Source organism: Bubalus bubalis, chromosome 17, assembly GCF_019923935.1.
Source record: "Bubalus bubalis isolate 160015118507 breed Murrah chromosome 17, NDDB_SH_1, whole genome shotgun sequence".
Taxonomy (NCBI): Eukaryota; Metazoa; Chordata; class Mammalia; order Artiodactyla; family Bovidae; genus Bubalus; species Bubalus bubalis.
Genome location: NC_059173.1, coordinates 17,215,809 through 17,317,084, shown reverse-complemented (window position 1 = coordinate 17,317,084; position 101,276 = coordinate 17,215,809). Strand labels below are relative to the sequence as shown.

General features: G+C 44.2%; 2 protein-coding genes and 1 long non-coding RNA gene across 17 annotated transcripts; 2 read left to right on the top strand and 1 right to left on the bottom strand.

The window, feature by feature from the left end:
* Positions 1–7,190: 7,190 nt before the first annotated feature.
* On the top strand, positions 7,191–37,832 carry LOC102392001 (acyl-CoA dehydrogenase family member 10). 4 transcript variants are annotated; one of them, XM_044930195.1, is made up of 14 exons: positions 7,191–8,392; positions 9,759–9,900; positions 10,891–10,959; positions 13,275–13,456; positions 18,707–19,107; positions 22,529–22,669; positions 23,146–23,283; positions 23,409–23,499; positions 24,430–24,588; positions 25,266–25,438; positions 27,043–27,186; positions 28,164–28,241; positions 35,786–35,923; positions 36,249–37,832. In XM_044930195.1, the coding sequence occupies exons 1-13, from the start codon at positions 8,293–8,295 to the stop codon at positions 35,900–35,902; spliced, it is 1,935 nt and encodes a 644-aa protein (XP_044786130.1). In that variant the 5' UTR covers positions 7,191–8,292; the 3' UTR covers positions 35,903–35,923; positions 36,249–37,832. The 4 variants fall into 4 exon arrangements, 3 of the variants coding, with proteins under 3 accessions (XP_044786130.1, XP_044786131.1, XP_025122864.2); XR_006545551.1 differs by lacking the exon at positions 36,249–37,832 and adding an exon at positions 28,838–29,043 and having other exon boundaries at positions 7,192–8,392; positions 35,786–35,922; XM_044930196.1 differs by lacking the exon at positions 35,786–35,923 and having other exon boundaries at positions 7,192–8,392.
* On the bottom strand, positions 32,398–42,247 carry LOC102392339. 4 transcript variants are annotated; one of them, XR_003104128.2, is made up of 6 exons: positions 42,026–42,247; positions 41,392–41,552; positions 39,192–39,353; positions 36,235–36,439; positions 33,595–34,174; positions 32,398–33,333 (listed from the first exon to the last, which is right to left on the bottom strand). It is a non-coding gene; the product is annotated as an uncharacterized LOC102392339 (long non-coding RNA). The 4 variants fall into 4 exon arrangements; XR_003104127.2 differs by lacking the exon at positions 41,392–41,552 and having other exon boundaries at positions 32,398–33,338; positions 42,026–42,243; XR_003104126.2 differs by lacking the exon at positions 41,392–41,552 and having other exon boundaries at positions 42,026–42,243.
* Positions 42,248–42,298: 51 nt separating this feature from the next.
* Positions 42,299–94,886, top strand: ACAD10 (acyl-CoA dehydrogenase family member 10). Of its 9 annotated transcripts, none has more exons than XM_044930188.1 (21): positions 42,299–42,443; positions 44,591–44,790; positions 49,218–49,366; positions 50,775–50,969; positions 54,709–54,867; positions 55,580–55,739; positions 57,227–57,368; positions 61,349–61,417; positions 62,880–63,061; positions 67,309–67,459; positions 68,760–68,905; positions 69,948–70,121; positions 81,359–81,747; positions 85,329–85,469; positions 85,955–86,092; positions 86,174–86,264; positions 87,199–87,357; positions 88,372–88,544; positions 90,437–90,619; positions 91,633–91,710; positions 92,310–94,886. In XM_044930188.1, exons 2-21 carry the CDS (start codon positions 44,604–44,606, stop codon positions 92,448–92,450), a joined length of 3,207 nt encoding a protein of 1,068 aa, XP_044786123.1. In that variant the 5' UTR covers positions 42,299–42,443; positions 44,591–44,603; the 3' UTR covers positions 92,451–94,886. The 9 variants fall into 9 exon arrangements, with proteins under 9 accessions (XP_044786123.1, XP_044786124.1, XP_044786125.1 ...); XM_044930189.1 differs by having other exon boundaries at positions 42,307–42,408; XM_044930190.1 differs by having other exon boundaries at positions 42,323–42,396.
* Positions 94,887–101,276: the final 6,390 nt, after the last annotated feature.

Genomic DNA, 101,276 nt, shown 5'->3' with positions numbered 1-101,276 from the left:
AGCAGACTCGCCACTGCAGATTTTGAAATATGATAAAGTAAGAGTTTTCAAAACCCAAACAGATAGAATTTGGACACACAAAAAGTGATCAGAAATTGACCTTCGGTGCATAATGGTGAAGCTCAGGCAATGCAGAATCATCAAATGTCTTCTGAATTCCCAAAAGGAATCAAATAAAAATTAAATTACATCTGCTTAATTCACTTTTAATGTATCTTCTTAGAGTCTTCTGAATCTTTTTAAAAATTGACAGTGAGTGAGTGAAATGAAGAACTCATTTAGGGACTTCCCTGATAGCCCAGTAATAGGGAATCTGCCTAGCAACATGGGATGCAGGTTCGATCCCTGGTCCCAGAAGAGATTCCACATGCTGCAGGGCAATTAAGCCTGCAGTGCACAGCTAGACTCAATGCAGCCAAATAAGTAAATAAATACTTATTTTACAAAACTCATTTAACTGGAATGTTGATGTAAATAGCTCCATTCCCTAATGACTCATGTTTTACAACCTTATATACAAAGTTCTGCACCAGGGCTGAAAGAGAATTCCTTTTGGCAGCAAGCCAGAGGCCTGGGTTAGTGGCAGGAAGCCTGGAATGTGTTTTTCTGTGTTGGTGATAAGCTGTTCTTACTCTTAATGATGGCTGGTTCTCTTCTCTGCTGCTGCTGCTAAGTCGCTTCAGTCATGTCTGACCCTGTGCGACCCCATAGACAGCAGCCCAACAGGCTCCCCCGTCCCTGGGATTCTCCAGGCAAGAATACTGGAGTGGGTTGCCATTTCCTTCTCCAATGCATGAAAGTGAAAAGTGAAAGTGAAGTCACTCAGTCGTGTCCGACTCTTAGCGACCCCATGGACTGCAGCCTACCAGGCTCCTTATCCATGGGATTTTCCAGGCAAGAGTACTGGAGTGGGGTGCCATTGCCTTCTCCGCTCTTCTCTCCCTACCTCCAATCTTAGTCAAAGACCTCCGTGCCTGTGGACTCCTTTTTCTCTCTGCTGACCAGTGAGCGAGTGGCGAAGCAGTTCCCAGTGATGACTGAGGCCATAACTCAGATTCAGGCTAAAGGCCTTCAGATTGCAGTCTTGAGCAATAATTTTTATCTTCCCAATGGGAAGAGCTTTTTGCCCCTGGACTGGAAACAATTTGATGTGGTAAGCTGACAGGCAGAGGATGAGATGGCTGGATGGCATCACTGACTCGATGGATGTGAGTCTGAGTGAACTCCGGGAGGCCTGGCGTGCTGCAATTCATGGGGTCGCAAAGAGTCAGACACGACTGAGCGACTGAACTGAACTGAACTGAAGCTGACAGGGATCCAAAACAATCTGAATCAAGTCTCTGTCTTTACTTTAGGATGTAGCATTAATGCTGCCTCTCAGTAGGTCTTGAGTGGATGGGACGGTTATTCACACAGTTGACTGAGTTAGGATTAGACAGATAGGTGGGAAAGAGGACTTGCAAAGTATCACTGAGCTGTGAACAAGGTCATTTATGGGCTTTGATAACTGGGTGAAACCTCACCTTCAGAGATTCTCTTTCATTCTGGACTTGAACCTTAGTCATTAGATAACACATGCACTTTATCAGCCCTTACCCTTTGACCTTTTCAAAGACCAACCCTCTTGCCCTCTATTTCTATGGCATTCATCCTTAGACCAGTGCTGTGCAAACAAACTTACTGCAGCAAAGGAAATGTCTAGTATGGTTGCTACTATCATACATGACTGTTAAATGCTTGAAATGTGGCTAGTGGCCCTGAGATGCTGAATTCTATTTCATTGCAACTCAAATGTAAATCATCCCACCATATGAGACAGTGCATAAAGGACTAGACTATCAAAGTACCTGAGAAGACTGTGAGTCAGGAGATGGTCTTCTGTGCCAGGAGGTTACTTCTGTGAAAGACTCTCCATTTTCCTAAAAGGAAGTATATGATTATTCTGGGACAAATAGGAATTATTGATAGATGACTGGCTTAAACTTCATTCAGTCAGAAAACACATTCTTACACAGCAGTGGCTGTGTGCTGCGCACTGGCTAGGTGTGAAGGGCTACTGTGTTCAATGTGACTGACATAAGCCCTGCCCTCTGGAATATATGTTTGCCACATTTTAGGTGGTCAGTTGCCACATGTGGCTAGTGGCTACTATGTCAGACTGGGAAGTATAGCATTTCCGTGATTATAGAAAATTCTGTTGGATAGTGCTATTTTAGAACATGAAATCTAGTTGGATGACAGGCACAAATATGGGAGATTAAGCACCCAACCTAATACTCTTTTTCACCTCCCACTTCCTCATTCCTCCTTGTGCACAGCCCGCTGAAGTAGAGTCTCTTCCCTGTACATCCCTGCCTGGCTCCTTACCCACTTCAATTCTTGGTTTTCTGGCTTGTCCCCAGCACAACCCTCCTACAATCACCCTTCCCTTTAGGGGCTCAGGGACCTCAGCCAGATTTGAACCCTGTCTCTGCAGCTTGCTATGGGCAGTAGCTTTGATTCCCTGAACTGTAGTTTCTCCATCTGTAGTTCATAAACAGCAGTTTTGTTTAGGGTGGCTATGTGGATCCCTCAGCATAATACATGCAAAGCACTTTACAGAGTGCCTGGCAGGTAAGTATTCAATACACTCTGATTATTTTCAGAGATTGCTCCCCTCCAGTACGGCTATGGGGATAAATAACTTGGCCAGGCTCACACTGGGCCTTTTTACTATTTAAGGACTTGTGAGCTTCTTTAACACAATGGACTTCATTCAGACTTCACAGACTCCCTGGCATGTGCTTTCCAGCAGCTTTTCTGATGAGTTTTCATAATTTTGTTCTGCAAGAGACCTAGTCTGCAAGAGACCTAGAGTGTTGAAAATCCTTTTTCTGAAGAACATGGTTTATGTTTTTGTTTTCTAAAGCTATAAGATGAAAAAAAATTTTTTTTGATGGGGTAAAGATAGTATAACCACTCCTATGATCTGTGTCATCACTGGGGGCTGTTCCTGACCTCTTCAATGTTATAGGAATATCAGATCAGATCAGATCAGTCGCTCAGTAGTGTCCGACTCTTTGCGACCCCATGAATCACAGCACGCCAGGCCTCCCTGTCCATCACCAACTCCCGGACTTCACTCAGACTCACGTCCATCGAGTCAGTGATGCCATCCAGCCATCTCATCCTCTGTCGTCCCCCTCTCCTCCTGCCCCCAATCCCTCCCAGCATCAGAGTCTTTTCCAATGAGTCAACTCTTCACATGAGGTGGCCAAAGTACTGGAGTTTCAGCTTTAGCATCATTTCTTCCAAAGAAATCCCAGGGCTGATCTCCTTCAGAATGGACTGGTTGGATCTCCTTGCAGTCCAAGGGACTCTCAAGAGTCTTCTCCAACACCACAGTTCAAAAGCATCAATTCCTCGGTGCTCAGCCTTCTTCACAGTCCAACTCTCACATCCATACATGACCACAGGAAAAACCATAGCCTTGACTAGACGAACCTTTGTTGGCAAAGTTATGTCTCTGCTTTTGAATATGCTATCTAGGTTGGTCATAACTTTCCTTCCAAGGAGTAAGTGTCTTTTAATTTCATGGCTGCAGTCACCATCTGCAGTGATTTTGGAGCCCCCAAAAATAAAGTCTGACACTGTTTCCAGTGTTTCCTCATCTATTTCCCATGAAGTGATGGGACCGGATGCTATGATCTTTGTTTTCTGAGTGTTGAGCTTTAAGCCAACTTTTTCACTCTCCACTTTCACTTTCATCAAGAGGCTTTTTAGTTCCTCTTCACTTTCTGCCATAAGGGTGGTGTCATCTGCATATCTGAGGTTATTGATATTTCTCCTGCCAATCTTGATTCCAGCTTGTGTTTCTTCCAGCTCAGCGTTTCTCATGATGTACTCTGCATGTAAGTTAAATAAGCAGGGTGACAATATACAGCCTTGACGTACTCCTTTTCCTATTTGCAACCAGTCTGTTGTTCCACGTCCAGTTCTAACTGTTGCTTCCTGACCTGCATACAGGTTTCTCAAGAGGCAGATCAGGTGGTCTGGTATTCCCATCTCTTTCAGAATTTTCCACAGTTTATTGTGATTCATACAGTCAAAGGCTTTGGCATAGTCAATAAAGCAGAAATAGATGTTTTTCTGGAACTCTCTTGCTTTTTCCATGATCCAATGGATGTTGGCAATTTGATCTCTGGTTCCTCTGCCTTTTCTAAAACCAGCTTGAACATCAGGAAGTTCACGGTTCACATATTGCTGAAGCCTGGCTTGAAGAATTTTGAGCATTACTTTACTAGTGTTTGAAATGAGTGCAATTGTGTGGTAGTTTGAGCATTCTTTGGCATTGCCTTTCTTTGGGATTGGAATGAAAACTGACCTTTTCCAGTCCTGTGGCCACTGCTGAGTTTTCCAAATTTGCTGGCATATTGAGTGCAGCACTTTCACAGCATCATCTTTCAGGATTTGGAATAGCTCAACTGGAATTCCATCACCTCCACTAGCTTTGTTCATAGTGATGCTTTCTAAGGCCCACTTGACTTCACATTCCAGGATGTCTGGCTCTAGGTCAGTGATCACACCATCATGATTATCTGGGTCGTGAAGATCTTTTTTGTACAGTTTTCTGTGTATTCTTGCCATCTCTTCTTAATATCTTCTGCTTCTGTTAGGTCCATAACATTTCTGTCCTTTATCGAGCCTATCTTTGCATGAAATGTTCCTTTGGTATCTATGATTTTCTTGAAGAGATCTCTAGTCTTTCCCATTCTGTTGTTTTCCTCTATTTCTTTGCATTGATCACTGAAGAAGGCTTTCTTATCTCTTCTTGCTATTCTTTGGAATTCTGCATTCAGATGTTTATATCTTTCCTTTTCTCCTTTGCTTTTTGCTTCTCTTCTTTTCACAGCTATTTGTAAGGCCTCCTCAGACAGCCATTTTGCTTTTTTGCATTTCTTTTCCATGGCGATGGTCTTGATCCCTGTCTCCTGTACAATGTCACGAACCTCATTCCATAGCTCATCAGGCACTCTATCTATCAGATCTAGGCCCTTAAATCTATTTCTCACTTCCACTGTATAATCATAAGGGATTTGATTTAGGTCATACCTGAATGGTCTAGTGGTTTTCCCTACTTTCTTCAATTTAAGTCTGAATTTGGCAATAAGGAGTTCATGGTCTGAGCCACAGTCAGCTCCTGGTCTTGTTTTTGCTGACTGTATAGAGTTTCTCCATCTTTGGCTGCAAAGAATATAGTCAATCTGATTTCGGTGTTGACCATCTGGTGATGTCCATGTGTAGAGTCTTCTCTTGTGTTGTTGGAAGAGGGTGTTTGTTATGACCAGTGCACTTTCTTGGCAAAACTCTATTACTCTTTGCCCTGCTTCATTCCGTATTCCAAGGCCAAATTTGCCTGGTACTCCAGGTGTTTCTTGACTTCCTACTTTTGCATTCCAGTCCCCTATAATGAAAAGGACATCTTTTTTGGGTGTTAGTTCTAAAAGGTCTTGTACGTCTTCATAGAACCATTCAACTTCAGCTTCTTCAGTGTTACTGGTTGGGGCATAGACTTGGATTACTATGATATTGAATGGTTTGCCTTGGAAACGAACAGAGATCATTCTGTCGTTTTTGAGATTGCATCCAAGTACTGCATTTTGGACTCTTCTGTTGACCATGATGGCTACTCCATTTCTTCTGAGGGATTCTTGCCTGCAGTAGTAGATATAATGGTCATCTGAGTTAAATTCACCCATTCCAGTCCATTTCAGTTCACTGATTCCTAGAATGTCGACATTCACTCTTGCCATCTCTTGTTTGACCACTTCCAATTTGCCTTGATTCATGGACCTGACATTCCAGGTTCCTATGCCATATTGCTTCCTATGCAATATCGGACCTTGCTTCTATCACCAGTCACATCCACAGCTGGGTATTGTTTTTGCTTTGGCTCCATCCCTTCATTCTTTCTGGAGTTATTTCTCCACTGATCTCCAGTAGCATATTGGGCACCTACTGACCTGGGGAGTTTCTCTTTCAGTATCCTATCATTTTGCCTTTTCATACTGTTCATGGGGTTCTCAAGGCAAGAATACTGAAGTGGTTTGCCATTCCCTTCTCCAGTGGACCACATTCTGTCAGGTCTCTCCACCATGACCCAAATGGTCCACATCAAAAAAGTCTTTTTAAAAAAGTTCTTTAAAAAAGAAAGGAACCATGTTTCTGCCATTGAGGATCTCTTTGGTGTCAGCCCTTCTGTGGAGTTTATCTGTCTAGGTTGAGTATAGCTGTTTGTTTTTCACTTCTGAAATATGGACATTAAAGTCTTCTTTTATAACAGTAAACACTGCTTTCTTTTTGAGAAAACCGTAGAATACTTTCCCTAAATCTGAAATGTGCAGCTTTTCTTTTGTCCTGTGCAACCACAATACCTAGTTTTGGAACGCATTCCAGTTGCACTAAGTTTCCCAGCTACTGTTAAGATGGATCTTAAGTCGCTTAAGTGAAGTCACTCAGTTGTGTCTGACTCTTCGCGACCCCATGGACAGTAGACAACCAGGCTTCTCCGTCCATGGGATTTTCCAGGCAAGAATACTGGAGCGGGTTGCCATTTCCTTCTGCTGGGGATCTTCCCGACCCAGGGATAGAACCCGGGTCTCCTGCATTGTAGGCAGACGCTTTACTGTCTGAGGATAGGTAAGATGGCTATCAGTGTTTCCAGTTTCCTGAAGACGAACCTGCAGTCCCTCATGGCCTCAGTGCTGGTACAAGGTCACTCACCATGTCTGAACAAGAACTTTGGTTTTCTGAGTCTTCCCTCAGGTTGCATCCCAGTATTTCCAAATCACTCCAGTTAAAAAAGCAACATCATTTTATATCATGACACTCTTATTTGTTATAACAAACCTCCACTGTCTTTTTTCTGCTCTTCTTTTCAAAAAAACATACCAGGGTATACCCGGGAACACCACTTTTAGGGACATTTATCTCTCCTTCCTGCCCCTCCCTCAGGTCGTAGAATCCTGCCTGGAAGGTGTCTGCAAGCCAGATCCCAGGATGTATAAGCTGTGCTTGGAGCAGCTCGGCTGGCAGCCTTCTGAGTCCATCTTTCTTGATGATCTTGGACCAAATCTAAAAGCAGCTGTCGGCCTTGGTATTCACACCATTAAGGTAATGGTCACTGTTTTTTGAACCCCTTTGTGCTTCAGGCACTAGTGTAAGTATGCTTCAGACAATTGTGTAAGTATTTCTTTTTACAAAAATTTATTTATTTTATTTTTGGCTGTGCTGAGTCTTTGTTGCTGTATGTGGACTTTCTCTAGTTGCCGTGAGAAGGGGCTAATCTTCATTGCCATGCAGGGGCTTCTGATCCTGTTGTGGAGCGTGGGCTCTAGGCACGCAGGCTTTGGTAGCTACAGCATGTGGGCTCAGTATTTGTGGCTCCCCGGCTCTAGAACACAAGCTCAGTAGTTGTGCTGCACCAGCTTAGTTGCTCTAAGGCATGTGGAATCCTCCCAGACCAGGGATCGAACCTGTGTCCCCTGTATTGGCAGGCAGATTCTTACCCATCGTACCACCAGGGAGTCCTAGTGTAAGCATTTCTGTGCAGTCCTCTTACACTCAAGAGTCAGAGTTGCCTCTGGTGGTTTTTGTCCTTGCTGCCACAGTCTTTTTACCTTTTAATTAGGAAATTTAGGTGATTAGTCACTTGTATTTTCAATAAGAAGTAAGACACACACATACTAAGAAGGCAGTCAAGAAAAAGTCACACAGGGAGGTGAATGGCAGACTTAAGATGGTTCAGGTGACAGGTTGATCTGGTGATGCTGTTTCGGGTGGGGACCCAGAAGCTACCAGCACCCGGACCACCCCAGTGCTTTGAAGCAGGAGAAACCATGTGAGAAGCGGTCTCCATCCAGCTTTCTACATTTGGGTTTTCATTATTAACTGGTCCATAGGGACACAGTGGACACTACAGTACAATATTCTGTCCTCCTGGCAAAAGGGAGTATCATGGACATTTAACCGTCACTCTTCCCAGCAGATAAGAAAGATTAACGTGGTTAGGTAGTAAATGGAAGGAGGAAACTCATTCTGAGGCTTTCTCATCAGCTGACTTTCTGGCTCCCAAGTCTTTGCTCAGGCTATTAAAAAATATTTCTCTCTAAAAAAGTACCCTCTTAGAGAAAAGGCAAGAGGAGAGGTCAGGGTTGTCTGGGGATCCATGCTCAGTATTCTCTTTGAAACCAGGTCGATGACCCAGAGTCTGCAGTAAAGGAATCAGAAACTCTTTTAGGATTTCCATTGAGAATGGCTGTTCCAAACATTCGCCTTGTGAGAAAGATGATGGATATTCCCAAAGACTCCTTGGAGAAGGACCTCAAAGACTTACTGGGGCCCCAAGTCACAGGTAGTTAAGTCTCTGCATTTTGGTAGAGGCTAGGCTTTCAGCCTGGCTCTCACATTCTATCCTGGTGGAATATGCTGGAGATAAAGATGCCACGTGGTGAAGAAAATAGCCATTGGGCCCTGCAGACCCGGGTGCTGCTCTGTTTTGCTTGGGAAGAAGCACTGACCTCCTTTGCTACGGGTCCCCAGAGCGTACTTGGCCCTTGTTCCACGTGAGACTGTGGCATGGCAGCAGTCACCTGCAAACAGCTGTCCTGGGGGAGAAGAACTTGCAGTATGTACCTAGGGTGTTTGGGTCTTTCTGATATTTTTGAGATGACAGCTTATTTTGTGAAGGTGACTTAAAAGTTGCAGGAGTTTAAATGAGAACATGTGTCTCCATCTCTTCATAGGTTGCTCTCTCATTTTTCACATTCCACCCTCAGAAAAACAGGTGATTCATGAGCTTTTGAAGAAACTTCTACCTGGGCATAAAATTTGGCCTCCTGTTTGATCCTTGAAAGTTCTCTTTCTTTGCATGTAGCTTCATGTGAGGATATTTTCTAGTGATCAGATTGTTCCTAGAGCCTCTACAGAGCTGAGGGACCATTTTGAATCAGACCAGAGTTTGGGTAAACTCCGGGAGTTGGTGATGGACAGGGAGGCCTGGCGTGCTGCAGTCTATAGGGTCGCAAAGAGTCGGACACAACTGAGCAACTGAACTGAACTGAGCTGAGCCAATTCAGACAAACTCCCATTTCCTGCTCCTTTGACCAAGTGAAACAAATCTGTGTGTAGAGTTCATATCATTCTAAGACTAGGGTTAATTAGGCTGTTTCTGCAAGGGAGCCTCAGAGTTTAATCTTTGTGGCGGGAAATCACATCTCCCCAAAGCTGCTGTGGTTTGAGCTGTAGGCCTCTGCATAGCTCCTTTCAGCTGTCACACCAGTGTCAGGTGTGGTGTGGCTGAGTATGGGGTGAGGGACACACAAGGGCACTTTTCATCCTTGGCTTAAAGCATTCCAGTTAGCAAGATGGGTTGCCATGACTGCGCTTGTGGTTGATAAACAGAACTATAAAGCTTTTCTGTACAGTGCAGGAGTTGGCAAGACGGACAAAATTGGATACCTGTGAAAGTGAAAATTGTTGTGGTGTAAATCCAGTGGCCTTTGCCACACTGCAGCGTGACATTCTGGACTGAAGCTGGGGTGGGGGGTATGCCTGGGATGCAGTCATGTCTGGTACCCAGGGAGGAGATGCTTTCCTTACAGTGCATTCCAAATCAGGATGCTCTGTGTCCATGTACAATACTCCTTAGAAAGAAAGAATCTCTGTCCACATCTGTCCTCCAGAGCTGGTTTGAGTTTTCCTTCCTTTCAAACTTACAGGCCCATTGGAATTCCTTCAGTTTGATCACGGGCAGTCAAATCCCACCTACTATGTCAAGCTGGCTAACCATCAGCTGGTTCTGAGGAAGAAACCCCCCGGGACACTTCTTCCATCTGTGCATGCAGTAGAGAGGGAGTTCGGGTAAATTCTCAGGGTGTGTGTGTGGGGTGGGGTGTGCTCTCTGTCTCCAGCCTCCACAGCCCCACACCTGGGCTGGCAAGTCAGTGCCCCATCAAAGTGCCTTGAGACATTTAAAATTACAAATATGACTTTCCAAAATTATTTTAGATAAGAACATGTCACCTAATTTTATTCAGGAGATTGTTTTTTCTCTTTTCTCTGTCTAAACCACTAGGAGGCTAGAAATTCTTGGAATTCTGTTAGTGGAGCTTTAGCCCAAAGAAGCATGGCCTTTAATTGACAGTTATTGAAACTGGGGGATTCATTATGTGAATACCTCTACTTTTTAAAAAAAACTGAAGTATAGTTGATTTACTTGTGTTAGTTTTTGGTGTACAGCAAAGTCATTCAGTTATTCAGTGTATATATACACACACATAGGTATTTTTTATGCAGTTTATTTACTTATTTTATATTTTTGGCTGTACTGGGTCTTCGTTGTGGCGCACGGGCTCTTCATTGCAGTGGCTTCTTCTGTTGCAGAGCATGAGCTCTATCTACGGCACGTGAGCTTCCGTAGTTCTGGGGTGCGGGTCTAATTACTCTGAGGCATGTGAGATCTTAGTTCTTGGACCAGGGATGGAACCCCTGTCCCTTGAGTTGGCAGGCAGATTCTTAACCACTGGACCACTAGGCAAGTCCCTAAAGAATGTCTCTTATAAACAGTACCTATTAGGTCTTGTGTTTCTATCTGGTAGGACAATTTTCATCTTTTAATCAGAATGTTTACTCTATTAAATTTAATGTAATTATCAGTATGTTTGACTTAGGTCTGTAAATGAACCATTTTTTGTTTGTCTCATTTTTTTGTTCTCCTTGCCTTCTTTGGTCAATTGAATTTTTTTTAAGAGTTCCATTTTAATTTATGCATTTATTAATTTTTAAATCAGAAAAATAATTTCAAGAAAATTTCATCACTTCACACAGAAGTTCATTCATTTTTCTTGGCAGGATGATGGAAGCCCTTGTAAATGCTGGAGCCCATATGCCCAAAGTTCTTCACCTCGGTGAAGAGTCAAGGTAATGTCCAGATTTACTTTTTATGTTGTATACTCAAGGTACAGAAGAGAAAAGCCCATATAATAACTCTAATTTCAGTTTTCTAGAGTAAAGAAAAATAAAATTTGGATAGAAAAGAGATTTTATAGGAACCTCCTGTTTGGTAGAAAACATCTTTTTTTTTTTAAACATTCTAGACACCAATACAGTATACTAACGCATATATATGGAATTTAGAAAGATGGTAACAATAACCCTGTATACGAGACAGCAAAAGAGACACTGATGTATAGAACAGTCTTTTGGACTCTGTGGGAGAGGGAGAGGATGAGATAATTTGGGAGAATGGCATTGAAATATATATAATATCATATATGAAACGAGTTGCCAGTCCAGGTTCGATGCACGATACTGGATGCTTGGGGCTGGTGCACTGGGACGACCCAGAGGGATGGTATGGGGAGGGAGGAGGGAGGAGGGTTCAGGATGGGGAACACGTGTATGCCTGTGGCCGATTCATTTCGATATATGGCAGAACCAATACAATATTGTAAAGTTTAAAAATAAAATAAAATTAAAAAAAAATTCTAGAAATATATTTCCATCAAGTTGCATGTTGTTTGTTTTTCTTTGTTTTTTTTTTTTTTTATTGTGGCTTTCTAAACTTCTAAAGTTGCTTTGTAATATGCTTTTAAAAATAATTTTATTGATTAATTTTTGGCTGCGCAGGATCTTCATTGCTGCACGCGGTCTTTCTTTAGTTGCAGAGAGCAGGAGCTGCTCTCTAGTTGCGGTACACAGGCTTCTCACTGCGATATCTTCTCTTGTTGTGGACCACAGGGTCTAGGGAGCGGGCTTCAGTAGTTGGGTCTCTCAGGCCCCAGAGCATGTAAGCTTCAGTAGTTCTGGTACACGGGCTTGACTGCCCCATGGCATGTGGCATCTTCCAGGACCAGGGATCGAACCCATGTCCCCTTCATTGGCAGGCAGATTCTTAACCACTGCACCACCAGGGAAGTCCCTGTAATATGCTTTTTAAGTCTGTGTCTTTTTTCTCAATTTTTAAATTATGAAAAATGCAAAACTTACAGTGTAGTTGAAAGAAGAAAAAAATAGCATAATAAGCACCCACTTACACTTCAGCTAGATGGAAACATTGTTAACATTTTGCCATATTTGCTTTCTATATATGTGTATGTATGTATGTAAGTGTATTTTATATATATAAAATATTATAGAAATAGTAATAATTATATAACAATATAATTTTATAAGATAATATTGTCTTATAACATTTAATAATTTTGTTAAATAATTATAAAGGATTATTTTGTAAACAAATATATATATGTATGCATATATATACATATATATTTTTGTTTTTGTTTTTATATATATTTAATTTTTTTTGCTGTGGTGTATGGCATGTGGGATCTTAGTTCCCTGACCAGGGATCAGACCTGTGCCCCCTGCATTAGGAACGTGGACTTTTAATCACTGGACCATCAAGGAGGTCCCAATAAGTATCTTTTTAATAAATGTATATAAATAAGATTGGACCTTTAGAAGTAAGCTGGAGGCAGCATACATCTCCTAAAAATAAAGATATTTTCTTTCATAGCAGTATTACACTTAAGATAATTAAAAAGAATTGTATAACTTAATATCTTATCCATGTTCAAGTCACGATAAACAGTCCTAATGGTAGAATTTTCAAAACAACTTTTTAGAGTACTAAGCTGATTTCTAGGAATGATGAAGAGATGGATTAACGACATTTTGTATGCCATTCAAACCACTGAATAATGATGAAATTATATCTAACGGGAAGGGATACTTATAGAATCTTCACTGGAGCCAGACACATTCCAGACACTCCATATATAAATTGTCTCCCTTAATTCTTATAACTTCCCCTTGAAGATTAAGAAAAACAAGCTCAGAGAGGTTTACTATGTTCCTCAGGATCACATTGCTAGGAAAGGCAGAGGTGGGACTTAAGCCTGGTTCTGTGTGACTCTGACCCCTTCTCAACAGCTGCTTTCCTATATTATCACATTTAATCCCATTCTGATACCTTCTACAAGTGGACCAAAGAGAAGAGAGGCATGTTGGCAAGGGAGTGTAAACAGGGATGTGTGTGTGTGTGTGTGTGTGTGTGTGTGGATTGGTTTGGAGAGGGAATACTTCTAACCTCTGCTTATATGCAGAAGAAAAAGGAAGTTTCCAGTACTCCCACCCAGCATTCAGAGCTTACACACAGGACAGAGCAGTGCCCTGAATAACGGCCTGCCACATCACAGGCCACTGAAACACCCTGCTTGTGTCCCTCCCAGCATCGTCGGCAACCCCTTCTATCCGATGGAATACTGCCCAGGCCTCATCAACAAAGACCCCTCTCCGCCAGGCTTGGAGCCCCACCAGAGGTGGGCCATCTATATTGCCATGAGCAGAGTCTTATGCAAGATTCACAGTGTGGACCTCAAGGCTGCGGGCCTGGAAGACTGTGGGAAACATGGTGAGCGCGGGGCCCCTTGTCTTCTGTGCTGATGTTTCCTCACTGGTCCTCTGCTTTCTGGATTTGGATGGTATCAAGGTCTTAACGCATCAGCCTTTGCTAATTGTGAGGTGGGCTTGTTAGTTTCCTACTTGGAAAGCCCGTTTCATTTTGTGGAGGTGTTGCTTACCTAGACATTTTGTCCAGGGATAAATACCTTCATGAACTACAGAATCTCTTCTCCCTGCAATTTTTATCTCACTTTATCATTTAAACCTTTCTTTTTTTCTGATACTGCCCAAAGGTAGTTAAGATACCTACTTTCTTCGTTTTCTGCCCCTTCCCATAAATATTCTTTTTAACAGGGATAGATTTTTAAAACGCCATTGTGCCAAATATTTGTTTATATAATTTGCTTCTACTTTTTTCTTTTCTTTTCTTTGTATCTCAATTTGAGTTCCTGCTCATTCTTGTGAGCATTTGTTATCATCAGGCTTTTTGCTTTCTTTTTTAAAAAATCAGATTTATTGAAGTGTATCATTTTATGAATTTTGACAAATGGACACGATTTGTAGGTTTGTTTGTTTTTGGCTGCATCGAGTAGCATAGAGAATCTTAGTTCGCTGACCAGGGATTGAACCCATATCCCCTGCAGTGGAAGCCTGGAGTCCTAACCACTGAACCGCAAGGAAATCCCCCACTAATACACATAATTTATAATCAACATCACAATTGTCCCTATACTTTTGCATGTTGAATCTTTATCGTGAGCCAAAAAATTGTACTTCTGCCCTGCAGAGTTCAAGATTTTCTAACTCTTGACCAGTTTGCATTCCAGTGGCTATGGGTAACTGCTCAGTCATGTCTGACTCCTTGCAACCACATGGACTGTAGCCCGCCAGGCTCCTCTGTCCATGGGATTTTTCAGGCAAGAGTACTGGAGTGGGTTGCCATTTCCTTCTCCAGGGGATCTTCCTGACCCCAGGGATTGAGCCTGTGTCCCCTGTGTCTTCTGCATTCAGGATTCTTTACCACTGAACGACCTGGGAAGCCCATGCATTCCTAACTGTGGTCGAAAAGAATCTGTCATCTAAGCTGTATTTTCTTCTTTCTCTGCTTTTAACCAAAACACCTTTGTTTTCTGTAGGATCATATTAAGGGCTGCAGTATGTGTTCAGTGTACATCAGCTTCCTGACATACTTGTACCAACTTACCTAAATCCTTTCACTCCATAGACACATGATCTGAATCCTCAAAACTCAAAATTTGAGACCCTTTGCTACCACAAAGCAGGCTTGCCAACTTCCAGCCCCAGTTGAGGGGGTTCTCCACACCTTCCAAGTACATCCAGACCCATATCATCCTCCCATATTTTAACCTGTTGACCAGAGTTACAAACTCTGTCAGTGTTGCCTCTGTTTGGTGGTCTCAATGGAAAATATTTACAATAAAACTTTTATTATTATTTATCTGAAATTCAAATTTAACTGAGTATTCTGTATTTTATCTAGGAGCCCTCAGTTCAGTTCAGTTCAGTCACTCAGTCGTGTCCGACTCTTTGCGACCCCATGAATCGCAGCACGCCAGGCCTCCCTGTCCATCACCAACTCCTGGAGTTCACCCAAACTCATGTCCATCGAGTCGGTGATGCCATCCAGCCATCTCATCCTCTGTCTAGGAGCCCTAGTTACTAGTAAAATGGCCAGTAGGCAAAGACAACAGATGTTGCCTATTTTGATCCATTATTTCAGGATGGAAAGAGCCCTGGACAAGAAGTCAGGTGCTGATTTGTGGGGTGACCTTGGGCAAGCCCCATTATTTTGTCATAGTTTTCTCAAGAGTAGAGGTTATGTAAAAAAGCCCTGCCTGCCCCCCTCACAGCACTGATGTGAAAAGCAAAGGAGATGGCAGCTGTCCCAGTGCTGTGAATGCAGATAAAGCCTGTCACATGAAGCAATGGGCAGTGTGACATCACATCCTGCAATGGAAAGAGAACAGTTTAAGGAGGACTCCCACGTGCTGAGTGGATCCTTTGCCTTTTAGTTTTAAAGTGCTTTTTACAGTGACCTATTAGTGTGACAGAGACAAAGTAGAAATATGGTGTCATTTTTTGTGACTCAGGACCAGCCTCCCAGGCTGTGTTTTCAGCCTGACAGCATAAAGCAGCTTCCTCAGATTTCACATTCACTGATCCAGCTAAAGGGGCATGAGATCTTCCTTTTCAAGAATCCTGCAATTTCTAGAGTTACGTCAGGAGCCCAGCTGCTGGGCAGGGCATTGGCTATATATAGCTAATCTGCCATCTGTGTAAAATGAGTATACTTAAAATTTGAATAAATATAAATGTTTGTTTGCTGAAGTGAAAAAAATCTCTGAAAGGACACCTAAGACTGGTCGTGTTGGTTGCCTTTGGGGAAATGATCTGAGTGGCTGAGCAAAGGGGTGGGAGAGCCTTTCCCACACCCCCTTTTGTCACTGTAATTCCAAGGCATGTGAATGTATCATTTGTTCAAGAGAACACATTTAAATTTTTTTAGGCACACAAAATGATCTAATCAAGGGGACTTTTGACAAAGATGCTTTAGGTCCAATCTCGTTATCACAAAGAACCTTTCCTTTCCTCTCTGCACAAGGACCTGCAGAGAGCATAATTCCCTTTTCTCATCCCAGAGGGCAGGCTGCTTTGGGGAGGAAGGGCATTAGTGCTTGGCAGACTTGCTCAGAACCAGTGGCCAACTGCAGAGACACAGGGACAGCTGCACCTGCTTCCCACGAGAAGGGAGTGCGCACAGCGCCAGGGGGGTGTGTGCATGGGGGGCGGAGGGACATCCTACATCCACGTAGGATATTAACCTGAGGGGCCCTTTCCACAAAGGTTCAGCTCCTGGTGGCTTTAGTATTTGATTTCTTAGGATAATTTTCAAACTTACAGAAACATTCACTAGTGCTGTGAATAACTATATGCCCATGACTGATTTTAACAATGATTGACTTTTGCCATGTCTGTTTATCTTTCTCTTTCTGCATCTATCTATTTGCATGATTAACAAAGTGGTACAGACCCTGACACTTGACTTTTAAGTGTTTCAGTATGCCTTCCTAATAATAAGAACATTTCACAGTACCATTTCACACCCAAGAAAACGCATCGTTTTCCCCAATATCTAAGACCCAGTCCATATTCAGATTTCCTCATTTTCCTCCTTATATCTTTTATAAGTGAGGTGGGTTTGTTTTTGGTTTGTTTTTTTTTAAGTCAGGATCTGATAAAGGAACCTAGAACAGTACCCCCTCTTTTTTTTTAAATGAATTTTTAAAGGGACCAAGTCAGTTGTCTTATGATTTGTCTTGATTATTACCTTATGGTCTCATTTACTACTTTGGACTTCTTGTAATTCCCAAAATTGAACTCTAGTTCTAAAGGGTTGATTTTACTTTGAGTTAAAACCTTTCATAGGGACTTCCCTGGTGGTCCAGTGGTTAAGAATCCACCGCAAATGAAGGGGCCACAGGTTTGATCCCTGTCCAGGAAGATCCCATGTGCCTCGGAGCAACTGAGCTCATGTGCCACAGCTACTGAGCCTGTGCTCTAGAGCCCAAGAACCTCAGCTACTAAGCCCGAGTGCCTGGAGCCCAAGGTCTGCAATGAGTAGCCACCGCAATGAGAAGCCCCGGCACTGCAACAAAGAGCAGCCCCTGCTTGCCACAAGTAGAGAAAGCCCACACAGAGCAACGAAGACCCAGCACAGCCATAAACAAGCAAATTAAATAAGTAAAGTGGTTCTTAAAGATTACTCGTTACAATAAAAAAAAAAAAAACCCAGCCCTGCTGGATTCTCCAAAGGACAGGTGACTGAGTACTCTGAGTGTGCAGTTCACTCCAGAGAAGGAGACCAGTCTCTCTATCCTTGACTTCAAGCTTCTGGGAAACATTTTTCTCTAGATGAGGGGTGAGGGCTTGGCTTAGCGCCATGGACCTGATATGTTGTCTATTAATAGTGATAGTAATTGTCATTTGACAACAACGACAGCCACAGTAATAACAGCCACAATTCACTGGGAAGCCTTCTGTGCCAGTGCTGTGTTTGGCTGTTATAATATGGACTTCGTACGGCCTTCACAGGGAGTATAGGTGTCAGTACGCTAATAGTACTGATGAATCGGTGGCAGCTTAGAGAGGTTACATCGACTGAACAGCTTGACTATGAACCAGGCAACTCTAGAGTAGAAAGTATGTATTTATGTGGCATTCAAGAAAAGATAAACTACAGGGATAGATCTGTGTTGTCCCCCAGAGGAAAGGAGAAAGATTTGATTACAAAGGGACACCATGTAACTTTGGGGATGATAGAAATAAATATGCCATTTCTTGAGGGCAGTGGTGGCTGCCTGACTAAACTCACAGAATTGTATACTTTACAAAGAGGATGTATGTCCACTATACCTTAGGTTTTTTTCAAAAATCATTTTAAAAAGGCTTGATGCATGTGTTAAATAAAGAAAACAGAGCATGGGAATTCCCTGGTGGTCCACTGTCCAAGACCCCACTCTCCCAGTCAAGGGGGTCCTTGTTCCATCACTGGTTAGGAAACTAGATCCCGTATATGGTAACTGAGAGTTCACATGCAACAACTACAAATCCCACATTCCATGATAAAAGATCCACCCTGCCACACCGAAGATGGAAAATCCTCCATGCCACAACTAAGACCTGGGACAGCCAAATAAATAAATATATATTTTTTAAAGATTAAAAAAAAAGAAAACAGATCATGTCTAGAGTGAGTTATGTGATGATGATAAATGTGTTGATCTAGACAAAACGGTGCCCAGAAACTAGCCATTAATCCAATCCCCTGTGACACTGTTAGCAACATCATGGCAGGGCTCCCTGTAGCCCAGTATGACAGCAGAAGTGCTTTGGGGAATTCCTGATTAGTTTATTTAGGAAAAGAAGAGATAAAGAGCAGGAAGCAGGCCAACTGAGTCCAACTTCTGGCTCCCAGCCCATGGAATGTAAGCTTGGACCCATCTCCTCCCTATGACCCGGATCCTTGTCTGTAAAGTGGGGATTAAAACACTCGTGTGTAGCTCCAGGAATTCAGTGAGCTATAATAACGCATGTCAGGCACTTAGCACCAAGTCTGATACATGTCAAGTGCTCAGCAGTGGTAGTAGCCACTAATGGAACAACAATACTGTTATACATTAGTACTCTTAAGGGTTGTTTGAGGGGGTGGTTCTCACTGGTTTTCTTTGCCTCTGCTTAGGGCAAGCAAGCTCGGCAACTATGAAACAAACTGGAAAGCTGACTGAATTTATGTGTAACCTGGCATGGGATTTTCCAGTCAAAGAGGGATTCCAGGTTTTCAAGGAGATGCTGGCCACCAAACCATTAATGGGGTGCCACCACTCATGGTCCAGGCCACAGTCCCTGCTGAGCACCCTAGGCATGAGGAGCTATGTCACCTCCACAGACTCTTCTCCAGCTCATGTCTCAAAGGGAGCTCTGATCTTCTCTCCAGAAGGCCTTTCCCCCCGAGTCAGGGAGCTATATCAGCGGCTGAAGGAGTTTATGGAACAACATGTGTACCCCGCTGAGCCGGAGCTACAGCGTCACCAGGTCTCAGCTGAGAGGTGGACCCCCTCCCCGCTGGTCGAAGATCTCAAGGTAAAGCAGCCTTTCATTAGCACGGCCCAACCTCAGCTCGTCCACTGGCCATATCTGTTCCTTCTCGGGCAGTTAAGAGATGGAAGAGTTGAGTTCAATGGTCTCTGCTTTCCACCACCACTAGAAAGAGCCAGCCCTAGATCACTCAGTTTCACTTCATTGCTCTTTCTGTGTGACCATGTCCCGGCCTGATACTCAGCCCAGGCAGAGGAATGCAGAATCTGTGGCTTATAATCCTGAGGAGCGTGGACTCATTTTATGCATGTCTGAATCATGTAAATTTGAGACTGATATAAATTGCATCAATTAAATGACGCTCTCTTTAAAGAACCCATAACATCAAACCTAAAGCGTCACATCAACTATAAACTACGTTTATGCTCCTGACATACAGTGACATCAGTTTAGTGCATAATGGAAATGCCTGCTGTGCTTTTTCAGGATTGGTCTTGGCTTGTGTTAGTTCTTAAGTTATCTGAGGTCTTCAGGAGCACATATTCTGCCTATGATGCAACCATCACCTACATTAAAAAGAAACGGCATTGAATTTTGTTCATAGTTATAAACCTATTGCAAGGTAACCAGAGTTCAAACATGGCAAGAGTAGAAAGAGTTCATAACCTGGAAAGAATTCTCTAAAATTCTTGGGCCTCTGAGATAATGACTGTCAACAATTTGATTTATAGGCTCCCGGCTCCTTTCTTCTGGTACATAATAATACATATTATTATCATTCCTGTTGTAATGAAAATGTGTTATGCATTTGAATCTTCCAGTTGTTTTATGTTATTTAATGATGTATCCCATGTCAGTGCTTGGAAATGAACCCAGGCACTGGGACCACATTGGGGATGCGCCGTAATTTATCTACCCTGCCCCTGCCTGAGTGACACTGTGGGGATTTCAGTCTAGGTCACTCCAGGTCACTGAAGCAGCAGAGTGAGCAGCTGGTTGCTAACATGGACAGAGAGGCTGAAGAGCCAGCTGAAGGAGACAGTAGAAGCCAAGGGAAGGCCGGCTGTGGGGAGCCTGGCCATGACTGTCACTAGGGCAGTGTCCGGATGCTTTCTCAGGACTCCAAGATTGAGGTGGGAATTTTCAGCCAGTCACCTGTAGGTCCCGTGCTCACATCTTCATGCCACTGAAATGTCTACAGTGAGAGAGCACTCCAGAATAAGAAGGGGCTTGGATCCTGTGCAAGCAAAGGGTATCGAATGCTGTTACATACTTCTGTGTTCACTTACTGTTTCTACAGTGTCAGTTTAAGAAAAGAGTATGTGTTGCTCTGGGTCTTCTTTATGGTGCACAGACTGTCTCCAGCTGGGATGCATAGAGACGTTTTTTCCCTCTTGTTGCAGCGCATAGTCTCAGTAGTTGTGGCCCATGGTCTCTAGAGTACACGGACCTTAGAGTGCTCAGGCTTCTCTAGTTGCAGCCTGCCGGCTTTGTTGCCCCACAGCACATGGGATCTTAGTTCCCCCACCAGGGATTGAACCTGTGTCCCCTGCATTGGAAGGCAGATTCTTAACCTCTGGTACCAGGGAAGTCCCTGCATGAATTCTTTGAAGTAAAAATTCTGGTCCAAGGATAATATTTTTAGTTGTTGTTTGCTTTGGGTTTGGATAGTTGGTTTTGTTGAACTGCACCACGTGACTTTTGGGACCTTAGTTCCCTGAATAGGGATCGAACCTGGGCCCCTGCAGTGTGAGCGAGTCCTACCCACTGGACTGCCGGGGAATTCCTGAATGAGACCATTTTAAGTTTTGACAAATACTGCCAAATGTATATCAGAAAGCTGCTTGCCATTCTATGCTCCCATTGTTACCTTGTGAAATGTCCTATCCCCCACCTACTGACCTGCACACTTAATCCTCACCCATTAGATGTACCCGTCTCATGCACGGAAGTGTTGGAAAAGCAGACACTCATGCTGTGAACACTTTTAGACTCGAAAATGAATGCATATGAAAAATCTGCTTTAGAGAACATTCTGCATGTGGTCATACCTGAATGGGAATCATGACAACTAAGATTTGAGGGGAGAGTGGTGAAATTATGGCTTATGAGTTTTATTCAGTGTCGTTACTACCAATAAATAAGAATGTTTGGCATTTACACTGCATCTCACAAATCCTGTGAGGTAAGCATCATGAACCTCAATTTAAAGATAAGGAATCAAGTTTTCCAGGGACACAGCTAGAAATAATAGCACCTGGACTCAATCCAGATCTTCTGGGCTCAAATCTATGTGTTTTTCCCTCCCACAAGATGATTCATTTCCTTATTCTTCCTCTTCTCAGAACTCCCTTGCTTCCCTTCCTATTCTCCCTTCCTTTCCTGCTTCATTTGTTCCAATTAATCTGTCCTTCTTCTCCTTGGTCACTGCAGTCTCAGCTAATTAGCTTAACACAGCCATGAAACAAGTATATGTGCTGATTCTGGTCGTATGTGTCCTAGAGAGCAGTCCCAGTGCGATAGGAAGCTCAGCCAGGTGGTGCTCTCCCGGTGGGAAGAATTTCCATCATCACTAATATTTAGTGCAGCTCCAGCTTCTGGCACACTATATTCTGTCACTACCTGGAACTGAAAGAGTGAAATGTTTTTGAGAGGGAAAATAGCTGGCATTCACTCACTGTACAGCTGGACTACAGAACGTCTGTCCTGCTGCCATTCTTTACGCTCCCTTGGTTCCTGTCCATTTCTGAGCCTCCTTCTCTAATCTGAGCTCCTGATAACTATCCCACTTGGAAACGCTTTTTCCAGTCAGTCAGTCACCTCCATTCCTACTCTTGCTCAGTAGCTGTGACTGGTAGGGTGAGTGATGACCGTCCCAATACAACAGATGAGGAAACTGGCACAGGGAGCACACCATCTTGCCTAAGGTGTCCCAACAGGTGGTGGGGCAGGGCCTGAAGCAGGAAGTCTGATTCAGGGCCTGGGTTCCTGACTCCCAGGCTAGACTTTCTGGTTTCCCTGTCAGGAGCTACGTTCAGAAACCCAGGGTTACTTCCCCAGGAACAAAGTTGTGCCTCATGAAGAAAGCTCGATCAGGGGATCTCCTTGGGCAACTCAGCAGAGCAGCTGAGGCTGCTGCCAGATGTCCTGGCCAGTTCCCTGCAGGCTCACTGAACGACCCTTCATTCTCTGTGTTCTGGGGCGAGTTTTATGCTGCATCGTGATGACAGTAATGATGCTAACAGTGAGGGGGTGGGGTAGGTGGGGCATCTGGGGTACAGACGAAGTGAACTGATTGCCACCTGTTAGGAATGGGCTGTCCCCAGACTCTTCCTGTTCTCCTCCCACATATCTGTGGAGTTGTATCCAGCCTGGTAGTTTGGACTTACTCATTATTTTCCATGGGCCAAGATAGTATGACAACCACCCTAAGTGGATCCCTGATTTTTTTTTTTTGCTGTGACAGGAGAAAGCCAAGGCCGAAGGACTTTGGAACCTTTTCCTACCCCTGGAGACTGATCCTGAGAAGAAATACGGAGCTGGGCTGACCAACGTGGAGTACGCACATTTGTGTGAGGTCATGGGCACGTCTCTGTATGCTCCCGAGGTACCTTCTTTACCGTACCGTCTTCCTCAGCATGGGAGGAAATCCTTGTCCTCCAGAGAGTTCAGCCATCCTCCTGGGCTGACGGGGTTCCCTGCAGTGGCACTGGACTCAGGAGCTCTGACGCAAACTCAGACTTCTTATGAGTTGAAGATACTGCAGGCAGGTGGCTGGAGCCAGAGCAGGAAAGGAGCAGGGGGTGGGCATCTTCTCGAGTGAGTACAGCCTGGCTGGCTTCCGTGGAGCCTCAGTCCCCCAGCTCTACTCTCCTCCTTCTCTCCCAACAAGCTCTGTGGTTGAGCTTAGGTACTCTGAGCTGCTGTACTCACAATGTCCTGGGTCTCTACATCTTTGGGGAGAGGAAGGACTTTCATAAGGGTGTCAGAGGGCATGTATCTTGGAAGGAGCCCCGATCCATGTTTCTGGGGAATCTGAAGTTTTGAATATGATAAGGCCTTTGTGCCTTTTCTCCTTTCCAGATCTTTAACTGTTGTGCTCCAGACACGGGGAACATGGAGCTTCTGGTTCGATACAGCACCGAGGAGCAGAAGGCCCGCTGGTTGATTCCATTGCTGGAGGGAAAGGCTCGTTCCTGTTTCGCTATGACTGAGCCCCAGGTGCCTACCTTGGGTCACCCACAGGCGCTCCTCATCACACCAGACCCTCACCCAGCCCCATCGGGCTCTGCCATCAGGGAACTCAGGACCCTTGCCAGCTCTAATCAGAATGTGCTCTCACTCAGGTCGCCTCCTCAGATGCCACCAACATTGAGTCTTCCATCCGAGAGGAAGATGGCTTCTACGTCATCAATGGTCACAAGTGGTGGATCACAGGTATTTGGCCTGAAATTCATTTTTCAATCACATTTATGTGGGTCTTCCCTGATAAGCACGTCTTCTCTGCCCTGCTGTTGTCTGAGAAACTGTGGGAGGGACTAGCTTCATTTCCAGTTAACACAAAGGAGATTCTGTCTCTGTTCCCAGAAGAGGCAGCAAACCCTGAGAGAACCAAAGGTTCTACCTGACCCCAGGTGACCCCCCATGTGACAGTTCCAGGAATCTCTCCTCCACTCCCCACTCTTCATTCTGCTGTGGGTGTCTCCCTTTAGAGTCACTTCCTCAATGGTGTCCCCCTCTTGTGAGGTCAGCTGTGCTGCAGCAGAAGGGCTGGTGATAATCCTGTCGTTCACTAGGCTTTAACTCTCCAGGGCCCTCGGTACATGCTGTGGGGACCTCCCCTCACGGAGTCTCCACCCTTCCCCAGAAGGTCTGTGGTATTATCCCCACTTCACAGAGAAGGAAACCAGGATGGAGAAGTGACTTGAGTCACTGCCCAAGGTACTAGCCCCCCTGTTGGCAAGTAGGGAACCACCCAGAGTTCAAGGCTGGCCTGACTCTGAAGCCTGTGCCCAAAGCCAGCATGTTTCCACCTCCTGTGGGAACAAAGCAGAACAGGCTGCCACTGATAAAGTAGCAGTTTTCAGCCTCTTGTCTTCAAATTGTATTTTCAATCCAACGTTGTGCTTTAAAAAAAAACAAAACAAAACTGTTCTTAGGATGTTGGATTCCTTCCTCACTGGGACAGAAACCAGTTGCTCTTATTGCTGGTCAAAGGGCTGCATGGCCTCATCTGATCACATGACATCTTAAAGGGCCCCATCTGCTCAATGACTTCAGCTTCTCTGGGCCAGGACTGAGTGTTTAAGGAGAGCTGATGGCCATGGTGTCAGATGATGGGGGTCTGTCTCTCTCCTTTCCTGGCAGGCATCCTGGATCCTCGCTGCCAGCTCTGCGTGTTTATGGGAAAAACAGACCCACATGCCCCACGCCACCAGCAGCAGTCCATGTTCTTGGTTCCCATGGATACCCCAGGGATAAAAATCATCCGGCCTCTGAGGGTGTATGGGCTGGAGGACGCACCAGGTTTGTGCGTCTGTTTGTTCTCTGTGTGGGTCTGGATCTAGGGAAAAGGCTTTGGACAGCAGTTGCTCCAGTGCAGAAGTAACACCTGTAAGAGTCTGAGGACATTTGGAAGGGCATGTGCTCTTGCATTTCAGTTCTATCCATGAATATCAACCATGCAGGCAAGCTTCAGACAGGCATTCATCTGTTTTTTTTTTTTTTTTCTCTTCTAATCATAGAAGACAAGCAGGACTCTAGGAGGTAAGGAAGCCACGGAGGATGGAACAGGAGGCAGGAAATGCCCTCCAGACCTTTTCTTATAGACCACAGTGTGGACAGCCTATCTCCTGGCCTGGAGGTCCTCTCACAGGGGCCCTTTCTCTCTGCTGATGCTGTCCACATTTTGACTTCAGAGTTTCCTTAGGGTCACTACACTGTGAGAGTCACAGACTACTAGGAGTTCCAGTTTAAGTTAGAGTCACGTTTTATAAAAGGAATGCCAAACTATTCCTTTGACATTTTAAATGACCAATTTACCTTCCATCTGCAATAGTCTTGTTCCTGCCTTCCATCCTCCTTCAATGATGTTCTAGTTAGAAGTCTACAAAAGAGCAGGGATATTGTCAGCAGATGAGATAAATGCATCTGGAGAAAGCAGGAAAGCAGATTGCTCAAGGGTACTCTATGGGTTTTCTCAGGTGGCCACGGTGAAGTCCTGTTCGAGCAGGTGCACGTGCCCAAAGAGAACATCATCCTGGGCCCCGGCCGGGGCTTTGAGATCCTCCTAGGCCGACTAGGTTCTGGCAGGATCCATCACTGCATGCGGCTGATTGGCTGCTCAGAGAGGGTGTTGGCGCTCATGAAGGCCCGAGTAAGTACTTCCTTTTGTGCCTGTCTCTGGACCAGAACAACCCATCTGTCTTCCTCTCAGACTTCTAATCCTGTTTCCTGAGAGCAGACTTAGCAGGTGAAGAAGCAAGGTGATGTTCTTTACAAGAAGCTGTGTCCTTGTGTTTGCTCTGCCTCTTTTACTTTGCTCAAGTTTCAAATCCAGAGCAGAATGCGCCTCCCTCTGCCTAGGGGTCAGAAGGCGTCTGGGCTCTGTGGGCTCTGTGGCAGCAGAGGGCAAGGCTCCAGGCCCACAGGGTCATGGTCCACTGATGACCATCCTGCCACCAGCTCACCTTTAAACATCAGGCAACAGGGAGAGCGGGGTTCCAGCATCCAGCCCTGCATCGTCCTCCTCCCCCAGCACGTCCAAAACTTTATTCTTCTGTGACCCCTTGAAGGTTGCAAGCCCATACAAGAGTGTTATTGCTGTGAACAGTGGTTCAAGTCAGTGAAATCAGTTTCACTCTGAAGTGATTTCAGAGTGAAACTTCAGACTGAACAGATGTCTCACAAGATAGTCTTAATGAAGAATAGCAACAGTTCAGGGTATCGCGTTACTGAGCAAAGTTGTGATTCAAATCCTTTTTAGTTGAAACCAGCCAGTTTAAAAGAAAACGCTTCTAAGGACTTAGATATAGTCTCCATCCTCATCCTGCAGATCAATCTGACCTAATGTGTCAGAAATCTTAGAAGATGCTATAGTACTGACGTAGCCATGCTACTCATTGGACTTGGTCGAAAGGGAGTAATCAGGCATCTACAAAAAATTTGATACTAGGAGGTTCACCACAGCCATGATTACGTTAGGAAACACCTATAAGGCTAGCTATTGGGGTCTGGTTAGATAACCCTGCTATGGGCGTGCAGTGAAATTCCAAAATGATGCTGTAGTAATCTATTTGTTAACTAGAGATACGTTTGCCATATGCTAAGTGAAAAAAAAAAGGCTATAAAGTAATACAGAGAGAATGACTTAAAAAAAAAAGCAGATGTATGTATATGCATATACAAAAAGTCTAGAAGGGTATGCACCAAATAGTAAGTATAATTTACTAGATAATGGGGTGCTGGGTGTTTATATTTTGTCTGAAAGTGTATACTCTTTTCTGCCATGAGATATTCGTGTGTTGTAATTGTTTTTAATTTTTAAAAATAAGGTGGAAGAAGGACCACTTATCACTTTTTCTGATTGCCTGTAGCTTTTGAACACTCTACTCAATCTCTGTTGCAATAACAGTTGCCCACAAGAGGGCTCTGGCACCCAGACTTGCTCCCGAGAGTTCCTCAGGACGTGAAGCAGGCCCTGCTGTCAGCAGAGGGCGCCCTCCTGGCCTGTGTGAGGCGCCCACAGTCGCTGCCTGGTTACCAGAGTAGCCCTGGGCCACAGGCGACTCAGATCAAGCTCTGTCCTGCTTGGAGGCCAGACCTGCCCAGATGGGGCAGAATGGCTGGCGTAAAGGGGTTGTGCTGATAATTTGTGCAGCTACCAAGTGTCTAGCTTCCCCCGCTGCCCTCCCCTGTGCTTCCACCCTCTCCTCTGCAGGGCACCGTCCATGCCTCCCCTCCTGTCTCCTGTGTCCACAGGCGAAGTCCCGCGTGGCCTTTGGGAAGCCCCTTGTAGAGCAGGGCACGGTCCTGGCAGACATTGCCCTGTCCTGCGTGGAGATCGAGCAGGCCCGGCTGCTGGTGCTGAAAGCTGCCCACGTCATGGATGTGGCGGGAAATAAGGTAGGAGGCTGAGGGACCTCACAGAGGACAGGTCCAGAGGACACGGTGAGGGATGCCAGCCCAGAAATCTTTTAATAGATGCTGACTTCCCTCCCCACTCAGCAAACCACAAAGTGCTTGGCTCCTTGACATAAATAACTTTGCTTCACTTCTCCTTGGAATTACCTGTGCAGCTTCTGAAAAACAGAAAAGGTACAATAAAGAGGATTGACCTTTCTGTTTTACTGACCCAGTGACCTTATGGGTTCAAGACAGCAGGGCCACAGGGCCCCAGCCTGAGCTACAGCCCCACCTGATCTTACAGGCATCAGGCAAACTGAGAGTAAGCCAGGGAGTTAGAGAAGCTTCATTTTCAATGTGACATTATCCCTTAAATGGCTCTGAGTGCCTTTAGTGCCAGGCATGATGCCAGGCTGACCCTTGCTTTCTCCATCTCTCCATGGGTCTCCACCCCTTAGCTGAGACCCCTCAGTAGCAGGGGGTGATCCAGGCTCAAATTCTGGTTTCTTGGCTTTCTCGTGGCGGTATGAGGGCTCTCAGGGGCTTTGATCCAAATCCCAGATTCAGAGAAGATCCTTGAACCTAAATCCCCCAGAGTCTTGACTGGCCTCGTTTCACCTTTCCCTTTGAATACAGAGCTGATCATGACCCTGAAGGAGGCTCAGGCCAGTCCCCAATCTGTGTTGCCTGTGTGCTGGTGATGCTGCCTGGGAAGATGCCCCTTATCTTTCCTTGACCAGGCAGCTGCCCACACCACATAGCATCCTGAGTCACCTGCCTCATCACCCCCACTGCCCCTCCACCCCCGCTGGTGCTGTGCAGGGTCCATGCACCAGGCAAGGCTTGCAGTCCAGCGGGAGGGACCTGAGGTCTCTGTTCTGAGCTGTTGTTTCTACTCCTCCCTGTGAAACTGATCGATCTTCCACAGGTTCCGCCCTGGGGTCTGCCCTCCTTACCACAACTCCTCTTCCTTGTAGGCTGCAGGTCTGGATATTGCCATGATTAAAATGGTGGCCCCATCCATGGCTTCCCGAGTGATTGATCATGCTATTCAGGTGAGCACAGATGATGGATCGCTGGTTCTTCTGAATCATTTACAAGATTCAAAATTCCTCTCCTTCAGCTGCCCAACCTCCTGTAAACTAACAGCCGCCCTTTGTTGCACACCCCCCATACATGACTGTCCTTTTCCTCCTCAGAACAACCCTATGAGGGGTCCTATTCCTGCTTCCATTTTGAATACATGGAAACAGAAGCACAGCAAAGTGATTTGTCCAAGGTCACTCAGCTTGCAAGGAGCTGAGCTCAGATTTTGGGGAACCTAGGTCCTTCTTACACCAGGCCCAGCCTCCTAACCATGTAAAGATGCCTCCTTCTCAAATCTCAACCCATGGCCCCTAGAGAGGGACTTCCCGACAGAAGTCACCTAGTGGAGCAGACCTGGGGAGCCTGGTGTCCCTGGGACGGCTAGTGAGGCCCCACCTGGAGTCTTCCAGAACACTGTTGTCACACAGGTGTCAGGGGACAGACAGCTTTGCAATGTGGCTGTTCTGAGCTGTCCTCACATCTTAGGAGCAGGCATTTGTTAGTGGGGCTCTCAGGGATGAGGGCTCACCCAGGGCTTCCTCCCTTCCTGCCCTGTGTCTGCCAGGTCTTCGGAGCAGCAGGGCTGAGCAGTGACCACCCACTGGCTCAGTTCTTCGTGGGGGTCCGGGTACTGCGCCTTGCTGATCAGGTGCACCAGAGGTCAGTGGCCAAGATGGAGCTGAAGCACCGCAGTTAGGCCTGCAGGAGTCAGATCGTCCCCGCCGGGCCTGTGGTGCCCAAATCTTTAAATGATGTGCTTTCAAAGGCCTGGTATGTGTGCTCCTTGCACCCCTCCCGGCAGCTGTGTCCTGGGATCCTTATTGTGAACCTAGCCTTGATGTGTCCCTACAGAACACACTCCTGTGTAAGAAGCCTGGAGTTGCCTGTTTCAGGCAAGGGGGAAGGGGAGTAATGAAGAGCCTGGAGAGGTGATCTTTAGTCCAGGTGCCAGATGGGCAGCCAGGCCCCTTCTCTCTGGCTGTGGGGCTCTGCATGAATATTACGAGTCCTGCCAGGGTGCTATGCCTGTGGTTGCTCCCAATCTGAGGGTGATACGGTGGCTTCCTGTTCTGTGTCCCCCACCGCCCCCAGCTGATGGTGGCAGCCTACAGACCCAGGGCAGGAGTGCTCTGGGAGAATGGAAATAAACCCAAATTGTGAAGCTATTGCTAGGTAATTTTCTTTGTTTCAATATCCGAAACACAGATTGCTAAAATGTTATTTTGGAAATGAGCTTTGCGAACAAAGAAGAAAATATGTCTCAGAGACTTTGTGAACATTCTGTCATATACAAGGAGTGGAGAACAAAAGCTCACACTTTAGCCTGACGCAGTATGTCAGCTGCAGCCTCACACATCTTTCACTCCTCCTCTGCCTCGTCTCCACCCAGCGGCCTGTCAAGTCTGCCTCCACGCTCTCCCTCCCAGCCAGCCCTGTTGCTTCTGCTCAGGCCTTCATCATTTCTCAGGTCAACTCTCTGCTGTTGCAGCTTGTCCTCCTCTCTAGGACCGATTTTCCGTGCTGTCCCTAGGAAAACGCATCACTCCCAGACTTAAAGACCTTGGTGAAGAGAAACGATAGTACACAAGATTAAGACTGACAAGAAATCTACTGTGGTCACAACAGCATCATACTGGCCTGTGACCAGAATATAGTTCAGAAATACTCAACTATCTGTGTTGAGTACATAACCCAAATTTGAGTGGGTCATCCTCTCGGGACCAGGTGCTGACATCCTGGTCAGGAGGAGGAAACAGTATGAGGTTAGTCGGGCTCACCCACCCCTGTAGCTGACCTCCCCCTTCAAGTGCTTGGGAAGCTGTGGGTGTGAAGCTGTGAATCCTGAACCTGCACTCAGGGTGGCAATGGAACAGATGCTCAGAGTGGTTGCAGACTGTGGGCCAGGCCCTCCTCCCTCCTCCATGGGTGTTATCTCTGCTTCTCCCCATGGGCTTCACACTCATCCATGTTCAGCAGGAGGCGAGGTCGATTCTCAGAGAGGGGAGCATGTGGGCAGGGTGTGGCCCAGTCCAGCTTGAACTGGGGTCTACCTGGCTTCCAGCCTGAACTCTTCCTGCCACACCTGTTCCCGCCACTGGAAACTACCTGTCACCCACTTCCCAGCCCTCCTGCAAGAAGAAACAGAGGTGTCTTTTCCCTCCAGACTGATGGTCAACCAACTAATGTGAACCCATACACATTTCCAAAGAACCTGGCTGATGTTCATCCACACTCTCTTCCCGAAGGCCCGGAGCATTTTACTGCAGGTGCACAGCTCAGATTCTGCCGTGATGGTTGGGGAGGCATTGTGCTGAAATGCCAAATTTGAGCCTAAGAAAGTGACCCCTAGTGGACCTAGACTGCCCGGTTCTTCTTGTGTCACCCAGGCACTACCATTATGGTCACTGCCTTGCATGCTCGCTCCGTGAGGCTCAAGGCAACACCTGGAAGCCTCTCACGTGCCCCTCTGTGAGGGGTATTACAGTGATTCCTGCTCAACAGATGAGGAAATGAAGGTGTGGGCAGGTGAAGTCCTTTGTCCCACGTGACACAAATGGGGCAATGTGATTAAAAGATCCAGATTCATCCTGATTCTTGTCTCGACCCTTGGCCACTGAGCCGAGCCAGCCCTCCCTGGGCCCTGCTGCCCTGAAATCTCAGGCCCTGGCATCAACTAAGTTCTGGGCTTTGCTTCATGCCTTGATCTTGTCTGAGGTCCCAGACCCTGGCCCAGAGTGACTGGAGTCCTAAGCCAGGGTCAAGCCATGTTGGGACAGCTCTTGGGCAAGGAAGAGCTTGGACAGGTGTCCTTGCCTTCACCTTCACCTTGGCTGAAGTGACTAAAGTGACCTCAGCTCCCTCCCTGAGAGACCAGCTTCCTTAACCTCAGGGGAAATTTCCCCTCTGTACTCCCCTGAGGCCACTGCTTGGCTCTGGGAGCAGAGACTCTGACACGAAAATAGTGGCTTTGCGTAAGGACTCTTTCCCTGAGTGAACGGAGAGGCCTGAGTATCCCTGATACTGGCTTCATTAAACCAACAGCAGTCTCTCCCTGGAGGCGGGAGCTGTTCCTCCTAACAGCACAGAGCTAGCCTTCTCTATCTTCCCCCTATTTGGTACTCTCTGGATCCTGTTTTTTTTCATTTGCACTTACGACTGCAGTCTGAGGTTGTCTTGTGTATCTGACTGATTTTCTATGCCAACCAGAATACCAGCTCCATGAGAGATAGATCTTTACTGAGTTTGATTCCCACTGTGTCAGCCCTAGAACAGTACCTGGCCCATCGCAGGTGTTCACTAAAAATTTGTTGAGTGGTTGAAAGAATAATCTAACCTCTTACAACAATCATGACAGTAGTGTGGTAGAGGAAAGGTGGCTGCTAATTCTTTGCTGCTCCTCTCAGGCAGGGGTGGAGGCTCTCCTCCCTCTCTGTGAACCTGGATGGGGCCTGTGACTCATGCTGATCAATGGAATTTGGTGGCAAAATCTAAAGCTAGATCTTAGAAGTCTTACAGCTTCTCCCTGGTATTGTGGAACTCTCTGGGGAAATCAGCTGTCATGTGAGAGGTCAGACTAGCCTAAGCCTGCCATACAGTCAGGAGACCCAAGCAACTATGTGGTGTCAGACATATGAGTGAAGAAGCCACCTTGCACCTGTGTCCCCAGGTGCCTTTACTGTGCAACATGAGCAAGCCCTGTCTAGCTGAGCTCAATCAATGGACGTGACTATGCGAGATAACAAGTCACATCTGCATTCTGGAAACTGTTCCAGGAGACTGGAAGCGATCTAATCATGTTTGCAGGCTAGAGAAGAGAATGAAAGGGTAACAGAAAGAAAGGACAATTGGGAAAATGTGCGTGTGTCACTAGAATGTACACTCGATGACAGCACGGAGTCTATTCAATGCTGAGTTCCCAGCACATGGAGAATAACTCTCAATAAATATTCACTGAATAAACATACTTAATATGTTATAGTTACTTAGTCTAAAAACTTTAACATTAAAGATCTGAACTTTTTCAGATCAATACAATTTATTAATGGTAACAACAACCCTATTTTAGGCCATTCCACTGACCTTAAAAGTCTGGAGATGATCAAGTTTCAAATGTCCACTTCCTCCTATGGTTAAGGTATTTATTAAAATCATCACTCTGAAATTTATATAAAATAGGCCTCATGTTAAACTATTCCTCCCTTAACATAAAATTTACACATCAATTTTATAGTAGATGGGAATTACTTCAGTGAGAAAAATCAGACTGTGCTAATTTTGTTGTTTAATTATATGAATACCCCCAAATGACTTCATCTGTATAAGGGTCCAGTTCATAAACTCCAGCCCAATATATGTGAAAAAGCTTCTCGGCATGGAAAGGTGCTTCGGAGATTCCCCATCCTGACCAAGGCTGCTCAATTTCCAACTGCCACTGTGGTGCCAACAGGAAGACTCGTATCCCCAGTCTTACCGCAGCTGCAGAGGACGGCCCTAGTGCTGAGCTTGAACTTGAAGACTCGTATCCCCAGTCTTATCGCAGCTGCAGAGGACGGCCCTAGTGCTGAGCTTGAACTTGAAGACTCGTATCCCCAGTCTTACCGCAGCTGCAGAGGACGGCCCTAGTGCTGAGCTTGAACTTGAAGACTCGTATCCCCAGTCTTATCGCAGCTGCAGAGGACGGCCCTAGTGCTGAGCTTGAACTTGAAGACTCGTATCCCCAGTCTTACCGCAGCTGCAGAGGACGGCCCTAGTGCTGAGCTTGAACTTGAAGACTCGTATCCCCAGTCTTATCACAGCTACAGAGGACGGCCCTAGTGCTGAGCTTGAACTTGAAGACTCGTATCCCCAGTCTTATCACAGCTGCAGAGGACGGCCCTAGTGCTGAGCTTTAACTTGAAGACTCGTATCCCCAGTCTTATCACAGCTACAGAGGACGGCCCTAGTGCTGAGCTTGAACTTGAAGACTCGTATCCCCAGTCTTATCGCAGCTGCAGAGGACGGCCCTAGTGCTGAGCTTGAGACCACTGAGGTGACACTGAGAGCAATGAGGCTCAGGGAAACCTAGACTTTCAGAGACGAAAATGAGATGGAATAAAAATACTTTAATAATCCTTCAGAGCAATATAGATCTTAAAAACAAAAGCTAACATGCAGGGCAAATGGCAAAATTAAAAGCCCAAACAACCTTCCAAGTTAGAATAGTAAAATGCAGTAGACATAGGTAGACTAATAGTAATAGTAGACTAATAGTAATAACTATTAGTTATTACTAACTAATAACTAATAGTAGACTAAATAGTCATTACTAATAAAATATCTTACCTCTAACTGTAAGGCATCTATTTTCTCCTCCTGCCAAGTGTCACCCTCACGTTCATACTGTACTATTTTTCTATCTGTTTTACTTGAAACCAGTCGACAGAAATAATTATCTAAAGAAAAGAATGGGTCAACCAAGGTATGTTTCTTCAGAATGAAGTCTCCATAATTACGCCTTTAACTTGAACAAAATTTTTGTTTTTACAGATCCAAATTAAATGCCATGCAATATTTCTTTAAAAAGTGGTTTAAATCATTTGGATTAAAAAAAAATGAGCGGGCAGGAGTGTAGCATTAACTCTCTTTATCCTGTGTAATGCATGAGAACTGGAGTTTGCAACAGCTGTCAGGAAGATTCCAAGCTGTGAGAAGGCTGAGAGAAAGTTCTGAGGGAGATGTTTTCAGACATAATGAATCCAAATTAGAAAATGAGAGTGGTGTTCGCCTCCAGCGTAGTCCCAGACTCGATGGTTGGTGGGCTGCATGGCATACGTGTGCCAGTCTCCTCTAAGTGCTTATAGGCATGTTGACTCACATATCGTCCACATCCTATGTGGCCACATATTAAATAAATCCAAAGGTTCTGCCAAGAAGGAGGTAAGACCTCAATTAGTTACATAAAAACACATGATCTGTGTTCTAAAATTAAGTATGCTGCTGCTGCTGCTGCTAAGTCGCTTCAGTCGTGTCCAACTCTGTGCGACCCCATAGACGGCAGCCCACCAGGTTCCCCCATCCCTGGGATTCTCCAGGCAAGAACACTGGAGTAGGTTGCCATTTCCTTCTCCAATGCATGAAGGTGAAAAGTCAAAGGGAAGTCGCTCAGTCGTGTCTGACTCTTAGCGACCCCATGGACTGCAGCCTACCAGGCTCCTCTGTCCATGGGATTTTCCAGGCAAGAGTACTGGAGTGGGGTGCCATTGCCTTCTCCAAAAATTAAGTATAAGAAAGAGAATTCTGAACCTTGAGGATGTGACTCTGAAGATTACAGAAAGTGTTGCTGGGTTGGAATAGCTGGAATAGAGGGGAAAGAAAAGCCACCTACAATGCAATTTGCTTTTGAAATGCTGCAAACTCACTTCAACAGCTGTGATCCAAAATGGCTACCTGAGTATCCTGTGTCCCAGTGGGGACCGAGCAAACAAGGCAGGACAAGGACTGTCCTCTTTAAAGGCTTCTAAAGAGGTCGGCTACCAATATCCAAGGAGCTGGTGGCCCAGCTTATTGATTACCAAGCCAAACCCTTCCTTTCCTTTGGCCTCCAGCAAGCCTTGTTTGGACCACAGAAAGGAGTTGAAAGACATGATGAAACTGCAATCAATTAACTGACCTACAAGCTTCTTTAGTAAAGGCTTGGTGGGAATATGAGACTACAACGATGTAATGGATCACTTATAATTTTTCTTTTCTTTTTTATCTTCCTTCTGATCTCAGCAAGGCAGCAGTAAGCAGTGGCATGAAGCGAGATCTTAATTCCTTGCCCAGGTATTGAACCTGGGTAGCCTGAATGAAAACCAGGAATCCCAGCTACCAGACCAGCAAGGGCTACAGGCTAGAAGCAATTTTTCCCTGGATCTTTGCCCCCAGTGCATTTATCACAGAGGCAGAAACTGTAAATGCAGATACAAAGTTTATTATTAGAGGCGTAGTACAACAAGTGGGAGAGCACATAGAGAAATGGTTTGCTTAGTTAAGACAGAAGCAAGGCAGAGATGCACCCCCGGAGAGGAAGGGTGCGCACATGCCCCAGTGAGGAGGAGAGCAATGGAGGTGGTTAAGTCATTTCTATAGGTCAGTTCTTCCAGGTCTTTGTCTTCCTCCAGTTCAATTATCTGGTTTCTTTTTCCACACCTGACCTAACCTGGGACACTCCCTTAAGGCTACACTCATACCCCTCAGCCAAGACGGATCTCAAAGTGAAGGCATCTGGGAGGAGCAAGACTCATTATGGCCTGGCATTGTCCCCTGACTTCTGACCCACAAGGAGCTTTTCTGGCATGTATAGTGTCTCCCTTGTCTCAAAAGAGGAAGGGAGGGAGATCCCTTAATCCTTTACTCAAACAAGGTTTTGCCCCTCTTTGTCCTTGTCATGATTATAACCTTGACTATAGGTATAGCCAGGACTATGACCTTAAGGTGTTTATAAGAGACAAACTGACTATTTACCCTGTTTCTGTTGTTACTTCCATTTCAGAGGGCAAACAAGAGGCTGATTGTAAATAACTTAACTGGAGACCACCTATCTCTTGTCTCACAAAATGCTAACAGTTATAAGTATCCAGCCCAAAGCCCACCTCTTCGTGCCCCATGAAATGCAAACGGGAGGCCAGCTGTAAGTGTCTAACCTGGAGCCCATCTATGTCCTATATCGCTTCCTTTCAACTTCCCAATCACCTGCATGCCTACCTTCTCAGAATATTTTCCCAGGTATTTTCTCAGGTGTATCTATGTTACTTTTGTAAGAAGCTTTGACCCAATCTACAAGATTTAGCTAAATATAAAACACCAGGGAATTTTTTAACACACAAAATATTGTTCTATTCCTCAAAGCTTAAAATATCCACTTCCCTTCAGGGCAAGAGCACTTTCTCTGCCCAATGTCAAAAAATAGGCAAACTCAAAAGGAAACAGTGTTTTTCTCACCTTGTCTTGAATAGATGCATAATACTGTGAACGGTTTCAACTGAGAGGTTTCCACTGAAGAAGGAAATCTGGTCTGGAAGCTGCCTGGATGGAGAATCGGGAGCAGCGTTTACACCTTCTTTACTTTGACCTTTACTTCTCGGTGCAATGGGGGATGCTTCTGAAGACTTTCTTTCATTGCAGCTTTCAGCTCATCTTTCAGAAACTAAAAATTAGCAGGATTCCAATTAGATGAAAACTGAGTCAGAAGAATAAAGTTTGATAGAGAAAAATATTTTTTTAATCTTCAAATATTTTTTATTGGAATGTCACACATTGCCTTCATTTATTGTATTTCAAATCACTACACTTAACTTTGGGGAAAACACTGCTTGCCCTTTTTAGTACCAAAAAACCCTTAAAAACTGTTTTAGGAATGTAGAGAAATAGCCAACTTAAATAGCAAAAAAGTGCATCATAATCACTGCTGCAGTGCAGTCATTTCTGCATTTCCCATGTTTCTTTTCTTAAATAACTATCTTGTCTGATAACATATAATATAAAGAGCAATTATGAAAAAACAGATGTTTACACATACTTCTGAAGTCTTATTGAGAATATCCTGTTTGCACTGGATAACCAAATATAGGCTCAGCTGCAATAGCAGCATACGCAAATACTTGCTGGTTCACACCATGGTGCATATATGGAACATTACTCCCATATTGCTGAATGGTATCATAGCCATTCTGATAAGTCCCTGTTGGGTTATTAGTTCTAAAACTGGTCTGTATACCAGCAGGCACAAAATTACTTCCAAAGCTCCCCCTGGTGTAATTTGTAGCAAATATAAACCACATTCTGAGTTTCTGCTCCCAAATCTCTCTTTAAGTAGACTAGTGTAACCCCTTTCATAATTTTCTTTGTCTCTAAAGGGATTCAGTCCATCTATTTTGCCCACAGAGTATCTTGTGACACTCAGCCTGCATGTCTCCCCTGCCTCTGAAATGATCTGAAACTGTTTCTGACCAACTGAAGCAACTTGGGATTGATTGCTTGATTAGCTTCAGGGAGCACAGAGATAAGGTCACTCACTTGCTTTATGTTATTAGGTGTAAAGTAAGTGTATGCTGTGCCTGTTTTGGTACTGTGAGTGTTCTTCCTGGTACTGTGTTTTGGTACTGTGAGATTATCTTCGATGAAGATAATCCTCTGAGGAGTTAGGGTAGTTAAAATTGATGACAAATTTCATATCTTCCACATCTAGCCTTCTGGAGGCCACATTTGTAGCAATCAGAATAGGAGTTCTTCCATGTTTAAATTCATTTACAACCTAGTCACATTCCTGTTGACTCATGTCACCATGGATACTCATGACAGGCCACCTTTTTCTCCTCATTTTTCTAGTAAGTGCATGGCATCCTATTTGGATTTCAACAGAAAAAATGGTTTTATTCTCGTCACTCGTGATCTCTTCCATTAGGCAAATATATTTTTCATACATTTTACATCATGACACATATCCACAATTGGAACAATGTTGTAGTTTGCACCATACGTTTGTTTTCTCTGTCTATCTGTTTCTGTTTTGTAAATAAATTCACCTGTATTCTTTTTTAGATTCCACATATGAGTGATATATATTTGTCTTTTTCTGTCTGACTTAGTTCACTTAGTATGATAATCTCTAGGTCCATACGTGTTGCTGCAAATGCAATATTTCATTCTTTTTTATGGCTGAGTAATATTCCATTGTGTGTATATATGTGTGTGTGTGTGTGTACATGAACATGCACACACACACACACACACCCCATACCCTCTTTATCCATTTGTCTTTATCCAGTTGATGGACACTTGGAATAGTAAAAAGCAGTAGATATAGGTATTTAGTAATTACTAATAAATATCTTACCTTTAACTATAAGCTATCTATTTTCTCCTTTGGGCAACTATCACCCTCATACTGTACTAGTTTTCCATCTGTTTTACTTGCAGCCAGTCAGTGGACATAATTATGTAAAGAAAAGAATCAGTCAACCAATGCATGGTTCTTCAGAATGAAAAATGTCTCCATAAGCCTTTAACTTGGACAAAATTTTTGTTTTCACAGATCCAAATTAAATGCCTTGCAATATTTCTTTAAAAGTGGTTTAAATCACTTGAATTTTAAAAAAGAGTGAGAGGGCAGAAATTTAAGTATTAACTCTCTTTATCCTGTGCAATTCAGGCCATCTCTAGGAAACAGCATCCTACGGGACACAGTGAGAACTGGAGTTTGCCACAGCTGTCAAGAAGATTTTAAGCTGTGAAAGTAAAGGGGTTCTGATGGAGATGTTCTCAGACAGAAATGAATCCAAATTAGAAAATGGGGGTGGTGTTCACCTCCATTGTGGTCCCAGAGAAATTGTGATGTCTTATGTTAAGAACTATATCACGGAACAGTGGAGTTATGGGGGAATCTCAACTTAAAAGTGGTCTCTGCCCCATAAAAAAATCTCATTAACACCCTCAAACGCAGAGATGGCTCTTATGTTTAGAAATACCATAAGAAAGCAGGTGTCTTCTATCATATACTCCTAAGTGAGACAAATATTCAGGGCTATTAAGTTTGAAAACCAAACCTGCCAGTTCCTCACACTGGAGATGCAATACGCATCCACTCCCCTGGATGGAGCGAGCTGGCAGAGCAGGGGGAGTCACAACGTGCTTATCTGGATTCAACATGAATTGCCACAGACCTACGTGCTAAGTAGCTCTCCTCACTGAGGAGAGTTGTCAACCTAGCTTGTTACGAGTAATTTAGAAGAAATATTTAGAGAAACTGAAATCCACCCTGACAGCTTCATGTAAGGAACACAGGCAGTAAAAGCTAAAGTATGCTAGAGGTCTTAATCACAGGCTCACTGAACACCATACAACACAGGCAACCATGGGTTTACCTTACAGAAGATAGCCTAGGGTTCTGGAAAGCATACCTGGGTTGGCCTTCATGGTCTCAATGATCACATCTGTCATTTCTCGACGACCAAGATGCTGATGTATGATTGCTGCTTTCTCCCCTGGTGACTTCCCTTCTAAACAGGCTACAGCTGAAGCTAGTGTCTTCTTTTGGATCTCCTCTTCAGACATTTCTCCGACTAAAGAACACATGAATGATTACTACCTGATAAATCCACTCTCACTGTATCCATCCACAGGTTTCCCTTTTCTCTCTTCTGCCCTCCCTCAAGACTATAAGATGCCTTGGCAGTAGTCCTCTCACTCACCTCTGGGGCTCCTGCTGTACTTGACAGTCAACTAATGCCCAGGGCAATAAACTCAGAAACACAGGGCAGTTCTAGTGAAAATCATGCACTTTAAAGCAAATGAAGGAGATAAGAGCTTTGACAGTGATCATGCTCAGATGAACCAACATTTCAGTAACACTTGTAGAGTGACACTCTGTGTTGGACTCCAAATGAAGGCTAAAGTCCACTAATAATCGAAACTTTAAAAAACTTTTAGGGTAGTCTTCTTAAACACCCTGGGTTAGCCTTATGCCATCACACCCTAAATCTGTGATTATAGGCTTTATCAGAGTGGAGATCATGCCTGTTTTGCCCAGCACTGTATCCTCAGCAGTTACATCACAGTGCCTAGCACATATTGGAAGCTATTTAAAGATTTGTTGAATAAATTAATGAATCAATGACTGACCCATGTAGAAGTGTATATGTGGCTTATGTCAACTTAGTTGACTTTCAAAACTCAGTAGCCTATTAAATCATATTCAGTCTTTTAATAAATGGCTCCAAAATTCACACACTCAGGGAAGTTCCCCACATCACCAGGCCCAGGCCCCTCCCCAAATCAAACATATCCTCTCGTAACAGCTGTCTAAAAACTGTCTTCCCTTCCTTCACCACATGTGTCACAGCTGCAGTTCTACATTTATTCTGTAAGTGTTTACTTCATTCGTCTCCATGAATTGAGTGAACTGCTGGTGCCATTAAAGCAAGGCATCCCTTTCCACACACAACTAAAACTCCAACAGAGACTGGGTTCTCAAAAAGTTTTTTTTTTTTTTTACTTTTACACAAATGCCGTTAACAGTTTATTCAAACAGCCAAAATCGGAAACCCAAACTTCCAGTAAATCAATGAATAGTAGTAAATGATGTTCATCCACACAGTGGAACACTAGTCACAAAGAGAAAAAGCTCTGAAAACACAGAGCTACTCAGTTGAGTCTTTAAAACATGCCAAAGTGGAAGAGCACATCATGTGAAATGCCAGGCTGGATGAAGCACAAGCTGGAATTAAGATTGCCAGGAGAAATATCAATAACCTCAAATATGCAGATGACACCACCCTTATGGCAGAAAGCGAAGAAGAACTAAAGAGCCTCTTGATGAAAGTGAAAGAGGAGAGTGAAAAAGTTGGCTTAAAGCTCAACATTCAGAAAAGTAAGATCATGGCATCTGGTCCCATCACTTCATGGGAAATAGATGGGGAAACGGTGGCAGACTTTAGTTTTTTTGGGCTCCAAAATCACTGCAGCCGTGAAATTAAAAGATGCTCACTCCTTGGAAGGAAAGTTATAACCAACCTTGACAGCGTATTAAAAAACAGAGACGTTACTTTGCCAACAAAGGTCCATCTAGTCAAGGCTCTGGTTTTTCCAGTGGTCATGTATGGATGTGAGAGTTGGACTATAAAGAAAGCTGAGCGCCCAAGAATTGATGCTTTTGAACTGTGGTGTTGGAGAAGACTCTTGAGAATCCCTTGGACTGCATGGAGAGCCAACCAGTCCATCCTAAAATAAATCAGTCCTGAATATTCATTGGAAGCACTGATGTTGAAGCTGAAACTCCAATGCTTTGGCCACCTGATGCGAAGAGCTGACTCATTGGAAAAAACCCTGATGCTGGGAAAGACTGAAGGCGGGAGGAGAAGGGGACAACAGAGAATAAAATGGTTGGATGGCATCATCAACTCAATGGACATGAGTTTGAGTAGGCTCCGTGCGAGTTGGTGATGGACAGGGAAGCCTGCAGTCCATGGGGTCGCAAAGAGTTGGCAGGACTGAGGGACTGAACTGAACTGAAAGTGGAAGAAATCAGACACACTGGATTACATTTTTTGAATGAATGTTATTGTTAGATAACTGATGGAGGTTCAAGGAACAGAGCCATACCTGCATTCCCCCTGAGGAGGCTGTGTGACTGGGAATGAAGTGCTCAGACTCTCAAGTCCAGCTCCCTGAGTAGAATTCCATCTGACAGATGATCCTGGGCAAGGCGCTTAATCCCAGGACTTCAGTTTCCCAGTTTGTAAAAGGCTCACACACCCTTCTAACTAGTAGGATTGAATGAAGACAATTAGAGAAAACAGTGCCCAGGAAGTATTTAGTACACTGCTCAGATACTGAACGTGTAGACATTTTAGTTTTAACTACTGCTACAGGGCCCCTTAATGGAAAGTTTTCCAAAGAGGAAGGATTTAATTAAACCTTCCCAGGAGCCGTCAGAGTGCTGGGTATTCCGTCTTCACAAAGCCAAGAGGAAATCAACTCTCACAACTAGGCTCTCACCCAGGTTGGAGAGACCTATGCGCCAAATATAAAAGAGTCCCGGTGGGAAGGCACCAGGAAGGAGGAACTGAGGCAGACTTCCCAGGGGTGACACCTGGGAAGACCTCCTAAGGATGGGGGAAGTGAGAGGGATCCCAACGACTTCTCGGCTTCCTCCGGAGGCGAAAGCCCTCGCCGAGGCTCCTGCCCGGACTCAGACTCTGAGAGGACGAGCCCCGGGGCCCAGGCGCGGACTCACCGCTGAAGCTTAACTCGGCGGGGACCCGCGAGTGTTCTGGGAGCTCCGGGTGGATGACAACCGCTCACAGGGCAGGCGCCGTCCGGCGCAGGCCCCGGAGGGCTCAGGAGAGGCTGGGAGGGGAGCCTTGAGGATGAGCGCCCCGGAGCAGGTAGCGCCGCCGCCCCCGCCACCTCAGCGCCACCAGCTCTACGTGCAACGCTTCCAGCCAAAACCTTCACTGCCGCCTGCCGGCCGCCGTCGCTGACCCTTGAGGTTACGCAAGCGCGGATCAGCGGGCTCGCTGATTGGGTGCGCCCACGTGACTACCGTGTTTGCTCGGAGGTGAACCCGCGCCCACTGGTCAGGAGCTCCAAGAGGACTTGGAGGAGGCACGTCACAGAGTTCGTGGGCACCTGGACACTATTTAGGAGGATCGGTGGGTTTTGCTCTCAGGCCTGAGGGGACGTGCCCTCAGCCCGCCTTATCTGACGGCGAGGAGTTTCTGGCTCCACTAGGTTTCCGATTGTCCGAGGAACCCGCTTCCTGCAGAGACCCGAGCTCTGGTCTCTTTTTGTCGTGTTTGATCTCGCTCCAGCTGTAGGCAGAGTTGCTTTGTGTCAGCCACGCTTTACAGATAAGTGCGCTGAGGCTCAGAGAGCTGAATCCGCCTGGGGAGTTGGCACTAGTTGCAGTGTTTCTGATTCTGTTAAGGTAGGACGGTGGGCTGGTTAAGTGCCCTGAACTGGAGATCCATCTGGGTCCCCCTCCCGGACTAATCTCTTTTAACAAATGTTTACTGAGAGCCCAGGCTCTGTTGCGGCGGTAGAGATACGTTGGTGATTATGGAATAGACCCTGATTACCAGTTTCGTGACCTTGAGTTTAAGTTTTGTGTAAACTTAGTATCTTTGTACAGCTGTGATGATGAAATGAGCCACAATGAGTACGTGGCTAGAACTGAAGCGTCATCTTTAGTTGGAAGGAAGAAGGAAGCCAGTGATGGGAGAGTTGCCGACTTATCCATTACCAGGAGTATGAGGAGGAGAAACTGCTACCCACTCCAGTATTCTGGCCTGGAGAATTCCATGTACTGTATAGTCCATCGGGTTGCAAAGTGTCGGACGCGACTGAGCGACTTTCACTTTCATGACGAGGACAGTGTCCTCAATGAGAATGAAAGTCAACCTTTCAGGGCCAGACACCCTTTTCATCTCTGTTAAGCCCTCACACAGAACATGTTGACACTTTTTGGAGCCTATAAATAAATTTCTCCTTCTATCATTAACTTTGGCCTTGGCATAAGTAAAACCCAAAATGCAAATCAATCTCTACATTTTTCATTTCAGCATTCATGCCCCAATCCAGCAAATTTCCAATTACATAAGAAACACACTGTATCATCTTGAACATTTACTTCCTAAGAATTCTTTCTTTAGATTCTTCATACTTTATTTAGTCCTTATGGTGGCACTGAGGTGACTCCCATCAACATGCAGGCTGTCTTACCAACCTGTTTTGCTCTAACTGGCTTCTTAGTTTTTTAACCATAGACATTACATGAGAAACTTCAAGATTTTCAAGTGGAACTGGCTGCGAGTAGAATTTTTTGTTGTTGTTGTTTTCCCAGGTTTTTATTTAAGATCTATAAAAAAATTGAAATAATAGTACCGTGATCTCTCATATACCTCTCATCATGTGCCTTTCACTAATTATTAACATTTTGCCACATTTATGTCTATTCATGTGAAAATGTTTATGTATCTATATATACAGGTACGTGTTGTGTGTATGTTATTTTTTCCCCCTGAACTGGTTGAAAGTAAGTTTAGAAAAGAGGCAGTGAAGATCAGGAGGTCATCGCCCTGCTCTGTAGGAGGGATGATACTGTGGTGGCATCGTGAGTGCTAGGAGGAGGTGAGTACAGGGCACCCTGAGAGAGTACAGGAGAGACTGCTCATCTGCCTCTTCTGGTGGCCAGAAGAGGTTTCATGAAGGAAGTGACAGGCAAACTACAACCTGAGGGACAATGGGCAGTTATCCAGGTAATGGATGGAAGGGAGCATTCAGGCCAGGGCAACAGCCTTACATGGAAGTGAGTGTCGAGATCACCCAGGCTAAGGTGAAGTACAAAGGAGAGCTGCTGCCCAGAGCAGAGAAGAAGTTCTCAGAGGGCCTTTTCAGGCGGCTTAAGGAGCTGAGAGTTTATCTTGAGGACAGTGGAGAGTCACTGGAGATTTTAAATGGGGGTAGGACATGATCAAATTTGCAATTTTGAATGAAGAGGCAAGGGGACCACTTAGGAGGCTGATGCAAAGGTCTGTGGGTGAGATCATGCAATGTGAGTGAAGAGAGTAGATGGAGAGCTTTGGGAGGAATGACCAGTCACACCGAGCACCAGAATGGAGGTGTCTTGCTGGAAGACTGAGGTGTTGTCATGGAGGGCAGAGACAGTGAGTTCAGCTCTGGTTGTGTCTGAAATGCTGGTTGGAAGTCAGAGTAGACGTGCTGGTGGCACCTTGAGTGCCAGGACGGAGGTCTACTTGGAGGCAGTGAAGGCTAATCATGTCCTGTTTCTGCTTCACAGCCTTGGCTCCAACATGTGCCTAAGGCAGCTTCTGCAGTCCTCCTGGCTCCAGCGGGCTTGGCGGGCGGCCTTCCTGAAACACGTCCAGAGCAGGCACCCGGGAGCCTGGAGATGGACACATTCTGGAGGCGGCCCCTACAGAGCAGTGATTTTTGACATGGGCGGAGTTCTGCTTCCTTCTCCAGGGAGAGTGGCCGCAGGTGAGCTCTTCATTCTCCTTCACCTTTAGAGACTGGGGTCTGTGGGGGTGGGGGAAAGGAGGTGGTGAGTGGAGATGACAGTGTGCCTCAGTGGGTGCTATTCTTGCTCTTGAATCAAATTCTAAGCAACAGTTAGTGCTGCTGAGGATCTTGGGCAAGTGATTTCACTTCTCTAAGTCTTAGTTTCCACATCATTAAATTAGGGCTAATGGTCTGTACGTCTTTGTTGCTAGGAGATGGTTAAGTGAGATTATTCATGGAAAGCACTTGATTAGCAGAATGAGTGCTTGGCTCATCTGAAATTCTCAATAAATATGACAAGCTGCCATTGTTATTGTCAATGTTATAGGTAGAATTTAACTACCTTTCCCAGAGAACTACTTGTGAATGCTGAAATCTGCCGCCCTCCCCGCTGTGATCACAACCTTTCCTCTTCCATCAACTTCCCTCTACACCTGCTTTTGTTATAAGACAAACCTCTAGGTTCTGATCCTTCCTTTTTCAGCCCCTTTTGGTATTACCTTTTTATGCACTCAGTTGAACTGACTTAATTTGATTTGTTTGGCTTGAAGTGTTAGAAAACCTAACAAAACATTGACTGAAACAAGATTGAAGTTAAATGTGTTTTTTATGTGAAAGTCCAGGTGTGTGTCTTGGGCTAGTGTGTTGCTCTGTGATATCAGGGCCCTGGGCTGTTTTCCTTGTGTTGCTCTGCTGTGAGCACACCCCATTTCCACTCTCACCTCGTGGATCAGGTTTGGCTGCTTCACTTTCTGCCATTACATGCGCATTCTAGCCAGCTGCTGCTGCTGCTGCTAAGTCACTTCAGTCGTGTCCGACTCTGTGTGACCCCATAGACGGCAGCCCACCAGGATCCCCCATCCCTGGGATTCTCCAGGCAAGAACACTGGAGCGGGTTGCCATTTCCTTCTCCAATGCATGAAAGTGAAAAGTGAAAGTGAAGTCACTCAGTCATGTCCAACCCTCAGCGACCCCATGGACTGCCGCCCACCAGGCTCCTCCGTCCATGGGATTTTCCAGGCAGAAGTACTGGAGTGGGGTGCCATTGCCTTCTCCGATTCTAGCCAACAGGAAGGACCAAACAGAGGTCTCTGTTCTTTTGACAGATTGTGGTTGCTGATTGGGCAGTTTTGTATGCTACGTTAACCCAAGGTCAGGTTTTCTGTGCTCCTGGTTGAAAAATTACCAAGCTTTGCTAACTCGTTGAGTTATTTTTTGTTTTGCTTTGTTTTTTAGCTCAGCTGCAAGTGAGCCCTCAGGCTCTCTATTCCTCCACTGATATTCCTCTTGAACTTACTACAGGGTTGTTCCAAACTCCCCTCGGAGCCATCATATTTCTCCAGGCCAAACCTTGGCAGATAGCTGAATCTCTGCTTTTACAGCAAACATAAAGATCACTTGGCAGGAATTTTCTCAACTCTTTCCAGAATACCTTGAGAAGCTATTCTCTTCTTTCCACTGCTACTGCCTCTACACATGTTATATCCCTAAATTCTCCCACCTGCTTGATCACAGCAGCCTCCTAACTGCTAACTCTACCTCTGGCCTCTGGGTTTTACACCCCTTCCACACAGCCCCTAGAACTGCCCTTCTAAAACACACATCACATCTTCTCCCTTCCCTCTCCTGCTTCAAATCCTTGACTGCCTGCAATTTTTTTTCCCTTCAAGACCGGAAGCTTTACCTGGTTCCAGGGCCTCTCACAAACAGTTCTCATGTCCTTTTTTCACACCATTTGCCATGTACGCCCACATTTCAGCTACCTTCAACTACTTGATGCTCTTTAAAATTGCCAAATGTGTTTATACTCCTTTGCCTTTGCAGGTTCTGTTCCCTCTGCTTGAAGCTACCCTTCCTTGCCTGCTCTCCCTTTTCAAATCCTGCTCATACTTTTATGTTATTCAGCAGTGCCCAGAATCTTTTGAGCACTTAGTAAGGCTTGTGGTTGTTATTGACTTGTGTTTTTATCTTATAATGTTTTTGCAATACCAGGATTTTCATTTTTCTTGTCATCAAAATCATCTCTGTTTTTCTTTATGGCTTGAGTGTAAAGTGTCTAGGCTAAGGAAGTCTTTCTTTCCTTGACATTCATAAAGATGTTGTATATTGTTTTGTAACTTTTAGAGGTTTTTTTGTTTTTTCTTTTCTTTCCTGATTTGGGTATTTAGTCTTTTGATAATTCATTTTTGTAATTGTGAGAAATAGAGATTTAATTAATTTTTTTCTATTCAGAAACTCACTTATGCCAACCATATTTATTAAATAGTTGGTGCTAAAAGTATATTTAATACTTTGGATTTAAAAAAATACAAAGGCCAATTTCTTATTGTCACCTCCACCCCTTCCCCGCAGTTCTAGTCTTCATTGGTTATCATTGTGAAAAATTTGTTTATCCTTCCAAAAATTCCCAATATATACACAGGAACTTGTGTGTGTGTGTGTGTGTACTGTGTCTACACTGATTGGGTCATGCTATACAAACTGTTTGGGCGTCCCTGGTGACTCAGACTGTAAAGAATCTGCCTGCAATGCAGGAGACTTGGGTTCAGTCCCTGGGTTGGGAAGATCCCCTAGAGAAGGGAATGACTACCCACTCCAGTATTATTGCCTGGGAAATACATGGACAGAGGAGCCTGGAGTGCTACAGTCCATGGGATCACAGAGTTGGACACAACTGAGTGGCTAACACTCTCACTTTTCATACAAACTGTTAGATGTACCTTTCTTTTTTTCTGACCTAGTAAAATATCTTGCCAGATTTTCTACATCAGTAGGCATGGGCTTCCCAGGTAGCTCAGTGGTAAAGAATCCGCCTGCCAATGCAGGAGACTCAGGTTCAATCTCTGGGTTGGGAAGATCCTCTGGAGAAGGAAATGGCAACCCACTCCAGTATTCTTGTCTGGAGAATCCCACGGACAGAGGAGCCTGGCAGGCTACAGTCCATTGGGTTGCAAAGAGTTGGACACCACTTAGTGACTAACCAACAACAGGAGGCATAGGTCTAGTTCAGGAATTAGCAAACTTTCTGTCAGGGGTACTATTCAGCTCTACTATTGGAGCCAGCAGCAGCTGTAGCAATAGTCAACAAGTATGTGGTTGCCCAACAGTGGTATACCTAATCTTTGCTTACATTTATAAATATATCTCTGGCAGAAATTCCTGGAAGCAGAATTGCTACATCAATTGTAAATGTGCATTTGACATGTTGCACTCCATAGAGGTTGTGCTTATTTACACCCCCATCAGCAGTGTAGGAGAGAGACCCTTTCCTTGCATGCTTACCAACTCTTAAGATCCTAAAAATTGCTCTAATTTTAGTTCTAAAATTAAAGAGGTTTTATTTGGATTGAGTTTTAAAAGACCTGCTGTTCTCAGAAGACATACTGAGTTGGTCCTGTTGGTGATTTCTGAAGAATGGGATTGCTTTGTCATTCAGCTTTCTTTTTATACCTTTCTGTGTTGTCTGAAATATTTTCAGTGCACAGCCACTACATTAAACAAAAACTTTGTGTTAAGTATGTTATATCTTAGATATAATTATGGATGCTATATGTTTTTGCCCCATAAGCAGGTATATTATAGAAAAAGAAAACCCTCTTGTACAGGAAAAAGTATCCACTATCCCAGCATTCCCCATGTACACAATAGTAATCCATCCACTGCTTTGGCTCTTTATGGACAGAATTTTGTTATTTTTCAAAGACACCAACCTCCATTTGAATGTTTCAGTGTACCAGCTACACTGCCCTGAAGGATTACTTCAGTTTACAAAATGAAGGGTTTGTTTTGGAGTGTTGTCAGAATCTGATTTATTCCTTCATGTACTTCCATACCACGTGCCAGGACCATGTGAGTGACCTAATATATTGTTGCTGTGGTTGGTTAGTTGATAAGTCATGTCCGACTCGTTTGAGAGCCCATGAACTGTAGCTGGCCACGTTCCTCTGTCAATGCAATTTTCCTAGGCAAGGATACTAGAGTGGGTTGCCATTCCCTTCTCCAGGGAATCTTGCCAACCCGAGGATGAAATGCATCTCCTGCATTGGTAGGTGGATTCTTTATCTCTGAACTACCAGGGAAACCTGACCTAATACATGTAAACCAGCTAATAAGAGACCAGGGAAGAAAATTCATAATGTAGTGTCCAGCATCATCTCAAGCTGGTGGCATGGACTGATGCTTGGCAGCAGCATCCCCTCAGTCACACAAATTATTACTGCTGTTCCCTGGAAGCTCTAAGGCTGAGATTTTCCATTTCCTGAATTTCTCTGAATTCCCAATAGAATTGGGAATTCACCTGGCACCACAGTGATGCCACAGAACCTGTATGGTAACTACCCTGTTCCCCAAACTTCAGCTGTTTGTCTATATATCGTTTCGCTTACCATGTGTTTCACTTTTGGTAGAGTGGGAGGTACAGAATCATATCCCTTCTGGAACTATAGTGAAGGCCTTGATCTCAGGTGGCGAAAATGGGCCCTGGATGAAATTTATGAGAGCAGAGATAACAACAGAAGATTTCTTACAAGAATTTGGGAGACTTTGCTCTGAAATTGTAAGTGATAAACACACTTGAATTTCAATATTCTTTCATCTAGAATAGTGGTTGCAACACTCATCCATTAAATTGGTTAAACTAAAATTGAAGAAGGGAAAACCTAATAACCCATTATAAGATTTTAAGTTATTTCTTCCATCCCCAGGTACTCAATTTTAACTGCACGAATGAAAAATAAAAATATTATGTATATTAGCTATTGTTTATGTGAAGCTGGAATTGTTGCATAATGGCTTTGATCAGAGAGCTTGTTTAACGCAGTGATAACATTGAGCCTTTCCCTGAACTATGCATTGTTCTAAGCTCTTTATTTATATTAACTCCCATACCTTCACAATATAATTGCCAAAATATAATTTAAAATATAATGAAGTTCTGTGGATGGATGGTGGTTTTGGTTAGATAACAATGAATGTACTTATTGTTATCCAAAGTGGTTAAAACAGTGACTATGATGTTATGTGGTCTTACCACAATTTTAAGTAAATGAATAAATATTTATATATATATATATATATATATATATATAGAAAACATTCTGCTAAGTCATAGAAAGCCAGCCCCAAAGACTATATATTATACGATTCCACTTACATGAAATACCCAGAACAGATAAATCTACAGAAGTAGAAAATAGAGTTGTTATTTTCTAGGACTGGGAGTATTGGGGAATCAGGGGCAGGGAGGCAGAGGAATGGGTAGTGACTGCTGATAGGTATGATGTATCTTTTTTGGGTGACATAAATGTTCTAAAACTGATTGTCTTAAGAATTTTACACCTTTGTGAATATATTAAAAAGCACTGAATTTTACAGTTTAAATGGGCCACTTCTGTGATATATGAATTGTATTTCAGTAAAGCTGTTGTAAAATGAGTATGTGTGTATAAAATAGCAGGCTTGCCATTGCAAATTTTGAAACATGATAAAATAAGAGGTTTTAAAACCCACAGAGACTGAATTTAAAATTACAAAAATTGATCAGAAACTGACATTCAGTTTGTCATGCTGAAGCTGAGACAATGCAGAATCATCAAATCTCTGGGTCATTAAAAATTAAACTACATCTGCTTAATTCACTTTTAGGGTTTCATGTATCCTCTTAGAGTCTTCAGAATCTTTTTTAAATTGACAATGAATGAGTGAAATAAAGAATTCATTTAACTGGAATATTGATATAAATTTCCCCATTCCCTAACCACTATAATTCTAATTCTAAGCAACTTTTTACAACCTTATATGCAAAGTTCTGCACCAGGGCTGAAAGAGAAAATTCCTTTTGGCAGCAAGCCAGAGGCCTGGCGTAGTGACAGGAAGCCTGGAATATGTGTTTTTCTGTGTTGGTGATAAGCTGTTCTTACTCTTAATGATGGCTGGTTCTCTTCTCTCCCTACCTTCAATCTTAGTCAAAGACCTCCGTGCCTGTGGACTCCTTTTTCTCTCTGCTGACCAGTGAGCGAGTGGCGAAGCAGTTCCCAGTGATGACTGAGGCCATAACTCAGATTCGGGCTAAAGGCCTTCAGACTGCAGTCTTGAGCAATAATTTTTATCTTCCCAATGGAAAGAGCTTTTTGCCCTTGGACCGGAAACAGTTTGATGTGGTAAGCTGACAGGGATCCAGAACAATCTGAATCAAGTCTCTGTCCTTACTTTAGGATGTAGCATTAACGCTGCCTCTCATAAGGTCTTGAATGGATGGGTTTGTTTATTCACATAGTTGACTGAGTTAGGATTAGACATGATAGGTGGGAAAGAGGACTTGCAAAGTATCACTGAGCTATGAGCAAGCTTATTTATGGGCTTTGATAACTGGGTGAAACCTCAGCTTCAGAGACTCCCTTTCATCTGAACTTGAACCTTAGTCATCAGATATCAGGGATTCCCAGGTGGCACAGTTAGTAAAGAATCTGCCTGCCAGTGCAGGAGACACAAGGGCTGCAGGTTCGATCCCTGGGTTGGGAAGAGCCCCTGGAGTAAGAAATGGCAACCCATTCCAGTATTCTTTCCTGGAAAATTTCATGGACAGAAAGCCTGACAGCCTACAGCTTACGCGGTTGAAAAGAGTTCCACACAACTGAACTCACACAACAACAACAACAGCATCAGATAACATATGTACTTTGATCAGCCCTCACCTTTTAATAGGCCCTTTGACCTTTTCAAAGACCAACCCCATTGCCCTCTATTTCTATGGCATTAATCCTTAGACCATTGCTGAGCAAACAAACTTACTGCAGGAAAGGAAGTGTCTAATATAGTTGCTACCAGTCACACACATGGCTGTTAAACACTTGAAATGTGACTAGTGGCACTGAGCAACTAAATTCTATTTCAACTGAAATGTATATCATCACATATGACTAGGGGCTGCCATATGGGATGGTGTGTGAAGGGCTAGACTATCAAAGTACCTGAGAACATTCTGAGTCAGGAGATGGTCTTCTGTGCCAGGATGTTACTTCTGTGAAAGACTCCCCATTTTCCTCAAAGGAAATATATTATCATTATCCTGGGACAGATAGAAATTATTGATAGATGACTAACTTAAACTTCAGTCAGAAAACACATTCTTTCACAGCAGTGGGTATGTACCAGGCACTGGCTAGGCATGAAGGGCTACTGTGTTCAAAGCGACGGACACAAGTCCTGCCCTCAGGAATATGCATTCACCACATATCAGGTGGTCAGCTGCCACATGTGGCTAGTGGCTACTGTGTCAGACAGGGCAATATAGCATTTCTATCATTGTAGAAATGTCTATTGGATAGTGATATTTTAGAACATAAAATCTAATCAGGGGACTTCTCTGGCAGTCCCCTACTCTGCTTCCACTGCAGGGGGTGGGTTCGATCCCTATTCAGTGAACTAATACCCTGCATTCCATGCAGCATGGCCAAAAAAAAAAAACCCAAAAACTGGTGAAACAGACGAGCGGAAATTCAGAGTTCAAATATGGGAAATTAACCACCCAGCCTAATGCTCTCTTCACTTCCCACCTCCTCATTCATCCTTATACAAAGCCTGTCAAGATAAGAGTTCTCTTCCCTCTGTACCCTTGCCTGGCTCCTTACCCACTTTGACTCTTGGTTTCCTGGCTTGTCCACAGCACAGCCTTTCTCCAAGCATCCTCCCCTTTGGGGGCTCAGGGACCTCAGCCATATTTGGATCCTGTCTGCAGCTTGCTGTGGGCAGTAGCTCTGATTCCCTGAACCACAGTTTCCTCACCCGTGGTTCAGGAGCAGGAATTTTCTTTCTTTAGGGTGACTGTTTGGATCCCAGACTATAATACATACAAAGCACTTTACAGAGTGCTTGGCAGATTATTTTCAGAGATTCCTTCCCTCCAGTGCGGTAATGGGGATTATCATCTTGATCTGGACAAACTAAGTTGGCCAGGCTCACACTGGGCCCTTCAAGTATTTAAGGACTTGTGAGTTTCTTTAACACGATGGACTCATTTATGCAGACTTCACAGACTCTCTGGTAGGTGCTTTCAGGCAGCTTTTTCTGATGCATTGTCATATTTCAGGTCTGCAGGTGACCTGGAGTGTTGAAAATCTATTTCCTCAAGAGCAAGAGTGTACGTTTTTATCCTCTAAAGCTATGAGGAAAAATATTTATTTTGATAGAAGTAAAGCTGGGCTTCCCAAGTGGTGCTAGTGGTAAAGAACCCACCTGCCAATGCAGGAGAGATAAGAGATGTGGGTTCAATCCCTGGGTCAGGCAGATCCCCTGGAGGAGGGCATGGCAATCTACTCCAGTATTCTTGCCTGGAGAATCCCATGGACAGAGGAGCCTGGCAGGCTACAGTCCATGGGGTCACAAAGAGTTGGACATGACTGAAGTAACTTAGCTTGCATGCAAAGCTAATATAACCATTCCTATGATCCCCATCATCTTTGGAGGCTATTCCTAAACTTTTCAATAATATTATAGGATTCTGTTTCTGCTGAGGTGAATGTGGCTTTTAAATTTTGGTCCTCTAATTTAAGTAAAAATGTTTACATTATATTTTATCGTCAAAGAACATGTGATCTAAGATTTACCATTCTAGCAGTTTTTAACTATATAGCACAAGAATATTAGATGTATTCACATTCTCGTGAAACAGAACCCCAGAAATTTTTTATCTTGCAAAACAGAACATAAGGAAAAGGCCAGGGGTCTTACCAGTTTAAATCTCAAGAATGTTTTCCCTTCTCCAGATATAATCACCTGAGAGGAGGTGTCTGCTTGCCAGATGTGGCCCAGATCCCCAGGCTTTGCTCCCCTCTCACCTCTTGTCCCAGCTGTCCAGATGTGCTGCTTTCCTGTCACGTCATGCCTTCATTGGTGTCTGAAACACCTGGGTTCTCCACTGCCCACTGTTGATGTTTTCTTCAGAAGGAATTTCTCTGTTTTGTTTTAGCTCATTCAGGTCCTTAGGAGCCCGGGAAGAATAAGTAAGAGTAAGTTACTCAACATTTATTTACCTGAAAGGGCAGTTCTCCTCCAGCCTTGAACAGTGGGAATTTGGAGGAGAGGGAGAGGCCCTCAGGTTTGTCCTTGATCTTGGAGAGCAAGGGTCAATTCAGGAGTGAGTGAGGGATTTAGTTCTATTCTTAGGACAGACCCAGAGAGTATTGGTTACAGGCTTCTGTGGCTTTTAGACCTAATCACAGGAGATTAAGCCCTGGGGTCAGTGTCAGAGGACTTCCGGGGGTTGCTGGATCAGAGGTAGCCTGACACTGAGACAGCTTTTCAGGGTTCTCCTGAACCCTCAGATGCACCCCACCAGTTCTGGACTAGATAGAGTTTGAGGCAAGGCTCTCAGGATAGAGGAGACTTTTTGCATGAAACCTGTCTTTGCCACTGACTGTATCTCTGGTGTCAGTCCTCCTGTCTAGGTTGAATATAGCTCTTTGTTTTTTCACTTCTGAAATATGGATATTAAAGTCATGTTTCTTTTACAACAGTAAATACTGCCTTTCTTTCTGAAAACATGGTGAAATACTTACCCTAAAACTGAAATGTGCAGCTTTTCTTCTGTTCCATGCAGCCACAATACCTAACATGAGCAGAATGCTGTGTCATTTTGGAATACCTTCCAGTTTCACTAAGTTTCCCAGCTACTGTTAAGATGGGTAAGATGGCTATCAGTGTTTCCAATTTCCTGATGAGTATATCCAAATCACTCCACTTAAAAAAGCAACATCATTTTATATTATGACATTCTTAAGTTACTTGTTATGACAAATCTCCACTGTCCCACTGGTCTTCTTTTCAAAAAAACATACCAGGGTATAACATGGGAACACCACTTTTAGGGATGTTCATCTCTCCTTCCTGCCTCTGCCTCAGGTCGTAGAATCCTGCCTGGAAGGTGTCTGCAAGCCAGATCCCAGGATGTATAAGCTGTGCTTGGAGCGGCTTGGCCGGCAGCCTTCTGAGTCCATCTTTCTTGATGATCTTGGACCAAATCTAAAAGCAGCTGCCGGCCTTGGCATTCACACCATTAAGGTAATGGTCACTGTTTTTTGAACCCCTTTGTGCCTCAGACACTAGTGTAAGTATTTCTGTGCAGTCCTCTTACACTCAGAGTTGGAGTTGCCTCTGGTGGTTTTTGCCTTTGTTGCCACAGTCTTTTTTTTTTTTTTTAAGTATGAGGTCTAGTTGACTAGCAGCTTGTATTTTCAGTAGGAAGTAAGAAGGCATTTTGAGAAAAGAGTTACACAGGGAGGTGAATGGCAGGCTTAAGACATTTTGGGTGACAGTCCTGCTGGCCTGTTGATGCTGTTCAACTACCAGCCACTTGGACCACCTCAGTGCTTTGAAACAGGAGAAGCCATGTGTGTGTGTGTTGAGGGAGGGGGTGGTGGTCTCTGTTTAGCTTTCTACGTTTAGGTTTTCATTATTAGCTGATGGGCCTATAGGGGCAGAATGGATACTCTAGTACAATATTTTGCCCTCCTGGTACAAGGGAGTATTAATGAACTTTTAACTGGCACTCTCTCCAGCAGATAAAAGAGTTTAATGTGGTTAGGAATTAAACGGGGGGAGGAAAGTCATTCTGAGGCTTTTTCATGAGCTGATTATGCTGGCTCCAAAGTCCTTGCTTAGAGAATTGGCTTTTGTTTATATTTCCCTCTAAAATGTACCCTCTTAGAGAACAGGTAGGAGGAGAGGTCAGGGTTGTCTGGGGATCCATGCTCAATATTCTCTTTGAAACCAGGTCGATGACCCAGAGACTGCAGTAAAGGAATTGGAAACTCTTTTGGGATTTCCATTGAGAATGCCTGTTCCAAACACTCGCCCTGTGAGAAAGACAATGGAAATTCCCAAAGACGCTTTGGAGAAGTACCTCAAAGACTTACTGGGAATCCAACCCACAGGTAGTTAGGTTCCTGCATTTCGGTAGAGGCTAGGCTTTCGGTCTGGCTCTCACTTTCTCTTCTAGTGGAATATGCTGGAGATAAAGATGCCATGTGGTGAAGAAAACAGCCAGGTGGCCCTGCAGACCCGGGTGCTGCTCCGTTTCGCTTGGGAAGAAGCACTGACCTCCTTTTCTGTACTTGGCTCTTGTTCCACGTGAGACCATGGCGTGGCAGCAGTCACCTGCAAACAGCTGACCCAGGGGAGAAGAACTTGCAGTATGTGCCTAGGGTGTTTGGGTCTTTCTCATATTTTTGAGATTACAGCCTGTTTTGTGAAGATGACTTAAAAATGAGACAATTTGTTTAAAATGAGACAATTTGTCTTCATCTTTCAAAGGTCCCTCTCTTCTTTTTCATATTCCACCCTCAGAAAAACAGGTGCTTCAATACTTTTTTTTTTTTATTTTACCTTAAAATTAATCTCTTGCTTCAATACCTTTTTAAAAAAAAAAATTATTATAGTTTCATGACCTTTTGAAGAAATTTCTACCTGGTGATAAAGTTTGATCCTCGAAAGTACTCTCTGTATGCAGCTTCATGTGAGGATTTTTTTCCCTTGATGGATTGTTGTAGAGCCTTTACAAAGTTGAGGGAGCCTTTCTGACCAGACCAGGCAACTCAGGCAGACTCCCACTGCCTGTTCTTCTGATCAAGTGAAATGAATCTTATGTGTCAAATTTATCTCACTGGGAAGACCAGGGTTAATTAGGCTGTTTCTTTTGTTGCTGTTTTGTTTTGGCTTTGTGGCTGTGGGATCTTAGTTTCCCCTCTGGTAGCCCCTGCAGTGGAAGTGCTGTGCTGTGCTGTGCTTAGTCGCTCAGTCATGTTGGACTCTGTGTGACCCCATGGCCTATAGCCCACCAGGCTCCTCTGTCCATGGGGATTCTTCAGGCAAGAATAATGGAGCGGAAGTGCAGAGTCCCTATATAAACTATTTCTGCAAGGGAGCCTCACAGTTTAGCTTGATGGAATGGGAAATTGCATCTCCTGAAAGCAGGCCTCTGCATAGCTGCTTTCAGCTGTCACGCTAGTATCAGGTGTGATGTGCCCAAGCCTGGGGTGAAGGACACACAAGGGCACCTTTTGTCCTTGGCTTAAAGCATTCCAGTTAGCAAGATGGGTTGCCATGACTGTGCTTGTGGTTGATAAACAGAACTATAAAGCTTTTTTCATGGAGCAGAAATAGGCAGGAAGGACAAAAGTGGACACCTGCACAAAGTGAAAGTTGTTGTGGTGTAAATTCAGTGGCCTTTGCTACATTATAGTGTGACATTGGAGATTTGACCCAGCCATGTCTGGTACCCAGGGAGGAGACGCTTTCCTTACGGTGCCTTCCAAATCAGGATGCTCTGTGCCCATGTGCAGTACTCATTAGAAAGAAAGAGTCTCTGTCCTCATCTGTCCTCCAGAGCTGGTTTGAGTTTTCCTTCCTTTCAAACTTACAGGCCCATTGGAACTCCTTCAGTTTGATCATGGGCAGTCAAATCCCACCTACTACATCAAGCTGGCTAACCATCAGCTAGTTCTGAGGAAGAAACCCCCTGGGACACTCCTTCCATCCGCGCATGCAGTAGAGAGGGAGTTCAGGTAAATTCTCAGGGTGAGAGTTGTGCTCGCTGTCCCCAGCCTCCTCAGCCCAGCCCCTGGCTGGCAGGTCAGCACCCCATCATAGTGCCTTGAGACATTTAAAATTATAAGTATGATGCTCCATAATTATTTCAGATAAGAACATGTCACCTGATCTTAGGAGCTTGTTTTCTCTATCTTGTTTGGACTTGCCTGGTGCCTCAGACGGTAAAGCGTCTGTGTACAATGCGGGAGACCTGGGTTTGATCCCTGGGTCAGGAAGATTCCCTGGAGAAGGAAGTGGCAACCCACTCCAGTACTCTTGCCTGGAAAATCCCATGGACGGAGGAGCTTGGTACAGGCTATTGTCCACGGGGTCGCAAAGAGTCGGGTACAACTGAGCGACTTCACTTTCACTTTCTTTTCTCTATCTAAACTTGTAGGAAACAAGACTTTTTGAGATTCTACTAAATGGGGCTATTGCCCAAAGGGTTGATAGTTGTTGAAACTCTCCATGAGTTGATAGTTGTTAAAACCTGGGATTCCTTATGTGAATCTTCTTACTTCTGTATATGTTTGATATTTTTCATAATAAGATGTTTAAAACAATAAATGTGTTATAACCCATCCCAAGTAAAATCTCTTGCTTCACAAATAGGAAAATTTAAACATAGTAGGTTGAGGCTTCCCTGGTGGTCCAGTGGACAAGAAGGGAACACTGGTTAGGGGACACCAGTTCGATCCCTGATCTGGGCAGATCCCACGTGCCTCGAAACAACTAACCCTGGGGCCACAGCTACTGAGGCTACTCTCTGGAGCCCGGGAGCTGCAACTGCGGAAGCCTGAGCACTCTAGAGCCGGTGCTCCATAAGGGAAGCCCCTGCAATGAGAAGCCCACATGCACACCACCCTAAAGAGTAGCACCCACTCTCTGCAACTAGAGAAAGCCTGTGCACAGCAATGGACACCCAGCACAGACAAAATAAATAAATATTAAACAAAACAAAATAAAACATAGTAGGTTGAAAAACCTAGCTCCAAACCCTTGGACAGTGAGTGACAGCGTGATGACTGGGCTCCAGAATGGAGCTTCCTCTCCCAGAGGACTTTCTCTGCCTCCTCCTCCACCTTCCTTCCAGCCTATCATGTTCTCCAGAAGGAAGGTTGCAGCAAGTAGTCAGGAAAATGATTTTAGCTCTTGGCCTCTTTCTCATTATTTTCTGTCTCTCCTCTGACTTTTTGGTTCCTTGTGTCTGACTCTCTGTATTACAGCTACTGATGACTGACATTTATGAAGCCTTCGGAGTTCATTTGTGAAGCCCACAGAAGTCCAATAGCTATTTTTGAGCATTTATATTTATATATGTGCCCATGTGATAGTATGTGCTTACAGAGGGGAAACCCTGAAATGTGAAGCTACCACTATGTATGCATTCTGCCTGGGGACTCTCTCCAACTCTCCAGTGTTCTGAGGAATTCTGGACTGTTCGAAGGACATCCAAAAATCCAAAATGCACAGAATTTCCATTTTAGTAAAGGAATAAAATGTGCACTTGAAGATGAAACATGTATCTGCTTATAAAATGCCAAATCGAATTTGGAAAGCTGGGAAAACGGTATAACACAATTTGTTAAAACCTCAGGGTAGTCATATTTTTATACCTAATAATTCCAATAGAGGATCTCTCTTTAAAAAATAGTTCTAAATAGGGAGAAAACCTTTATGCATTAATATGCTGACTGCAGTGTCATTTATAATAAAAAAATGGAAATAACCTATAGCTGCAGTAATCAAGAAATGATTTTGCAAACCTTGGTATTTCTATTTGTTGGAACAAAAATATAATAGCTAATACTTACTGAGTGTTCAGTATGTGTCAGGCACTATAATACATGCTTTGAATGTATTATTAATTCAGATAATTCTCAGCAACCCCCTGATATGGTCCTATTATGACCCCCATTTTATAGAAAAATGAAGCTTAAAAAAACTGAGCAACATGCCTAGTGATATATAACTAGTATGTGAGGGATGGAGCCTGGCTTCACACCCAGGGGTAGTAGGATTCCATAGCCCAGTCTTAATGATTATACTGTGATTGCTGTCAATAAAAGGATGCCTGTAATAAAATGTATATGATAAAATCTTAATGTAGCAAAAACAGATGCAAACTATATATGTCTTAACTGTTTTTTTTATTTTTTGTAAAGACTTATACATTGAAACAGGAGAAGGCAGTGGCACCCCACTGCAGTAATCTTGCCTGGAAAAACCCATGGACTTCCTTACAAGTTTCATAAAATTTACCAGTAAACTCATCTGGGCCTGGAGTTTTTTTAGGAAAAGGTTTTTGCTTATGGGTTCAATTCAATAAATATTGGATTACTTGGGTCTTTTATTTCAACTTACCTTAGCTTTGGAAGTTGTAATTTCCAAGGAATTTGTCCATTTATATTTTAAAATATATAAAATTGTTATAAATATATATAAAGTTATATATGTCCATTTCATATGAACAATTAAATTTATTGTTCAAAATATTCCCTTACTGTCCTTTTACTGTTATGTAGGATTTCTAGTAATGTTCTCTCTTTATGATTCCTGCAATTGACTGATAATTTGTATTTTCTCTCTCTCTTTCATCAGTCTACTTAAGGATTTATCATTGTGTTGATGAGTACAAATGCTTAGTTTTATTAATTTTTATGTTTATCTTCTATTTCATTTAGTTTTCCTCTGAGCTTTATTCCTTTCCATCTGCTTACTGTGGATGTATTTTTACCTTCTTAGCTATAACCTTACATTTTGTAAATGTAAATGATTTACATTTTCCTTCTTTTCTAACATGAGCTTTCAAAGTTATGAATCACTTTCTAAGCTCATCTGCATCCCACAAGTTTTGACATGTATTATTATTATTATTATTACAGTTTGAAATGTTTTTTAATGTTCCTTTAATTCCATTAAGGTCTTGGAAATACTAAGATTTTGATACTTGGAAACTTATTGTGACTTATTTTATGGACCATTACATGATAAGTCTTGGTGACTGTACTGTGTGCACTCATAAAGAATGTATATCCTGTGGGTGTTGTGTGAGTGTGTTGAAAGAACTGTCCATCAGATCAAGTTGGTTGGTAGTGTTGTTCTTATCTTACTACTTCTAGTTAGTCTGATAAATTTAATGATAAAGGCATTCTGCAGTCTCAGTTATGATTGTTAGTTTGTCCATTTCTGTCTTTAATAATGAAATTTTTACTTTAGGTATTTTAAAGCTCTGTTATTAGGCACATACACATTTATTTTTTATTTATTTTTTTAATTGAAGTATATTTGATTTAGTGTTATGTTTAATTTCTGCTATACAGCAGAGTGATTCAGTCATACATACATGTATTGTTTTTCATATTCTTTTCCATTGTGGTTTGTCACAGGATATTGAATAGAGTTCCCTGTGCTGCACAGTAGAACCTTGTTATTTAAGGCACATACACATTTATGATTATAATATCTTCCTGGTGAATTAACTCTTGTATTGTTCTGAAATGTCCCTTTTATCTCTAGTAGTTCTCTTTTTCTTAAGTCCCTTTTTCTGATATTAATATTGTTACACTAGCTTTCTTATGCTCACCAGTTTCATGGAACTTCCCTTTCCATCCTTTCATGTTTTATTTATTTTTTCTATGTTTTTATATTTAAAGCCTATTAAGTCTCACTTTTGTATACAGTAGGACAATTTTTGTCTTTTAATTGGAATGCTTACACTATTAAATTTAATGTAATTATCAATATATTTGACTCAGGTCTATGATTTTCCTATTAGATCTTTGTTCCATTTCTCTTTTGTTCTCCTTGCCTTTTTGCCTTCTTGGGTCAATTGAAATTTTTAAGTTTTAGCATTCCATTTTGATTTTTGCATGTACCATTTTAAAATCAAAGAATAATTTCAAGAAAATCTGATCACCTTATTCAGCAGTGTCTCTCATCTTTGTTCTGCCAGGATAATGAAAGCTCTGGCAAATGCTGGAGTCCCTGTCCCCAAAGTTCTTGACCTTTGCGAAGACTCAAGGTAATGTTCAGATTTATTTTTTCCATTGTATATTCAAGCTACAGAAAAGTCCATGTATTAACTCAAATTCTAGTTTGCTAGAGTAAAGACAAGTAAAATTTGAGTAGAAAAGAGATTTTATAGCAACCTCTCCTAGAGAGGTTTAAGTTATCCTGAAAGATAAATGCCTGCTTTTGTGAGAATTGGTAGGAAGCATCTTTTCTAACATTTAAAGAGCATACGTCCATCTAGCTTCATGTTGTTTGTTTTAATTAATTTTTTTATTGTGGGCTTTCTAAACTGTTTTTGAATTGCATTATAATATACTTTCTGAGTCTCTTTTTTCCTGATTTTTTAATTATTAAAAATTTGAAACATGCACAGAAGTTGAAAGAAGAAAAAACAGTACAGTGAGCACCCATTTACACTTCATCTAGATGAAAACATTGGTTGATATTTTGCCACATTTGCTTTCTATGTATGTGTGTGTGTGTGTGTGTGTGTGTGTATATATATATATATATATATATATATATATATATACGTATATGTGTATATGTAAGTGTATGATATAGATAAAATAATTTTATGGAAATAGTTAATAATTATATAAACATTTTCTAATTTACTATTTTGATAAATAATTATATAATTGTTTTATAAAACATATGTATGTAATTATTATTCACTGAACCTTTTGAAGTAAGTTGCAGACCGCATATATCTCCTAAGAATAAAGACATTTTCTTTCATAACTCCAGCAGCAGTATTACACTTAAACTAAAAATAATTTAAATTTTTAAGTCAGGATGAATATTTATAACAATTTTCAAAACAACTTTTCAGAGTACTAAACTGATTTCTAGTAGTGACAAAAAGATTGATTAATGACATTTTGGTGTGTCACCTTAATACTTTGGGGTGTTGTGTATGCCATTCATCTGAATAATGATGAAAATAACATCAACAACAAGAAGGGATATTTATCAGACCCTCATGGAACCAGACACATATGCCAGGCATTCCCTGTATATTGCTCCCTTAATTCTTATAGATATTCTTTGAAGCTTTATAGACTGAGTAAAAACAGTGCTCAGAGAGGTTTAATATGTTCCTCAGGATCACAATTCTAGGAAGGGCAGAGGTGGGACTTAAGCCTGGTTCTGTGTGACTCCAGACCTGACCCCCCACCCCTTGACCCAGCATGCTGCTTTCCTATATTATCACAATCCCATTCCGAGTAGATTCCAAAGAGAAGAGAGGCATGCTGGCAAGGAAGTGTAGACAGGGATGTTTATGTGTGGCTTAGTTTGGGGAAGGAGTACTTCTAACTTCCACTTATATGCAGAGGAAAAAGGAAGTTTCCAGTACTCTGGGTCTGGACTCCCACCCAGCACTTAGAGCTTACACACAGGACAGAGCAGTGCCCTAACAGCCTACCACATCACAGGCCACTGAAACACCCTGCTTGTGTCCCTCCCAGTGTTGTCGGTACCCCCTTCTATCTGATGGAATACTGCCCAGGCCTCATCTACAAAGACCCCTCTCTGCCAGGCTTGGAGCCCAGTCAGAGGCGGGCCATCTACACTGCCATGAACAGAGTCTTGTGCAAGATTCACAGTGTGGACCTCAAGGCTGCGGGCCTGGAAGACTATGGGAAGCACGGTGAGCACGGGGCCCCTTGTCTTCTGTGCTGATGTTTCCCCACTGGTCCTCTGCTTTCATAATTTTTATTGTGCCAGGGTTTTAAGGCAGCATTGGTAAATGTGAGGTGGGCTTGTTAGCGTCCTACTTGGAAATCCACTTTCATTTTAGTGGAGGTGTTGTTTACCTAGATGTTTTGTCCTGAGATAAATCCGTCCATGGACTATAGAATCTCTTTTCCCTGCAAATTTTATCTCACTGTATTCTTTTTTCTGATACTGACTGGCCTAAAGTACTTAAGATATGTATTTTCTTCTCCATTTTTTACCATTTCCTCTAAATATTCTTTTCAACAAGGGTAAATTTTTTTTAAATGCCATTGTACCATGGTATTTGTATAATTTGTTGCTGCTCTTTTCTTTCTTTTTTTTTTAATTGTCTGAGAGCTCCAGTTGTTACTCATCCTTGTAAGCACTTTGTGTTGTCAGGATTTCCCTTTTCCTTTTTTTTGGAAGTCAGTTGTATTGAAAGGTAGCATTTTATGAATTTTGACAAATGCACACAGTTTTATAACCACCATCACAACTGTCTCCGTGCTTTTGCATGCAGATACTTTAGCATGAGCCAAAGAGTTTCACTTTTCCCTGCAGCATTCAAAATTATCTGACTCTCAATGCATTCCTGACCATGGTTAAAAAGAATCTCAGTAAGCTATATTTTGTTCTTTCTCTGCTTTTACTAAAGCATGCCTATTCCTCTAGGACTGTATCAAATGCTGCAGTATGTATCCAATGTACATCAACTTCCTGACATATTTTTACCAAATTTCCTAAAATTCTATCACTCTGTAGGCACATGATGTAAGGCCTCAAAACTAACCCTTTGAGAAACTTTGCTACCAAATAGCAGGCTTGCTGACTTCCCAGTCACAATAGAGGGAGTTCTCTACCCTTTCCACTGGTAGCCAGATCTGTATCAAATGCTAACTTTTGAACAGAATTTCCAATTTAGTGGGGTTCCCTGTCTTGGTGGTCTCACTGGAAGATATTTATAATAATTTATTTGTTGTCTATCCAAAATTTTGAACTGTGGTGTTGGAGATGACTCTTGAGAGTCCCTTGGACTACAAGAAGATCCAACCAGTCCATCCTAAGGGAGATCAGTCCTGGGTGTTCATTGGAAGGACTGATGTTGGAGCTGAAACTCCAATACTTTGGCCACCTTATGCAAAGAGCTAACTCATTTGAAAAGACCCTGATCCTGGGAAAGATTGAGGGCAAGAGGAGAAGGGGACGACAGAGGATGAGATGGTTGGATGGCATCACCGACTCAATGGACATGAGTTTGGGTAAACTCCAGGAGTTGGTAATGGACAGGGAGGCCTGGCATGCTGCGGTTCATGGGGTCGCAAAGAGTCAGACACGACTGAGCGGCTGAACTGAACTGATCCAAGATTTCACTTAACTGAGCATCTTCTATTTCATCTGGAGCCCTAGTTACTAGTAAAAGGGCCAGTAGGCAAAGACAACAGATGTTGCCTATATTGATCTGTTGTTTCAGGATGGAAGGAGCCCTGGAACAGAAGTTAGGTGCTGATTTGTGGGGTGACCTTGGGCAAGCCTCATTACTTTATCATAGTTTTCTCAAGAATAGAGGTTGAGTGAAAAAGCCCTGCCCTGCCTGTCTCACAGCGTTGATATGAAAAGCAAGAGATGGCACCTGTTCCAGTGCTGTGAATGGACAGTCTGTCGCATGAAGCAGCGGGCAGTGTGACATCCCATTGCACAGTGAAGAGAGAACAGTTTAAGGAGGGCTCTTCTATGCGCTGAGTGGATCCTTTGCCTTTTAAAGTGGACCGTTCTGATATACTTTCCACTGATGTATTAGGTTGACAAAGAGATGAAGCAGAAATCTGGTCTGATTTTATATAATTCAGGGTCAGGCTCCTGGGCCGCTGGCTATGTCTTGAGGCTTATTACATAAAGCAGCTTCCTCAGATTTTACAATCACTGGTCCAGCTACAGGGCCATCAGATACTCTTTTCAAGTATCCTGTAATTTCTTAAGTTATGTTAGGAATCCAGCTGCTGGGCAGGGCACAGGCTGTGTATAGCTAATATACCATTTGTGTACAATTGGTACATTTAAATAAAATTAATTTATTTGCACACATGAAGAATATCCCCAAGAGGATGCCTAAGAAATTGGTCACGTGGTTTGCCTTTGGGGAGAAAGGGCTGAGTGGCTGGGCAGGGGATTGGGGATTTATTGTACACATTTTTGTCACTTTAATTTTGAACCAGGTGAATATATGATTTATTGAAGAGAACAAATATAAATTTGTAAGGCAAAAAAAGCACATAAACATGATTTCTGATGAAAAGGAACTTTTGACAAAGATCCCTTTAGGTCCTATCTAGTTATCATAAAGAAACTTTCCACCAAGAATCTGTAGAGAGCAAAATTCCCTTTTCTCATCCCAGAGGGCAGGCTACTTTGGGGAGGAAGGGTGTTTGTGCCTTGGCAGGCCTGCTTGAGGCCAGTGGCCAACAGAGCAGAAACACAGGGACAGCTGTACCTGCTTCCCATGAGAAGGGAGTGTGCACAGCGCTGGGGTGGTGTGTTCATGGGGGGATGGGGGGACATCCTAAATCCACGTAGGATATTAACCTAAGGGGCTCCTTCCACCAAGGTTCAGCTCCTGGAGGCTTTAGTATTTGATTTCTTAGGATAATTTTCAAACTTACAGAAACATTCAGTAGTGCTGTGAATAACTATATGCCTGTGACTGATTTTAAGAATGACTAACTTTTGCCATATTCATTTATCTCTTTCTGTATTTATCTGTCTGCATGATTAAGAGACCTTGACACTTGACTCCTAAGTGCTTCAGTATGCATTTCCTAATAATAAGAACATCCCCCAGCACCATTATCACATCCAAGAAAATTTAGCATTTTCTCAGACTATCTAAGACCCAGTCCATATTCGATTTCCTCATTATTCCTCTTGTATCTTTTATAAGTGAGGTTTTTTGGTTTGTTTTCCAAATCAGGATCTGATTGAGGAGTCTAAAACAACCCCCTCACCAATTTTTTTAAATGAGTTTTTAAAGGTACCAGGTAAGTGTATTATAGATTTATTTTGATTATGGTTTCATTTACTGCTGACTTCTACTTCCTGTCATTCTGAAAACTGAAAGTTAGTTCTCAAGGCTTGATTTGTTTTGGGTTGAATTCCTGTGGGTTTTGATCACGCCTCTTACAGCTCTGCTGGATCATTCTAATGACAGGTGAATGGATGCTCCAAGTGTGCAGCTGACTCCACGGAAGGAGCCCAGTCTCTCTTTCCTTGTCCTCAAGCTCCTGGGAAACATTTTTCTCCCAGATGAGGGGAGAGGGCTTGACTTAGAGCATGGACCTGGTATGTTGTTTATTATTAATAGTGACAATAATTGTCATTTGACAGCAATGACGGTGACAGTAATAATGGCCCTTATTCATTGAGTAGCCTTCTGTGTTTGGCATGTTATATATGGATTTCACTTGTCCTTCACAATGGTCCTAGGGAATATAGGTATCAGTACACCGATTGTAGGGATGAAGCAATGGAGGCTTAGAAAGGTTAAATCATTTGAAAAGCTTAACTGTGAGACAGGTAACTCCAGAACTCACTTCTAGTCTATGGTCCCATAACTTGCAAGTTCCTCAACTGTGGTAACTCTGGGTTTCTTAATAAACAACTGAATAATAGCAAATGCTCATGTATTACTTACTACATGCTGGGAACAGTTGCAGGGGCCTTACATATTTTATCCTCCCAACAACTCTAATGAGGGCCATCTCACTGATGAAGAACAAGGGCATGGAGACATAAAGTAACCTACCTGAGACCACATAGAGAATGGCAGGGCTGGGAACCAAACTCAGACCATCTATCCCAGAGTCCATGCTCTTAGCCAAGCACTGTCCTCTAGCTAAGAAAGGATTTATTAAAGGCTGTTAGCAAGCTTACAGGATCTCTGAGAGGGCCAGAGATCAGGCTCAGAGGGCTGTGTGGCTGGGAACAATGCCCAGATCACACAGATCCAGCCAAGACAAAAGAGCAGTGGCTTCCACGCTGAGGGAGCAGGAGCATCAAGTGGGAAATTCTCCAGTCATGGGATGAAGATGCCTCAGACATTACAAAGGGTTTCACGCAGTGGTTGATTTCTGAAACCTTTGGAGTTTGTTGAAATGGCACACCATATTCTAATCTTCTTTCCCTCAGGGGACTATCTTGCGCGTCAGGTGCAAACATGGATCAAGCAGTATCGAGCCTCAGAAACCAGCACCATTCCAGCAATGGAGAGGCTCATCGAGTGGCTGCCCCTCCACCTTCCCAGGCAGCAGCGGACCACAGTGGTGCACGGGGACTTCAGGTCGACTCGGCATGAGGAGGGTTGATATTTAAATGTGGAAAATGATAGGAAGGGCATTTGAAGGGGAAAGAAGCAGCTGGTCTTGCCCCAGTTTACTGCTGACAACTATCCATGCACAATTTTCTCCCTGTGCATGGCCTTTAAGGAAGGGTTTGTCAGGTTTGACACTGTTGACATCTGGGGCCTTTGCCACAGCAAGAGTTAGTACCACCCCCAGGTCCAAAGGCACAAGCACAGGCTCCAGTTGTAACTACTGCAGGACAACTGCCTCCAAAACTGCATTGCTGTCAACAGCCACAGCAATGATTTTACTCATGAGTCTACAGTCTGGGGACAGGATGGCTTGTTGGAGTGACTTTAAGGCCAGGGGCTGAAATCGCCTGATGGCTCACTCACACATCTGCATGGGGACAGAGGAGAGCTGGGCTCCCTGAATCTCTGTATATCTATGGTTTCTCAACTAGTCTCTTCAGTATGGGGCTTCCCAGATGACTCAGTGGTAAAGAATCTCCCTGCCAGTGCAGGAAATGCAGAAGATGTGGGTTCAATCCCTGAGTTGGGAAGATGTCCTAGAGGAGGAAATGGCAACCCACTTCAGTACTCTTGCCTGGGAAATTCTATGGACAGAGGAGCCTGGTGGGCTATAGTCTATGGAGTCGCAAAGAGTTGGACACGACTAACTGACTGCACACACACGTACTCTCCAGTATAGTAGCTTCTGGGTAGCTGGACTTCTTACCTGGTAGCTCAGGGCTGCACAGGTGTGTATTCTGAGGGGGGAGGGCCAGGCGGGAGCTGATCACCTTTTCTGTCCTTGTCTTGGGAGTCACTCGGCACCACTTCCACCTGCATCATAATTGTTAGAAGTGACATGCTTCCAAAGGTGAAGGATTAGACTCTTCCTTTTGTGGCAGGAGTGTCAAAAAATTGCAGACCTGTTTTAAAACCATCTCAGGGAAGGAGAATTACCAGAACCTGGATACTGTCTCTATGTGGCGAGGGCTGCCTCACCAAAGCTGTGGCCCTTGGGAGAGGAACACAGCTGTCCCTTGGCCTTGTGCTGAGAGGGGGCTGGGGAATTAATATGCAGGCCCCCTTCCCATTGCCTGTTGGTATCCCCATTGGCTGAGCCAGAGGGCAAGGGAGGTGGTGGATGCAGCCCATGCAGGCTCCTGGGCACATGGGGCACAGAGGGCTGGGAAGTGTGTTTGGAGGGGCCAACAAAATAAACACTCAGCATGGAACACTCCCCAGTGGTCAGTTTTCTTAGTGCTGTCTCCATTCCTTGTGGTTCCTTCAGGCTGGACAACCTGCTATTCCATCCGGAAACTGCCGAGGTGCTTGCTGTCCTGGACTGGGAACTTTCTACTTTAGGTGACCCCCTTGCCGATGTGGCCTACAACTGCCTGGCTCACTACCTGCCATCCGGTTTTCCCATTCAGCCAGGTAGGAACTGCTGCTGGGGGAGTGGGGATGGAGCCTCCTCCATTCTCAAAGATTTGGGCAAACTCAGCTGAAGTAGTTGGTGATTGGGCTCCTTCATGAAATTCAGGTATTTAGTATTTCTTTTGGAGAAGGCACTGGCACCCCACTCCAGTACTCTTGCCTGGAAAATCCCATGGATAGAGGAGCCTGGAAGGCTGCAGTCCATGGGGTCGTGAAGAGTTGGACACGACTGAAGCGACTTCACTTTCACTTTTCACTTTCATGCATTGGAGAAGGAAATGGCAACCCACTCCAGTGTTCTTGCCTGGAGAATCCCAGGGACGGGGGAGCCTGATTGGCTGCCGTCTATGGGGGTCGCACAGAGTCGGACACGACTGAAGCGACTTAGCAGCAGCAGCAGCAGTATTTCTTTTACAGTATCATTTTTAATGACAGCATAGGATTTCATTGTTAAAGAATTAACTCATTCAAGGCATTTGGTTTGATTTCTATTTGGGTATTTGTTTCCAGTTGGTTCTTTTTTTTTAATTCTTACTAACTTCCCTGTGCTTCCACAAAAAGGGCAGTAAATATCTGCATAGTAATATCTTTGCCTGTATGTAAGGTATACTCCTAGGATAAATTATTGGAACAGAATATTATATGCTTCTGAACCATCAAAATGTTACAAATGAAGAAAATCAGTAAGATTTTTTATCCGTTGCAGTTATCTTTTTCATAATTTGGTGAGATTTCTTTGAATACCATTTTTTATCAAATGACTGATAGAAAATAATATGCATCCACCCTGACCTGTGGTCCAGATGGAACCTGGAGGCCCCTCATTACTTCCTTTACTGCCAGTTTAGTCCAAAACTTTTAAGAACCAGGTTATGAATAACAGCTTCATGCTTGGATTCCAGACATCTTAAAATGATGACCTATAATCCTTTGAACTAGTTGTGAAACTTATTTCCAAGGGACAAGATGATTTTCAGAATTCAAATATTGGGAGCCACAGGGGAGCTGAGGTCATTGCCTAGTTCTGGCTCTGTTGCTTCAGGGTTGAGTGACTGTGATTTGACTGAGCTGGGAATCCCTACTGCAGAGGACTATTTCAGGATGTACTGTCTTCACATGGGGATCCCTCCTATTGAGAACTGGAACTTCTACATGGCTTTCTCCTTCTTCCGCATCGCTGCAATCCTGCAGGGAGTCTACAAGCGTTCACTCACAGGTAATGGGAGCCTAGGAGAGCTGGCCTCAGGGTTTGAGTCACAGCCAAGAGGCTTCTCTCCCTGAAACCCTCTTATGACCAAATTACAAAGTCCAGTTAATTCAACCATTTGTCAGCAAGTGTATATCATATGTTTTTAAGAAATATTTAGAATTTTTTTTTTTTAATTTTATTTTATTTTTAAACTTAACATAACTGTATTAGATTTGCCAAATATCAAAATGAATCCGCCACAGGTATACATGTGTTCCCCATCCTGAACCCTCCTCCCTCCTCCCTCCCCATTCCATCCCTCTGGGTCGTCCCAGTGCACCAGCCCCAAGCATCCAGTATCGTGCATCGAACCTGGACTGGCAACTCATTTCATACATGATATTTTACATGTTTCAATGCCATTCTCCCAAATCTTCCCACCCTCTCCCTCTCCCACAGAGTCCATAAGACTGTTCTATACATCGGTGTCTCTTTTGCTGTCTCGTACACAGGGTTATTGTTACCATCTTTCTAAATTCCATATATATGCGTTAGTATACTGTATTGGTGTTTTTCTTTCTGGCTTACTTCACTCTGGATAATAGGCTCCAGTTTCATCCACCTCATTAGAACTGATTCAAATGTATTCTTTTTAATGGCTGAATAATACTCCATTGTGTATATGTACCACAGCTTTCTTATCCATTCATCTGCTGATGGACATCTAGGTTGCTTCCATGTCCTGGCTATTATAAACAGTGCTGCGATGAACATTGGGGTACTCGTGTCTCTTTCCCTTCTGGTTTTCTCAGTGTGTATGCCCAGCAGTGGGATTGCTGGATCATAAGGCATGTCTATTTCCAGTTTTTTAAGGAATCTCCACACTGTTCTCCATAGTGGCTGTATTAGTTTGCATTCCCACCAACAGTGTAAGAGGGTTCCCTTTTCTCCACACCCTCTCCAGCATTTATTACTTGTAGACTTTTGGATCGCAGCCATTCTGACTGGTGTGAAATGGTATCTCATAGTGGTTTTGATTTGCATTTCTCTGATAATGAGTGATGTTGAGCATCTTTTCATGTGTTTGTTAGCCATCTGTATGTCTTCTTTGGAGAAATGTCTATTTAGTTCTTTGGCCCATTTTTTGATTGGGTCATTTATTTTTCTGGAGTTGAGCTGGAGGAGTTGCTTGTATATTCTCGAGATTAGTTGTTTGTCAGTTGCTTCATTTGCTATTATCTTCTCCCATTCTGAAGGCTGTCTTTTCACCTTGCTAATAGTTTCCTTTGATGTGCAGAAGCTTTTAAGGTTAATTACGTCCCATTTGTTTATTTTTGCTTTTATTTCCAATATTCTGGGAGGTGGGTCATAGAGGATCCTGCTGTGATGTATGTCAGAGAGTGTTTTGCCTATGTTCTCCTCTAGGAGTTTTATAGTTTCTGGTCTTACATTTAGATCTTTAATCCATTTTGAGTTTATTTTTGTGTATGGTGTTAGAAAGTGTTCTAGTTTCATTCTTTTACAAGTGGTTGACCAGAGTTCCCAGCACCACTTGTTAAAGAGATTGTCTTTAATCCATTGTATATTCTTGCCTCCTTTGTCGAAGATAAGGTGTCCATATGTGCGTGGATTTATCTCTGGGCTTTCTATTTTGTTCCATTGATCTATATTTCTGTCTTTGTGCCAGTACCATACTGTCTTGATAACTGTGGCTTTGTAGTAGAGCCTGAAGTCAGGTAGGTTGATTCCTCCAGTTCCATTCTTCTTTCTCAAGATCGCTTTGGCTATTCGAGGTTTTTTGTTTTTCCATACAAATTGTGAAATTATTTGTTCTAGCTCTGTGAAGAATGCTGTTGGTAGCTTGATAGGGATTGCATTGAATCTATAGATTGCTTTGGGTAATATACTCATTTTCACTACATTGATTCTTCCAATCCATGAACATGGTATATTTCTCCATCTGTTAGTGTCCTCTTTGATTTCTTTCACCAGTGTTTTATAGTTTTCTATATATAGGTCTTTAGATTCTTTAGGTAGATATATTCCTAAGTATTTTATTCTTTCCGTTGCAATGGTGAATGGAATTGTTTCCTTAATTTCTCTTTCTGTTTTCTCATTATTAGTGTATAGGAATGCAAGGGATTTCTGTGTGTTGATTTTATATCCTGCAACTTTACTATAGTCATTGATTAGTTCTAGTAATTTTCTGGTGGAGTCTTTAGGGTTTTCTATGTAGAGGATCATAATAAGGTACAAAACTTTTTAAAAGTAAAAACACATAATAAGAACTCAATCATATAGAAGAATACAAAATCGTTTTCCATTTTTTTCAGCATCACTCCTCAAAGATGAAGCTAAGTTAAGGGTTTTGGGCCCCAATTTTTCTCTATATCTGTTGTCTCTCCTCTCTGTCTCTCTCTGCAAGTTTTATAAAAGTGTGATCATTTTACATGTTATTTTTTTAGTACCTTGATATAAAATTTTTTTATCCCAAAGAATTTTTATGAAATACTATGGATGGCATCACCGACTCAATGGGCATGAGTTTGGTGAGTTCCAGGAGTTGGTGATGGACAGGGAGGCCTGGTATGCTGCAGTTCACAGGGTTGCAAAGAGTCGGACATGACTGAGCAACTGAACTGAACTGATTGTGTGTGTGTGTGTGTGTATATATATGTGTGTGTGTGTATATATATATATATATTTATATATTATGGTCATATATATGTATTTGACAACTATGTAAGGCAAATTCCTTATTTTTTTCCACTTAACAGTATTTCACTGAGACCTTTCCATGTGAGTATGTATAGACATCATTCATTTTGCTTTCTGTAGTACATTCCATTGTATGGATATACTGTAATGTATTTAACCAGTTACCCTATTGATGTATCTTTGGATCGTCTGCAGATTTTCACAGTCACATAGTGGTTGGTGGACATCTTTTCTTACTCATATTTGAATATATCTGAAGGATAGATTCCCAGAGTTAGAATTTCTGGGTTAAAAATTTGTGTATTTAAAATTTTTTAGATGTTGCCAAATTGCCCAGTGAGGGGACTGTTGAAGAAGAAAAAAAGATTACTGTATTTTCTTTGATGATCCTCTTACATATATGGGAAAATACTTTATTTAACCAGTGTTTTCTAGATTGTATCTTTAAAGTTTGAACTTTTGAGAAGAAAAGTTTGGCTACTTAGAACTGATGGTTCAATATATACATGTGTCACCTATGGAGTGTTCATATATATGCAAGTATGGCACAATGTTACTGTGCCAATTTAGTTTTCATTCTGAATTCTGTAAGGTAGACACTGAAATAATCTATAGCCTAAATTATTTAAGAAGGTATAAAGACAGATTAAATTTTGTTTCCTCTGTAGAAGGAAAGCAATTAGAAAGCAGGAAGGTAGAATCTCCCAAAAGACTTCCCCAAAGACTTAGCAATAGTGACTGGGCCAGTAGCATTAAGTACCTATAATCATCCACATTATAATCTATAAATTCCATTCTTACCAAAAGGACCCAGGCCACGTTGGAGAAGTGACTGATTTCAGGTCTAGGGCAGAAAATCCACAAGATGAATCTGGAACATCTTCCTGTACCAGAAAGATAGGAGGTTGTTGATTATGAAGGTCATATTTAACTGTCTCAAGAGTCCACTTGAATAGGCTCCCACTTGCTAATGACAGGAAACTTTGAGCACCAGTAAGGATGAGAGCTGGAATGGATGACACACATCAAGTATGTTTAAATCCATGAGTAAAGAGTGATACTCAAAGTCTCACTGCTGACTGTGGAGGCTGAGAGGGAAGCAACCCATTATTCTGATAATTGGTAAATGAAGGGGAAAACGTTAACCACTTATCCTGCCTTTCCTATACAAATTAGATGTCATGTTAACCAAATGATTAATGAGGAAGTTTCTCTGTAGAGAAGCATCCTGGACCCAGTGATAGAATTAGCATAGCACCAATTTGCCATCCCGGTACATGAATGCATCTGGAAAATAAGTGTTAATGGTGCTAAAATCGAGAGAGGCAGCCAGACATTACATATCTCCTGATGCTGCCCTCAAAAGTTGAACCTGGATCTGACCAAGCCTCTAGTGCCAGCCACCAACTTACAGGGAACAGAGGGTTCAGTGGAGCACATTAAATAGCACCACTGAGACAAAGCCACTCACAAAAATCCAGATTCTGGGAAACTTCACAGGGAAACAATTCAGTTTCTTCAACAAATGAAAAAGGTGATATGATGTTGAGACTTAAAAGATATATTAGCCAAAATCAGTATTTGGACCATATTCAGATCCCTGTTTGAAAAAAGAAATGTTCAAAAAAAAATTTTCTGAGACAGTCTTAACTATCTCAGGGACTTAAAAGATATATTAACCAAAAACAGTATTTGGACCTTATTCAGATCCCTGTTTGAAAAAAGAAATGTTCTGAAAAAAATTTTTATGAGACAATCAATGAAAAATGAATTCTGACTAGATAGTTGAGGATATTAAGGTGTCATAGTTAACTGCTGTTTAAGTGTGATAATGATATTGCATGGATGTTTTTAAGTCTTTGTTTTTAGACATAAATGAAATATAAGTATAAAGATGTGGTGTTTGGGATTTACTGCAGCAAAATCCAGGGCAGTAGGGGTGAAAAGGCAGAGGATGAAACAGGATTGGCCATGCTTTGATGATTGTTGAAGCTGAGTGGCAGAAACCTGTAGGTACATTAAATTCTTCTCTGTAGTTTTGTTTGTCTTTGAAATTTTCCAAAATGAAAACTTAAAATGGCAAATAGAAAGAAGCCCAGCAATGGGTTTGCTAGTACTATGGAGACATCTTAGCTTTGTGCTCATCAGTACCCAAGGCTTTCTGGTAGCATTTTGCTCTCAGCTAGGGTGTCAAAATCTTCTAAGAAAGGCAGTTGCAGTAGGGGAATTGATCATGCACTCACTCCCAAGAGCCTCTGCTACGTCAGGCACCATGCCAGGCAGTTGCTGTTGTTGTTCAGTCGCTCAGTTGTGTCTGACTCTTTGCAACCCCATGGACTGCAGCATGCCAGCCTCCCTGTCCTTCACCGTCTCCCAGAGCTTGCTCATATCCATTCAGTTGGTGATGGCATCCAACCATCTTGTCCTCTGTCGTCCCCTTCTCGTCCTGCCTTCAGCCTTTCTCAGCATCAGGGTCTTTTCCAATGAGTCAGCTCTTCACATCAGGTGGCCAAGGTATTAGAGCTTCAGCTTCAGCATCAGTCCTTCCAGTGAATATTCAGAGTTGATTTTCTTTAGGATGGACTGGTTGGATCTCCTTGCAGTCCAAGGGACTCTCAAGAATCTTCTCTAATACCACAGTTCAAAAGCATCAACTCTTCAGTGCTCAGCTTTCTTTCAGAGAAGGCAATGGCAACCCACTCCAGTATTCTTGCCTGGAAAATCCCATGGACGGAGGAGCCTGGTGGGCTGCAGTCCATGGGGCCGCTAAGAGTCGGACACAACTGAAGTGACTTAGCAGCAGCAGCAGCTTTTTTTATAGTCCAACTCTCACATCCATACATGACTACTGGAAAAATCATAGCCTTGACTAGATGGACCTTTGTTGGCAAAGTAATGTCTCTGCTTATGAATATGCTGTCTAGGTTGGTCATAGCTTTTCTTCCAAGGAGCAAGCGTCCTTTAACTTCATGGCTGCAGTCACCATCTGCAGTGATTTTGGAGCCCAAAAACATAAAGTCTGTCACTGTTTCTACTGTTTCCCCATCTATTTGCCATGAAGTGATGGGGCCAGATGCCATGATCTTAGTTTTCTGAATGTTGAGCCTGTTAACAATGTTGTGATAGCTTCAGGTGAATAGCGCTTATAGAGATACTTGGTATTGCCCTGGGAAAGAGGATTTTGCAGAAAAAGGATGTGTTTCAAAGGCATTCTCTCTGTGATGTCATCACAGGAGATCTGCGTTCATCCTTAGGTTGGCAGGGGGACAACAGTGACCAGAGCCTGGGGACTGATTTATAGTCTGTACCAGCCAACCCATGTATGATTTTCCTTCATTAATAAGTGGATGCTGAGGTTTAGATTTCTTATCAATTCAGTTCAGTTGCTCAGTCGTGTCCGACTCTTTGCGACCCCATGAAGTGCAGCACGCCAGGCCTCCCTGTCCATCACCAACTCCCAGAGTTCACCCAAACTCACGTCCATCGAGTCGGTGATGCCATCCAGCCTTCTCATCCTCTGTCGTCCCCTTCTCCTCCTGCCCCCAATCCCTCCCAGCATCAGAATCTTTTCCAATAAGTCAACTCTTCGCATGAGGTGGCCAAAGTATTAGAGTTTCAGCTTTAGCATCAGTCCTTCCAAAGAACACCCAGGACTGATGTCCTCTAGAATGGACTGGTTGGATCTCCTTGCAGTCCAAGGGACTCTCAAGAGTCTACTCCAACACCACAGTTCAAAAGCATCAATTCTTTGGCACTCAGCTTTCCTCACAGTCCAACTTTCACATTCATACATGACCACTGGAAAAACCATAGCCTTGACTAGACGGAAAGAGGTGTGAAAAGAAGAGAAGTGAAAAGCAAAGGAGAAAAGGAAAGATATAAGCATATGAATGCAGAGTTCCAAAGAATAGCAAGGAGAGATAAGAAAGCCTTCCTCAGCGATCAGTGCAAAGAAATAGAGGAAAACAACAGAATGGGAAAGACTAGAGATCTCTTCAAGAAAATTAGAGATACCAAGGGGACATTTCATGCAAAGACGGGCTCGATAAAGGACAGAAATGGTATGGATCTAACAAAAGCAGAAAATATTAAGAAGAGGTGGCAAGAATACACAGAAGAACTGTACAAAAAAGATCTTCACAACCAAAATAACCACGATGGTGTGATCACTCACCTAAAGCAAGACATCCTGTAATGTGAAGTCAAATGGGCCTTAGAAAGTATCACTACGAACAAAGCTAGTGGAGGTGATGGAATTCCAGTTGAGCTATTTCAAATCCTGGAAGATGATGCTGTGAAAGTGCTGCACTCAATTTGCCAGCAAATTTGGAAAACTCAGCAGTGGCCACAGGACTGGAAAAGGTCAGTTTTCATTCCAATCCCAAAGAAAGGCAATGCCAAAGAATGCTCAAACTACCACACAATTGCACTCATCTCACATGCTAGTAAAGTAATGCTCAAAATTCTCCAAGCCAGGCTTCAGCAATACGTGAACCGTGAACTTCCTGATGTTCAAGATGGTATTAGAAAAGGCAGAGGAACCAGAGATCAAATTGCCAACATCTGTTGGATCATCGAAAAGGAAGAGAGTTCCAGAAAAACATCTATTTCTGCTTTATTGACTATGCCAAAGCCTTTGACTGTGTGGATCACAGTAAACTGTGGAAAATTCTGAAAGAGATGGGAATCCCAGACCACCTGACCTGCCTCTTGAGAAATCTGTATGCAGGTCAGGAAGCAACAGTTAGAACTGGACATGGAACAACAGACTGGTTGCAAATAGGAAAAGGAGAACGTCAAGGCTGTATATTGTCACCCTGCTTATTTAACTTATATGCAGAGTACATCATGAGAAACGCTGGACTGGAAGAAGCACAAGCTGGAATCAAGATGGCCGGGAGAAATATCAATAACCTCAGATATGCAGATGACACCACCCTTATGGCAGAAAGTGATGAGGAACTAAAAAGCCTCTTGATGAAAGTGAAAGAGAAGAGTGAAAAAGTTGGCTTAGAGCTCAACATTCAGAAAACGAAGATCATGGCATCTGGTCTCATCACTTCATGGCAAATAGATGGGGAAACAGTGGAAACAGTGTCAGACTTTATATTTTGGGGCTCCAAAATCACTGCAGATGGTGATTTCAGCCATGAAATTAAAAGATGCTTGCTCCTTAGAAGGAAAGTTATGACCAACCTAGATAGCATATTCAAAAGCAGAGACATACTTTGCCAACAAAGATTTCTTATAGATGGATGCTAAAATTCTAGAAAAATAAGTGCTGGTGCCTGCAATTTAGGAAGATGCCATGGATGTGGTCTCTTCTGCTGGGACTACATTCAGGAAAATATATCAGAAATGATCACTTTAAATCAATCCAAGCTCATACAAATGACTTCCCAAGAGCCAAAGCAGTACTGTGAGAGTAATATCCAATTAAGGGGATGAAAATTTGTAAAAATTCTTTGTACCCTCTGTTAGAAAAGAAAATCATTATGAATAACAATGAATGCAAGGTGGAGGGCTGTCTTTCCTTTCAATGAGATATGTACAGTCTGAGTTAGGAGAGGAAAATAAAGTCTGTAAGGCCATGACCCAGGGAAGGGGCTGCCTGCTTTCCAACTGGCCCCCAGTGCCTGGGTCCATACTCATTACCCAGAAGATGATTAAGTAAAGACTTGCTGAGGTCCAGTGGGCTGCATCCTCTACTGTGTAGCAGATGGATCTGGTTTTCAATTTGTAAGGAATCGCCTAGCCTACGGAGAAGGCAATGGCACCCCACTCCAGTACTCTTGCCTGGAAAATCCCATAGATGGAGGAGCCTGGTAGGCTGTAGTCCATGTGGTCGCTAAGAGTCGGACACAACTGAGCGACTTCCCTTTCACTTTTCACTTTCATGCATTGGAGAAGGAAATGGCACCCCACTCCAGTGTTCTTGCCTGGAGAATCCCAGGGACGGGGGAGCCTGGTGGGCTGCCGTCTATGGGGTCACACAGAGTCGGACACGACTAAAGTGACTTAGCAGCAGCAGCAGCAACTCTTCGCATGAGGTGGCCAGAGTATTGGAGTTTCAGCTTAAGCATCAGTCCTTCCAATGAATACTCAGGACTCATCTCCTTTAGGATGGACTGGTTAGATCTCCTTGCAGTCCAAGGGACTCTCAAGAGTCTTCTCCAACACCACAGTTCAAAAGCATCAATTCTTCGGTGCTAAGCTTTCTTCACAGTACAACTCTCACATCCATACATGACTACTGGAAAAACCATAGCTTTGACTAGACAGACCTTTGTTGGCAGAGTAATGGCTCTGCTTTTTAATATGCTGTCTAGGTTGGTCATAACTTTCCTTCCAAGGAGCAAGCATCTTTTAATTTCATGGTTGCAGTCACCATCTGCAGTGATTTTGGAGCCCCAAAAAATAAAGTCTGACACTGTTTCCCCATCTATTTGCCATGAAATGATGAGACCAGATGCCATGATCTTCGTTTTCTGAATGTTGAGCTCTAAGCCAACTTTTTCACTCTCCTCTTTTACCTTCATCAAGAGGCTCTTTAGTTCTTCTTCACTTTCTGCCATAAGGGTGGTGTCATCTGCATATCTGAGGTTATTGATATTTCTCCCGGCCATCTTGATTCCAGCTTGTGCTTCTTCCAGTCCAGCGTTTCTCATGATGTACTCTGCATATAAGTTAAATAAGCAGGGTGACAATATACAGCCTTGACATACTCTTTTCCTATTTGCAACCAGTCTGTTGTTCCATGTCCAGTTCTAACTGTTGCTTCCTGACCTGCATACAGATTTCTCAAGAGGCGGTCAGGTGGTCTGGTATGCCCATCTCCCTCAGAATTTTCCACAGTTTACTGTGATCCACACAGTCAAAGGCTTTGGCATAGTCAATAAAGCAGAAATAGATGTTTTTCTGGAACTCTCTTGCTTTTTCGATGATCCAACGGATGTTGGCAATTTGATCTCTGGTTCCTCTGCCTTTTCTAAAACCAGCTTGAACATCAGGAAGTTCACGGTTCACGTATTGCTGAAGCCTGGCTTGGAGAATTTTGAGCATTACTTTACTAGCATGTGAGATGAGTGCAATTGTGTGGTAGTTTGAGCATTCTTTGGCATTGCCTTTCTTTGGGATTGGAATGAAAACTGACCTTTTCCAGTCCTGTGGCCACTGCTGAGTTTTCCAAATTTGCTGGCATATTGAGTGCAGCACTTTCACAGGATTTGAAATAGCTGAACTAGAATTCCTTCACCTTCACTGGCTTTGTTCATAGTGATGCTTCCTAAGGCCCATTTGACTTCACATTACAGGATGTCTTGCTTTAGGTGAGTGATCACACCATCGCGATTATCTGGGTCGTGAAGATCTTTTTTGTACAGTTTTTTTGTGCATTCTTGCCATCTCTTCTTAATATCTTCTGCTTTTGTTAGGTTCATACCATTTCTGTCCTTTATTGAACCCATCTTTGCATGAAATGTTCCATTAGTATCTCTAATTTTCTTGAAGAGATCTCTAGTCTTTCCCATTCTTTTGTTTTCCTCTATTTCTTTGCACTGACCACTGAGGAAGGTTTACTTGTGTCTGCTTGCTATAAGGTTTACTTATGTCTGCTTGGTATTCGTTAGAACTCTGCATTCAAATGGGTATATCTTTCCTTTTCTCCTTTGCTTTTCACTTCTCTTCTTTTCACAGCTATTTGTAATGCCTCCTCAGACAGCCAGTTTGGTTTTTTGCATTTTTTTTTCTTAGGGATGGTCTTGATCACTGCCTCCTGTACAATGTCACCAACCTCCATCCATAGTTCATCAGGCACTGTGTCTATCCGATCTAGTCCCTTAAATCTAGTTGTCACTTCCACTGTATAATTGTAAGGGATTTGATTTAGGTCATACCTCAATGGTCTAGTCAGAGAAGGCAATGGCACCCCACTCCAGTACTCTTGCCTGGAAAATTCCATGGATGGAGGAGCCTGGTGGGCTACAGTCCATGGGATTGTGAAGAGTCTGATACGACTGAGCGACTTCACTTTCACTTTTCTCTTTCATGCATTGGAGAAGGAAATGGCAACCCACTCCAGTGTTCTTGCCTGGAGCATGCCAGGGACGGGGAAGCCCAGTGGGCTGCCATCTATGGGGTTGCACAGAGTCGGACACGACTGAAGCGACTTAGCAGCGGCAGCAGCAATGGTCTAGTGATTTTCCCTACTTTCTTCAATTTAAGTCTGAATTTGGCAATAAGGAGTTCATGATCTGAGTCATAGTCAGCTCCTGGTCTCATTTTTGCTGACTGTATAGAGCTTCTCCATCTTTGGCTGCAAAGAATGTAATCAATCTGATTATTGATCTTTGTAAAATGGGGATTAAAACAGTCATGCAACTCCAGGAATTCAGTGAGTTGAACATCAGTCACTCAGCACTAAGTCTAGTACATGTCAAGGGCTCAGCAATTGTAGTTGCTGCTGATGGAACAACAATACTGTTATACGTTAGTAGTATTAAGGGTTGTTTAGGGGGTTCTCACTGGTTTTCTTTGCCTCTACTTAGGGCAAGCAAGCTCGGCAACTGCAAAACAAACTGGGAAGCTGACAGAATTTATGTCTAACCTGGCATGGGATTTTGCAATCAAAGAGGGGTTCCAGATTTTTAAGAAAATGCCGGCCACCAAGCCATTAATGAGGTCCCACCACACATGGTCTCTGCTGAGGACCCCAGGCACGAGGAGTTATGTCACCTCCACAGACTCTTCTCCAGCTCATGCCTCAAAGGGAGCTCTGATCTTCTCTCCAGAAGGCCTTCCCCCCCGAGTCAGGGAGCTATATCAGCAGCTGAAGGAGTTTATGGAACAACATGTGTACCCCGCTGAGCCGGAGCTACAGCGTCACCAGGTCTCGGCTGAGAGGTGGACCCCCTCCCCGCTGGTCGAAGATCTCAAGGTAAAGCAGCCTTTCGTTAGTACAGCCCAACCTTAGCTCGTCCATATCTTAGCTTAACTCGTCCAACCTTAGCTGGCCATATGGGTTCCTTCTCAGGCTGTGAAGAGACGGAAGAGTTGAGTTCAATGGTCTCTGCTGCCACCACCACTAGAAAGAGCCAGCCCTAGATCACTCAGTTTCACTTCATTGCTCTTTCTGTGTGACCATGTCCTGGCCCGATATTCACCCCAGGCAGAGGAATGCCAAGTCTGGCTTCTAACTCTGAGGCAGATGAACTCATTTTATACATGTCTGAATCATGTAAATTTGAGACTGAGTGATATAAATTGCATCAGTTAAATGACGCGCTCTTTAAAGAATCCGTAACATCAAACCTGAAGGGCCACATCAACTGTAAACTATGTGCTCCTGACACACAGTGACATCAGTTTAGTGCATAATGGAAATACCTGCTGTGCTTTTTCAGGAGTGGTCTTGGCTTGTGTTAGTTCTTAAGTTATCTGAGGTCTTCAGGAGCACATATTCTGCCTGTGACGCAACCAGACCTACTTTAAAATGAATTGGCGTTATCTCTACTTTCATAGTAACAAACCTGTTACAAATTAACCAGAGTTCAAACATGGCAAGATTAGAAAGAATTCATGACATAGAAAGAGTTCTATAAAATTCTCTGGCCTCTGAATCTCAGAGTGACTGTCAACAATTTGATTTATAGGCTTCCAGTTCCATTCTTCTAGTACATAGTAATATATATATATTATTCCTATAATATATATAGAAATATATATATATATATATTCCCACATCCTATTGTAATGAAACTGTTTTATTCAATTATTTGAATCTCCCACTGGCTTATGTTATTTAATGATGTATCCCATGTCAGTGCCTGGAGATGGATCCCCGAGAGGACCACATTGGGGGTGCACCATAATTTGGCTACCCTGCCCCCAGCTGAGAGACACTGTGGGGATCTCAGTGTAGGTCACTCCAGGTACCAAAGCAGCAGAGTGAGCAGCTAGCTGCTAGTATGGACAGGGAGGCTGAAGAGCCAGCTGGAAGGGACAGTAGAAGCAAGGGAATGCTGACTGCCAGGAGTGTGGTCACAGCTGTTGCTAGGGCAATGGCCAGGAGGTCTCCACTGTATGGTGTATGGATGCTTCCCCAGGACACTGAGATTGAGGTGGGAATTTTCAGCCAGTCATGTGTAGGTCCCATGCTCACATGTTGATGCCCCTGAAATTTTTACAGTGAGAGAGCACCCCAGAATAAGAAGCGGTTTGGATCCTGTGCAAGCAAGGTGCATCAAATGCTGTTGAATGCTTCTGTGTCCACTTACTGTTTCTACAGTGTCTTTTTTTTTTTAACTGTGGCTGGCTGGGTCTTCATTGTGGTGCATAGGCTTTCTCTAGTTGTGGTGTGCGTTGACTTTTTTTTTTCTCTTGTTGCATCTCTTACACAGGCTCAGTAGTTGTGGCCCATGGTCTCTAGAGCACACAGACCCCAAAGTGCTCTGGCTTCTCTAGTTGCAGCCTTTGGGCTTTGTGGCCCCACAGCACATGAGATCTTAGTTCCCCTACCAGGGATCGAACCTGACACCCTCCCCTGACCCGCCCTCCCCCCATCCAGTGAAAGCACTGTGTCCTAACCACTGGACTGCCAGGGAATTCCTGAATGAGACCATTTTAGGTCCTTTTCATCAGTAAGGTGCATACCATTCTATACTCCCATTACCTTATGAAATGTCCTATACCCCACCTGCTGACCTGCACACTTAATCCTCACTAATTAAATGTATCCGTCCAGTGCACAGAAGTGTTGGAAAAGCAGACATTATTGCCATGAACACCTCTAGTTTCTAAGTGAATTTATAGGAAAAACCTAGAGAATGTTCTACTTGTGGTCGTACCTGAATGGGAATCATAAGGACAACTAAGATTATTGGGGAGAGTGGTAAAAGAATGGCTCACAGCTTTTATCAAGTGTCATTACTACTCATAAGTGAGAACTATTTGGCATTTATACTACATTTCACAAATCCTATGAGGTAAGCATTATGAACCTCAATTTAAAGATAAGAAATCAAATTTGTCCAGGGACACAACTAGAAATAGTATTACCTGGACTCAATGCAGATTTTCTGGGCTCAAATCTATGTGTTTTCCCCTCCCACAAGGAGATGATTTTATTCATTTCCTTATTCTTCCTCTTCTCAGAACTCCCTTGCTTGTTTTCCTAATTCTCCTTTCCTTTGCTGCTTCATTTGTTCCAGTTAATCTGTCCTTCCTCTCCTTGGTCACTGCAGTCTCAGCTAATTAGCTTAACAGTCATGAAACGAGTGTATGTGCTGATTCTAGAAGTATATGTTCTAGAGCGCAGCCCCCATGTAACGGAAGAGCCAGCCAGGTGGTACCCTCCCAGTGGGAAGACTTTCCATCATCACTAATATTTATTGTAGCCCCGGCTTCTGAGTCCAACACTCTGTGTTCTCTGTGTTACCTAATTAATCTTTCCAACAATCTAGTGAGATGCATGTTTTGGACATAGGTTGGCTCCCTAGTGTCTCTTCTCCTTTCTTTGGGTAGTAGCACCCTAGTCGTTTGGGTGCCTCCCTCCCTGCCTTTGGACAGTCTGGCAGAGCTGTAGTCAAGGTGCCAGCTCAACCCACCCCACAACACCCGGGCAGGAACTGGGCACGTGGGGGCAGCTCTGCGGTCCCTACCTGGAACCGGAAGAGTGTTTTTGATAGAGAAAACAGCTGGCACTCACTCACTGAACAGCAGGACTGCTGAGTGTTTGTCCTGCTGCCATTTTTTAAGCTGCCTGGATTCCCATCCATTTCTGAGCCTCCTTCTCTAACCTGAATTCCTGATAATCTTCCCATTCGGATCCTTTTTCCAGTCAGTCACCTCCATTCCTAGTCTCCCTCAGTAGCTGTGACTGGTAGGGTGGTTGGTGACGTCTCCTGTCAGGGATAAGGAAACTGCCATGGGGAGCTCCACTATCTTGCCCACGGTCTCCCAACAGGTGTGGTGGGGCAGGGTCTGAATCAGGCAGTCTGACTCACGGCCTGGGTTCCTGATCCCTAGGCTGGACTCCCTGGTTTCCCTGTCGGGAGCTATGTTCAGAAACCTAGGGGTACTTCCCCAGGAACAAAGTTGTGCCTCATGAAGAAAGCTGGACAGGGGATCTCCTTAGGTACCTCATCACCCATCATCATCATATTATTCTCAAAGCAGCTGAGACTGCCGCCAGATCTCTGGGCTGGTTCCCTGCAGACTCGCTAAAGGACCTTCACTGTCTTGTGTTCATGATGTGAGGTCTAGCTGTGTTGTGGTGACAGTGGTGATGCTAGCCGTGATGGAAGTGGGCTAGAGGGGCATCTGGGATGTGGGCACGGGGAAGTGAACTGACTGCACCATCCCTGTTAGGAATGGGCTGTCCCCAGACACCTCCCGTTCTCCTCCCACAGATCTGTGGGGTTGTATCCCGCCTGATGATTAGGACTTATTATTTTTAATGGGCCAAAATAAAATGAGGGCCACCCTGTGTGAATCCCTAATTTCTTTTTGCCATGACAGGAGAAAGCCAAGGCCGAAGGACTTTGGAACCTTTTCCTACCCCTGGAGACTGATCCCAAGAAGAAATATGGAGCAGGGCTGACCAACATGGAGTACGCACATTTGTGTGAGGTCATGGGCACGTCTCTGTATGCTCCCGAGGTACTTTCTTTACCGTCTTCCTCAGCATGGGAGAAAATACTTGTCCTCCAGAGAGTTCAGCCATCCTCCTGGGCTGATGGGGTTCCCTGCAGCAGCAATGGCCTCAGGAGCTCTGATGCAAACTCAGACTTCTTATGAGTAAAGACACTACAGGCAGGTGGCTGGAGCCAGAGCAGGAAAGGAGCCAGGGGTGGCGTCTTCTCAGGAAGTTAGGGCCTGGCTGAGCACAGCCTGGCTGGCTTCTGTGGAGCCTCAATCCAACAGCTCCAATCTACTTTCTCTCCCCAAGGAGCTCTGACGTTGAGCTTCAGGGGCCTCTGAGCTACTGTATTCAGAATGTTGTGGGTCTTTGCATTTCCCTGGGGAGAGGAAGGACTTTCCTGACGGTGTCAGAGGACCTGTGACATGAAAGAGTTCATGTTTCTGAGATGTTTGAATTTTAAATATGAAAGTGGAAGTCACTCTTATGCTTTTTCTTCTTCCAGATTTTTAACTGTTCTGCCCCAGACACGGGGAACATGGAGCTTCTGGTTCAATACGGCACCGAGGAGCAGAAGGCCCGCTGGTTGATTCCATTGCTGGAGGGAAAGGCTCGTTCCTGTTTCGCTATGACTGAGCCCCAGGTGCCTACCTTGGGTCACCCACAGGCGCTCCTCATCAGGCCAGACCCTTGCCAGCTCTAATCAGAATGTGCTCTCACTCAGGTCGCCTCCTCAGATGCCACCAACATTGAGTCTTCCATCCGAGAGGAAGATGGCTTCTACGTCATCAACGGTCACAAGTGGTGGATCACAGGTATTTGGCCTGAAATTCATTTTTCAATCACATTTATGTGGGTCTTCCCTGATAAGCACGTCTTCTCTGCCCTGCTGTTGTCTGAGAAACTGTGGGAGGGACTAGCTTCATTTCCAGTTAACACAAAGGAGATTTTGTCTCTGTTCCCAGAAGAGGCAGCAAACCCTGAGAGAACCAAAGGTTCTACATGGACTCCAGGTGACCCCCCCATGTGACAGTTCCAGGAATCTCTCCTCCACTCCCCACTCTCTTCATTCTGCTGTGGGCGTCTCCCTTTAGACAGGCCGAAGGTCACTTCCTCAATGGTGTCCCCCTCTTGTGAGGTCAGCTGTGCTACAGCAGAAGGGCTGGTGATAATCCTGTCGTTCACTAGGCTTTAACTCTCCAGGGCCCTCGGTACATGCTGTGGGGACCTCCCCTCACGGAGTCTCCACCCTTCCCCAGAAGGTCTGTGGTATTATCCCCACTTCACAAAGAAGGAAACCAGGATGGAGAAGTGACTTGAGTCACTGCCCAAGGTACTAGCCCCTCTATTGACAAGTAGGGAACCACCCAGAGTTCAAGGCTGGCCTGACTCTGAAGCCTGTGCCCAAAGCCAGCATGTTTCTACCTCCCGTGGGAACAAAGCAGAACAGGCTGCCACTGATAAAGTAGCAGTTTTCAGACTCTTGTCTCCAAAGTATATTTTCAACCCAATGTGCTGCTTTACAAATCAACTGTTCTTAGGATGTTGGATTCCTTCCTCACTGGGACAGAAACCAGTTGCTCTTATTGCTGGTCAAAGGGCTGCATGTCCTCATCTGATCACATGACATCTTAAAGGGCCCCATCTGCTCAATGACTTCAGCGTCTCTGGGCCAGGACTGAGTGTTTAAGGAGAGCTGATGGCCGTGGTGTCAGATGATGGGGGTCTGTCTCTCTCCTTTCCTGGCAGGCATCCTGGATCCTCGCTGCCAGCTCTGCGTGTTTATGGGAAAAACAGACCCACATGCCCCACGCCACCAGCAGCAGTCCATACTCTTGGTTCCCATGGATACCCCAGGGATAAAAATCATCCAGCCACTGACGGTGTATGGGCTGGAGGACGCACCAGGTTGGCCTTTTGGGAACAGCTCACTTCTCTGTGTGGGTCTGGGTCTGGGGAAAAGGCTTTGGGCAACCCTTGCTCCAGTGCAGAAGTAACACCTTTATGAGTCTGAGGAAATTTGGAAGGCCATGTGCTCCTGCATTTCAGTTCCATTCATGAGTATCAACTATGTCGGCAAGTTTCAGACAAGCATTCATCTGTTGTTGTTGTTGTTTTCTCTTTTAATCATAGAAGACAAGCAGGAGTCTAGGAGGTAAGGAGGCCACAGAGAATGGAGGCAGGAAGTGGCCTCCAGACCTTCTCTTCTAGACCTCAGTGTGGAGAGCCAATTTCCCGGCTTGGAGGTCCTCTCACAGGGGCTCTTTCTCTCTGTTGATGATGTCCACATTTTGACTTCAGAGTTCCCATAGGGTCAATACACTGGAGAGTCACAATACTGCTAGGGAGTTCCAGTTTAAGTTAGAGTTACTTTTTTTTTTTTTAAGATTTCTTTATTTTTGGTTGTATCTGGTCTTCATAGTTGCCTTCAGGCTTTCTTTAGTTGCGGTGAGCAGAGGCTGCTCTTCATCGTGGTGTGTGGGCTCTCATTTTGGTGGCTTCTCCTATGGTGGAATATAGGCTCTAGGTGCACAGGCCTCAGCAGCTGTGATTTGGGCTCTAGAGTGCAGACTCAGTAGTTGTGGTGCGTGGACGTAGTTGCCTCGAGGCATTTGGGGTCTTCCCAGATCAGGGGTTGAACCCATGTCCCCTGTTTTGGCAGGTGGATTCTTAACCACTAGACCACCAGGAAATCCCTAGAGTCATGTTTTAGAAAAGGAATGCCAAGCTATTCATTTGTTACCGTGTAAATTAGGGACTTATTTTCTATTTTTAATAGGCTCCATTTTGTTCTCCCTGACTGTTCAACCACGTTCCTGTTAGAAGGCTACAAAAGGGCAGGAATATTGCCAGCAGATGAGATAAACACATCCAAGGAAAATGTGTAGGCAGATCACTCGGAGTACCCTTTCTGTCTTTCAGGTGGCCACGGTGAAGTCCTGTTCGAGCAGGTCCGTGTGCCCAAAGAGAACATCATCCTGGGCCCTGGCCGGGGCTTTGAGATCGCCCAGGGCCGACTGGGTCCCGGCAGGATCCATCACTGCATGCGGCTGATTGGCTGCTCGGAGAGGGCGCTGGCGCTCATGAAGGCCCGAGTAAGTACTTCCCTTTGCGCCTGTCTCTGGACCAGAACGACCCATCTGTCTTCCTCTCAGACTTCTAATCCTGTTTCCTGAGAGCAGACTTAGCAGGTGAAGCAAGGTGATGTTCTTTACAAGAAGCTGTGTCCTTGTGTTTGCTCTGGCTCTTTTTCTTTGCTAAAGTTTCAAATCCAGAGCAGAATGCTCCTCCCTCTGCCGAGGGGACAGAAGGCGTCTGGCTCTGTGGGCTCTGTGACAGCAGAGGGCAAGGTTCCAAGTCCACAGGGTCATGGTCTACTGATGACCATTTCTTCTATCAGTTCATCTTTAAAAATCAGGTAATAGAGAGAACTCAAGGCTCTAGCATCCAGCCCTGCACCATCCTCCTCCCCCAGCACATTTAAAACTTTATTCTTCTGTGACCCCTCGAAGGTTCCAAGTTCACACAAATGAAAGCTCTTGCTGGCAATGGTAATTCGAATCAGTGATACCAATTTTGCAAAGAAAACTGAAGGAACCTTTGAGCCCCCAAAATATCTCACAAGATACTGTCCAAAGAACAGAGACGGTCATGTGTGCGTAGATCACTGAGCAAATCTGAGATTCACACCCTTTTACTGTCCAATTTCTTTGTTTTGTGTTTTTGTTTTTGTTTTTTTTTTTTTTTTAAAGAAAATGCTCTCTTTAAGGGCTCAGGTATAGTATCTAGTCTCATCCTGCAGAGCAGCTTGAGTGTACATGCCAGAAGTCTTCAGTTCAGTTCAGTCGCTCAGTCGTATCCGACTCTTTGCGACCCCATGAATCGCAGCACGCCAGGCCTCCCTGTCCATCACCAACTCCCGGAGTTCACTCAGACTCACGTCCATCGAGTCAGTGATGCCATCTAGCCTTCTCATCCTCTGTCGTCCCCTTCTCCTCCTGCCCCCAATCCCTCCCAGCATCAGAGTCTTTTCCAATGAGTCAACTCTTCACATGAGGTGGCCAAAGTACTGGGGTTTCAGTTTTAGCATCATTCCTTCCAAAGAAATCCCAGGGTTGATCTCCTTCAGAATGGACTGGTTGGATCTCCTTACAGTCCAAGGGACTCTCAAGAGTCTTCTCCAACACCACAGTTCAAAAGCAGTCTTAGAAGGTGCCAAGTATTGATGTGGCCATCCCACTCATAGGACCTGATCATAAGGATTAATTAGATTTGATACTAGGAGGTTCACCACAACCATGATTATAATACTTTGAAACAACCTGTGAGGCTAACAAGTAGAGCTTGGTCAAATAACCCTGGTTATGGGCATGCAGTGAAATTCCAAAGCAACGCTGTAGAAATCTGTTTCTTAATATATGTAAAGAAATAACCCTTAATGAAAAAAAAGCAGGCTACAAAAGCATTATAAAGGATATGATTCTATTTTTTTGTTAAAAAAAAAAGCCTTTTTTTTTTTTTGGTCTGAAAATGTATACTTTTCTGCCATTAGTAATATAATTGGTGTCATTATCTTTTTTTAGTTAAAAAAGGGGGCAGAGAAAAGATCCCTTAAGTTCTTCTGATTGATTGTAGTTTTCAAAGACTATAGAATCCCCATTGCAATAACAGTTGCCCACAAGAGGGCTCTGGCACCCAGACTTGCTCCCGAGAGTTCCTCAGGACGTGAAGCAGGCCCTGCTGTCAGCAGAGGGCGCCCTCCTGGCCTGTGTGAGGCGCCCACAGTCGCTGCCTGGTTACCAGAGTAGCCCTGGGCCACAGGCGACTCAGATCAAGCTCTGTCCTGCTTGGAGGCCAGACCTGCCCAGATGGGGCAGAATGGCTGGAGTAAAGGGGTTCCTGGAGATAATTTGTTCAGCCTCCACATTGTCTAGCTTCCCCCACGCCCCCGCCCTCTCCTGTGCTTTTTCCACCCTCTCCTCTGCAGGGCAGTCCATGCCTCCTGTCCTGTCTCCTGTGTCCACAGGCGAAGTCCCGCGTGGCCTTTGGGAAGCCCCTTGTAGAGCAGGGCACGGTCCTGGCAGACATTGCCCTGTCCCGTGTGGAGATCGAGCAGGCCCGGCTGCTGGTGCTGAAAGCTGCCCACGTCATGGATGTGGCGGGAAATAAGGTAGGAGGCTGAGGGACCTCACAGAGGACAGGTCCAGAGGACACGGTGAGGGATGCCAGCCCGGAAATCTAGATGTTGACTCTTCCCTCCCCACTCAGCAAACCACAGAGAAAGCGCTTGGCTCCTTGACATAAATAACTTTGCTTCAATTCTTGTTGGAACTACCTGGGCAGCTTTTCAAAAGTGGAAACGATACAATAAAGAGGACTGACCTTTCTGTTTTACTGACCCAGTGACCATCTGTCAGCAGGCCTGACAGGGCCATATGGCCCTGGCCTGAGCCACAGACCTGCCTGGTTTTCCAGGCATCAGGCAAACTGAGACTAAGCCAGGGAGTTAACCAGAGGAGAAGCTTTATTTTCAACATGACATTATTCCTTAAATGGCTCTTTCTGAGTGCCTCCTAACACCAGGCATGATGCCATGTCAATCCATCTCCATCCATCTCTCGGGAGAGATGTCTTCTCCATCTCTCTCCCGGGTCTCTAACCCTTAGCTGAGAGGCCTCGGTAGCAGGGGGTGACCCAGGCTCAAGTTCCTAGTTTCTTGGTCATCTAGTGCCAGGTATGAGGGCTCTCAGAGGCTTTGATTGAAATCCCAAACTCAGGGAAGATGCTTGTACTTCAATTCCCCAGAGTCCTGGCTGGCCTCATGCCACCTTTCCTTTGGAAACAGAGCTGGTTGTGACCCCAAATGAGGCTCAGGCCAGTCCCCACTCTGCATTGTGTGTGCAGTGATGCTGCCTGTCCCCTGGGAAGATACCCCTTGTCTTTCCTTGACAAGGCAGCTTCCCACACCACACAGCATCCTAAGTCACTTTCCTTGTCACCCCCGCTGCCTCTCCACCCATTGGTGCTGGGCAGGGTCCATGCACCAGGCAAGGCTTGTGGTCCAGTAGGACCTCAGATCTCTGTTCTGAGCTGCTGTTTCTACTCCTCCCTGTGAAACTGATCAGTCTTCCACGCATTCGGCCCAGGGTCTGCCCTCCTCACCATAGTTCCTCTTCCTTGTAGGCTGCAGCTCTGGATATTGCCATGATTAAAATGGTGGCCCCATCCATGGCTTCCCGAGTGATTGATCGTGCTATTCAGGTGAGCACAGATGATGGATCACTGGTTCTTCTGAATCATTCACAAGATTCAGAATTCCTCTCCTTCAGCTGCCCAACCTCCTGTAAACTAACAGCCGCCCTTTGTTGCACACCCCCCATAATGACTGTCCTTTTCCTCCCCAGATACAACCCTATGAGGGGTCCTATTCCTGCTTCCATTTTGAATACATGGAAACAGAAGGACAGCAAAGTGATTTGTCCAAGGTCACTCAGCTTGCAAGGAGCTGAGCTCAGATTTTGGGGAACCTAGGTCCTTCTTACACCAGGCCCAGCCTCCTAACCATGTAAAGATGCCTCCTTCCCAAATCTCAATCCATGGGCCCTAGAGAAGGACTTCCTGACAGCAGAAGTCAACTAGCAGAGCAGACCTGGGGAGCCTGGTGTCCCTGGGACGGCTAGTGAGGCCCCACCTGGAGTCTTCCAGAATACTGTTGTCACACAGGTGTCAGGGGACAGACAGCTTTGCAATGTGGCTGTTCTGAGCTGTCCTCACATCTTAGGAGCAGGCACTTGTTCGTGGGGCTCTCAGGGATGAGGGCTCACCCAGGGCTTCCTCCCCTCCTGCCCTGTGTCTTCCAGGCCTTTGGAGCAGCAGGGCTGAGCAGCAACTACCCACTGGCTCAGTTCTTCGCTGGGGCCCGAGCCCTGCGCTTTGCTGATGGCCCTGATGAGGTGCACCGAGCAGCAGTCGCCAAGATGGAGCTGAAGCACTGCAGTTAGACCCGCAGGAGCCAGATCGTCCCCACTAGGCTTGTTGTGCCCAAATGTTTAAATGATGTGCTTTGAAAGGCCTGGTGTGTGTGCTCCGTGCACCCCTCCCGGCAGCTCTGTCCTGGGACCCTTGTGAAGTTGGCCTTGGTGGGTCCCCACAGAACACACTTCTGTAAGAAGCCTGGAGTTGCCTGTTTCAGGCAAGGAGGAAGAGGAGTAACCAAGAGCTGAGTGGGTTTTGGCACAGAGCCTGAAGAGCTGGTCTTCAGGCCAGGAGCTGGATGGGCAGCCGGGCCCCTTCTCTCTGGCTGCGGTGTGCAAAGGCTGTGGGCATCTGCATGAGTATTAGGAGACCTGCTGGGCCTGTGGTTGCTCCCAGGGCCTGCTGCTCTGGCCCTCCCCACCCCTTCTCTCAGCTGATGGCTGCAGCCTACAAACCTGGGGTAGGAGAACTCCTGGGAAAAAGGAATGAAACCCAAATCATGAAGCCACCGCCATCTGATTTTCTTTGAATATCCAAAACACAGAACACTGAAATGTTAATTTAGAAAGAAACTTTGGAGACATGAAAGAATAAGAATGTATACTAAAGAGACATCATGAATGCTCTATATCGTATAAAAAGAATGGAGAATGAAGGCTATCACTTCAACCCTTGTTTCAGTAATGTCAGTTACCTCTGCATATTTGAGTTTACACAAGGTCCTGCCCAGTGCATCAGCCTCCCTGTACGCACGGAGGGCAAAGACGCAGTGACCCATAGTAGGTCCCAAACCAGCCACCTCAATGCTACTCATCTAAAGGTCAGCAAAAGACCATGGCATTCTGGTGTGTGAGGGCCATCCTCCATCGCCTCTGTAGTCAGAATATTTGTGGGGAGAGGAGGTGGTGGGAAATATGCCATTACAATCCAGAGAGCAGTACTTTTCCTACAGAGATAGGTGGACATACTTGCTCACTTGAGGTCTGAGTTCAAGGAATGGGTGCCCATGAGCCCAGGCAGTGGGTGGAGATAAGCCACTGGCTCTTAGGGCCTGGTCTGCTAATCTCATGATCTGGGATAATGTGGCCAACAGCTGCCCGTTTCAGGTCAGACCACATGGGCAGGGATCACCCTTTACTGTCTGCTGCCTTGCAGACCTGGCCCTCTCAAGGAACTGCTTTACCAGAGAGAACACCCACCTGATGCTACAACCGCATGCCTTCAGGGTACTGGGGAGTCATGGGGGCTTGTGAAAATGCTCCTCAGATGTCCTTGCCTCAGTGGTCTGGGGAGGCAGGCCCTCCTCTACTGCTTGTTGTTCACAAAGACAGTTAAATTCAACTCCTCCCCCACAATGAATTGCTATCACACCAGCCGCACTGTCAAACAACCTTTTGAAAACTGTGGCAGGGTTCTAGCAGCCTGAATTCTTGCTTTGAGTCTTAGTAAGAAGGGGTTTGAAAAAGGAAGTGCTCTGGCATGTGTATCACGTGACCTTCAGGTTTCTCTCATGGACTCTGAAGTTAACCTTGCTTGTTAACTAGTGCAGCTGCAGGGATGAAAATGGAAGCTGTGGGGCGATCGCACGTCTCCCTCAGGTTCTGTGGGGAAAGGGGAAGCCCTGGGTGGGACAGTGAGCGTGCTTAAAGGATGTGACTCACAGAGATGCGGCCTCCAGCAGCCCCTTATCCAGGATCTCCCATCCTGTGAAATAATTCCACTCACCACTGTCAACTGTACCCTTCCTCTTGGTTGGGCACTAGTCTAGGCCTTGGGGAATGTGCAGGAAAACAAACTGGCCCAGTTGCTGACACCAGGGGGCCCTTGGCCCCTTGACCCCTGGTGCCCTGAAGGCGTGTGGTTATAACTGCCCCAGGTGGGTGTTCTCTCAGGTAGGGGACGGTGGCGAGTATCTGAGATGGTGGTGGGTGATGTGGGTGCTCTAATAGGCACTGCTAGGGGGTAGGAGCTGGGGGCTCAAGAAGGGAAAACTTATTCCAGAAGAGGCATTTGAGCAAGACCTGCATGATAAGAATGGGCAAGGGTGCTTCAGAAGAAGGAACAGCAGATGCAGAAGCCCTGCGTGGCAGTCCAGTGTGTCTGGGTGTGGAATACCAGAAGGTAGAAGGTGCTGGGCCATGTGAGACCTCGGGGCCTTTGGTGGGGAGTTTGGTGTTGATTCTAAATGTGACAAAACAGTAAGTTTAGGTCTTAGCGTGACACTTTGATTTGAGTTTTTAAAAGCTGCTTCTGCTCTCCGAAGTTCACCAGGATAAAGAAGGAATAAAGGAAGATTAGAGCTGGTTCAAAGTTCCCTAATGCTGCAGAGGGCTGCAAAAAAAAAAAAAAAAAACCAAAAAGTTAAAATTTAAAAAAAAAAGAAGGAAAGGTGGAGGATGAGGGGCAGGGGTCTTAACGAGTTATGAGCAAAAAATCTGAAGAATAAAGGAAATTTAACCTGGTCTTCATCTCTTTTTTCCCCTACCTTCAGCAAACAGCTGGCATTTCTGATTGGCCAAGTGTGCTAGCGTGGTGCTGTGACAGCATTGTGCTTCTCTGGAGTAGGAGTCCGTGTGTGGTTGTACATGCATGCTTGGGCATGAACAAGCTTGGCGGGTGACGAGGGTACCTGACCAGCTTTATTTGTGGCACACTTAATCTCTTGCCACCATCTCTATGTGGCCGGGTCTAGCTTCTTATTAGCCTGTCTTGGGTATGGGAACAAAATGTCATCATAACATGCTAATGATTTTTTTTCACATCGACTTTCTGTCTCAAAGCAATTGGACACACAATTCCTCTGCTCATCTCTTGGCATCAGAGGCTAGATTCCCATTGGACTGAGCCCTCCCCAGTGGCCCCATGACAGTTGCAGGGCTCAGAGTTCCATCTAGACTGCCAGCTGTGATGGGGCATCTAGCCCTCTTTTCCCATTCTCCCCCACCTCATGCTCCCTGCAGTTACGTGTGGCCCTGGCATCCACAGCTGCCTGTGTTCCTCCCAGCCTTGATTTCATATACTATCAGATAATTCCAGAATAATCCTAGAAAGGCTGTAAGAAAGAGACTGGATTCCAGAGAACTCCTCAGGTTGGGGCCCCTTTAGGAGAATGTCACTGGAAGTGATGTTGAAAGAATAGGCTCCTGCATTCTCTGCCAGCATCCCCATTCCAGAGTCCCCAGTGTTCATCTAAGAGGGGGCTCCTGTAACAACCCAGAGCTTCTGAGTTCCCCAGGGATGCCTTGGGGAGGCCAGGGCTATGCTGCCGCTGGCCTCTCCGTAGTCCCAGGGAAACTGGGGGGCAAGCCCAGAGCTGAAGTTTTGGTTGAGCATCTCTGGGATCTCTGGGTCAGTATTTATACTGCCTTCCATGGTGCCACGAGGCTACAGCCCTCTCCCTACCATTGAACTTGCCAACGCATGTAAGCATCACAGCAGAAAGACAGGAGAGTCCCAGGCTCCAGCAACCAGGGGTCCAAACCTGTGACCATCTATTGGACAAATACTCTGGGAGCAGAGTTCTTTTAATCAAGATGGCTGAATAGAGAAATGATTTCAGGGAATTTTTAATCAGTATTAGATAGATAACCTAGTGGTAAACAGCTGTCACAGAAAAACATAGACACTAAAGTGTTAAGGACAAATATTAATTAGTTATACTCTACTGCAGTAAGAATGAGGGCCCAGCATGAATTGACCTCAGCTTCCATTTGTACAGGGGGCATCTTAGGGAGAGAATGAAAGCAGGGAGGGGCAATGGCAGGGATTACACAGGGAAATTCCTACTAAATCAACAGAAAGTGGGAAGGTGGAGGGCACCAGTCCACATGAAATTTATCTGGGTTTGCTAACTGGGGCTTAAAGAAGCTAGGCTCCTAGCCTCCCACAGAGACAGGAAGGCAGGGTCCTATCTTGAAGCACTGGCTGGAATAAACTGGCAGTAACTTCTGGCAGCCTTGAGTTTCCTCAGGCAGGCACGTTCGCCAGGCTCCAGCCATCCTAGGGATGTGGCCTTGAGCTGCTAGAAACTGTATTAGTGTCTGTTCAGGTCTTCGGATGTGGTGGCATTCATACTGAAAGTCTGTAGTTTTTGTAGGCTGAGCATGAGGCCCAGTCAGCAAGAGTGCTTAGAGAAGCCTAGCAAGAGGCTAGTCAGGGAGAGGTTCTTTGTCAGTTATGCTTCTGGATTCAAATGACCCTGGGTTTCAACCCTGCCTCTGTGACAGATGAGCTGGGTGATGATAGAGAAGATATTTTCATCTTATAGAGTTGGTTTTCCCATTTGGAAAATGGGAGAGAACAGCATTCCTTCCTAGGACTGTTTGAAGGTAAAATGAGCTGACTCATGAAGATTAAATATGAAGCCTGTAGTACATACCAGTGTGTCATGTGGCTGGATTCTGGAGGGGGCTAAAGAGGAGGCTATGCTCAACTTGAGATACAGGCCTGTGGGGGTCCCACAAGACTAAGCACAGCTGGACCAGCCATGGCTGTAGCTCTCCCACAGGCTAATGTGCAGAGGAGTGAACCTGGGGATCTGGTTTAGTGCCAAGTGTGACTCAGCAGACCTGTCTTCCTAATGTGCTAACAGTTACTGCTGTTTGTTTGGGGACCCCATCTGGAGAAGCAGAGTGAGGAGAATGGCTAGACTCCCCTCACTTCATCACGTGGATACAGTAATAGCTACTAGGTATGGGCTAATGCTAGTGGTAAAAAAACCTGCCTCCCAAAGCAGGAGACGCAAGAGACGGGAGTTCAATCCCTGGGTTGGGAAAATCCCCTGGAGGAGGGCATGGCAACCCATTCTAGTATTCTTGCCTGGGAAATCCCATGGGCAGAGGAGTCTGGTGGGCTACAGTCCATAGAGTCATGAAGTCGGACACAACTGACACAACTTAGCACAGCACTTTTAGTACCTACCAGGTAGAAGGCAATGGCACCCCACTCCAGTACTCTTGCCTGGAAAATCCCATGGACGGAGGAGCCTGGTAGGCTGCAGCCCATGGGGTCGCTAAGAGTCGGACACGACTGAGCGACTTCACTTTCACTTTTCACTTTCATGCATTGGAGAAGGAAATGGTAACCCACTCCAGTGTTCCTGCCTGAAGAATCCCAGGGACGGGGGAGCCTGGTGGGCTGCCGTCTATGGGGTCGCACAGAGTCGGACACGACTGAAGCGACTTAGCAGCAGTAGCAGGTGCCAAGAACTGCACATGTTAACAACTGGCAAATAATTTTTTCTGCCCATTTTAGAGGTGAGGAGACTGAGGTTCAAAGAGGTTTAATGACTTGCCTGAGTCTGAGTGAACTTCAGGAATTGGTGATGGACAGGGAGGCCTGGCGTGCTGCGATTCATGGGGTCGCAAAGAGTCGGACACAACTAAGCGACTGAACTGAACTGAAGATCACACAGCTAGTCAGTGAATTCAAACCTAAATCACAAGACTGCAGAGCTCTTTCCACTCAGAGGCATGGATTTTTACCATCTCTGAGAGGCTTCCTGAGAGGTGCTGGCTGCCTCACCTGGGGGAGGAGGAAGAAGAAAAAGCAGCCCCAGGCAGCCAAGGAGAGCATGTACTGCCATGAATAAAATATGTGAGTCTGTTTCCAAAGCTGGGGAATCTTGGGGGTACCTCCTTATTGCCTAGGGGGCAGCCCCTGTGGGAACATCTGCATTAGGGCTGAAGGCAGGGCATGGAGTGCTGATGGCCTGTCATCAGAGTGTGTGTGCATGTGTGCACATACGAACATAGAGAGGGCAGCCTATGCACAGGCTGGACCACTTTTTTTCCTTTTGCTCCTGAGAGAGAATGTCTTCTTGTTTAACTATTGCTCTGAATTACTCCCCCTCCCCCATACACAGTTTGCAAAACAGAAAACTCCCTCCATTTGATAGTGTCAGTATCCCAGCATTGGGACTAAACAACCAAATATCTAAAATCTCACCATTCAATGACCCTGAAGGACATCTCAGTTACCACTGTTTTTAGAGAACAGGTGGAACCTGAAAACACTGTTGGGCCCTAACAATAAAATGCTTTGGAATATTTCAAAGCTAAGACTTTGTGTAACTTCTTAGAGGAAGTGAATGACTGTTTCTTACCCAATTCGGAGCTTCTCCCAATGATCTCGGCATGGTGGGAGGATAATATTTATTCATGTCAAAGTGTTCATGTCTCTTCCCTCTGTAGCATCCTCAAAAGATGTTACATTTTGCTTGCTTAGATCCTCTCCCTGCTTCATTCCTCTTCCCTCTAAGGATACTTTGCTTTTGTCAGTTTCATTCCTGGCAGTAAGTCCACACAGACAAGGGGCAATGGAGAATAACAGAGAAAGTTGTAGCTAGAGAAAAAGATTAAAAAAAAAAAATTAGACCAAAGACTTACAGAAAAGCAAGAAAACATATTGAAAGTAAAGTAGAAGAAAGAGTCAACACATATTGTCAGGGAGAAATCTAGGTTGAAAGTTAAATTGTACTTAATGTCTTGGAGAGACTGAGCCACATGGAGTCACAACTATATTAGGGTTTCAGCACATGCAGTTAATCTTGAGCTGCAGTATATGGTTGACCTTGAACTGAAAATTGGTGAAAGCAGCTAAGAGAAGCTAGGTGTGATTATTGAAGACTTCCCCAGAAGATGGGGTTTGGGTTGAATCTTGGTAGGAAAGATTTCCTTAAGCAGAGATAGTTGGATGGGCCTGGGGAAGAAGGGCCCCTAAAACTAGGGGGCCATGCTGAGAAAACTGCTAGTGGGGTATGGTGAGCACCACAGACAAACAAACCAGAATAAAAGAACCTATGACCCAACATGTGTGCTAAACTGGTACACACAACTGTGCACACCAGTGGGAACCCAAGCATGACCTCGTATAGGCTATAATATGATTTGAATGAGTGACAGTAAGGTCCTGTCAGATCACACAGCTGGTTGGTGCCTGGCTCCCATTTTCAGTTTCTTTCCATTTTAATACGATTTTTCTTCTTTTAGACAAAAAGCCACAGAGTGGATGACTTTCAGATATGCTAAAAACTCATCCCCTGGAATGAGGAAAGTCTGATGCTACTAACAGTGTTTATTATTCATGGAAGGGAATGCCTGTTTATATGGATCTGTGAAAAACTGCCCTTAGGGGTCATGTCTAATTTTATTTGAACTAACTTTAAAATTAGAGCACAATACTAGTTTTATTATCATCTTTTAATCACCTCACAAACAGTAATCCTTCAGCATCAAAGACCAGCAAATCTGGCAGCACAGGCTTTTAAGTGAAAAAAAAAAGGACAAATGTTAATCTGCTTTTGTTTCTGGAGGAGGGTCATTATTCAATGTCAGATCCCTACTGCTAGTTGAATAAAAAATATTTCAGAAGAAGTCAGAATAGATTTTTAAATTTTTATTTTGAAATGTCCTGTGAGGACTCATAAAATAAAACAGGCCCCAGATGTTGCCAGTATACTGTATTCACAATCAGAGCCTTTGATTAACTTGGTCTCCCCCTTCCTTTTTAAAAAAATTTTTTTTTGCTTTCTATACTTTTAATTGAGGATACAGAGATGAAAAAGACTCTGTTCTTGTGGGAAAACTGTCTTCCAAACTCAACCTCTGAAAAGAGCACAGTCTTTCTTCTCTCCCAGTTATTGCATTGTGCAACCTGAGGCAAAACTACACAACTCTTTGTGCCTTAGTTGCCTCACTTGTAAAGGAAGATAAAGTGGTAGCTACCTCAAAAGCCTGTTGTGCAGGTGAAATAAACTAATCTATATAAAGTACTGAGAAGAGCATCTGGTGCACAGTTAAGTACTGTATGTGCTAACTGTTCTGCTGATTTGTTGTCTCCATCACTATCATAGCTCTAATAACCTCAAAGATAACTGGATTGAAGATCTGATGTTCAAGTCATTGGCAGAGAAAGCCCAAAAGATTAAATGTAAAAGAAGGCAGGTTGGTCTTAAAGAGCCAAGAAAATTTGGCACAGAGATTGATGGAGAGAATGACAACCCTAATGAGGCCAAGTTGCAGAGGATCTGCACAAAAATCCTTTATTTTATAAGGTCATTATTGATTGATAGGAAATAGATTTGAATCAAATCCTTTTTGGAGCTTATCATTAAGTAGGCACCCCCAAGAGTATATGTGAGAGTAGACTTTAAATTCAGGTTTATTTTATTTTGGAAGAGAATCTCATGCTTTGTTAGTTTGGATTGAATGCAACAAACTAAATCTGAAGAAAAAGAAGATAATGAATATTTTTAAAGCACTTACCACATCCAACCACTGTTCTAAGAAACATACGTTATTTCATTTTATCTTAACAATGCTATGGGATATGTCCTGTTAACCTGTTTTATAGGTGAAGAAAGTGAAGCTAAATGAGATTAACTCACATGGTTGAGGTCACTTAATTAGTAAATGATAGAGCTAGTATTCAAATACAGGTCTGATCCAAAAGCCAATGAAAATGCCACTCTACAACCACACCCATGGGAAAAGACTCCTCCTCATAACTACCTTGGGTAGGTTTACCAGCAACAACCAGGTCTCCAGTGGGCACTTCTTCCTGAATGCTTTCAGACTGCTTTTGTAATTTATCCCCAGCTCTGACTTCTGGCTCCTCCAACTGCCTACTCAAAAAGTCCAGGTGGATAGCTGATGTGCATCTCAAATTCAACACGTACAAAAGTGGAACTCTTGGTTCTAGGACCTCCACCCAAACATGTTTCTCTGGCCTCTTCCCTTTAGGAAACGGCAACTCCATTCTTAGGAGTTTTAGCCCTACACGAAGGAATTATCCCAGACTTCTTTTTCCCCTTCTACCCACATCAAGTCCATTTACAAATCCTCTATAACATA

What these genes read in the sequence shown, in the direction of transcription:
- LOC102392001 (XM_025267079.2), top strand. Translation starts at nt 8,293, where the DNA reads ATGGCTGTTCCAAACATTCGCCTTGTGAGAAAGATGATGGATATTCCC. An exon ending in CGCTGGTCGAAGATCTCAAG is followed by an intron (nt 19,108 to 22,528) that starts GTAAAGCAGCCT and finishes TTGCTGTGACAG; the next exon opens with GAGAAAGCCAAGGCCGAAGG. An exon ending in TCGCTATGACTGAGCCCCAG is followed by an intron (nt 23,284 to 23,408) that starts GTGCCTACCTTG and finishes GCTCTCACTCAG; the next exon opens with GTCGCCTCCTCAGATGCCAC.
- ACAD10 (XM_044930187.1), top strand. Translation starts at nt 44,362, where the DNA reads ATGGAGAGCTTTGGGAGGAATGACCAGTCACACCGAGCACCAGAATGG. An exon ending in ACCGGAAACAGTTTGATGTG is followed by an intron (nt 50,970 to 54,708) that starts GTAAGCTGACAG and finishes CCTCTGCCTCAG; the next exon opens with GTCGTAGAATCCTGCCTGGA. An exon ending in TGGATGTGGCGGGAAATAAG is followed by an intron (nt 90,620 to 91,632) that starts GTAGGAGGCTGA and finishes TCTTCCTTGTAG; the next exon opens with GCTGCAGCTCTGGATATTGC.